Consider the following 144,179-nt stretch of genomic DNA (forward strand, 5'->3'; position numbering starts at 1 on the left):
ACCAAGGTTCAGTACACTATTTTGACTGAGAAAACTGAAACTAAGTTCCTTCAGCCTTTCAATCTCTCTTCTAATGACCAACATATAGCTCATGAAAAGATAAGTACAGTTTCCATCCCACATATTTTAATTATTCTGTAATAGGGGGAGGGCAGGGGGGAAGTTGTTAACTAGATCAGAGAGAATGTCTAGTGGTAAAGGTCTTCAGCTAAAGGCAGCAAGATAATAAAAGTTTTTCTACTAAAACTTGATCCCTAGTTCTGCTGTTTGTGGAAGAGTTTTTTTCCCAATTTCCATTAAACTGTCCACTTTTGACAAGAAAGGCTACTGTCTATAATGGGAGTGTAGAGGCTACAGCAGCACACAGTACAAGCTAATGGGTTTATCATAGACTGAAGTTTTGCAGTCACATGTGCCCATACAGAATATGGGTAGAAACCACAGATAGAAACTGTATTTATATTGCAACTTGAAAATAAGTGAGAATTCATGGTTCTTGATAGATTCAAACTGTCTCGCTCTAGTGACAATGCTTTATCAAATTGTTATGAATCTCTTAAGTTCATTCTACAAAGCATACAGTGTGGTCATCAATGAGAAGCTTAAGGATGGAGAGATAGAAATCTGTGCAGACAATAGTCTTAAGATAAAAAGATAAGAGCTTTATCAGTTGTTTACTCTTAAAATCTTTCTAACGAGGAAACATTTGGTATTTTTATTATATGTTTCTTAAGGGTTTGCAAAAGATTTTTTTTTAATCACAGTATTTTGATTCATGCTGTCTTTAGCATGAAGTATTTATGTTGCTGTGTTTTTTCCTCTCCTTTGTCTATTAATATTGTTCAATACATGTTCACTTACCTTGGACTAATAATCTCCAGTCGAGCACAGCTTTTCTGTTAGCAACAGTGGATTAATCTGAGAGATAAACAATACTATCAATAATATTTCATTAGTAGCATGGGAATAGTCTTAAATGTATGTACTAAAAAAAATTGACAACCGTTTATCTGAATTTTTTCATCAGAGATCAAATTTGAAAAGGTAGGTTTGAGTAACGAAGGACACTCCACAGAACTGAACTATGTCTGGTTCATAAAACTGAAAATGTATTATATTCATTGACACATCTGGGTGTTTTTTCCTGAGGAAAATTTTCTGACATTCTGCATTAAGCTGTCTGCCACACTTTTTTCATTTATGTCTCAGTCAAATAACCGAATATCCTTAAACACCACAGGAGTCAGTGGGGATGAGGATTGTGTTCTTTGAACTTCACAGAATTGCATCAGATTCTTTTAAAACCGAGATAATTGTTTTCATTGTTTATTACATCCAACTTAAGTGTAAAGTGAAATGCAAAAAAAAAAAAAGAGAATCAATTTATTAAAAGTATATAACAAATCTATCTTTTTTGAAACTTCCAGATATTCTTACTGTTTTAAAGAAGTGGTGGCTGCAACACTAGATTTATTGAACATCTGCATTTTACCTTTCTATATTTTTTACATGACAACATCCTATATAAATTCCAACTCTACTAAACTTATCTATACTTATGATTATATGTTTCCTTCTTTGCTGAAAACCAAGGGGTTTTTTTTCCAAGCAGGAAATTTGCAGATTTCTATCTCCACTCAGCATTATCACACACATGTATGTTTTTTTAAAAAACAAACCACCTTTGTCATGAGAGCTATGCTATATATGACAGTGATAAGCTTCTTGTTGTTTAACACATGATCTGTTAATGAGGATATACAGGTCTATAAATGACAGATAGAAAGGATCTGCAACTTTATTTAACTATTGAAGACATGGGAAAGCATAATAATTTTATCTAGTACTGTGCAGCAGTTACTGTATTGAAAGTTTCCTTGCTACCTAGATCATTTAAGCTGTTCCTATCTCATTTGGGATGTTTCAGGCACAGAGCTTATATATAATGTGGAGGGGGAAAAAGAGCACTTTGATTCCTACTTCCTTCTATTTCTCTAACAAGGTAAGAATGACACAAAGACACAAGTATGTTTTCTACTACTACAAACAAACACTACAGACAGATCTCTTGTCCAGCTGAATGCTGTTCCCATCTAGTCTATGGTTTATAAGATTACAGTAAACCACAAAGAACATATTTCTCCTTAAAAATCTACTACTTGGTAAATGAGTACTTCTACAATTTTATATCAGCACTTAAAGTATTATGAAAATCTAAACCCCAAATAACATAAAACAAATAATATGTACATGGTTGACTCTCCATGGCATTTATCATCTTCACATGCAGTTGCTATGTATTGCATTTGAAAACTGAACACCAAAACTTTCTTGTAAAGCTTGAAGGTTAATGGCATTAGTCTGCCCCTTGACTATAGGAAGCTGTCTATCTAATTTAAACTGACAGATGTGCTTTTACAGCTGGAGCAGTACAGAGATCTTTAAGTTTTGGCCTTCTGGGAGAAAGTAGTGGGTAAATTAGCAAGATATGCCACTGAGTAATTTTTCTAGAAGAGATTGATCATGTTTTGGAATGTGTCCTGTCCTGAGAAGCCCCAAGAATTTACAGGAGTCTCTCTAAAACAATTTTTTTTTTTATTGACTGAAAACTCAATTATACCAAAAGCAGTAGTGGAACCTTATGATCACTGTAGTATGTGAATTCATCCAAACAACATTTATTAGCTTGATGGCTTTAGTGTATTTAACAAACCCACTGCATAATTTCCTCCCTATATAAACTTTTTCAAATTTTTCTTTTTTAATCTAGAATGATTAAATATATGAGCAAAACTTTCTTTAACAAAACTTGTATTTTAATGAAAGAATAAGTTATATATAAGTTTTGGTGGGCAGAATTTGAAGTCTCAAAAAATCTCAAAATAGGCATTTTTCTGTCAAAGTTTATTTCTACAAACGAACAAAGTCAGTGATTGCTGCAAGGTTTTCTAATTTGAGTTTCATCTAAGAATCTTGAGGTAAGTTCTATTTGATAATGGCTTATATGAATTACAAAAACGACTCTCTAAAAACCACTTTGAAGAAGCAATTTCCTACATTTGTAGAAGAAATTATACAACATGAGCTGTATTATAACAGAAATGTTCTTCATGACCCAGAAAATCTATTTCAGTCCTATAATGTCCTAAACATGAACAAAACTGGCTCTGGCTTCAGAATTATTCATATCATAATGACTGTAATATTGCACATTTTATCTTCTCAAAAATAATTCTCAATATAGAATTTTTGCCAAACTGGGACTATTCTAAGACAATCAATAATTACAAGATATTTGGAATTTAATGGATTCAAGAGTCATTTCCTCATTCTTTGTAGAAAGTGAAGAAAGTGGTACGAAAAGTGCTACTGTTGATCTCTAAGGGCTAGCACTGAATTCCCCTGAGATAATACATAGATAGCATCTAAAAGTTTGTTTGGAGTAGAACTGCACTGAGGTCACTGTTCAAGACAACAAACTGTCTGCTGCATTCTCTGACCCTGAAAGGTTAGAGTTTAGGAATTTCCTGGAGAGATTCTGTTTGGTCTAACATTTTTATGAAAGTATCAAGGGGATAGTTAAGAGCAATAGTGAGGTTATTTTCTCCAGAGCTGTAAAACTCTTTTATCTAGCCAAAAATACTTTCGGGCAGATGCCGGTTAAGTCTGTGTGAATGCAGAGGAGAAAACAGAAAAAGGAAGCTTTCCTGCAGGAATCTAAGAACACAACAATTATTTTATAATTTTATATTTACCTTAAGTAGCATAGCACTCTTTTATGTTTATGTTTCATAACACATGAAAAAAAGTTCTTAAACACTTATTGATTTTTTTAACCTATTTTTGTATACAAAACTCTTTAAAAAATGGAAGAAAAGAGATACATTTTTTCATTGATGCAATGAATTTGCTAATGATGTGTCCTGAAAAAACAGCTGGAGACAGCTGACTGGACTCTTAAAGACACAATTATATTCATGATAACCATGAGGAAGTCAGAGGAAAGTTAACTTTGTCCTAATTGCATTTGTTCCATTTTCTTCTATTAGATGTGTGGAATATTTAAATTCTGAACATGTACTGCCCATCATGCCATTATGATATCAAAACACCCTAGTGAAGGAAGCAAATGAGTGTTACTTCATACAATTCATAAGACTGGTAGTTTTACAGAGAAAAACTGATTGTGTCTTTCAAGAGCATCAAAAAAGATAAATTTTAGGCAAACTCAGCATGTGTTCTTCATCAATGTCTAATTTAGGGTGAGAATAATAGCTCATTAACACATCTCTAGGCACAATGTCTGTGCAAATACTGACAAGTCAAGACAGACAAGTCCTCTGAAACAGGAGTCAAATACCAACGTGGTGTGTAACAATTGATAGTGTGACTGCCAGTACCATTCTTGAGGTCAGTTCAGCCAGAGTTTCACATGGGCATACCACAGATGTAAACACTGGTAAACAGGGTTGCAGCATGGACTTTCGAAGAACAAGCTTGCTGTAGATTCTTTAATGGGGACAGCTCTTCAGGAGCATCCTAAAATAACAAAGTAGGAATAGGTGTTAAAACCATGCTGTATATTATAGACTGTGACTGTTAGTCACTAGTCACCTAGCCTATCCCATTTCTACATTCCACCTCTTCACTTCACTGAGGCACCTACAGCTTGAGTTATATTCACATTTAGCACTCTTATCTTGATTAATTTGCAGCATTGTCTTGTTTTCTTCTTTGAACACTTAGACCTTATTGCTAAGGGCCTGTTCAAGTTTCAACCATATGTAACTCTATTCTTGTTCACAAGAGTGTTTCCTTGATACATCTCATGTCATCAACCAATTTTCCCTGTTCCATTCCTTTTTACCACACTTCACTTTTCACTTAGGGCCCCTACTGAAGGTTGTTCCTATAACTAGAATAGTTTCTTCATCCTTAGTGTTCCATATGAATTCTCAAATTTTTGTTTTTGTTTTCTTCTCTGAGTCCTATAAATACAAACAATTAAAAGTAATAGGGTTATCCTTCATGTAAGTTTAACCCTGATGAATATTAACAGGATTACCCTTCATATAGGTTTATTGTTATTTCATTGCTTTCTCTTGAGGGTTTTGTAGGTGGTCACTTTCAATAAAAAGTTTATTTGGAAGAGGAGAACTGCTTTATGGATCAGTATTTTGCTAGTTGGATCCAATTTTGGTTATCAGAACTAAAATCAACCCAAATATTCCCTGTCCATCATGATTCCTCTCATTCCCTATGAGTGAAGGATGGTTAGATCAAACACATCTGAATGATATAACCAAAGGAGTCAGTTCAGTTTAAATCAATACCGAAGATCTAAGGGACATGTTACAAAAGAGAATCACTAAGCTTAAGCAATAGGTTCTTTTATGTGTTTATTTATTCCTAATAATACACTCATATCTTATTATCATATTATAAAATGTAACAGATTTTGTTGCTATTTCTAGGCTTCTTATGTTAACAGGATAAAACAGCTTTCAGTTGACCAGCAGCGAGATGCTTATGTAACTGCTAATAATGTGCTATTTACTGGCAAAAGTTAGTAATAAAATTAGGCACTTTGTGCACAGCTCAGATCTTTATATACAGTAAGTCAAGGTTAGTCTGTGTTGGAGTCTGTATTTTCACTCAACTGCTAGATTACTTAGTTTTATAAACCTTTTGTAGAACCTTTTTGTTTTCTATAAGCCTGTTTGTAGAAACAGCATGTATTCTGACAGCTTGCTGATTAAGAAAAAAATCAAGAATATGTAAAAGTAAGATCTGATACTGGATTTCGAAAGTCAAAGAATATTCAATTTATTCAAAGCGAATAGCTATAGCTATTCGTAAGAGCTAAAAGAAAAGCTACTAGTACTTTGGAATGATTTTTTTAAAGTAATTTTTTTCTCTTACCATTTTGTATCTACTAGCAAGGAGAATGTTTATGTTAGCCACTTGTATTGTCGTATTCTTTAGAGTAGAGTTAGGTAAAGACCTTTAGTCTGAAGAAAGAAAAAAAATTACAACAGTTCCTTGAGCCTTCACTCATAGGGTTTGGGAAGAGCAAGAGGGTTCCTAAGAGGAAGATGAGGGTAACCCTTGGACTAGTAACTGCCTGGGTGAGGATTAAGACAGCCTGATTACTAAGGAGTGTTCATGAATATTTCTTCTAGTCTCAGTGCTTTTTGAGAGCTAGATGAGATGTTACCATATGCTAGCAACTGCTCAATGAAATCAGGCATTTTCTGCACCTGTCATTAAGAATGGAGGCAATTGCCACTTGTGCACCAAAACAAATTTGGTAAGAAGGGAATCCATGAACTGTTGCAGAGTTCTCAGAGGAACTGATGAACCTGTAATTTATGAATGCAAATTTAAAAAAATCATGTTCCTTGTACTCTTATCATATTGCTTTTATGTCTGGAATTGAGATTCCACTGTACCACTAAATAGATAGTAACACAGCTAGTTTTGGTTTTGAGCTGCTGCCTGTAAGGCACCATAGCTCTTGAAATATATTTTTTAAGATACCTTTCCTAATAGGAGGAGGTAACTATACTATAACCATAACAACTAACTTGGAAATTCTGAGTTTTCCTAATGACCTTGCACTTGAATAGCTCCTTTTATCCGCAGAGAGTTCTAGAGTTCTTAAGCTTAATAGCAGCAAAATGCTCTAGAGCAGGATGTAAAGAATCCTTCAACAACTGAAACTGCATGGTAGAAAAAGCAGTTAAGTGTTATTATTTCATAACTACTCCAATTTCAACAATTCAGGGAGGTAGTCTGTAGGAATTACATGGAACAGAAAAAGAGATTTTTTTTTCCCTAAAATATGCCTGTAGAAGTATGAATTTTAGTTGTAGTTGTCAATACATGTTTTGTTACTGAGGTTTTGTCACTGGTTCATGCTTAGGTGACCTTTTCTTCTAAACAAAAATAAATCAATCTGTTAAATTCAAAATCATCAGCCTCAAAGACATAAATAAAGAGGATTTCCTTTTAAAACTGAAATTTAACCTCAAGCAGTGCATACATAGATGAAAAGTCTTCACTTTTCTGATGCTGCTTAACAGTCATTTAATGGACAATAAAGCTTGGTCTCTAAACTGTACTGTGTGGTTTGTTCTTGAACTCTAAAGTAATGTATTGGCCTCCAGCTGTTGGCAGTGGACCACACTAATATTAGTAAGAGGTATCATCAATGTGAAGAGTATTTAAGTTACCATGATCTGGAACATAAATAAACTATTACTTCATATCCTCTATTCAACTACTCTTTATGGCAGTGTTTACATCTTCCTGCTGGGACATATTATGGCATGCAATACAGTCAGAATTAGACACATTAGACACATTAGACACATGTGTTCACTCCCTAAACACATGTTCAGGGAGTGTCATGGTTCTCATCCAAATCAGAAGCCCGTGAAGAATAAAAATCAGGTCATGACAAAAAAAATAAACTTCAGCCTTCTTGGGTTTTCCATTGCTCTGGCTGGAATAACTCATAGGCCTCCCAGTTCCTAAATTCTCTTTTCTTTTTTTTTTTCCTTGGGTACTTTTACAAATAGCAATTCATTCTACAGTGTTGTAATTTTGTGTTGAAGATAATTTTAATTTTAAAAATTACAATAATTTTATTTGCACAAAAATAAAATATAACTGTTTACTTAGCATAAAGTATTAAATACTTTTATCATATTCATTATGATACTAATCATTCTGCTCATTATATATATTTTTTTTTAAATTTTACAGTATGAACTTCAAGTAACAAGTGGGGAGTAAGGTTTTATTTTTGAACAACCCCTGGTTCCAAGAAACATGGTCCTGCATGCCGTATCTCTGCCTCCTTTGATCCTCTTTGATTAAAGTTATAATACACTGCCTGATTTTACTGTTCCCACCAATATGGCACGATTCTGAAAACTTGGGAATGAAAGAAGACATGAATAAAAAGTCTTGCATTCCAGAGCAAGGGGGTGTACTCAAGAAGGGGGGGAGCAGTGGCGAGAGGGAAACTAGGGCTTTATCTTCTAAAGCATAACAGCATGTTTATAGCAGAGGAAACACATACCCTTTAAAAACTGACTTGATTGGAAGAAAATTACTTTTAGCCAGCTACTGAAATCCCTAAGCACATGCTGGTTTGTTTAATGGGAACCGATTTTGAAAGTATTTATGGAATGTATAGAGTGATCCTGTCTGAAAACATATACAAGGAAGGCATACCAGCTGCAGTTATTCCCTTCATCCTCACTGACATTAGCAATTTAAGATTTAGCCAAGCACAAAACACCCATGACCTTCTGAGCCATGCAGTCCCAAAAAAACGCAGAGTCGAGCTCCGAAGTTAGGCAAGCCATCATGAAGAAACATCACTGTACCACAGAAGACTTAAAATAAATCTGCAACAGTATTGATAACTGAGACAGTCAAAAAAGAAAAGTCATAAATCTATGTTTTCTCTCACATGTTGCAATACTCTGTTCTCAGGATCTTTATCCCTGCAAAGCTAGCTAAAGAACAAGACTGAAGAGGACTGTAACTCAGCATGTTTGGTTCCTATTGTTTTCCCTGACATCGATTTTTCCAGCTTTAAAAGTCATTCAAAAACAAATGCTGAATAATGCTTCTACCTGATTTCTGCCTGAAAAAATAATCTGTGATTTACAGAGAAATCTCTGTACTATATGACTCTGAATACTTCATGATGTAAATACTGAATAGTTCCTCTCATATGACCGATTAGAAGCTTGAAGAAGTAGTGCCATTGCCATTCCAGCTCTCTAAGCTGCTCATTTTTAAAAAAATGTGTCTTCATGATAGAAAAATGTATTTGCCTGCTTAACGCGTAATTTCTCTTTTTTTTCAAAGTTAGCGCAGAATAACTCAAAATACACATATAGGACATTCTTTTTACTACTCAATTAAACCTCCTTTTTAGTAGTCATCTTTGTCGTTATTAGTCAGAACTTTTTCAGTTGCCTAATTTACAGTATAACTCTCCAAACAGGAGCATCAACATTATTTGAGGGAGGAAGTGAACAGAGCAAGGGAGAGAATGAGGTGCTGTAGAAAGAAATGGATCTGGGAATTTCTGAAGTTAATTCACTAATTTACAGTTCTAAAACCTACTCTAAACATATTATTGCAGGACATTTTATTACAAGTTGCTTAGTTACTTTCTCAGATTGGAAAGATGCCAACAGAAGAAATTGACAAAAACTCCCAAAGCAGATTTTGGTCATTTACTTTTGACAGGGAAAGGACTGTCTAGAAAGAGAGAATTTCTACAGGCTCCTAGATCCCTGATAAATTATTAATTAATTATTAATCAATTATCTTCTCCCTCAGACAACAGACATCCCAAGGAATATCACACCATGCCAAAATGTTTATTTAAGGTGTATAGTATTCAGCTATTCTAATCAAAAATTAAAAAAATATTTGAGATTAATGAAATTATTATTCACAACAGAGGAAAGAAAAATATCCATCTTAACATCTGAATTAAATTTTCTAGGCAAAGATTGACTCATTAAAATAAAAAAATTGTATTCTTTGCAAATATAGACTCAAGGTTGAAATTAATTTTACACTTACAGCTCTACAAAGCTTTTAGGCAACATCCATCTTCACAATAAGAGGAAATTTTCTTCTGAAAAACATGGGAACTTGCCCAAATGGTTCTTGTGAGTCCTCAGCATGGTTTTTCATCTCCTTCCATAGGGAAAGTAGAATAAGGAATGATGATTAATGTTGCTGGCATTCTTGGCAGAATTGTAACATATATTTAGCAATTGAGTTCACAGTTCTAAATAATATTATAATAAATGTGCTTTATTAATGGTATCCATAGCATTATAAAACTTTTGCATGCATTATGAAAGTTCAAAAACTAACAAAAGCACACTGAACACTGGAGATTTGGGGGTGATTTTTCACTCTTATTTTAACAAGAAGTGCTTTTAGTTAACAAATAATGAAAACCTCTTTCTCATCAGCATTATCAAATGTATTTTTAATTGATCAAAAGCTACAGTTATAAGTTAATTCTTTTAGTGCAATTAAATTCACATCTTGGCACACCGTTTTACATTACATTTGTATTTATTATTTGCCTATGACATGACTGAGAAATAAGGACTTCTAGCCTTTGCTATTAACTTGAATATTTAAGTATTTTATATCTTCATAGCCTGAGAAAATTGTATTTCAGATGGAGAATGGGAAAGAAAAAACGTGTTGTAATTACAAATACCATACCCACTCCTATTGTCTCTCTGGTAGACAACCATGTTCTATGTTGGTAACTTCCAATACAAAGGTTTCTTCACGCTCCTAGTCATTCTCCTGGGTTATGACTGACTATATGCTGTTTGATTTTATTCCTTTTAATTTGAATGTGAGAGACTTACTTTATCTCAGCTAAGCAGCAGATCAGTCAGGTCTTCTTTTGCACCCTTATTCCACATAGAATATTATATATATTCTCTAACATGTTGCTAATACTGAAAGCAATTTATCGTGGTTGGTATATTGGAACCACACTAATTTCAGAAGAAAGACTTACTGGAAAGTTATGTTATCAAATGTTTTTCATCACTTGATGTGTTAGCAACAGGATTTGGGCAGGTGCTATGAGAAAAACAGAGTATGTGTTTCTGCACATTCAACACCCCTCTGGAGGCACTTTTTCCTCACGCTGTCACACTAGGTTGCTTTCAGCACATGATGTGCTTCACAGGGATAAAAAAAGCATAGATATATGATTTTGCAGAAGACAGTAACATTTAACAAGGGAAACTGAATAGTTTTGGAAAGACCTATGATACCTGGGCTAATACTGAGAAAAGTGGGAAGAAGATTAATATCAATCCTCTACAGCTGAGATAGTTCTTTTCCTAGGTGTGCCAGTACAGAAGGCAAGTTACTGTAGGGCCTATGCTATTCCTAGTATATCTGTTTCAACAAACAATAAATATTTGAACATCAAACACCCATAGAGAAATTGATTTCTAGGTGCTCAAAGCAGCAGTTCTGAGATTTTATAACAAGATATTTGAGATTTTCTCTACAGATCTAAGGGAAAATTCACTCTAACTGAAATTTAGGTAAAACTCATGTTTCCCAAAAGTAATTGGCAAATATTTATGTGAGATTAGGATTCTTCTTTTGTTTGTTATTTGGTTGGATTTTGGTTTTGGGTGGGGTTTTTTTTGGTTGCTGTTGGTGGTGATGGTGGTTTTTTTTTTAAATCTGCAAGAGGATCATTTCAAACTGAAAGAAGTAGCTGGTGATTTTATACTCACTCTCATGCAATTAAGGAAAATGCAGTGATATCCAAACCTAGGCACATACTAATTTACTTATAACAACCTTTCCCAAATCAAAAGTGATATTCAGCTCCATTGTGAAAACTGAAACCACAGAGAAATTAAGGAAGGCTACTGGTACACGTGACTGTCAGTATACTCTCTCTTTCGGAGCCTGAAATTATTTCTATAGCGTTATCAAGCATATAGTAATACCAAGTCATTACCTCAAGAAAAACCCACAAAAAAAAAAAGAAGTGCCACTGAGGTCCTTTATCAAATGAAAGAGAGACAATTTGTATTATGTGATTTATCAAAAGATCTCAGGAACAGTTGAAATATATGTTTAGATATATACAAGAAGATTATTCAGGGACTAAAAAAGTACACACTTAGCAATCTTAAGTAAGTAGCGACACTGAAGAGACCCCTAGTTCTTGCCATTCATGCTAAAGATTGAAGTCCAATCAAGCAAAAGTGATGATGGATGTTTTTAATTTATACCTACATAAATATGAATGTATTCTTTTTGTAGACTGGTCTGAATTCCTCAGTATGACTTTACTAGAAGTAATAAAAACAAAAGAGAGGGAATGGTATTTTTAATGGCAAGAGCCATTTTGGGTGCTTTTTACTTAAATGAAATTTGGACCTATGACCACAGAAATATGATTACATATGTCTTCTTTATCACCTCCTGACTCTCCAGTAGATAAAGGCAAACAAATGTTCCTCATTAGAAACTAATCTGCAATTACTCTGCTCAGATAAGGAAACAGATAAAGAAAAGTATCAATCTTTATATCTTGGGTATATAAAAGGTTAAGAGAAAAATACCAACATGCTATATTAATTACTAACAGACATATAATAGTACAAGGTCACTACCCCAAGAAAGATATCTCACAATATTTAGGTGCAATTCTTTGAAGCTGCTATTGAAAATGAAATTGGCAATTAAGAAATTGCTCAGCTCAGCAAAGAGAAGAACATACTTTCCCCAGTTTCAGCGGAGATGGAGGTTGTGAAGAACAATTTGAGAAATAAAGGACCCAGGGAAACCACATAAACATCCATATGTAGTATTTGATATCAGTGGAGTCTGGAGTCTATATGGCCTCAGTAAACAAGAGGGCTTGTCCCTTCAAGTACCATAGCAGTTTGTGAGGCGACTCTAGTAAAAATGGCTACCCTCATACATATGTAAATATTCTACATAATGCTTTTTTCACAGTTGTCTAGTGAGTCCATATGAGAGTAAAATATGCTTCATATATTGAAATAAACAAAATAAACTAGTCAGCATTGCTATCATGATAAAATTAGTAAAAAAAGTATAAAACAAGTCAAAGTAATTGTTTTTCCCTCACTATTTTTGAACAGGTATTTCCATTAGGAAATTCCCCAGCATCGTCAAACAACACAAAAACTCCTTAAATTTCTCTAGGTTAATGAAAAGAAAATAGTAGCTTTGATGATCTGTATTCTTCAGCCTTGTTTCAGTGCAGAGTTATTACCTTTATTCCACTAGGAGAGGAAGGAGTTTAAGAACCAGCTGACTTTAATCTGCTCTCTTGTTCTAGTCAATCATGGGTTTTCCTGAGCAGCAGGGAGGGGAAGATTCAGGTATTGACATTTGCTCCTGATTCCTGTGTGCCAATGAAGCACAGATGACCAGATGAGGTGCAGGTAGCATGCTTCTCCAAGCTTGAGTTTTCCAGTTGGGCATCATATCCACTGGTTAGTTGCTTGACTAATACAACAGTCTCTTCTCCAGAAGCTTGGATAGGTATGTTGTGGACTTTTTTTGTTTCTGATGATCTATATCTATGTAAGGATTTATAAATATCCACCTAGAGCTAGATTAAAGGACCACTTCGTTCTATAAAAGCTGTTGTTGTTTGACCTCAAGCATAGTAATTAAATGGGTGGATTTATATTTCCTGAAAAAAACAACCTAATTTAGCCAAGCCTTCTGTCAGTGTGTTTAGCTAAAATTCACTTCCCTTTTACATTACAGGAAAGTTGTGGCTTCATAGCATAGGAGCTGTAGGGAGTAGGTAGGAGTGAGGTAAAAAAGTAAACAATTTTAATAGCTGTTTCACTTTAAATGTGCTTCAGTATCAGTACTCTCATTTCTTTATAGTGGATTAATTGGGCTTACAGAATCTCTTTTATTTTAACGGTTTAATATTTCAGTACTCTACCAAAAGGGTGAGATTAGAGGTAACATGAACAGAAGGTCAACACTCTCTGTAGGAGAAATTATGGTGCCGGAAATGGCTTATATTTTTATACTTTTAAGTTAAAATACCGCCAGAAAATATGGATTAAACTATGGGAACAAAAAGAAAAAAAAAAAAAAGAGGTTTGGATAGTATTTTTTTTCAAGAAGGAACTTGGTTTGCTCTGTGGAAGAATATCAAATTTTAGACTGTTCTAAACCAGATGAGTTTTAATCATAAATGTAATATTACTTAATGCTATAAACTGATGTTGATGATATTTCTTTTGATGACAAAATTTCTGCTGTAATGAGTGGGAAAGGAGTTTAGAAAAGATTAAAAGGAATTAGTCCATAGGTTGTTAAGAAAGTACTTCTCCATACATGCATGTTCATTTAGCACCTGATTTTTCTTATATTCATTGATAAAGTTCTTATTTGACTAAGAGTAAGTCTTCTGTTGTATAATACTTCAATGAATATTTGTTTTCTCATCTAAGTGCTTTGTTTACTTCATAGAACCTTTAGATGTAGAAATAGGGGAACAGCAGGAAATAGAAAAATCAAGGAAAAAGTAATGTTAAGACCACAAACAAGAAATATGTTTATGTTAAAAAAAAATCTAATTCAGCATTTCTGAAGGAATAATGTTTCATTAATATTAAAATAGACCAACAGGAGTGAATATAATGAATTTTATACTGACAAATTGCAACCAAAATCTTTATAGCTCCGTTGACGTTACAAGTGCACTGTTTTACAGTTTTGCCTACATTTTCTCTTCCTAATCACTGAAATCACTCAAGCTTATTACCTTGCTCTGTATAATAATGTTTTAGCTAGAAAGCTGTTACTGAAACCACTTCACCTCAGTGAATGAGTCTTCCTATTTTCTTGTGTCTAACACTACATAATTTACTAATGGGGATTGTTTTTACAGAAATATGATTTTACAAGTAGAAACCAGTTTTAAGTGAGTGACATCCAGAGACTTTGAAAGCAATTTTTTTTTGCCTTTTCATGGATTTTTAGTTGGTGAACATACTGCTGGATCTGGGATAATTTCTGGAAATGTGAAAACTCGTGTTAATCCTTTGGGATTTAGTGATCAGGTCAAAATGCAGGCAATCATAGTACTTTGATACACTTTTTTTTAAAAGAATTTTGAATAGGTGTAGCAGATATTTTCTAATGCAATTTGAGTGTCCAAATTAATTAGTTTTAGTTAGTGGTTTGGGTTTTCTTTTTTGAATGACAGCAGTTGGATAGGGAAATGAAAGAAACTATACCTCAGCTGACAATCAGCAACTGAAGGAAAACTAATGGAGTAAGTGAAGAGAAAAAATTAAATGAAATGAGATCTTCCTGTGAAAAATGTTCTTCTTTTCTTCTCAGAGTGGAAATATGGTCATTATAAAGGTGTTTTTCTTTGAGATTGTAGTGTTGGTAATAACTTTTAGGTCATTATTGTGTTTTTTACTCTTATTAAACATCTGGGACCTAAGTGTCTAAGTAACTATTGTACTGTTCCCTATTCAGTGGATTGGGACAATTAATACAAAGCACACTGCAAAGAGATAACTTTAAATGTGTAAAATGTACTACTTTGTAATCTGTAATTTGACTTGTTTCTCCTTCATGGCAAGTGAGATTAAATTTTAGACATAGGGAAAGAATACACAGAATACACTTTGACACTTTGACTTCCCTGCCCACCCCCTGCACATCTGGGTGGTTAGCATTAACAAGCACTGCTGGGGTTGTAAAACAGGTCTTTTTTTTTTTTTTTCCTACTTTGCTGTGTGCTTTTATATTGAATTTTCTTTTGTGCAACTAGATTTATGAAAAGTAACTATTCTTGATTCCTGGAAAAGTTAAATGGAAGAGATTATAAAAAAGCAGAATGTAATATTTTACTTTGTCAGGCTTTGTACTGTTATAATTATATTCTGTACAGCCTATCAGCCTGGGATGTTTATGTGAAAGCAAAATTTCGTTCAAAAACATTAACCAGAAAAAAGATATCAAAACAGTTGGTCCAAGTGTATTTGCATTTGCAGTAGAAAGAGAGGGACTTTTTGTTAAATACAATAAAGAAGAACCTTGTTTCTGAATCTTAAAATGTTATTATATCATTAAAGAGCTCTGATATTCTAAAAAAAAGCCAAGTGGGTTTTTTTGTAAGACTTAGTAGTAATAGTTGTAGTAAAGCTTCTGCAAATGTTATACATAGAGTAATACAGTTAGGAGAATGCATGGGCAAACTCGAGAGCTACAAAGGGAAATGAGTAATCCTTGATCATCTAAGTACTTTTTTGTAAAAGATATATTCAGTTCATTTTGGAATACACTATTCCTAAATCAGATAAACTAATGCCTCTGAAGATAATATTCTTGCCTCTTTTACTGTTTCCTTGTGTGTTGTCCTTGCAGATGCTCATTTTACTTATTTTAAAATACTTCAGAGGCTATCAGTCTAGAAGCAAAAAATCTAAGATTCAGATTCCATTTATCTGATACTATGTTGGTATTCATGTCTGCCATCCTTACCATATCATCATCTACTAGTACATCATGTAAAGCATACCTGGTTGCCACTTATTAGCATATGAAATTCTGTTAAATTTTTAGCCAACAAGGTAATAGACACTATGAAATTGTATGGAATTTAGGTCTATCAAAATTCCTACTTACAAGAAAAGTGTAAGATTCACCAGTCTGTAGTGTTTTCTGTTTCTTCTTCAGCACTATAGTAATAAAGTGATTGAAACATAATGCTTTTTTACCATCTAAAAATAAATTATGTAATGCTCAAAAGGCTAGGATGGCTATCCTGCTACTATACAAAAGCATCATGTGTGCCATAAGCCTTTAGCAGATCCAAATGGACAGAGAGACTGTCACCATTCTAAATGTTTATGATCTTTGCAGCAGGACATCCATGTGCAAGAATCATTCATTTTGTTTAAGTTCTCTTTCCAGTTTCCATGTGGTCTGTGATTGTGAGACAGTCAGGGAGGAAAAGGGGAGAGAGACATAAGACTTAAGTCTCTTAGATAAGCACACATCTGCCTTCAGTATTTAATAAACAGGCAAAATGCAGAAAGAAAAATTCAGACAACTTGGATAACAAATGTAAAATATGCTACTAGTATATAGACAACTGAACTATATTCTGTCACCTCTTAAAAGAGCTTGGAATTGCTTAAAATGTTTGGATTTATGTGTGGATTAAACTAATTGAGGAATAATTGAATTTACCTTTTGTAGCATTGTTACAAGCTACTTTGTTAAGGGCACTTGTCCTGTGACTTCTTTCTGTTTATCCCTCTGAATATACAGTACTGGATATTGACACATCTCTTAATTCTTGGTGCTTTAAGGTGTTTCTCAAAGACATTGAATTGAAAGAGAAATAAATAAGAGATAATGGAATTTAAAGGGTGAAAGACAATAGTTCCAAGAGGAACTATCCTATTTCTCATTTTAACTCCTATTGAAACATGACAAGGTTATTTATGCATTTTATTAGCTGGAGAAAACTGAAATAATTAGAGCTTCTGTTCCTTTCTTCTGGTGGAAGTGTGGGCTTCTACACAGGCTGATAGTCTACACAAGCTGATGCTCTAATTTTAATTTTTATTCTGTTTCCACATCATATTTTACGTATTGATTTTTGACCATATAAGAGAAAGCAGTGAAATGCTAAATTCATCTAAAGCAAAAAACACTCAAACAAATTAGAGATTGATAATGGATCTATTTTCCTTTTCATCCCCTGTGTAATATTTCTAATTAAAAAAACCCACCCTGAATTGAATATTTATGCTGACTCATACCAGCCAAGTTCCTAAAATAGCAAAGCAGCATCATTATCTACAATTCTAAAACCAAATTGCCATGCCATTGATCAGGCATTATATAAAAGGCTTAAGCAGACTTCCCAGGGAGGTTCATTTCCATCCAAATCAAATCTATCACAAGTGTAACCCCACCCTATTTGTAATGCCTGGTGGGACACATAGGACTTCTGTTGTTTATGAAGTATTGCAGTGTAAGTAATTTGCCTGCGTAAGAGATCTATAGCTTGAAGGTCAAAGGTCTTGGTTGCCTGTGACCCAGAAACAAGAAATGTTTAGGCTTTCTATGTACATAAAGTTTGGCCACTTCAAAACCTTTTGAATGTGCCTGTGCTGTGCCCCTGCAGCTTTATGTGACTCTTCTCTCTACAGTAATTGTTTCAAAAATTCCTTTAAAAATAATACTTTTCAGGGACTCCTTGGCCTCCCAGACTACGAATAAAAAATACATTCGCTGTCACAATGGAGCTCTTGGAAGTGAATAATATACTTGCCTCAAAGTTTGTTGCCTTGGGTTACTGTGAAAACAGTATCTTAAACTGTGATTTCAAAGACAACATTTATCTCTATGGTTTTAATTACCTGTGCAACTTTGGGTATGGTAATTAACCTTGCTGGTTTTTTTCCACGTTCCATAAAATCTCAGCTTACAATAATGCAGTAAATATAAATAGTACATGCTACCTAAGAAAATAACTTAGTTTGGTTAACTTCAGGTATCTCTCAGATGAAGAAAGGATTTTGTCAAATGATCTGGAATTTATCACTGCAGCTGCTGGATCAGGCAGCAAGGAAAATTAATCCAAAAAATATGCTAAAAATTTGAACACAGGGATTTTAGTGCAATCTCTTTCCCACTCTTGAGTGTGATCTCAGCAACATTTTAACTGCTTTTATTTAAAGCATGCTAACCACTGTGTGATGGTCTCTCAAGGTCCCTGGCAATGAGATTTTTTACGGTGAGTTGAATCTCTCCCCTGCCTTAGGCTAAGTTCATAATTCTCATAATGTTCCTTTTTTTTTTTTTTTGATAGAGTACTGCTATGCTAACAAGAGTCCTGTTAAAAATAGCCTAAATCTATTTTGGGCACGATTGTTCTGAAGATGGTCAATTCATAGGTTTCCAGTTTGCAGATCTTTTTCTTTTCGCTACTAATAAATGTAGGCTGGTGGCAAAATAGAGCTTTAAGATCAAAAAACAGGATACATATTTACTTTCAATTCTGAGTGGAAAAGTTCTCCCTGATATTACTCCAGCAAAGAGTTTCTCTTATGCAACTATGCTGGTCTTTCTTGCTGTGTACAGGTGAAACCTCAGGACATGCAGTAGGCAAGTCAGGGTGGAGTGCAATTAAGGTAAGAGTTTACACTTGGGACCTTAAACCAATTCTAGATTAAGTCACCCAGACTTGGTGTTTAATGGATATTTTGCAGAGACGCAATGTCCATATAGCTCGTTACATGCTTATTTAACTGACTTAAGGCATGAGCCAATTAAGTTATTTATTTTGACTTCAGTTTTCATGTAGGCTCAATCTCTGAGCTACCACCTTCTCAACCTTTTCACACGCTTCCCTTTTTTTTGCAACCTTTTCTTATAGAAAGAGGGACTAAAGAAAAGCATTTTCTGACTATTTAAGTTTTTAAATTTTTTTCTCGAGGCCTGGCTCAGGGGTAGAGAGAAAAAGCATCACTATTTAAAAGGTCTCTGTCCCCTTGAAGCTTTTGTTGTATTCAAGCTGGCTAAAAGTAGTAGATACTAGTGTAGTCTTACATGGAAATTGTAAGTTATTTAAGATAAGCAGGTTAATTGTAATTCTGAAACAGACATGGCATGCCTGCCTTTATTGATTGTCACAGTTTAATTGTTATAGCTGACAATGTTTTATCTCTTTTATACATGGATTTTAGTCTCTCACAGATTAGATCCAACTATTAATTTTCCTTGAAGGGTGGGGACTTACAGGCTAGCGCACACTTTAAATTACCATTTGTTTTTAAAGAAACTCAAGTAGTCAGTAGACCACATGGGCTGGTTTTCACTTCAGAAAATACCCCTAATTGTAATGCTATTTGTCATTTTAAGACTAGGAGTATGACCTGAGTTCCCAGGCCCACATAGCAAATAAACACTCATGTCTCATGGGAGTAGTACTACCATCCTACTACTAACTTTGGCTCATTATGCTGAGATCGCTGAACATTTAGTCTTTTTAACATACTGTGTATGTGATATATGAGAATGAGTGAGTGACTGTTGCTTGCAAATGTCCTCTGTTCATCTATAACATAAACAGGCCATATTTACTGGCCCCTAGGTAACCAGTTTTTGGCTCAGTGTTTAATCTGCAGTCTCCTGGAAAGATTGTGTGTTGGACCGGATTCTGTTTGTATTAGAAAATTATCTAGAGTTTGTAGAAATTCTAACGATTTACTATGCAGGATTCTAGCATATATAACCTAAACTGAATGCTATGATAACTCCTTTACCCTATATGTCATAGCTGCTTAAGCAGTAAATCATTCTAGTCATTGGGTTTGACCCCTACAACATCTTCTCTTTGTCTTTTAGAGGTTACATCCAGCAAACTGAAGTTCATTAACTCCTTAATGCTGTTACCTTCACTTTTTAAAATATTTACTAATGATTCATATACAATAAATAATCTCACTCTAATGATTTGAAATATGTTTCTTCCAATTTTCAGTTCTCTCTTATCTCAGACTCTTAGAATTAGAAGAGAGAAAATGAGAAGGGGATGCAAGAAAGCCTGTGCTTCACTGCAGGAAAGTCTGTGCTTCACCAACTGTAACTATCTTATTATGCTCTTATTTGTATTGCATTCACCATCTCTTGCACTGAGGTTGTGATTTTTTTTCTAGATGTTCTGCTTTGTATCTGCTTTCACTCTTCTTAGTACAATGGAACCTTCATCTTACACTTTCTTTTCCATTTGGAAAATGTGGTCAGACACTCAGGAGAATCTAATTCATATCTGGTTGGGTTTTTTTTATTCATTTGTTTGGTTTTGTTTTGGGGTTTTTTTTGCATTTCCAGAAAGAGTATTTTCAAGGTGAGTTATAGAACTTCCCTCTTGCACTAAGTTCTCAAGCTGTCTTCATCTGTAAAGTCCCTCTAGATGTGTTTCAGCACGTATTGCTGCCTGCAGAGTAGTAGCAGGCAACCTCAGAATCTCAGTCTTGTCAACTCTTGTAGTCCTCTCTTCTATTTTATTTACTACAGACCATACATATCCCACTGTTATGGTGGTTATCAAACAAAAACATTCTTTTCACCACAGAATCAACCATGATAGTTGCTTTCCTCTTTTAGGATTCCTTAACTGTCTTTTGTATTAGACCTCTGCTTCATCCATTACAAAACAGTGTCATAATTTTCTACCCTGCTTTAGCAGAGATAAATCTCTAGGCAGATGATATCCTGAATATAATTTTGTAATGTTTCCTTATTTTTAACAGGAGTGAATATCTCCTTTTTCTTTGCACCCTGCCCCCTAGTCTCCCTTTGAGCACCAGGCTGCACCAGGAATCATGTCTACAGGATTCTTACTTCAGAACTCTTTTTGTTAGGTAGGGTATCAGAGGCACTTCAAATACAAACCAAGAAGTAAGGAATTGCAAAATGAGACATTTTACCTGCTTGTTGATTTCTACTCACTTGGACAAATTAGCTTGTGAGTTCAACAGCGCATATGGATCCATTTATGTCATTTGAACTGCATTTTCATGTATGCTCCATGCTGGGCAACTAAAAAAGAGAAGCAGGGAAGTGGAAGTACAGAAAGCCACAAACAGCAGTTTGATAATCCTTATAGTAAGAGCTCTTACCTGAAATGCACAGGTTTTGTAAGATGAACAAAATTGAGACTATACTGTTATTTCTGAGTCCATATTACTTACAAATTTGAGTTCTGTGAGCTTTAGTTTGTTGGTTATCTTACATTTCCACCAGATTAAGTTCTCATTTCTACCATTGGTTTTTCATTTGTTTTCAGCTTTCTGAAGCCAAATGACTGAAGTAAACACCAATCTTGCAACAAGAATGCATCCTACTTGGTCAATGAAGATTTTCTGCTCTTTAACTAACCCTAAATTCAAAGTGAAGATCACTTAATATGATCTTTTACGGTACAACAGAAAACTCAAACTGAAAACCATAAATCTTTTGAGAGCTGACAGCAGGAAATGACATCTTAACCACAAACCCAACTGAATATTTTATCTCACATGTACACATCTTTGCCTATGAATGTAATTTTTCAGAAATGACCGTCAGTTGAATAACTGTGACAGCTGTCACCGTCAGTTGGTCATCGGACAAAACTGCCTCTGATATGCTGACTGGTACATCAGCAGCAGCCTTGCAGAGATGAATCTGCTAATGCAAGTGTATTTTTCTTGCCTTAGTTCTTTCAGGGGATTAATAGAAGTTACTCTCCATTATGTAGCAACATGCTTTCAGTCCAGTGGTGTGACAGTAACAGGAGCATCTGATCTTATTCTACCAGCAATAGCACTGAGAGTCCCTTTCAGGTGCCATAGTGCCTTGTTGAGTCTTTTCTTATCCACACAGTGATGGTCTAAAGTATGTGTATCCTTGTTTCTTAAGAAGCTTTTGGATGGTCTGTATAAGTTAGATAAGACTTTAGGAAGAAGGAATTACTGTAACGTTAGTATGCCATCCTGGAAACACTAATACTACTTAGCAAGGGCAAGTTTTGTATATTAGCAGTTTGGGAACTCTTCTTAAAATATTGCTTAATCTCTACTTTAGAATTTTAGTACAGCATCTGTAACTTTCCATTGAGCTATAAGCTTGGCATAAAAAGCTGTATGACTTGCAATATGACATTTGTTGTTTGTTTGTTTTGTTTAGATTTCTCTTCAGGAGCAAATTTTTGTAACCCTATAGGGAATATTTCTTGACTTAATGATTAGTAATAAGGAAAGAAATAAATGTTAAGAATTTTTAGGAATGTAATAAAGACATTACATAGAAAACACCATTATGATCATTTAAATCTGTAACAAACATACAAGAACATTCTGCAATTCTTTTTTATTAATTTCAGTTATTAAAAAAAGGTTTAGAGGAGAATAACAAATATAATCAAATGTACAAAACCATCTTCTACATGAACAAAAGGCATACTGACTAGGACCATTCAGGAAAAAGAAAACCAAGGGATATATGGAAGGAGGTTTACAAAACCAAGTGTAGAGGAGAAGGTGAATAGGGATTTATTTCAGTTCCATCATAAGAATGAGAGGCATAAAATAAAACCAGTAGTATACACAGCAAAACAAGGAAGATGGTTCTTCACACAACGTTATTGAGCTGCCATATGGTGTTACAGATAGTGAAAATTTACATGATCTCTAAGTGTGACAGTTCAGATTCCTGGAAAAAAAAAACAACTTAAGAACTGGTACCTAAAAAGAAAAGGATAACATTTCTACTTAAGAAGTTTTTAAGCTGCATCTTGCTTAGAGAGAATTCAATTTCAGAATCACACAAAACAATCCTCAGCTAGGGTTACAGTTTCTTGACAACACTAAATTATAAATTTCATATTTTTTCTCTGTCTGGTCAAAACAATGTGATTAAAATGACTTAATATGCAATTTTGGAACTAAATGTACAATCTTACAAACTCCTGGCCCTTAAGTTTGTGGGCTGAGGTTGTACACTTTCCATTAAACTTGAAAATAATAGACTCATCTTTCTCAAACTGTACTTTTTACATGCTTACTCGTGTAACAGTACTTACCTACTGATAGAATTGAGTGGTGGCTTTGGATGAGCCTGGAAGATAGGGCTCAGTTACATAAGAACTGACATTTCGGATAAAGATGACCTTTCCTTGGAGACACCAAGGAAAAGAAACTTGATAATATGTGGTTTTGGTTTTTAGTTGATGCTCTGTAGTGGTTTGTGGTAGGTTCCTGGTAGTCATCTTTAGCTATATTGTTCAAGTTTTACAGAAGCTGGTATGAATTCCCTGCTTCTGATGAATTTTTATGTCTTTGCAAAGCCTGCTAAACCATCTTTACAAATTTTTGATTGTATTAGGTTCAAAAAGGAATTATTAAATTTCTTTTAACAGAACAAAAATAATCTTACCTAAGGTTAGGTATCTAGAGAGAAAATCCTGGGTTTATAGCCAATTTCCCATATTATATAGTATTTGTTATTACTATTCCTCTTGTATTGTTACATGTTTTATTTGATGGAGGAGAAATATTTTGGTGGTTTTTTGCTTTGCTTTCAGAACTAGGTATAAATATATCCCGAGGCATATAGTGGTATATGAGAGTTTCCTCCATCTGTTGGGATTAGAAAGGGAAAATATAGGAAAAAAAGTTCTCTTTTAACAGAGGAAAAACAACCAGTTAAGCCTTGTCCTCCCTTCCTGAATGCACACACCTTAAGTTTCCACAGTTTAAAAAGAAGTATTTTTGTGGGAGCTGTTTATTAAAATAGTATTACCTCTTTAGATTCTTGGCTTGTTTCCTTCTATTCAAAATAAATACTAATTTTTAAATGGAAGAGGCATTTTTGTAATGACAGAATCAACTTACTGTAAGCCTCATCTTGTCCTTAAATTACATTTTCATTGCTATAGAATGAAGAAATAGAAAGATATGTTGCTGAGTATACCAAGTTTGAAAAAGAACACTTCCCTTGGTTTCAAGACAGGATTGAACTCGATGAAGAATCAGAAATTGGTTTTGCAACAAAAAAACCTGGTGTTATGTTGCTATCAATTTTGCCAAGGCCAGTGCATTTGAAACCCAAAATGTCTATAGATTTCTTCATCATATACTGTTCTGCTTAAAAAGCAAAACACTAGCGACAAAACTTTCTCACTGAGGATAATGGAAAATTTTGTTATTGATTTTTAGTAAACTTTGGATTTTATTTGTATTGGAATATCACCTTTCCCCTCATCACCATCCCCCAAGCAAATAATGAAGACAAGGCACTAAATTATATCCAAAGTGTAATTTATAATCTAAATTACATCTGAAGTGTAACTTATAACATTGTGACTTGAGTAAGATTCACAGGTAAATAACTTTTCTGCTAATTAAGAACAACATAGATTCTTACTTCATTTTAACGCTTTGGTCTTTGAATTGAAAATAAAACCTTGCTGAAGGGAAATACGAAAAATCATGGAAATGGAGAAAGCAAATCTTTAGGGTAGAACAAAGCAATGCTTTCAGGGTTGAACATCAGAAACCAAAAGGGGAAAATACCTATTTAAATCCCATATTTGTAGGATCTTTACAGTTTTTCTGTAGGTAACCAATCTTAAGCAACATTTTGGCTATATGCTTTATTAATCTTATTTTAACTATTCTAGTAGCATGCATGAGCAGCAGGATATCTTTCATGTACAAAACACCTAGTATTAGTAAAACTGCAGTCCTGTCAATCTTTTATTTAAACAAAAGAAAAAAGTTGCCCCAGTAGAATTACTAAAGCTTAATGTTGCTTTCTGCCAATACAGGATGATTACATGTATGGGAGGATAACAAGCTGATGATTTCTAATATGCATGTATAAATAAATATTTTCATAAAGTATAAATGTACTGTAAGAGTGTTAGCAACTTGCTTTCTACTTTCCATAGATGTCTTGTGGCCCTCTGCCTAATCTTTGGAAACAATAACTGTGACACTGATGTATTGTGTTATTGTGCCTGTTGTATTAGGAAAAAAAAAAGACACTTCAGAATAAGATATTCTGCTTAAGATACATTTGGATGAACCTGGGGTAAATCTGCCTGGGAAAATGAGATTTAAGTGTCTAGAAAACAAGATTAGCCTTTTCCATTTGATCTTTGGTGAAACCATGTTGAACTGAGATGTTTCAGAGTTGACAGCTCCCAGTGAACTCACTTTTTCTTCACCTTATGGAATTGGAGAGCAGAGGCCACAGGCCCTGCTGCCCTTTTATTGTCTTATAGCTCTGTTGAGTCAATTCTCATGCAAGAACTTGTTTTGTGTATATTGAGTAGCTAGAGCTTCACTAATAGTATTTGACATTATAATAGATGTCTAGCTGAAATTATAGAGAAAGATTAGATGGATTCAAATCTCTGTGATTAATAGGATATGTTACTTCACGCACTTTTTTCTTCTTTGAAGTAAGAATACATAATGAATGTAATAACGTAGTTATAGTTTTTACAACTTCCTGGAATTATTACCTCAAAGAGGAGGCAAAAAGGTAAATGACAACTACCTCTTTCCTGTTTTAATAAAAGTCAAGCATAAATCTCTGTAGTTAATACAAAAAGAAGGTTACGTGCTACTTTTTCTTAATGTAATGCTGAAGGTCACATACATGGTATCATTTAAAAAAAATACTGTGTGGCAGATCAACTAGATTCAGGAGAAAAAAAATTGCGGTGGAATTATTATCTGTTCATAATTTTGTAAAAGAATATCAGTGCTCTAGATAGATCTCTCATGTGGAAATCCTGTCTCGGTTGGTGCTCTCTTTCTACTCTGCTATTAATTCAGCTGAGCAATTTGCATTTACCGCACAAGAAACTTAGGGTGAATAAATAAGTAAGGAATTTCCTCATTTCCAGATAGGCATTTACTGTTTGCAATGAAAATGCCTATAGAGGTATTGAGCAGAATGTTCTAAGCTGAGTCTCCAATATTAGAGAAATCAAGTGTTGCTTTCAGATAAACTAAAGTTAGTAGCTCATAAAGCATGATACTTCTGAAAATCAGAACACTTATAGAGAATAATTTATATTTAGATATAAATTAAAGAATACCTGGAACACAGTTGTCTTGTTTCCATTTATTTAAATCTTGTGACATGCAAAAAGGGAAAGCAGTGCTGATTAAATTATAACCATAAATGTAGTTCCAACAGAAGGACTGGATCAACTTGTGGGGAGTTTTCACATCTGGTTTGCTAAAAAAAAAATCTCATAATACATTTAAGTGTAAGGACTGTCACAGTGCTACGTGAGTAAGGAAACTCTGCATACTTCCCCACTCTTTCCATACTCTATAACAGTTCTGTAGAAATCTCTTCCAATTCACTAAAAAAACAAAGCAAAACAACAACAACCAAAAAAAACCCCAAAAGACCCCAAACCATCCTTCCTTTTATAAAGATCATAAAGAGTCCAGCAAGGCAGTTTACCATGTTAAATTAAAATCCTCATAAAGTTATGATTATCAATAATACATGTTGTAAAGGCTTGTAGTTGCAGTGCAAGGAAAAAAGAGAGGAAAAATAACATGGTCTCTCTAATGGCAAAAAAAATGAACCTATAAATATTGTTTCTTCTTCCTTGATAAAACTGTAACCTTTACTTATTGAGCAGTATCTGCTCACTTTGCTAACCAGAACATTTTGAATGCATTATTTCTGAAATACCAAAGGAGCCATGAGAGAGTTAGTTTGACCTATGTATAACAGATTAAACAGATCACTAAAATTGTTCATAAGTTTGCCTCACAACATAGTCTTTTATAAGAGAGAGACTTTAACTAGAAAGAGACATTGCTTTTTAGTTTTCAGAGTTTACAAGATTGGCAGGAAAATAAAGGGGGGGAGGTGTTGTCTGGGTTTTCCGGGTCTAGGGGCATAAAATTAGAACCTTTTGATATGGAGTCTTTGGAGGGGGGGGAAAAACTTCAACCACTGCCAAAAACACCCTCACCCTCTCCCCTAAAAAGAACATATAAACAAACAAGCACAACAACGAAACCACAAACAAACAAACAACCCCCCCCACAAACCATGAGGCTCCATTGTGAGGATTTTTTTATTTTTTGACCTGGAATCTATTCTTTATCCGATTCTTGTTTCACCTTAATTTTTTAATCTTTTTCCAACCCTGCAGTGTCTCAAATGCATTTTCCTTCATTTAATCTGTAGTCTACTTTCACACTTTATAGAGCACCTAGTGTTTTTTATGGTATATTTCACAACTGGTGACTGTATCCCAGAATTCAGTCAGAATTTCAGATCATCTAGCAATATCCTGTTTCCATGTGGCTTGATTTTGACAGTCCAAATGTCTCAGGTAGAAATCAAAGTACTTTAATAGGAATCACTCCATGAGCAAGATGAGAACGTTAAAGATCTAACAACTTTTAGACTGACTTCAGTCTATTGTAGTGTGATTTTTTTCATTCACTAATTTGATAATTCTCCAGTAAAACCTACTGAAATGCATAATCGCTGAGATATATCATACCTTTCAATTTTTTGTTCAATAAAGACCTAAAAAAATGAGCAAGACACAAATCTTAAAATGAAAACATTGTCAGTCAACAATCAAATACTTCTCTTATTTTATGAAGTATGCCACTATTGCCTTTACTCCATTTTCATAATCAAATGGTCCAGCTGGAGACTAATTTCCTGTTCCACTTTCTCCCTGTATTTCTTGGACATCTCCTTATGGCATTGGAGCTCCCCAGGGACAGATTTTCCAGTGTAGATTCTCAACATGAGACTTTCCTTCTGTAACTTTAGGGATCTCAAAGTTAGTATATAGTGTCCCCCTGTTACTAACTGAGCATGTCCTAAAATTAGTGCTAAAGAAATGGAAAATGACTTCCCCTTTGGAAGGGGCTTGTTGCTTTTCATGGACTTTAATGGGCAATCAGACATTTGGCTTTAGACTAGAACCTTAATTCTGGGATGACAGAAGGGAGGTGAGATCCTCTTCTATTTGTTTTACTCTTTCTGAGTGCAGTTAGTTTTGATTAATATCTGCCCACACATGACTACTTTTGAAAAAAATTGTAATTCTCCCTTTGTATTTCACATTCTTTGGCCCCACGTGAGGCAGTGAACGTTGGCACGATGCAAGAGGAATATCAAGGCAATGGTGCCCTCGAGGCGTCCTGGCCTTTGCATGAATTTGAAGATTTCTATGTATTCCAGAGGCTGGAACAAATACAGTTCAACTGATAACCTGAAGAAAATGTCAAGCAAGCAGAAACACCTTTTTTTTTTTTTTTAACCTTTGTGTGGAAAAATTAATATAAATAGCCTGTAAATGTCTATTTTTAAAATAAACCATCTTTTTAATGAAAGAAAGCAGTTAAACATACTTTGTAATGTCAAACAGACAGCTCTGGTTTGTTAAAACCAAATGGTTTGGCTTTGCATCTTAAGAGGGGGGAAAAAAGGAGTTTGCTTATGAGGTCAAGTGTTCAAGCCACCCTGAAAAAATGAGTAGTGTTATAATTGCTCCCATTGCTGTGCAAACTTGAAGCTGACTGATGAAATGAGTCTGTTTAATTATGAACTCTGATATTGTATATTTAGGGTAAATTTTGAAAACTCACTGAGTTTGAGCCCAGCTCTTTTTGATCTTGACTGAGAGTATATTGAACTCAACAAGTTGTTTTATTCCTACTGGTACTCAGCATTATTATTATTTAACAAGGCACCTGTTACACAGTCTAACTAAACAATAGGTCACACAATATGCAAAAAATCCCTTGAAACTACTATACATCTAGACTTTGAAGTTCTGTTTAAAAAATAAAAGGGAATACACTTTTCCTCCACAATTTTAAAAATCAAATGATTTTTTAAGACCTCCTATGAATATTAACAGCCTTGCTATGAATATCACTACATGAGTAAATCCCTTTCTCATTTGAGTCTTATCCCTTTTGCCTAGATTATTGACATACTTGGATAAGAGCAAGAAAAGGAATATGGACTTACAAAAATCAGATGTGATTTGAAAGAAGCCTATTACAATGTAAAAAGATATAATTACAACTAATTATTGCTCCTAATTCCCTCTGGTTGCTTTAAAGATTTCAGTGCAAAACTGTGGACTAGAAACAATAGCCCACAAGGTGAATAGTTCCAGATTTGTGTGGAAACAAATATTCCTTTGGACTATTTTGATTTTTATGTAGTTTTACCAACTAGAATACTAGAAATCCATGGATCCACCAAAACCCATCTATTTTCATTATAAGAGATTAGAGACTTACTCGAAGTAATCCAAGAGCAAAAAGCATGTGGTGCAGCTGTCTGCTATCTGCTTAAAAAGCAAAAAAATGCATTTGAAACTATTGTGTAAGTTGTCTCATCTTTCTTGTGCTGTCATTGTAGTCTCAGCAGCAACACCATATAGTTTGGGTTCATTAAGCTTCACCAGGTTACTTACCTAATATGGCCTGATCCCAGAAAAAAAATACTGTCTCTTGTTTCTTCTCTTTCTTCTCTTTCCATGTAGCTGAGCTCATGGGCTTTGAGATGTTGCCTTTGATCATATACCAGTCTGTAAAACAAATTAAATAAGATAACATGAGGTTCTCTGACAGTCTGATCTCCTCTGTGTTTCCTCAGCTGGGGCAACTCAGAGCCCAGCACCAGCATGTTCCCTCATCCCATAGTTCTTCCATGGTTGAGGGGCTGCTCCTGGCTGTCCCATCTCAAGAGAACAGAAAAATAAGATGGAAGTATGACTTTTCTCTATCCTGTTTAAGTGAGATAGCTTTGAGTGGCCTTACAGTTACATAAAGAGATTAGAATACAATTATGACTAACCCCATGCCGTTGCTAGGGGAAAAAACAAGATCTGACTCCAAAAAATGGTGATTTTTGACCACTCAAAATTATAAGGCAGAAAAGATAAGCAAAAGTGACTTCTGTGCATCTCTGAAAATTATTTTAATGTAATAATGCACAGTTGGGAACATTTTTTTTAATACAATATCTGAAATTTTTAACTTTTTAATTTACATGCTTGTCTCTCTGCCTCCTCCTTCTCTACCCAGATCAACTGGTTACCCTGGGAAGATGCCATCACTGCAGGGAGTCTTACTAAGAAGCTGGAGTTGGTTTTAGTTTTGAATACACTCAGGCTTATATTCATTATCAATAGAGAAGATTAGGTTGAGTTCCACAGCTGGAACCTGCTACTGAAAATGGTCTGTTGATCTACCCTTTGCACTTAAGAATTTTATGCTGGGACAGATTAGCTGAAGTGTCCCTGTGGAGTGTAGCTGTAGGTTTGTGATGGGATAGGAATTTAAAAAATAGATTGCGCCCAGCATGCTACCCACTTTTTAGATCGGTAGTAGCTGCTTAAATTCAAGTTAGAAAGAGATAAGCAACCAGAAGGATGATGGATGTACTGTACTGAAGCTGCTTTGCCCAGTGATGATCTCATTCCATGTTGCCTGCATCAGTTTGGTGGTTAGTCTAGTTAGTCAGCATTAGTCTAGTTTAGCCTGAAGTGTTGAACATCAAGAAACTGGTCAAAGGAGAGAAAAACAGGTTGTACTGAAATAAAGAAGCAGTCAAGAGCAGGTCTAAGAATGCCTCATTACATACATTCATTAATGATAATGGGGAAAATTAGGGCAGCTTTCACTATATCACAGGGAATTAGGATCTCCGTCAGCATGTGCTGAGTGCTTAGGAATATGAAATTTCCTGGCCAGATTGGGAAGGAAGGAATTGTTTGTGGCCTATGATGCAATCTGCATATCAATGTACCTTTGTTCTTTAATTTGTTGTCTTTTATTTTTTTTTCCCTTAGCAGCTTTTGAAAAATGAAAAGGTTAGGGATTAAATTTTGAATTCTCACAGATTGTGGTTCCTCATCCATCTGGGTTTGTGCCCAGGATGCATCCCTAGGTCTGATAGCAACAATGACACTCTTGATTCAGAACAAAACATACTTTTCTTTTAAGGGAACATGTTATAGTTTTTATTAAGCAATTGTTTAGCAGAGGATAAAACCTTCTTAGTAACCAAGTTAAGCATGCTACAAATGCAAACTGTTGGTAATGGTAACTTCTGGATCGAACATTTGTATGGAGCTTTCCTGTTTTACTGTGCCTTATTTGTTAAAAAAAGAAAAAAAGGAAATAAAAAATCCAAAACTTCTGCTTTACTGTTTTTCTGTGATATGTATCCAAAAAGCTGATACATGGGGTTTGGTTCAGGTTTTTCCTTTTTTGCAATGGAATGTTTAAATCTAGTTTAAGGATGATGGCAATAGCACTCTTTAATAATTTCATTAACAGTTTACAAATTGGATTTCCTGTGTAATTCCTTCCAACCTTATCTGTTGGACTGACTTTTAGTGCAATAATGATGTGTGAAAATAAGTATTTTTGTTATGACTAAGTATATGTGGACTGAACATGAGACTAAAAGACAAGAACAAATTTACTTTGTGGTTTGGACCTGAATAAATGAGGAATTGATTAATTTTCTCTCAAAATATAAGATATGTCCTATTGGCTTAGACAAATCTAGACAAATCTGTCTAGATTGTCTGTCTTTTTAAGGAGACCACACTGTCTGTAGTCCATTTCCTTCATGCTTTTCCATCATCTGCATTCATTGAACTAGGTATGCAACATAGTACTACTCCGACCTTTTTTTTCCCTCTTTTTTTAAACCAGTTTATGGTTCTAATCTCCATTACTATGTCTGATCCATTTTTAGACCTCACAGTTTAAACCTCTCATAACAACAAATTCCTGAAGTTCACTACCTGCTGTTTCAAAACAAAAAAAACCCAACAACACAAAACCAGAGCCCAACCCAAACCACAAACCTCTCTTTCAGCATTTTTAAACTAATCTCCAACTATTTTCAACCACGTGAAAAATGAAGATGGATATAAGCAAGAATCTCAGACCTCAATATCCCCACATTTCAGCATTTTTGGTGTCTGAATCAGTATGTTGGGCTGAAGCCAACCCTGCGGTGTGGATCAGCAAGTCAAGAGGGAAGTTTCAACCCTTAACTAAACCTTGTAATAGCTAACAACGTTTTTTCTGACCACAAGGAATCAAGAGCAGCACAGGTGGAATACACCTTTACTTTGTTATACTTACAGATGAGATCTAGGGAGCAAGGACAGCAAAGACAGATAGGCTTAAAGTTGGAAATAACTTGCAGGAAGTGGAAAAATCACTAGAAGAAAATAGTGGATTTCTGTTGGGAAATGTGAGTGCTCCACTTATGTCGGAAGAGTCAAATCTACAACTGCAGGAAAGGGAACACCTGGCTTGATAGAAAATCCTCAAAAGATATTCAAGAGTTACAGCTTATTGCAAGCTGAAGATGAAGCTGCCTAATTATCAAATACCATAGGAGAAGGTACATGCAGAGAAACAGGTTGGGGTGTTTTGTTCTGCACAACACAGGTCAGTTTTGAAGTATCCTTTTCAGTGTTGGGCACCATCTCTCAATAAACTCCTGGATAAACTAAAGGTTATTCAAATGACAGTTATAAGGATAAGTGTAACTTTAGAAAACAAAAATCTATAAAGCCATGTCAGAAAAACTGATCTTATTTAGCTTAAAATAAGAAGATTAAGTAAGGAAGGGTATGTGTTCAAATATGTAAAAGGTTATTTTAAATAGACGAAAAGAATTTACTTTGGTAAAGAAAACCTATTTAGGAAAAATAAGGATCATTACAATAACTCATTACACTATTCTGTGTTTGGAGGCAAATTTATGTCAATACTTTTTGACAATTTGTATAGGTTTTAATACTTCAGCATTTTACATTTGAAGGGTTTAACATATTCTTAATTTCCACAATAGGCAAAATATTGAACAGAAAATCTGAAGCACTGAAGAAAAACGCAGGTAATGCAGCAGAATACATATGAGTGGAGAAGAGGTATGCAAGAACAAAGTTAGCGGAAACTGCATCTCTTTATAGAAATAATTATTTCTGCATTGTTTTAGCAACTATATAGAAATGTCTCTTGAATTGGTTTAGGACTGTTCTGTCCTGTTATATTCCCGAATTTTATATGCTATCTCATAGATTGTCACTTGGAAGACTACTGCAGGAAGGTATATATCATGCTAAGTGTTTTTATGTTTAGTGGTTGTGTGCTGTTAGATCCTAATATGTTTTGTAGAATCTAATTTTGTTTATTTAGTTACATGACTTCAGCTATACAGTTTAGATTGTGCACCACTTTCAGTTAAGAACCAGCATAAATTTGCAATCAGTCATTTTATTGTTTATAGTCAGAGGTTATAAAAATCATAATCAGTTTACAGGATGTAAATCAATATTCTATGCATACCTGTTCTTCTGTGAGACCTTACACCACAAGAGGGAAGAAATACCATGGTAAAGAGAAAAATCCTAATATAAGTCAGCTGAATAAAATGTATGCTAGGGCTTTCTCCATTCTAAATTTAGGGCAGCTTTAGAGACATGTAATTTACTTTGAGTAATTCAAACTCTTTTCTTGAGATGCAGCCTTGTGCTGTCTATTTTTGCATTATATTAACCCCTTATTATAGCCAAGGTTGCAAGGGTTTTACACTATTGCAGTCATTTCGTCTGTAGCATAGAGAAATTCTAATGCTGGATGCCAATAGTTTTGAATTTAACAGTTTAAAAGGGAATCATTGAGGACAAAGAAATCCCAATAATCCTGTAATCCTTGCATATCAACTGGAGTCAAAGGGCTGAGGACTAAGGATTCTTGTCTTGTTAGTTAATTTTCAAAAGGCACCAATTTTTATACTAAACAAAAGAGACATTTCTAGATAATAAAATGCATGCTGCTAGGTCAAGCATTGCAGCAAATGATTTTGCACCAATGATGTCTTTCTCATTGAACTGAAGTTATTTTTCCTGGCAATAATTTTGGAGAAAATTACATTTTAGGATTCCTAGCTGGAGGTTTGGTGTACGACAGGTTCCCACGGGTTAAGTTTTACAGTGAGAATGCCTGATCAAAGTTAAGGAAAATATTTCAATTGCTATTGATGATCTTCAAGCTACCATGTTTAGACCCTTTCCTAAATGAGGGTATGTACCAAAAAAAGATACATTTTTGAATGTGCTTGTGATGAGCGAGGAAGTCCATTACACACCTATTCAGTAAAACTGGCAGTACTCCTAAATATTTCCACTAAATCATGTTTTATACAAATAAGAGATTTTGAGAAGTGGACTACAGCCTAAATCCACTGTACCAATATATTTCAGTAGCTAAGTCTTCTGTAAAGCTGGTTACTCTGAGTAGATAAGTAATATGATAAAAACGTGTAATAAAACTTTGGATTGAATAATGCAAGGTCAGAAAATGCATCAATGAGCAGCTGTTCTGTTCACTTTGGCACTGAATCTGAATTGCCTTTTCTTTTTCTTTCTTTTTCCACTATACATTTACAGCTAATTTACAGTATCTACATAGAACATTGATATTTAAGACACTGATCAATATCCATTTTTTTTCCTATGCTTTTAAGCATGAGAGGAAATATAGGGGAGTCCTATCTGTAGAGGAACTGAGGAAGCTTACTACAATGCCTTCATCTTTTGGAATGACTCCAGAATGGCACTTCCACAGTCTTTTGAGTTGCTGCACTCAGGGAACAATGTTTTCTAACTTTGAGATTTACAGCAAACAAAAATTCCACTGAAACTTACCAGTGTGAGTTTCAACACAAAAAAAAAGCAAACCATACTACTTATGGTTTTAACTCTTGGGTGCCTCTACATGTCTAGTTAATAGGAGAATGCAATGGAGATTGCTTTGAATCAAACAGAAAAAATAAATATAAAGATAATAGAAATGACATTCTGCGAAAACATTTGTTAGTATTTAACTCTACAATAAGCAAATAGACCACACTATGAAAGCATGCTACTGATTTTTCTTGCTGCTGTTGACTCTCTTCTATTTCCCAGTCTCAGCTCACATTTCTTGTAGTGGTTCCTCTCTAACTTTTCATTTTGCTAATAACTGGAAATAGGAAACGGGTATTGAAACACATCTGTGTTTTAGAAGCAGAATGTATCTGAAAGGAACATACCAGGTATGTCTAGATAGAGGGGAGGAGTGTGTTTGTCAGATGTATGTTACACCAACTTGAACAAGAGATTGGGGCTTGGATTTTTTAAATGGATCCTTAAAACAATACAAAAATATTTTGAAGGAATCTTACTTTTGACAAAAAAAAAATCCTTTCTTTTTCAATTGCTGCCATTGAAACACAACAGGGTAAGACCCAGACCTGTGTCTCTATACTGTTAAGGTATCTCTTGAGTCATTTGTGTTTATAAGGTCAGTTCACTCTCAGTGTACAGGGTCACTTAGAATTGTAAATTAATTGTCCCGTAGGCTGATTTCTGTTTAAGTTGAAGACACAAGAGGAATATTAATCATTAGATGGTGGAAGGAGAAAATATATTTAAATGGGTAAACCTTTAAATTAGGCATCTTTTATGGAATGGAGAGAAATACAGTCTAGATTGCGTAAAACCTTAGTGGCCCAGAACCAATGGCATATTTATTTGTTTGTACACTGAATCTATAAAGTATTACAGATTTCAACCACTTTATTTTTTAAATCTTTTTATTAGACTGTGACTTGAGCCACTATTACTATGATTACTGGTTTTCAATTATACATGTTAAATTTGCTATACGGGCCAGTTGGTAGAAATGCTCTATTACATAAAAACGTTTGATCCCATGATGGATGTTCTATGAATGGGGGGGGGAGAATGAAAGTGCTGGGGAATGGGGGAAGTACATAATGAAGACAGCTGATATTATGATGGCACAGCAGGAGTGGTATGTTCCATCCTGTTTTGTGATTTAGTTTCGGGAAGGCTCCTCGCATGGCACTCAGTTACTGAAATAATATTATCTGTGCATGATTTTTCAGGCAGGTTTTATTTACATGCTGCAAGAGAACTTCCTTTCTACATCAGCCTGCGATGCTTTTGAGAGATTTTAACATGTTTAAACTCAAATCAGTAATGCTGTAGTTCTATTTAGATGGGGTTTGCATCCTGGACTACGGTCTCTCTAGGCTTTAATCCTCTCCTTTGATCTGAAGTGCTGTAAGGGTCCCATGAAGAACAATGGGCCTTTTAATTTATGTACACTATTTTCTATCTTCATAACTGTTCTGCTTAACTTCTACTGTGTCTTAACTTCATTGCTTTACTCTGTTGTAATGTGTTTAAAAAATGTTAGTGCTTCAATAATTTTCTAATAACTATACAAACTCTCAAAATGCAGATTTATTTAAACTTCAGATTTCATTCTGATTGCAAATGAAGTGATTACTTTCTAGCACCAAAATAATTTATCTGTGTAGCAGCAAGCTGAAATACTGTCTTGGAAATTATAAGAAATAAGTCAAAAAGAACAGGAGGTACCTAAAGGCTTACTAGAGACACCTTTATGTATAACACCCAGAATGTTGCTCCCAGAATAGTTACATAATGGGATTCCCGAAGAATAAGAGCAGTGTAACATGAGGAGACTGCCAGCATCCAATCAAGGCAGTCAGGGATCTGCCCCCACAGTTGGTTCCCATACAGTCTTGTTACCAAAAGATGTACTCAAGTGATGCAGAAAACAATTGAAAAGCTTTCTAAATATTTACACAAGGTTCAATAATGCTGATCACATCAAGCAAAAAATAATAGTATAGAGAATAACTTTTTCCTTTTGCATAGCTGAGATCTGAGCAGGCTGTAGTGTGTTTCTTTGACTGCAATGTTCATTTTTTAAAAACAACTTTTAATCACAGTGTAACTGGAACACAGTATCTGTACTCAGTTTTATTTAGGACTCTGAATGGGGTGTTACTTCTCTTCGAAGACGGCTCCAAGATGTCATTGATAGGAAGGCTACAAGTAATTATAGTACTCTTTCTGACATGAAAAAAATCTTTTTTTCTCCGGCCAAAAATAGCCGCATACTCTCTTTAGTGAAGCTGCCAACACTGCTCAGCAAGTAACTGATTAGGATTCACAGAAATTGCCTTGCATGATTCCTCTGTGCACGTTGTGCCCAACTTCAGCTCTTGGTTTCGGAGCCAAATGAAATGAGCCGGGCACGTTGCTCTCCCCTCTGGGCTTGGACCTACAAGGGGCTTCATCTCGTCGAAGCCGGGACGAGCCCAGCTCTGCGGGGCCGGGCCCGCTCTGCTCTCCTCCCCTCCCCGGCAGCGCCGCAGCGCGCCCCGGGCGGCCCCTTGCCCGCGGTGCGCTCCGCTCCGCTCCACAGGGCGCCAGCGGCAGGCGGCGCCGCCGCGGCAGCAGCAGCAGGAGGAGGAGGAAGAGGTGGAGGAGGAGGAAGGCGGCCGGCCCCTCTCAGCACGCAGAGGCGCAGGCAGAGGGCGCTTTCGCCATGCGCAGCCCCCGCCGCCGCCGCGCAGCCCCAGGCGCCGCGCACCCCCCGGGCGCGCCGCCGCTGACAGGCGTCCGGCACAGCGGCGGGAGCGGCAGAACCCCTCGGCCCGGAGCCCCCGGCCCCAGACAAGGGAACTCCCCCGGTGCGACCGGTCTCGCTCTGCTGCTCGCTGGCTCTCTCCCTCCTTCCCCTCCCTCCTCCTCCTCTCTGCGCTTTCCACCTCCCCTGCTCCTGAGTGAGCGCAGCCTCGGATGTCCGGTTTCCTGGTGGGTTTTTCACCTGGCAAACTCTGGATAACTTTGGTGAGAATTTGCGAAGCGGCTGGGAAAGTTGGGAACTCCCCTGCAGTCGTCTACGAGCTTCTGCTACCGCATCTTCTCCATCCCACGGATTTTACTGCCTTGGATATTGCGAGGGGAGGGAGGGGGGAGAAGGACAGCGAGAGAAGGGGGGAAGAGGAAGAGAAGGAGCCTCATAATTTCGCCTGCATTCCTCCGGCTGCCCCGCGGCCCCGCTCCGCCCTGCACCATGCACTTGCTGGAGGTGCTCTCCCTGGGCTGCTGCCTCGCTGCCGGCGCCGTGCTCCTGGGACCCCGGCAGCCGGCCGCCGCCGCCGCCTACGAATCTGGCCAGGGGTACTATGAGGAGGAGCCCGACGCGGGAGAGCCAAAGGTAAGACCGTGCCCCCGCTCTAGATGCCAGGTCGCTCCTCTAGGCATGTGGCTGCGAGTCCCCTTGAAGGAACGGCTTGGAAATCGCTCCAAGGAAAAGATCTGGGAGAAGCCTTTTGAAGTGGCGGGGTTCCTTAAAAGTGAGGGAAGAATTTTTTTTAAAGTGTCTGGATTTTCAAGGTTGCTGGAGTCCAGGCTGCGTGGGGAACAGCTGCCTTTACAAAGAGATGCGAAACACCTGATGGGCAGAGGCAGCCCACGGGCTGCGCTGCTGCCGCGGTGCAGGGGCTGCCCGGTGGGAGCGATCCCGGCCCCGCCTTTGGTAGCGGAGCTGGGACGGGACAGCGGCCCGCGGGCTACGGCTGCTGCCGGCCCTGGCAGCGGGGGCGCGCCCCGCGGGCGTCTCGGTGCGAGGTCCTGGGCTGGGGAACGCGGGAGGGAAGGCTGAGAAATACTCAGGGGAGCAGCTGGGTTGCTGGAGTTACTGACGCTTTGGGTGAGCTGCTGCTGCGTGACAGAGTTGACGGGAGATGTAAGGTGACACTCGAAAATCTCAGTTCTGCCCAGACGCACAATGAAAGTTGCGCTTAAATTCTCGGATTCCAGACACAAATTCTCTGTTAATTTTTGTTTGCATAGTAAGTTTCGTAACAAAATTCAAATACCTTGGGTGCTTTGGTGCTTGTGGTTTTGCAGTTCCCGGTATGCTGATGCATAAAAAAGATGCATAGTATGTGGCTGTATAAGCATGTGGCATTGTTAGGAAGACCACTGAGGTCTGACCATATTACAACTCTTAGCCTTGTCTTATTGTTTGTGACATACTTATTGAAAGCAATCATGACCCAGTTCATTCATTATTCATTTCAGCATGGGGCAGGGAGGGAAGTGTGTGGATTAAAAGCTAAGCTAATATTCTGATTTCCCTCCTCCCTCCCCCCTCCCCATGCTGTTTGTTTTACTGATTAAAAATTTGGGAGATTTTACTGTCACTACATGGGAAGTCAAGTTTCGATGGTGTACATTAGCTGTACTTACTTCAGGTATTCAAACTGTTGTAGACTATATGTTGTACACAGAAGTCATACTTTTCAGATAATATTCTGCATGGAAAAGGTTACTGATTATACTGTAGTCTATAATTAATACAGTAGTCTATAATTAATACAGTCTATATACTGTAGTATAATTAATACTGTAGTCTATAATTAATACAGTCTATATACTGTAGTCTATAATTAATAAGTATTTTGATTATAGACAAATGCTTACATTGCAACACTCTGAGTGCTAATACACTATCAGTGATCATATTACTTAAATGTTTAGCAAGTGTTTTTCAAACTTAAGTTATTCAAAAGTAGGAAAACACAAAATCAATTCAGTTAGCCACTCATCACTTAGACTATTTATACAAGTTTAAAAAAAAACCAAACCAACAAACCGACAAAACCCCAAAACTTAGTGGAAGGTAAAGATACCTCAATGCTTTACAACCCATGACTGTAAGTCAGATATTTACTGGGTGGAACTAGCATTTGAGTTGTAAAGCCTCACAATAGTTTATGCTCAAAAGATAGAAAGAATCGAAACTGGAGCACAGTGAATATTTTGTACTCTTAAACTGCTGAGGTAGAACAGCTGATAGTGAAGGTATTCACCTCAGATCCCATGCACATGGTGTGGACAGTCAGTCTGTTTCTGGAAGAAACCTCGAAGTCTTTGGGAGCTGCCACTGTCCTGCATTGTGTGGAAGTGCAAGTACTCTCTGGAAAAAGAGGAACTGTCAGCAAACCAAAGGAAGGAAAGGTCAAGAGACTGGGAAGTGAGTGGGATAGCATGTGTTAAGTGATTACGTTAATAGAAAAACGTTTTTGTGCCTGACTACTGGTGAGTAGTAAGCAGAGAAAGACTGGTTCCAAAGAGATTTAGTCATGTTGGAAGTCTTTAATTGTGATTTTGTTGCTTTTGCTGGAATGGTTTGAGTGAGTACTGCATAGGTTGTTACTGTGATGAGTGAATATTGAGATGAATATCTGAAGTAATTATGAAAGGATTAAATAAGTAAGCTGCAAATAATTGTTTCAAGGAAAATATGATTGTATTGTCAGTATAAAGTATCTGCTTGAACTTTGTTAACTTCAATGAAATTCACAGGTGCTATGCTTCCTCTGTTTTGACTTCCCATCCATATGCCATGTTACTCCATGTTAAGCCGATGCCTAAGTGCAGGTTATGCAGTCCTTTGAGTCAGCTTTTTACACATTATCTTTATTTCCCTCTACTCCTACATTAGGAACTTTAGCTTTAAAAAACACTTCAAAAAGTGTGGATGAAGTTGAGGGTCCTCCAGCATAGAAAAAGCTGGGCAGAAAATAAGGATATCGTGTTTTTAAGCAGGTAATTTTCATGTATTAATCTTGTCTAGAGATTTGCAGCAACTTGAAAGCGTTACAGATATAAATAGTAGTAGTTCTTCATACAGAGCTCTTGCAAGGGCATGTTCTGCAGCAAGTGGGCACCGATAAGCTTGTGCAACACTGCTTTCCCCCCCAACCCCGCCCACCCCGGTTTTTTTTTCAGCCTAAGGGTAAAGTTCGTTATTTAACAAGCTTTCAGGGCCCAGATTAATACTTTTCATCTGAACTGTCAGCTCAGTGGGATGGGAATGAACCTTGCCCGTAAATCACCTTTTTCGGATTTCCTGCAGCATAAGGGGTTGCCCCGACGAGGCGACCCCCTCACAGTCACACCCCGCCTCTCCCCGGCGGGACAGGGAGGGCGGCCCTGGCCCCTTCCCTCCGCCTGCGTGGCTTGCTGTGGAACGTAACCTGGTACTTCAGTTGTCTCTCTGCTTAAGGTGGGTCCCGGGGAATCAGCTCTCCTGCCCCCAGATTTCACGCAGTTTGGCAGGGACCCGCCGCAGAGATGCTCGCAGCAGCTGCAGCAAGGAGAGAGGGTGAGCTGTGGTGCCATACTGGTGACTTGAAACTTAATCTCCCTGTACTGTCTATTAATGTTTTAGTAACTTTTACACTGTGTTTTGTCTCTGGCTGTTGTTCTTTAGGTAATTTTGAATGGGCCACGATGGGTGAATCTATACTGTCTACCTGTGAGAGTATTATTTAAAAATAAATAAAATAAACTTCTTAGGTTATTGAAATGAAGGTGTAACAGTAGCATGTACCTAGAATTCATTAATGGTAATAAGATAACAATAGCAGAACTAGGTTATTATAGTAAGAATAACTGAAATGAAGCCACACAGTTGCAAGAATTTGTCATAGCTGCATCATCATTTTGTTACATAGCCTAACCTTTAGGATTATGTGACTATACAAAAGCAACATTGGTCAATTTTCCTGTTTAGTTTAAAGAGGTTTAAAACTATGTTTATGCAAGGATTCTTTGTTTTGTATTAGAATGGGACTAGCAAATGAAAATATATTTGCCTGTTCTAAAGTACACCCCTGAAAATTTCATTGGGGCCTCTTTACACAGACAGCATTAAGTACAGAATACTCTGTGCTGTGATTCTATGATTTGCTTTTTTTGCAATGAAAATATATGTGCTTATGTGAGCTGCATTTATCTTGGATCCTACCTCACCAGAGATACACCTTGTTATTATTATTGTTTTAAAATTATTTAAAATCTGACCTAATCATACAATGCTGTTTGTTGATGGCTAACAGAGTTTAAATATTGTTAGTTAATGGGAGTGTGAGGAAAAGCAGTGTCAGTTTCCAGGGTTTCCTCCTGTCAGTGTATCTCCAGGGTATAATCTCAGACCCATCAGGTTTATGGCCACCTCTAAGTTTATGAAGTGTGCCTTACTCTGTGTTGTGATGTTACATGCACTGGTGAGAGATGAAGCTAGATTTTCTGCTCTGAAAACAAGCATAAACCTCACTCCCAGTGCTTAGGTTGTTTCTTAAGTGCTAAATTGAGCGTGTAGGGAGAATGTTTTTTTTTCTGCTGCTGCTGTTTAGTCTGCTGCAAATTTTCTTTTTATGTGTGTGTAGCCACTCTCTTTTCAGACATGTACGCATAGAAAGATTGTTTTTTTTAGAAGCATGATGTGTATCAGATTCAACAGGATGAACATTGGTAATAGGACCTATTATAAAAACTAAGCAATGCTTCTGCAAACATGAATAGTAAACCTTGGTCTAGCCTTTTAAGTGAGTAAAGTACAGTACTAAGCTCTAAGAGCTCAGGGCACTTTTTAGTTCTCAGTGTAAGTATGTGCATTCCTGGGTATCTTGTGTAAGCATGCTTGTGTGCCTGTTTGGGACTTCAGTTATTTGTCAGCAGCAGTCCCATGCTCTTATAAAGATTCTAAAAAGGCTTTAGAGATCACTTGAACTGCAGTGTTTAGGGGCATACAGAAGCATCCCATCAAAAAATTATTTTTATGCTCACTTAGGTTCAGTGTGTGTTTAAACTCTTGCCTGTTTTTTCAAGGATGTGTGTCCACTTATTTTAGTAAAAATAAACCAGGACGTATTCATTGGGCTGTTGTAGCTGAGGGTGATGGTAATAATCCTCTTCCACTTATACCCTGCATCCAGGATAGAAAGTCTGTCTAGAACCTTGTGTTCGGCTGCTGCTTTTTTGAATGTGGTTAGTGATTTATTAAAACAAAATCCTTGGAACAAAGGGAATCCAACTGAAGTCACACTAGTTTCCTATCAAGTTTAATATCCTGTTTAATGTAAAAAAAAATGTGCTACAGCTGTTTGTAGAATGATTTATAAGAAATTCCAGGCAAGGTTGTTACTTGAAATTCATAAGCTCTTTCAAAGTTTAAGTTGTTTCTTAAGGGTTTTTTTGGGAAGGTATTGAATTTTACATAGTAAGTAGGGTAGATATGATTTTTTTTCTTACCTGTTGTAAATATTCATTACTTTTTTTTTTCTAATTTCACCTTCTATTCTGAGTGATATGGAATACCAAGTTCCCTTCCATGTAAATGTGTATCTGCTTCAAAGACACTAATGGCTGCATAAATTGCACCAGAATTTTAATTTAAAACATTGATAGTTTAGGGGAGTGTGGGAGATTCTTTGAATTCCTGTTATATATCAGTTTGTCAACTTGTTTATCTTCTTTTGTGTTTATCTGTCTCCAGAAGTTCTTCTGGTGACAATATTTGTGTTACTCTTTTCCCCCTCTTTGTTGCATTTCAGATGTTAGTTAGGAAATAGCGAAACTATAAGACATTTATTCTTCTGTTCTTCTATTGTAATCATCATAAATCAATCCCTCTAGCTCTGTAGTAGTTTGTTTTCTCTTTTGACGTTTCCTGACTTTAGACAAGTCAGCTATAAGATAGCTATAAGTCCTTACAAGTATTTAGAGACTGCAGTTATCAGTGGAGGGAGTGAATGTTATGGTGAGAAGCTCCTTTTTAGCAAAGTAACCAAGAGGAATGGTGTTCTTAGGGAGAGGAGGAGAAAACACAGGAAAAAAACTTCTCATAACTGAAGAAAAAAAATAGTAATACTTGGTGTATTTTGGCTATATTGTACTCTTCACTGAGTATAGACGAGTATGTAGCCATCCTACATGTAGTTACTAAGGCTATACATCTTCTGCAGAAAACTTTTGGTATTCCGGTTATGGTTAACTTCAATGAAAAATGATTGCTTGGGAAAGTTAATGACATTAATTACCCAATACTGCCAACACCCTGAATTCTGTAGTACTCCATACTGTTCACATAATGGCTTCGCCTACTCACTGACAGTTTTCCAGTAGCCTGACCTCAAGGATGCAGCTTAAAAACTGTTGAAGGTGTTTTACAACTTGTTCCTTATTGTTGAATCAGGCAGGACCTTTTATACTTGGCAAGGGAATGTAATGGCAAAGAATTGGACAATTCTGGGAAGACACCAGGAGGCTGCTGGGGAGCAGATGACACACATATTTCTCTCTGGTGTCACAGGTGTGGCATCCCCTGTGTTACTCCTACCTGTTTGTGGCACCATTGAGAAATAAGTAATTTCAGGAATCAGATATCATCTGTAACAAAATCCTTTACACTGTTAAATGGTTTAGTTCTCTGGCTTTCCTTACTCAGTAATTGTGCTCTGTTGAGAAAGGGAGAAGAGAGGAATTTGTGGAAGGGATAGCTTCTGAGAATAGACACAACATTTCCTAATTTTTTCTCCAAAGGAGACCTGTAGCATCTTCCAAACACCCCACAAGCATGTGTGAAATTTTCTGGTATTTCTAAAGGTTTTCAGAAACAGTATTTATCCTGCTCTCCTGCTGTACTTAGCGTTGGTGCAGCCTCACCTTGAGCACTGTGCGTGGTTCTGGGCCCCACAATTCAAGAAGGATGTGAATATCCTTGCATACATCCAGAGGAGCGTAACAAAGCTGGTGACAGGGCTGGAAGGAGTGTCCTATGAAGAGTAGCTGAGGACTCTGTGTCTTGGAGAGAAGGAGGCTGAAGGGTGACCTCATTGCTCTTTACAGCTTTCTGAGAGGGGGAAGTGGAGAAGGAGGTGATGATCTCTTCTGGTCCAGTGGTTGGATGCATGGGAATGGTTAAAACTGCACCAGGGGAAGTTCAGGTTGGATGTTAGGAAGCATTTCTTTTCCAAGAGGGTAGTCAAACACTAGAACAGGCTTTCTAGAAAGGTGGTCAAGCCTGAGCCTGTCAGTGTTTTGGAGACATTCAGACAACGCCCTTAATAATGTGCTTTAGCTTTTGGTCAGCCCTGAACTGGTCAGGCAGTTGGAGTAAATGATTGCTGTAGGTCTCTTTCAACTGAAATACTATATTCTATTTGAGATCATTCAGAAAAAGCAAAAATACTGTTGTTGTCCTTCAACTTTCTTCAACTGATGAATTTAGCAGGACAGATGCATTTGTGGTGGACTGCTCCAGCTGGCCAGAATGTACTTGCTGCATCAGTTACAATACTTAGAGCTGAAAGAAAAACTAGCCAAGTGAAGCTTTACACTTTATCTGCTGTCAACTTAGTCATGTTTATGTAGACAATGAAATGTTTGGAGGTTGATTAGTTTGTTTCATTTGTGTTTTTGTTTCAAATTGAGAGAGACTGTTACAGCTGGTAACCTCTACAGTCTGCTCAAGGAACAGTCTCATTAGAGAGAAAAAGAGCACCAATTTTAGAGGTTAAGGTATTTATTACTTCCAGGTCAAACATTAATTTTAGAAGGCCTGGATTATAATTATTGAGTTTAAGAGGTGTTCATCCTTTTTGGAATAGGCAGCTAATGCTCCTTACCCTGCAAGTATGGGATCCATGTACACAGTCACGTGAGGAAAAGCTGGTAGGTGTTGTTTGAGGTGTGTTGCCTGCAGATGGTGGAATCCGTGTTCCTGCTCTGCCAACTGACTCCCGATCTGAAGGGGTTCTTGCTGAGGAAGCAGTGGGAGGGAGGTGTGCAGGAGTTCCTTTCTCTGGGCCGCCTGTGACCCAGAGCGAGCCCAAGTGGACGCTGCCATGAACCAAGGCTAGAATCTGTGGACTTGAATTCATAGTAACCGTACTTGAAAGTACTCATACCAAGTTGCGCTCTGGGAACTGTCCATGTAGGTGGTCTTGCTCTGTGCTATATACATATTAAAGGAACTTAACATGGAAAAAGGAAAAAATACTGAAGAATTTAAAACATAAGGAAAGCCTGAGAAGTGATGAAAACTGTAAAGAAAAACTGGCTTGAACAACTTTGGTTTTGTTTTTTCCTTAAGAAAAAAAAACAAAAAACAAAATACAACAACAACCAAAAAAAAAAGGGAGAGCATTTCTTACCACAAGTGTTGGAAGTAATTCTGAGAGGGTGGGTTTAGGGTTTTTTTAAATTTTTTAATATTTTCTTTTCTTTGAAAATGTTACCTTTGGAGCTCTAAGAATTTACCATAGTCTTGACCTGTCATTCTGATTGACTAACAACTCCTAGGTGTTGCAGACTAGGAGACAACTTTGTGGCTGCCATGAGTTGGACACTAGGCGAATACTGTGAATGTAGGTTTCACTGGATGTCAAAGATTGTTTGTATTTTGTATCCCTAAAAGGATCATTCATTATTTGGCGTGCTGCTGCTTATTTGCAGCAGCAAAAAATCTCTGCTTATTTGCACACTGTATTACTTAGAATATACCACTCATTTCTTCTTAGACATAACGTAACTTCAATAATTACAATGATAACTGCTTGTAACTGGCCACAGATATAATTGACAGAAACATAATTTGCCTTTAAAATTAATAGTACCAAGAGTCTTGATGAAGACTGTATGTATAATTTTTACAGAATTGCTATTTATGGTTAGATTACTAGTGCAATTAATTGTGAAAGGAAAATGAGAAATAAACTTGTGAGGTGGTGCCTTACTGATGTTTGTCCCTTGCCTAGGGACAGATGTTTCCAAATGAAAACAGAGCCTCGGACTTCCTCTTCACCCGCTTTCCAGCCTGTCTTGCGTAATGGGCAGAGTGCTGCTGCAATACAGATTTGACCATTTACTTTGTTTCATTTGATTTATGAATGTCAAAGTATTCATGTTAAGATTTCAATATTTCTTTGACACAAGGATATTTTTAATTTTATCTCCTTTATATGTTAATATTGAAGTATTCTGTAATGTGGAGAAAATGGACAGTCTTGTTAGCACAGTAGATTCAGTAAATATGGAGAACTGTTTTTTTTCCAGGAAGGAAGATAATATGGACAATTACTTTGTCTTTACAGTTGGGTGTGCTTCTGGCTGGATAGAGAAGGGCAAAATGTTGGTTCATTTAAAAATATCAAGAACCCTGTTGTGCAGGCCCCAGGGCACAGCTTTCAAAAGAACTTTAACAGCTGCTAGAAGTCCCACTGACATGAGACTGAATGCAGTGGGTATTGACCTCTCTCCTTTGTATAGTTTCATCTAAACTGCCAGGCAAATCAAATTCTCCGAGAGTCTCCTTGGTTGCTGGAGTGTTAGTGATGCTGAGTTTGTGCCTTCTGCCTTGTGTTCCCAGATACACCCTGATATATAAAAATGTACTTTTTTGAACATATAGTTTGGAAAGATCTTGGCTCCTCTTGTGGGTCAGCAGAGCCTAGCAGGTGAGCAGCTCCTGGCTACCTCAGTGCAATTTGTTTCAGCTGGCAGGAATGCCATGTTAATAGTACTGGACAAATGAGATTGTCCCCTTTTAGGAGGGGATTCACTGTGTGTGTACGCTGAGGGAGGTGAGTTTGATTAACAACTGGACTCTGAGATCAGACCACCTTAGAGTGGCAAACTGGTTGATAAAGGGCTCTCTACAGTTATGGTTCCCTCCAAGAGCATGGTGCTCAGGAATAATGGAGCCTGTACAACTGAAAGTTGTGAAGTATTGTGTGATAAAATGCTTTTATTTTTCTTACCAAAGAAGAGCTGCCTGTTTCCCTCTGATTATCAGCTGTGAAAATGATGAAGATCTCTAAGATTAATGAGAACACTGAGTTTTTTAGTATTTTTTTTTAATGTTTGTTTGTTTGTTTGTTTCTCCAGGTGTTTAGGTCAGCAGTTGATCAAATCACTAAAAACAAATAAAGCAGTAAAGATCTGTAGATGAGCTCTGAAATACTTTCCTTTTCAAAATATCTGTGGATGGGCTGTAAGGCACTAAAAGCACATTGAACTGTGATTTTGGAATAGGAAGTAGGGGAAGGAGCAATGAAGAATTTTCAGAGGGTAAGGCCACGCTTCAAAGGAAGGAAGAATTAGATTGTTTTGTTGTATCAGATAGAACTAAAGAATTAGGCAAACTCTAAATTGAACAGTCACTACTAATCTGGATTAACATCATAAAAAGGCTCTTTGTAGTAATGAAGCTTTGAATATCTTAGCTAACAGTTTCAGAAAATTAATGAAATTTTCAAATCCTCATCTCATATGACTGGTGGATGATCTCTGTTGTTCCCTCGAGCCTCTGAGCCACTCCCTTGAGTTTCTGCTTTACTCCATGATTAGTTGGGTTATGCTATATATAGTGATTATTGAAGTCACTTAAGAGTAGAAGAATGTCTATGCCTGGTCAGGCAAAATGCCTGATTAGCCCTATATGCCATTTTCAGCAGTACCCAACATGGGCAATCTCATTGAAGAGCCCATGCTGCACAGCCACTAAATGTGCACCCTGTGCTCTACTAGTGTGGCAGAGGATGACTTAGAGAGTGATGCTGGAAACCTCATGATGAGAAGTAATCTGTAACACCTTCCCCCTGAAAACCCCTTCAGGTGAAGGCTGCCCTTTGGCCATGGGCATGTCTGTTCTTGCAAGAAGACAGAATACCCACTGAATCCTGTTCCCCCAAAGTTTCTTTTCATCTTCTGTCATATGAGCTGCCCTGCTTGATCACCTGTAGGGGGCTTGTTGTGCAACATCCTGCTGACTTGTCCTCAAACCACCCCATGGAATGTCTTGGGAGATTTCTACTCTGCTTGCCTTGTTTCTTCATCTTTGCATCCCACAGACCACTTTCAGGAAAAATCCTGAAACCCTGGTGTGTCAACATGTACCTGCTGCTTGTTCCTGGGCCAGTCGGGGACTTCAGTTAGAGAACCCAACAGCAGGCATTTACAGGATCCCCAGACTCATGTCTGTCCTAGTGAAAGGGCAACCATGGCAACATGCACCTGGCTACAGCCACTCTTCTGGCTCTTCCAGTACCTCTTAGTTATTTTTTTTGGCTGGCCTTCTTCTCTTTTTATTTATGCCCTTACCATGCAAGGCCCTGCCAAATTACAGGATCTACTTGACAACCTCCTTCTGAGCAAAGAAATTGAAAGTGTCACTACATGCTGTCAGACTGTTGGCAGCAGCTTTGTGAACTTACTTGCCTTAAATGTTGGGTGGTGTGTGTGCATGTTATTTTGCTTTTTGCAATAGCTTTCAATTGACTTTTCTCTTACTTTTGATCTAGGTGCTCATGGAGCCCCCAGAAGTTTTTGACATCAACACCTTTCTGTATGAACAAGTGGATGTTCTGTTTACTATACATAATAGTAAACTTTAAAATAACCAAACAAGTCCCAAAACAATAAAAAAACATTCCTCTTACTTGTCTTGAGCCTGACACCTGCTAATTAAGTATGAAACTTCCCCAGTCCTTCTTCTGGACAAGGCAGGGAGCAATGCTGTCCATGCCATTTGCGGTTTTATTGAGTTCCCCTCTCCATTGTTCTTTTTCAGGCTAAAAATCTTTCACTTATGTAACCTGCTCTTTGAAATGAAACTGTTCCTTACCTTTGATCACCTGAATTCATACCTTTCTTAATTCTCTTTTAAGACTGCAGAACAAGGAGAGGGGGAAAGCCAGGAGTGAAAACAGGATTCCAGATGTGGGACACCACAGATGTATGTAGGGACACAATGATGTTTTGTTCTCTTTCCTAGCAATTCCACTTGTATATCTGTTTTTAAAGTGTGTCTTGATTTGAGAGTATTTTGTAACATGTCAGACATGAGTATGATTCAAACGCCTCCTTTAAAGAACTACCTGTATTTATACTGAAGAACAGGATGAGGGAAGGCATTTCATAGTTATTGCCACTTCCTCAAAATGCACATAAAAGCTGTTCTTAGGGGCCTATTTCAAGATGATGATTATTTAAACATCTGTGATTTAAACCTATGTGTTCATTATGCTTTTAATGTGTTTTTCTGCCTACCACATGTGCACAGTGAGAGATTTAATGGGACTAACCATCTTCTGAGTTAAAAACTATGAGCTCTATAGTTAATGTCCTTAATGATTTTTCTTTAAAAATGAGATGTGGTCTCAAAGTGATTTGTGAACTATGCCAGCAATCTTTCAGAGGCTGTTTATACCTGTTAACAATATGATGTTACTGTCAGGCAAGATTTGTGAGGACTTAGTTTTGTGCACTAACTAGGTGCATATGACCAAGCAAATTTATCGGAAACCTACCCATGCTTGCAACTTTTTAGATACACATCACTCCTAGCCTAAAGCATAAGAATATAAGAAAAACCCCACTAGGGCAAACTAGCGTCTGCCTAGGCAAGTGTTTGACCTCTGTCAGTGTCAGCAGCATGTGCTGTTCTGAGTAAGGAGAATATTTGGGCTTAGTCAGTTTCTGCTGTTTGCTCCATTCATACCCTCCTAACATCCCCAGTTGTTGGACTGAGGATATAAGAAGACATGCCACTGTCTCTTCTCTTCAGTATCTGTTTATGGACATCTTGTCCATTTATTTGTCTATTTTCATACTGAAGGTGCCGTGAGCAGTTAGATTCTGAGCTACTTCGTACCAGGATGGTGCTGGTTTGGGTGCAGTGGTGCTTCTTTGGTTTTGTTGACCTGCAATATCTGTAAAGACTCATTCTACAGTTAATATTCTCTACTTGTCTCTTCTTTGAATCTTATGTGTTATACAGGCACAAAAATTATTTTCAGCACTTGGGAAAAAATATGCAGTTTATTTGGAGATCTGAGGTATACGTCCTGAAATTTTTGAGGACCAAACTAAAGAAACAGCATGAATGTGTCATTTATTTATTTCAATATTATTCATACTATATTTCAATCAAATACAAATCTGATTGTTTTTATATTTTGGCCAGTCAGAGTGACTGCGTCCAATGTCAGATTTTCCCCACCCCTTTGGTCAAGAGACTGATTTTATTTTCATCTTTAGACCTTTATTACATGCATGGGGTCTCTTCAGTTGCTGTCTGCCTGAGGTTTTGCCAGCTTGGGGTGATATTGTCCCTGTAGGTCAGAATTAGAATCTGTAGCTCTTTTGAGCTGTTTATGGTGGCTGGAACCCCTATTATGGATTTGTTTGTAGGAAATTCCATCTTCCAAATGCCACTTGATGAACAGTAGTGCAGTGCTGAGTAAAGGGGCAAACCAGGAGATCCTCTCTTGCTCTTGATGCCTACTCAATAGAAAAGTACAGAAACAGCTGGAGAAAGGTGGTGGAGTTGGGTCCTAAACAGTTGGGTCACAAATCTCCCTTAATTCCCTTTTCTCCACTTCCAGGAGGAGGGAGAAGATAAGGCAATTAACAAAAACACTTCAGATAAGTGCTATATAATGTGAGCTTTAGCAGACATCGAATGTCACCCCCTTAGAAATATCTGTAGTCTTCTGAAGAAGATTAAGTCATCTAGGGTTTGGATTTTTTTTTTCCTTGCATTGGTTATTCTTTCTTCTTTGTGTTATTGGGACATATTTCCCCTACCTCACTAGGGAAGTACCATGGGCTGCTCTATTAGAAGAATCTATGCATCTTACAAAGGGTCCCATTGAGGCATATTTGTTTAAATCCTTATTGTTATCCTAGAGATATTTTCTAACAAATGATATATTGAATAAAATTGAATTCTGGGTAATCATAACATTTTTTAATTCTAAATATTTGTTTCATATTTGTGCCAGCCTATTGATTTCTGCTATTGTTCTGCATATTCTTTATTACAATTGTGAAAACTGTAGTTAGCTTTGATTTTATTCTTCCTCCCATAAATAATATGCACTATGAATTCCTCAAAATCACTGTTACATGCATTGTCATAAAGCTCCTTAGACTATTTAACACATGCTCTTGTAAAGACTTACATTTTTATAATCACTGTATATATATTTTTTAACCTGCAAACTGCCTAATGAGGAAATTATTAAAAAGAAAGCTTATTCTGAGCCGAGCAGGCTGTGTTCATTAGCTAATTGGTTTAATTAGAAAGGGAATTTCCCTTTCATTTTGACTTAGTGCAGTATTGAAGAATCTAAAGTAAATGCAAAGTCTTACTTTGTGCAGTGTAATGTGAAATTAATTGTCTATCTTATAAAACTTGCACTGATACCTGAGTAGCAATCTTGAAAGAAAAATGGAATCAATAAACCTTCGGTAATCATTAAAGTGGCTGAATTTCATACAGAACTGTTCTAATCCACTGCTTACCAATTTTCCCATGTCCTTTCATAAAATCAGAATTATTTTGCAACCAGCATCCTGATACTCTGATATGTTAATGCTTTAGCTGGATGGCAGTATTGGCTTCAAAGTCTTCTGGGACACTGAAAGAAAACAAACGAAGAAGAAAACCCCACAACCTCCCTGATTGTATTCAGTAAAGATTATAACAGTGTGAGAAATTTCTGCAATGCTCTTCAAGGGCACTCTGACAGAGCTGTACCTGGGAAGGACAATTTTTTTAATTATTATTTTTTTTCTTCTTACTGAAATTACAGTGTTTTTACTTGAGTTGTCTGAAATACATTAATTTTCCAGTATAATTATGCTGCTGTAAGCAGCACTGATAGAAAGATGTAATTGGTCATACCTCTCTGGATCCAGTCCTAGTAGTTGAAGAAGGTAGCATATATAGTATATACAGTTATGTATACACTATATATATATATAATATATGTAGTTAGTGCATTGCATCTGGGTTATGGTAAATAATATTGTACTTAATTTGACAGAAGGGGTGCTCCAGCCAGGAGCCTGTCCCTATTCCCCTGATTCTTACTCCTCCTTCTACATGTGTTGGAAAAGCTGATAGGGGGAGGTAAGATAAGGGTACTACTTTTGGTAGCAGCATGGATTTATGCTGAATTTATAGGGAGTGTGCAACAGTTTACTTATGATCCTCCAGGTAAATAACTTCTAGTGGCTGATCTTGTATAGCAAAATTAGGTAAGAGTAGTCACGTACCTGGTTGCAGTGGTTCACAAGCATATCCTCATAGACCGTGACTACCAATGTGAACAGATAAAAATAAAATTGTCTTTTTCATTTACTCTTTGTAAGTAATGAGGATCTTATTAACCAAACTAGTTTTGGTTTTTTATTTTTCTTTTCTCTTCTTACATGCATATAAGATTCAGCAATATTGAAGTGAAGGGCTGGTAATACTGGACCACATTGCTGATTTTAGTAGTCAGCTACGCTTCCTGCAGAATATGCCTCAGGGTCAACCATTAAGCTCCAACTCAACTTTCTTTGTGCTTAGATAGTACTGTGGGTGTGTTCTGTGTAGTGAGAGGGTGATCTGGTTAACGATGTATTTGTAAACAGGTTAATTTTTGGAACAAAATCCATGTAGTTCATGAGCAGCTAAAGTTGCACTGACAATTTGTGAGAGTGTCCATTGGTGGGTTATTTGTGTTTATGTTGAGTGAAGGTAGTTGTCCAAATTTTTTTCTGTAGAAGTACTGTAATTAAAGTGATTGTGATCCTTATTAAACTACTAGAGGGACATATAAACAAATATTGTTTATTTTCTGCTTTGTACTTGGACTTTCAGTGACACAAGTTTGGTGTCTGGAAGTCTTTCTCTTGCTACGATATGAAGATGTATAATCAATGTCTTGCTGTTGTTCAGCATAAATAATATGTTAGCCTACATCCAAGATAAATCTAGTACTGTTGACAGCCATTGCAAACATAAATTTATGTAGTATATGAATATATACATTACAGCCTGCTACTTCAGTAAAAATCAAGCATTCAGAAATTGCACAATGCTACTGTTAAAAACTTTTATATATTTTTTTTTTTTATGTTCTTCTGATACTCTCTGGAGTTGCTTGATGTTTAGAGCCTTTGAAAAGATAAACAAAAATGCCTGCAACTTTATTGTGTGAGTCTAGAGGACAGCTTTCAATAGGCATGAACCTGTGTGACCATTTTCCCAAAGTATTGGGACTGCTGCCTTTTTCTTTATTGACTCCTTGATGTCATCCCACATCCCAGTCAGCTCCATCCTCTTTAACCTCTGTCTTATTGGGGCTGCATACAGGGAGGTGGGAAGCCTAAGTGCCTCCAGCTACCTCCCTTACTGCAGCACCTGTTAGGCATGCTGAACCTTATTTGAGGATTGTGAATTCATATGGAAACTGATCCAACTGAAGAGACAGAAGCCCATGTCTTAAGACCTTTGGGTGTTTTTTGCCCATTCAAGACTGCTTTGTGTAAATACTAAAATAGCCAAGTGGGACAGCAGGGTGTACCTTTAGCCTACTGCCTTTCACCCGTGTTCTTGAGCAGTTCCTGTGTTTTAAATCTATCTCCAGTTTCTTGCTGCTTTCTCTACACTTTGCTTCTCCTTTTCTCAAACTGTGAAATCATCTGATCTCTCCCTTTCCCTCTTTGTACCCATTATCCTAATTTTAATTGCCCTTTCTCGTGTGAATAAATGGCAGTGAAGCTGCACCAGGCTATCACTGCTCTTTGATTCCTTTTGCTTTTTGCTTCCACATAGCCAATTCAGTGCCAACCCACGTCCCTCTTCAGTGTGTCTCTCTGTCCCCCATCTCCTTCACTAGCTTCGGAACACAACTTTCTTTTCCTGCTTCTCCCACACTCTTCTCTCAGATCTGGGTTTCAGCTCTGTTCCCTCTCTGTGTCTTTTCCTTTTCCCATTTTATTCTTAGGGCAGACTGAGGCTTTTTCTACTTACTGTTCCTTTATGCTCAAGTTTCTTCTTTTTAGCTGTCTGCTGTGGAATCACTGAGAGCACACAAAAACCCCCCTCACTTCTGTTACTTCATAACCTGCTGCAGAGCAGAGCTATACCTGCACAGCAAGTCTTGTTCAGCAGCTGCAGGGAACATGTACTGATTGTTCCTTAAACCATTTTGTGTTTTAGCAGAGCAATCTGCCAAAGTCTACTGGAACTTCATAAGCTGTCATGCTTATTTGTAGGGTAAATTTTGCTGAAGATGTTAAAAATATGCTCCTGAGGCACCCTCCATTTTTTCTTTTCTCATGACTCCATATACGTCCCTGTCAATTTAAAGTGCTGCAAATCTTCAGTGAGGAGGCTGCACTATTTTAATGTGGACAAGAAACAGGCATTAGGACAGTTCCTCAGTGGAAAATCAAGCTTCAGGTTCAAGTCTGTCAAAACCTTTGAATAAACAGCTAGAAACAAGGTCTTACAAGTGGAAAAACTGGAGCAGTTCCAGCTGAAGTTACTTGCTTGAACCTGCATAGTTTGGTACCAGTTGCTCAAATGGTATTCCCATCACCCACTTTCTTATTTGTCACCTGCACTGTCCCTTCTTAGTGCCAGTAGGAGTTTTTGGGGAACTGAGTGAGGAACATGATCTGAATGACAGCTTGCTAGGGGGGAAGGTGTCAGGGCTAAGGAGTACGTAGTTGAACTGATTTTTTTTAGTCTGGTTTACTTCTTGGCTTCATGTGTGCTTGTGTCTACATGGGAGACAGGGACTTGTGTGAGGGCAGGAATAAGCAATTGGGAATAGAAAGAGTGAATGTGAGTGTTTTTTTTTTTTTTTTTTTTTGTTTTGTTTTTTTTTGTTTTGTTTTTGTTTTGTTTGTTTTGTTTTGTTTTTTTTTGTTTTTTTTTTTGTTTGTTTGTTTGTTTTTTTTTTTTAGTGATAGTCTAGGACATTTGTTGATCAATAACTTAGAACATGGTGGTACTGTTAGCTGTGAGAACCTGTTTTCTTTTCTTTTTGCAATGTCCTATGGAAAAATAGCCTTGGAGCAGAAAATGCCTTGAGGAGGTAGTAATTCTTTGGAAAACATCTGTGATTATTACTTGGCTTTATCTCACCTTAACTGACTCAAAGTTTAAGAAACTGACTCATGCTGTCTGGACTCCTGTTGTAGCTAAAAGACAGAGACCGGCAGCTATGAGGAACACGTGGCATGGCCTCATCAAGCACAGTTTCAAGGTTTATTCAGAAATTTCAGTTTTCAAAAGTTATGATGTTTAAGTGGCCATGCTGATTCAGGAGACATTAAATGAAATAAGTGTGCACTTGTGCATTTATCCTGTGTAACTACAGCAACTCTTTTTATTTGCATTTGGTGTTTTCCACAGCCTCTTTGTTGAAATTGTTGAGGGATTTTTCTAAAGTAAGTGAAGTTTTTGTCCTCAGATCAAGCTTGAAAGATTGCTGCAGTACTGAAGCTTTGCTTAATGGTTAAATCCCATTGGTTGGTGCTGAGTTATATATAGCAAGTAGCTGAAGGACAAGGTGGAAGGGATAAAGAAAAGCAGCAGTGTAGAGCTGTCCCATTATTCCTACAGCTCCAACATGTATCCAGAAATGAAGGTTAGTAGGAACACTATATAGCATACTCTATGCTGAGAAAGTCTAAAGTATATTCTAATTTTTTAAAAAATAAACTGTTGATCTATAGATCAATGCATCTGATACCCAGCAGCAGCTGTTGTCTTGATTCCCATTCAGTGCTAATACAGTGGAATTAAAGGAGAGATAATTTTAGTATGGAATTTCCTGACGTCATAGAGTTTTGCTTTAAGGTATTGTTCTGTATCCAGATGCTGTTGCTTAATTTAGATATAACTATAGAATATAATTACGCTGTTTCCACTCTCATATGTATAGATACACAGACATACACATGCACATTTACAAAATGTGTCTGTATTTATATGTACACTTAGATAATGTAAATAACTTGAAAATATTAATACATGTTTAAATGTGTACTTAAAACCATCAGCTAACAATTATTCTACAGCTGGAGTAAAATTACTCACATTTTTGCCAATAAATAATCACTTCTAATTTTATGGTTTGGTTTCCAGTAGATCAGTTGCAATATAGAAAATACAGAATCTAAGGGAAAACAAATTTAAAATTAGAATAGTCTGAAAACTGCCTATTTTTACACAATGCCTAAAAGTTTCCTACCAACTGTCGTGGTTTAACGCCAGCTGCCAACTAAGTACCACGCAGCCACTCACTTACTACTGATAAGATAAGGGTTTTGATAAGAACAGTTTAATAATTGAACTAAAATAAAAGATAATAATTATAATAGCAACAATGATTGTAATGAAAAGGGGAGAGGGAAAGAGAAAGAGAGGGGGTGGGCAGAGAGAGGGAGAGAGATCTACAATTGCTCACCACCCGCTACCTGTTAACCAGCCCATCCTTGAACAGCAATTGGCCCTTCCCAGCCAACTCCTCCCATTTTGTATGCTGATTTTAATGTTTTCTTGTACAGAATATCCCTTTGGCCAGTTCAGGTCAGCTGTCCTGGCTGAGCTCCCTCCCAGCTTCTTGTACACCTGCTCACCGGCAGAGCATGGGAAAACAGAAAGTCCTAGACTTAGGGTAAGTACTACCCAACAACAACTAAAACATCAGTGTGTTTTCAACTTCATTCTCATACTAAATCCAAAACACAGCCCTGTACCCACTACTCAGAAGAAATGAACTCTATCCCAGCTGAAAGTAGGACACTGATTCTAATAAATGGTGATGAGAGACTCATTGCAGCTTAAGCCGTTTTTCAGGAGCTAGTGGTTATACTTGTTACAGTCTTGGTGAGAATGTCCTACCTAGGTAGGACATTAAGGACATTAAGACTCCAGGATATTCGCTTCTTATGCTCATTAATACTTCATTAACATAAGATTTTAAGTCTGTATACACATATGTAAGTATACGATTGAGATCTCAGTGTAGTAGAATGCAGCAAATGTGCATTATCAGGAGAACTGTTTTTATTTAGAATTAAACAGACGGATCATGGTGTGCACTCTATCTGATGTGGATGAGTAGAAGGCTGACTTGAACTAACTTTCCCTGCTGTCATTTAAAATATCATATTGAGTTCTATATCATTTCACAGTTTAAAGGGTGATAAAGATATTCATGAGCCAGAAGCAATGGACTTAATAACCTTTATTGTATTAATAAGATACCTTTAAGTAGTTTTGAGGTTTTTATTCCCTGATCTGCATGAACTGAAGTACATGCATGACTGTAGCTTGTTTCATAACCAGATGTGACTGTCCACAAATATACCTTTAGATATACTCAGAGGCCTTTGTAGCAGTGCCAATGAAACAACTGTCTGTGCTCTGCTAGCTCAGATGCCAAATCTGGGGTCTCTTTCACTCCTGCTTCTGCTTACTCCCTTCATCTTTATCCTTCTTTAATAGTTTTATTCTGAGTGTGGAAGTGAGACCCTAGTCACCTCTCTTACACTTACTTCATCTGAGTCAGAAGTGTTTCATAGTTACCTTATTTTTATCTTGTATTTGCCCCAAATTGTGAAGTGTAATGTATCTCTCTGCTTTAAGTAGGAAAAAAGTTGCTTTTAGTAGGCCATGATTACAACAAAACCCAGGTGATTTGTAGTTATAGTACAGTTGTTTGCCTCAGCACTGCAAGTGATAGTTTAATAGAAAATATGACAAATGAGAAACGCTGAATGCAGTTCCCTATATTTCCCATTCATGTTTTTATGGCAAAAGGATGTTTAGCTTCATTAGAAAAGAAAGTAAAAATGAATCAGTTAAAACCCTTACTTCAAATCCAGGGGAGTACCTTGATTTTTCAGCTTGCTAGTCGTGACCCTGTCAGGCCTCATATTTATGATTGCTTATGTGCATTGGCAGAAACAAAGTTTTAGAGAAAATGTCTTCTTGAATGCCTGGAAGCTATAATTTGAAGAATGTTTCAACTGTCCTACCATGGTAATTTAAAAAAAAGGGAATGGCCTCACTAATAAATTACAAGAGTTTTATTTGGTCTGTAAAAAAACAACCTGTAAAGATACAGAGAGTAATAAACAAACATACATTACTGCTGCAAAAGTGCTTCCTATGTCATTTTTATTTGCTACATCACATACAAAAGCTTTTTCTACCTGCTGTAGTAAAATGCCAGCACTCCCAAATGTTCAAAATCTCCAGCATAGCAAAATAACGAAACTTTAAACTCATGGTACTTAAAATAAAACTGTTATTTGCGTTTTAGTATTTAAGATTGAATATACTTCTTACATAGAAGCCTAAATAATGTGAAATAGTACTAGAAAAAAGAGTTAAAATGCATTTCTAAATACATTTCTATGTCCTCCTTCATTAGAGTGTTGTCACTGAGACAGGATCATAAGAACCTCATGCATGTAGAAGGTGAGAACAGTGACTTGTAGCAGAGACATACCCTCCTTCCCTCTTCTGTGTGTGGCATTAGTAAGACAGCTACTGAACTACTGCCTCCGATGTCTACAGATGAATCTGTAACTGAAAAACTGGGCTGGGGGAAAGACATCCATAATAATAGGGAGGTGGAAATAACTTCTAGTAAGAGCTTAAGGAGTTGTAGATCAAAAGATGACTGGGAAAACCATGTAGAAATCTTTGGAAAAGAGAAAATGTAACATGGCAGAAGGCATAAAGCTGAAGTAGAAGACATTGGTGTGTTTTTTCCCTTCGGAACTGTGAGAGTGACTAATCTTTCAAAAAAACTGTCAAGGGAAGTGGTGACTTTAACATATATTCTCATCCTCAAGTCCAGCTGCTCTCAGTTAGGAGCCTTTGTTTCCAAGACATTCAATTCAGTGTTGAGATGCATAAATGAAAATGGCCATTATGTACAGGAGATTGAAGTAGACTTCCTTTGGTGCACCTGGCTCTCCAAGCAGCATACCTTTGTACCAGCACATATAGTATGGCATGCCAAAATCCTCTTTGGTATGCTGACAAGTACCAAAAAGCATTGGAAATACCATTGGAAAGTCCATGTGGGTTAGTATTTCATCTGATTGTGTTGTGAATACTGAAGGATTGTGTCTGAATATCCTTTAGCTTCCATCAGGCAGCAGATCAGGACTGAGCCAGGATAACTAGCCCACCAGGTTTATTATCCAGTTATATACTCACCCATCCATGTTTGCTGAATTCCTTTGTTATGGCTGTTTATAGCTGTTACATCCACAGTCTACCATGGCAATGAGTTTGAGTTGCATCACGTAATTGACTCTTGACAGGGACATGAAACTCTCCAATCTCCTTTCTCTATAATTTGATTGCTTCCTTAGATTTCAAACAGTTCTGGTTTTGTAATAAATAGTGCATAATTACTTGTGTATTGCCATTCATGATATTACTTTTATTTTACAGCTCTCATACAGAAACAGTTTGGCATTGTGGTTTGTTCTTCTTGTCTTTTACTGTCTGTTTGTCAGATCCTCTTTGCATTTTGAGGTGGGGTGATCTAATTAGTGTGTGTTGTGAGAGAAAACGGGCAATTAATGAGGTATGATCATACAAGACCAAAATGTAGTTATTTTTTGTCAAAACAACTGATAACAGCATTCTGTTTTAGTCAAGTGATGTATCCAAACGTGATTTCATCCCTATCATGCTAATCAGTGGGAAGTAACATATGGGTGTCTTTCTTCATTGTAATGGTTATATATCTCATCACATGGTTGGAAATTGTGTGCTGCCTCTTATGCATCCTTCATGTCCTCTTACATGCATGCATGCTGCTTTTATGTGAGCAGACATTCATCTATCATATCAGTAAACCAGTATCATCATGACATGCCTGTTTCTAGTTAAGTGAAAAGAGAAAAGCTGTGATCTTTCCATAAATGTTATGACAGGGAGCAAGATGTGTGAGTAATTCATGCAGCCCCAGCTTGCCCTTATTTACATCTAGAAGTATCTGAAAAAGAGCACTGGATGGAGGAAGCTGTGGCTACGTGCAGAAGGAATTATTTTAGTGAGCCAAATCCAGTCAGTAATTGTGGGCATCTCAGTCCAAATTACTTTTCTGGCTCTGGAAGAAATACCAAATTTTTTGGAGTTTTTTGTTATTGCTGTGTTTTGTATAGAAGCATATGTGAGAGTCTGAATTGTGATTGCCTCCAGGAGTTTTAAGTAAAACAGTAAAAATTCTATTTGAAGATGAAAATAAGATTTGGCAGTATTGCTAACAGGAAAAAAAAAGTAAGCTTTCAAGCAGTATATTTAGGGAACAAAGATAATTTATTCCATAATTAAATATAAATACACCACTTTTCCTGGACTGAGCATGCTAAACAACCTGGAATACACTTTGTATATCAAAATATGTGGCTGTTCTGATTTATTAAGAAGTTTAAAAATCATAAATGAAAGAAGTCTATAAACCTAAGAGTTATTTTGGCTTATGTTCTCTTATTTGCTCAGTTTTATATCCCAAATAAATTATTAAGTCAGTAGTTACTCTGGGCTTGCACTTATGTGAAAACAGAACGCAATCCATGTTTTTGTCCAAATCTGCAGACTTAAGCAGATCCACACGTAGAAATAAAAAGACTATGTAGCCAACATCCCCAGTACAAATCTAAAGTCTTTACTCTTACTTATATTTTTAGGTAAAAGATCAAGGGTCTGATCTTTCAATGGCAGCGAAGTGGGGGAAAAGGGTGTCAAGCTGCTAAGGGCCAGATCCTGTGAGCCAGCACAACAACACTAGAGACATCCATGTCCTCAGACCTCTCAGCACTGAGATGCTGGGTAGCAGCCCGGTGTGAAGTGAGACAGCCTAACAATTGAGTACCTAGTAAGACTCGTTGGGTGGTTTTGAACTTCTGATAGAAACTGTGCTGGGATAATAGATCCCCTTTTCCTAGGAGATCTTTCAGGATACCAGACCATAGATCAAGAGTGGTCACTGATGCCCCTCTGCTAAGTGTGGTTTTTAGTTAGAAGCACCTGTTGCACCTTGCACAACACTCAAGCTTGTGAAATGCTTTCACACTCAGCCTCTGTGAAATGCTTTTAGAGTGTGCCACAGTGAGCAGCTTGCTGGGGAGATTCTATTTGGTGACCCCCTTTTGTGAGCCCCAAATAACTGCATGTGTGCAAAGGGTGCTAGGACACACTATTTTTTCAAGCTGATAAGCAAACACAGTTAAGTATGGTGAAACGTCTTAGGGTACTGAGACAGAACATGCAACTCCAGCTTATTTTGCTGTCCCTGTAAATGTACCCAGATGGAGTGCTGTTTTGCATGGCATGTAATAAAGATGTGTTAGATACATCTTTGGTGTACATCGGATGTTTTCTATTACAGGTCAGAAGAAAACTATTAGAATGGATTTTTAATTTCATCTTCTGATAAACGCAAAGATAGCGTAGGTGGGAGCAGGGTGATGATCAGCCTTAAACCTCTGTAAGGTGAGTGCTGTGAAACAGCCTGCCAAGTAAATTAGAGCTGCTTTGAAATTTCAGGCCACAGTAGCTGTGTCATGGAAGTTCTTCTGTGGGCATTTGTCCTTCATTCATTCTCTTACTTAGAGGCTCTACTTAGAAAACCTGTAGCACTTCATATAAAACACTTTTGCTCAAGAAGTGCTCCTTTGAGCCATTGAGTCCCCTCCCCAGCCTGTGAATGCAGCTGAAGTGCCATGTGCAGAGGGCAGACCAGGTCAGACTAATTCCGTTTGGGAAGCAATGAGCACCAGCCAGAGATTTGAAGTGCAAGAAGCTAATTTTGGAGGACAGGTCATGGTAGTGAGAGTTGCTGTAATTTTCTTCTTGTTTAGGGAAAATAAAACCAAACAAAAAAACCACAAAACCCAAAACTGCTGTATTGCTCAATGTGTATGTAAAGCCATAATAATTGCTACAGAAAGTGAAGACCAAAGAAACTCTTTTTGTTTTGCTTCTGTAATTTCCAACAACCCACTGTTTGGTTAAGGATCACAGTGGGAAGAGAAGGTTAGAAAGCAGTATTTTGAATTTATCAGAAGACACCTGTGCTTGAACCCCTGTTTAAGATAACTGATGAGGTATTTCTAGGCATGTAGCTGTGGTAGGATGGATCTCTGGGAAAGCCTGCATGAAGTTTTTTGGTAGGATTTTATCCATGCTTAGTTCTGTGTTGCAACAGCCACTTCGCTATCAGTGCTTCACCTGTTAGTATCTTCACTAGGTAGCTAATTTGCTATTAAGTCATGCATTGTCACAAACCACTCTCACATTTTGTGTTTGAACTGGAAATAAATGCTGTGATTGAATGTACAATGCAATGTAGGTACAGTGAAGACAATGCCAGGCTTTCTTAATTCAGGCGTCTCACTACTGATTTGAAGGCCTGCTTTGGATATGCAGACATTAAATAACAGCTGTGGTATATGCTTAGAATTCCAGTTCCAAAAAAAAAAGCATAAATATACAGCGTGTGGAAGTATACTTCTGATCTTTGTATATGTAGTGTTGGCTGCACAAACTGCAAACTGGTAATTTCGGCCTTTTCCTGCAAGCAATTGTAATTTTGAGATATGTATCCCCACTTTGAGTTTACCAGCTACATTTCTGTAGTTGAATATTCTTGAGCCGATGTGCCTGTACATGACATGTACATGTGAGCTCTCTGTTGATAGTTATGAGGTTCAAGATCTGACTCAGAGTTTCTGAAGTTAGCAAAAGACCTAACAATGGATTTAGTGGGCTGTTAGTCCTAGTGTGCATAGTTATTTTAATGGCACTAAAGTGTGTACTTCAAGATCATATAAAAAACAAAAATTACTGCCAAGAAATTCTTTTGCCATTACTTATAAGAGCCAATTAAAGATTCAAGTACATTAATATTATTAGACAACTATATAGGGATAAATGTAAAAAAGGATATGTAAAAATATAATAAACTACTTGTTTTCTATATTGCATCTGTTAATTTTAAAAAGCAGTATAGAATAATTTCAAGTGAGTGATTTTTACTTTTTTTCACAGTCTAAAGAAATACAGTAATCTTTTGGAAGGTCAGTGATTTGCAAGATTGTGAGCAAAGGAATAGTTATTACCATTTGAGGACTTCAGTGTGCTTGTTAACTGAATTGCATTTTGATCACAGTCCAGCGTGTATGGGCATTTAGCCGAGTGCTGTATTAGAAACTTGGTCACCCAAAGCTGTCGTTAGAGATCAGGGAGAGTGAACAGTTTCAAAGGATAAACCCATGCAAATTCTAAATTAGCCTCTGGAAGTTCTCTTTGCACAGACTAAGGAATTGGGAAACCTGAGATTACTTAGTGCCTCAAGTGGAATGCATATATATTTTGGAATTTTTTTGAAACTGATTCTCTTTGGTATTAATAAAGGTCAAGTTTATGTCCTACATTGTTTCTATTGAAGGCAGATTTAAAAATATTGGCCTTTTTGGTTCATGACCTGGATCCGTTTTTTGTTTGGGTTTGCAGAGGTTTGGAGGTTTTTTGTTTAAGAATCCACTACTCATGCGTTTGCTGTACTTGGATCTCATTATGTTGAATCTGCCTAGGCTTCTCTTAATCAAGGTAGTCTGGAACACTGTATCTTGGTATGCCTTTCATCTCTTGGAGCTCAACTTTCAGACACCCTGGCATCCAGTACCTTGAACGTCTGTTTTCACAGAGTCCAGGTGTATGGTTTTTTCACTTCAACTGAGATAGATGAGTCAGTGAAGAGCTTGGGGTTTTACAAAGGTTCCTAAGACCTTTGGCTTTCAAAAAAGAAGTTGAGACACTATTAGGGAGCCTTTTCATATTCTTGTATGCTTCAGTTCTTTCCCATTACATGAGCTTTGGAGGACAACCAAGATTTCTCTGCTTCCAGATGGCTGCTGAAATGGAAGTTCCTTCTTCCTCAGGTGAGGTTTTAGTAGTCTAAAATACCATTCTATTATGAAATTATGTTCCTTCACTCTTCTCGGTTGTTCCAGATTTCATTCCCTCCTGAAACCCGTTTTCACGTGCCTTTGTTTTCCACGCTGCTTTATGAATGCAAGGAGTCAAGCTCTCACTGAAATTTAGTGATTTTGCTTTGAGATCTTTGTAGTTTGTTCTATTGCATCTTCAAATGGTAGTCCAAACAGAAAAATCTAGATGACATCCTGAGAACTGGGTACACCAGGTTGCAGTATGGACTTAGCAAACTATATCTAATGCAACCATTCATTTAGCCTTAGTGTTTCACAAAGCCAGTTTTAGTTAATGTATTCAATCAGATTTTTTTGTCTATATATTTGTTTTGTGATTTTGATCACTATTTTTTGTATAATTTTTTTTTAGATAGCTGACTGATCCAACTGCATTTTTCGTTCTTAAAAAATTCTCATATCTCTACATTAATTAAAAAGAAAAGTCTTTAAAAGCTTAAATCTTCTGAGAGCTCATTGCCACTACAGTCTCAGGCATACCATATAATCAGTTATGTAAAAAATGTTCAGCTTCTCCAAAATCAAAACGATGATATCAGGAGGAAGATTAAAAATTAGTATGTATGCCAAGCAAATATCCACAAACAAGTGATACAGATCACATTTTAATTGACTCCAATTTGTTTTCTTATTGGAAAAGCTTTCTTTTCTGCTTAGTCAACACTCAGATTTTTATGAGTGCAATTAATAGAAAGCAAAATAATTGTTGCTCAGCTACTGAAGTGTGCACCTTGAAAGGATAACAATTTGATACTTTTTGCAGTGGAGGTTTCACATGCAGAAAATGAGATTACTCTTTGGAACTTTATCTTTTAACTTATTTAGAAATGCTTAGTTAGAGTTAAGATTCAATATGGAGCTGTTTCAGAGATAATTTTAAATTATCTCTCTATGAGTTTCATTTTTCAGGAATTTTTAGCAAATGCTTTAAATTAAATTTGAATTTTATTGAAAGTGGGACCAACAGTAATTTTTTTTTTTTATTCTCCCTAAACCTAAGTAGTTTAAAACAGAAAAATATTTGATCTTATTTATATAAATGTAACTTCAAGCAGAGCTGCAGTGCTAGTGTCTTTATTACAGCGGAAAATTCTTTCTGAAAAGCCAAATATTGCATTTTTTATGACTTTATTATTATGAAAGATGCTTAGTGTAAATTGTTGTACAACTCAAATAGACTGATGATTTGATTTCATCTTCCTCATGAGGGGAAGAGGAGGGGCACTGGAACAGGCTCCCCAGGGAAGCCATCACAGCACCAAGCCTGACAGAGGTGTTTGGATGATACCCTTGGGCACATGGTGTGACTCTTGGGCATGGTCCTGTGCAGGGTCAGGAGTTGGTCTCGATGATCCTTGTGGGTCCTTCCAACTCAGCAGATTCTGTGATTCTGTGAATTCTCCTTTAGATTAAAGCCATAATGTGGTACTGAGTATGTTTTGTTGAGATTAACTCATATCATTTTTAGAATTTAAGAACACTTTTGCTGATTAGAAAATTATACTTTAAAAAAAAATCTTGTTTCAATGCAGGGTTTAGTTTTTTGTCTGATTTACTTTTCAACTCTTGAGATACAACCAGACCATTTCTGATATTATGATTTAAACCACTAACATAGTTAAATATTAAAATACTTTAAAGCATTATTTTGAAACTTTAGAGTTCTCACTGATGTCTTTTTGATAATTAGCAATCTAAAATCAGCACTCTGGCTGTTTTTGAACTACTAAAATAATTAATTTTTAAGAATTCTTGTTGGTCTTACGATTGATGGTTAACTTGGTTTTGCTTACAGTTTTTGCTTACTGCGATTATAGGTAGGAAAGAAAAATTGTAGCCATGAACACATGTTAAATGTAAATACTAATTATCACTACAATATATGCTTATTTAAACAAAGAAGGTCTATAGCAAAGGCTCCTTCAAGTGTTCCTGTAAACCCCCTCGAGGAGATGACTAACTCTGGATTTGGCTGTGTGAATTATTGCAGACGGCAGCAAGGCTGAAGGATTTTGGTTAATTAATACCCCTCATGTTATTTCCTCTTCTTGTATCTTCCACTTCAGATCACTTTCTGTATAATCAACAGACTGAAGAATTTTGGAGGATTGTAACTCATGAAGGCAATACTCGTGCTTACCATATCTCAAATCTAGTTCTGTAGATTCAGGCACCCCTTGGATATGTTTGGTTCATTGTCCACTAAAAAGCTTCAACTTCAGAATGATCCCCAGTGTTATGTGTGTGAGACTTAGAAAAGTTGTTTTTTGGGGTGCATATATTGTGTGAATGTATTGTTTCAGGATTACATTTTCTTCTCCTTCTGAAGACCTTAAGATTTTTTTGTACTGGGTCAATAAATCAACTATATAAGTATTTCTTACACAAAGGGCTGTTTCTTGCACATTCTTGTGAATGTATGCATGATGCAAGCTAGAACGGGGGGTCATTTTGTAGCTAAACCATAGATTCTTTTTTATGTAGACTGAGTGCAGGGTTTGGTGGCTTATATCTGAATTCATGAATGGGAAAAGTAGCCAGACAGTAATGTAAGTGTATTCTGCTCACTGAAAGATGATGTTTTACTGCTGTGGCTCCCCTTGTATATTATCTTCTTAAAGCCTAATTAGATTTCTGCCTGTTTTCATGTTCACTTTTATATACATTTATATATGTGGCCTTACATGGTTAAAGTATTTTGTAATCTGAAGGTCATCATAAATTTTGCACAACTACTAAAAAAAAAATAAAATAAAGAGCTCGTACATTTCAGAACATTTTGAATTGATTTATTAGTCACAAAAAGATCTGTTTCCCTTTTATTTCCTTTCCTCTCCCTTGTCCTCTTAAAGTACTGGGTGGCAATATGGTAGATTTTGGAAGTAGTGTCCAAACAACATCTGTTAGACCATTTTGTAACTGCAACACACAATAATAGTTTTGAAGTACTTCATATATTTTCAGAAGGAGATTTTATTGGCTGGTTATATCCAACACATTTAATGAATAATCAGTCTGTTGGATTATTTCTTGTGCATTTTTTAAGCAACTGTGCTTTCCTTCTGATATATAAAATTAAACACAAGGATACTTTTTCTTGGAATCAGATTCACATGTAGAGCTGACTACATGAATTTTGAAGCAGTTACTTGGTCACTGTACCTAGCTGAAACTTCACAATAAAGGAAATTTTGAATCAACATGTCCTTATTTTGTTGCATATACTTTCAAGTATGTCTAAAAATTTCTAATAAGATATGCTCAGCTATTAGAAAAATTTGTCTTGATTGCTTTCTATGACTTCATCTGTAGTGATACTGTTTTGTGACAAGACTGGCAGAAAAGCAAGACACTGGCTAGATTAAAATCTAAGCCTTTGTGAGCCACAGCAAAGGGATATTATTAAGAGACAAAAAGGGGACTTGGCTTATATAGTTTCTTCTATAGATTTCTAGAAAAAAAGATTATTCAACAGAACTCTTTTTCCTAATATCCAATGTAAATAGTGTGTGTTGTAAATATAAGTCCATTACTGTTTGTCCAAGATAATGTGGATAATGGAAGATGACTTATTTCCTCCTCCCTTGTACTTAGCCCTTTACTCTCCTCAAGCTCCTCTTTTTTAGACTAAACACTGGTCCCTTCAAGTGTTCCTTTTAGTTTTTAACTCATGTTCGGCTTGTGACTCACAGATGGCTTTTCTGGAGAGCTGCTACAAAGTTGAAACTTCTTCAATTGTGTTTGTCCAGTTGAGTATTTCCGCTTGAAGGACAGAACTTAAAAGATCCCAGAGTAGAAGTGTTCTAACAAAATCTCATAATCTTTTTTTTTTCCTGTGAGTATATCTCGGATCGACCATGTTTCTTTTGAATTCTGATCCTGTCATCCGAAGTTTTTACAGCCTCACAAACTGCATCATGAAGCAGTCAGAAGCATACTTGTTAAGAATCTTCCTCTTCAGCCAACCAAATCCCCAGTGAGTATGTTAAACTGCACAGCAACAAGTATGTTCACTTTGACAGTGAAACATTGATAAACAATGTAGGGTGCAGTTTTCCAGCAGTTTTGCTTCCCTCTTTGTAGTAACTTCCTCTGGAGTGTATTTCCTGCATCTTAGAATGTCAAGGAAAAAGCCTTACTAAAGTCAAAATAAATTACAGAGTGGACAAGATGAGGCTTGTATTTCACACTGAGGTCACAAGCTTTCCAAGAAATCAAGGGTCAGGCATCTGAGCTGGCAGAAAAATTACCGATTTTTCTCAAGAATAATTTTAAGAGGAAGTGCAGCTCCATGACAACTGTTTGTATTTCTTGTAGTCTTTAACCAGTGCAACATATTGGAGAAAGGGCTGAGTTTACTGATTAGTATCTTTGAGTGTGTCCCTTTGGCTACAGGACCTCACAAAATCAGTTATGGGACAGGGGGAGGGGAAGCTTTTATATAAATATTCGATGTGCAGCTGTAGCAGGTTTTGGCTTCAAACTTTATATATGTTGCAGAAATAGTGAGTTTAAAAGTATGCATGATCTGCCTAGCGGCAGCGGCTATCTGGATCTGACTTGTGGCTGCATGTGCATGCAGGGATGGTGCACGTTTGGGAGGGATGCAGTGAGGCTGGGTTGCAGGCGTGCAGAGAGAAAGTATGGCTCTTCCCCATGTGAAAAGGCTACAATGATGCTTATTACCATGCAGAAGGTTTATCCTAACCCTATCTGATCCCTCTTGCTGCTTCCTTATCAGAAGACCATTTCCCTGTCATAACAGGAAAAGATAATTGTATTAATTTGACATGATTTTTGTGTACACACGGCTGTATCAGATGTTTGCAATCACTTGGGGGTAGAGAATAAGGATTCTTCTTTGTTTTCCACTTCCTAAAGAGTTGCAAATAGCTTGTTTATCGTTTGTTCTAGTGTATGTGCAATTGGAGTTGAGCCTGGAATGGGAACTCTGGTTTTCTTTTCCAGCCTCCTAAAACCACCAATCCTCCAGGCTGGTTGTTCTCAAAGATAGCAAGTAATAGCTCTGTTGTTCCTTCTGTCAAAATTGAGAATATCTTATGGAAAACCAGATGAAGTAGTTGATTTTTAAAGTGTCCAAATTAACACACAGGAGAATGCTTTCCCCGTTTTAGTTGAAGCCCTCTGTCACTCTGTTAGCCATGTCAGCTGCCTGGTTGCAACTGACCTTTTATAAAAATGAATGGAAAGACTGAAAGACATAAATCTGTCTTCTCATCTCAATCTGTCAGTAGATTGCTCCTCTCCACTAGGTTGAAGATCAACTTTCCTTTGACAGTTAATGCTATATTCAAAGGAAAATTATTTCCTCCTTCACATTCTGGATTAAGTCCTCCCATATAGTTTTGAGTTGAATTTAGAAATGTTTGCTCTCTAGTAGTTGGCTCTATCCTCTGTACCAAAAATTGTGATAAGCACTTAACAGAAGCTTGCTGGACAATCTGTTCTGCTTCATTCTTTCTTCGGCAGACAGGAAAGTTAAAGCACATTTGTTTCTCAGTACTAAGGTCCTGTGCATTGGGTGGTCGGATTGCAAGAGGCCACATCCTACTCATCTTTCTGTGGTTAATGTTCTTTCCACTGCCTTTATTCTTTTTATCCTTGTCACTATCCAGTTGCAGTAGATTGTTTAAAAACAGCTCATGCTGTAGTAGAGATAATGATGTACAAATTGGCATCCATTGCAGCTACAGCTTTGACCAAAACCAATAATACTTGCTGATACTCTGTTTTACTGGTGCTGTTTATCCTGCACGAGCACTCTGTGCGAAAGTCAAATCATTTGTTTTTAAACAAACAAACAAAACCCAAAAACACCCCCCCAAACAAAACAAAAAACAAACAAAAAACCCAGAAAAACCCAACCAACCAAACCCAAACGCCACAACCAAACAAAGCAAAAACAAAACCAAAGAAAACCCTCACAAAACAACAATAGCAAAAAGACCGAAACTTACCCCCATCTGTAAAAGCTAAACTAGATAAATTTTTGGCTAGTACATCATTTAACTGATTGGAAGATAGAGGACTGGATTTAGAGCTGCACCACTTTACATAAGCTAGCAATCTGTTCTAGGAAAGGAAAAATAGTTTTATATTCACAGGGACATAAGGTAGATTTATCGGAGTTTGTGTTGCTGGTGATTGATGTAGTACATAGACATAATAAGTGCCAGCTGTTCCTCCCCCATAAATCTGAAACAATAATATTTCCTTTTATTTCAGTGTGAACTATCTGACTTGCTTGAACTCCTTTTTAATTCAAAGGACTTTTTATTTGCAGTTACAAATTAGAATTATATCTACACAAAAAAATTAGAAATGTTGTGTCATAATACTGTAACGCAACCTGAAAGCAGCATCCCAAATATCTGTGTATTATCCAGGTTTGTTGTCCTTCATGAGCTAGATCAAAAGCATTTTTCCATTTCTGCCCATGTTTCAGAAATATGTATTTCTGTCTTTCTCCATTAAAGCTGATGTGTTTGTGGCTGTCCACATCACTTGGTACTCTAGCTGTATATGGAAGCATCATGCTTTTGTTTTGCTGACTGGACTCAAGCAGATTTAACTATTTTATTCCTTTTGATCCCCACTTTGAAAGTTCCCTCTTTGTTAGCAACTGTTAAATAACTGATGTACATATTAAGTATGAAAAAACCCAGAGGTTTGTTGTACTGTCAGATAAATCTAGTGAACTGCATACAACAAGTAGTTGTCCTAAACTCCTGATTTATCTGGTCTCTTTAGCCCTTAAGGAGATTGCATTTCCTTACTATTTCTTTTCAGTTTTCTGTAACTAATTGATAAATGTGTTGATAAATTTCATGTGTGATGTAACAGGATCTAAAAATAAAATATTATGTGTTTGCATAGTGTAAATGGTTGTGAACTATGTAAAATAGTAAATGTAAGACAGTAAAGTTGAAATAAAACAATTGTTCAATATGCATAGTCATGTAATGCTACAAGCACATTCCTGCAGCTTGTTAATAAATTCAATAAATGAGAGTTATCAGCAGTGTTTGTTATCCAAGTAAACAACTGGCGCATGGTGACCTTTGATCATTTATTTTAATTATATTTTAGTGACTCTTTAGGGTTCTCAGACAGGTTTAGTTAATAAGGAAAGATTCCCCTTGCTAGCATTCTCATAGATAATGTGTGTCTTACAGTGTTTCTCAACCTCCAGGTTCCATAATTTTTGCCTTTTTAAAAGGAAATCATGCTGCTGCTTGTAAAAGGAGCACAGTACTCTGTTCATGTATGACAAGTGGCATCAGTTTCCTTAAAAGTTTACTCTGTTCCACTGATGTTTAATGTCTAGGCCCCAATCCTGCTAACTTGTATTGCTTTATATGGTGGAAGTTTTGGTGAATTTTAAACTCCAAAAGAGGATCGGTTACAGATACAAAGTAGGCAATACTTTTTGTTTGCACCTGAATTGTTTTTCGATTTTAGAATATATGAAAAAGAGTCTTACTTTTGTGGTGTTATTTGTGTCTTTATGATGTTCTGAAGTTTAAACAGAAATTAACTAAAGCATTTTCATCTGTGGAAGCACACAAAACTACCATTTGGTTTTAAATATGGTATTCTGTCATTTCAGATGTATTTTTTTTTAACCTTTTAATCCATTTACTTTTTGAAAAGGTTATTAGAAGTCAAAATACTGACGTGCTACCACTTAGAAATGTAAGCTGAAGCTTTATTATTTTAGGACCTGTGCTTTTCAGAAATATGTTTCCCTATTTTGACCCTCAGTAACCCTTGAGAGACCTAAGTACAAGTTACAAACTAATTACATAAATTGCTTTATGGGAACTTGTTAGGCATTTTGTGTTTATACATTAATGTAATATAAATATAGCTTAGGTAACAAAAGCCCTTGGGGCAAATTTATGTCCTGAGTAACCCTGTTCTAGTGACCTTAGCAGAATTACTCAAAGTCAAGACAGAATTTAATTGGAAGACCAGATCTTCCACTGCTATAAATAACCTGAACTCCACTAAAATCAGCATAGCTCTGGTCATAACAGCTGGAAAGACAGAATTGCTCCTTCAAGTATATTTTTTGTTTTGGGGGCAAAGGGTTTGGGCTGCCTTTTCTTTCCAGAGTTTAAAACTCTGCAGAATTTATCTATAGAAATAATTCTGATTTTAGTCAAGAGCTTTTATAATGTTACACAACCTTCTTTCATCTGAATTTTGAAAAAAAGGCTTAATGGAGGGGTAAGGAATATAGCATCTTTTGGCCCTGTATCTTTGGTTTTTCTATGCCTCTTTCTGTGCTGTGATCTAACTTCTAAAAAATGTTTCTCTAACCGAGCAATATATAGGAAGTTGTACTTAACAGTTACATAGTCTTGCTTAAGTCTCTGTGTAAATATAGGAATAGTCACCTAGGAATAGACAATGTTTGTTTGTGTTTCATAACAGCTTTTTTCAAAAAGAAATTTAAAATAAAGGCAAATCTGTACTTCAGGCCTCCTGATGTGTATATCATTTTATCTTCACCTTGGGAATTATGTCCTTGGTTTAATTGGAAAAAAACATGCTCAGCACTGAGTCTGAATGAAAGAAGCTTCTCAGTTGGAATTTTGGATTGAGAGTATTTTGTTTAGGAGGAGCCATAGGTGATATGCAATTTTTACAATATTATAGCAATAACCCATCAGTGAGAGTTGTTTGATGTAGTTTTCAATTCAGTAGTCAATATTAACACTTTTTTTTCAGCACATTTGAATTGTGTGTCTATTCCTCCTCTCACAGATTCTCTGAACTAACTATAGGGGTCAATAACATCTTGGTTTCTTAAGTAACCTCCACTCATTAAACAAGTATTAAGTTACCATCAGTCAGTTGACCTGCTGGAAGACAAACAGCATATACTTCTTCTAAGTGGTAGCCTGTAATGAGGCTCTCTTCTCACCTTTCTCTAAAGCTCTTCTGCAAGCTTGGCCAAGGAGGTTCAAGATGCAAAGCTGGTGATCCTCACTGTTGCTTAGTGTTTCATTGTCTTGCTGGGCAATATCCTCAGCAGAACCAAGGCCCTGCTGATTTTCCTGGCTTAGGGAATGTTTTCTGTCAAGGCCTCTTGTCTGTCAGGAGAGTCAACAGCACCTCCCAGCTAGGGAGCCTGTGTCCTGCTACGGAATGTATCCTGTGCAAAATGAAATCAAGTTAGACAGTTTCAGTGCTGCAATCTGTAGATGTTCCTAGGGTAACTTTTAAATGACTTAGTTGGAGTATGAGTGCAGGATAGTTGTAGCTATGTGGCTGTTCACTGAATCCAAGATACTATTTTCAGTATTCAGTTCTGGTCTTTAAAATCTCTGTGTGAAATTTTATCCTTGTTTGGCTAATAGCCCCTTCCTTCCATTGCCTACATAGATAATGCTGGTTGAACATGCTATTGCACAGACTTCTACAGATTTTTCATCATTTCAATTTACCACAATACAGCTTCTCCAAAAGTAGCAATGCTAATTTGAAAGTGTGATAGCTGATAAGCAGACTGCTACTTAGTGAGATTGTCTGTAGGCACTTCTTAATTAATGATTTTTACTGGAGTTGAAAGGGATAGAAACAGATTTTAGAGAGAAGGAAAAAAAATTGTTGGAATAAAAGAATAAAAATTTGTGTGACAGGCAGAAAAGTACTATCAGCAGATGGTCAAATCTGATGAACAACAACTCCAAAGCAAAACATAAATCTTCTGGTTTACAGACTGTCAGGGAAAAATTACTTGCAGAGAGATGCACACAACCTAGGAATCAATCAGTAGGAGACAGAGCTCTGCATGTAGACACGTCACTAAGGTATTGTTGGAACAACTATGATGGATGGATATGGGAAGACAGGTAGGGAAAAAAGGGATGGACATTTCCCTTTATGTGAAGAAGCACTTTGAGTGGGTGGGTTTCTCGCGGATTAGGACCAGAGGAGGAGCTGGTGACATAATGCTGAGCGTATTTTACAGATCATTTGGTTAGTATGAGGAAGAGGAAAAAGTCATAATTAAGCAACTCCGAGACCCTTGTTCTTGTGATAGACTTCAGCCTCCCTGACACCTGCTGGAAGGGCAACCCATAAAAGCAACCCAGAATGTTTCTGGAGGCTGTCAATGGACTCTAATGAGGGTGCAATTTATCTGGGTGAGAGAATCCTCACAAGTAAAGAGCTGGACAAGGAGGCAATAATCAGTGACAGACCTAACTTGTAACAACCATGAATTACTGAAGCTTGTGGGAGGAAGTCTTAATAGCAGAGGATTGTCCTGGCCTTTGATGGAGCCAACTTGAGTTTATTCAATGAACTGGTAAATGGGATCCTTTTGGAGTCAGCCTTTTTATGCCAAGGGTAAATCATGCTTGACTAATCTGATTGCTGTCTCTGATGAAATTACTAGGTCTGTGGATGAGAACCCCAACCTATTTTACTGCAGTCACAGATCACAGACTATTCTGAGTTGGAAGGGAACCACCAGGATCACTGAGTTCAACTCTTAAGTGAATGGCCTGGACAGGGATGAAACCCACAGCCTTGGTGTTATTAGAACTGTGGTCTAACCAACATTTTTTATATCTTGGTGAGTAACAGAAGGAGAAGAGGGTACATAGTGGTGAGACAGAGTGCACCTTCGTGTTGTTTTTGGATAGCAGCAAACTGGAGGTGTGGAGGCAGTGAAGCTGATAGACTTCCACGCAGGGTTGCCATTCAGAGGGACTTAGATGCACAGGAAAAATGGACTAATAGCAATCTGATGCAATTTAATAAAGACAAATACAAAGACTTTAACCTGGCATGGAAGAGCTCCTTGCAGTGGTAGAGGCTGAGGCTCACTGGTTGGGGAGCAGTTCTGCAGAAAAGGACTTGGGGATTCTGGTGAACAGTTAAGATGAACATGAGCCGGTATTGTGCCCTAGCAGCAATGCAGGCTGACAGGATCCTGGGCTCTATCAAGAGGAGCATAGCCAGTAAATTGAGCAAAGTGCTTATTCTCCTCTACTTGATGACTGCTAAACCACATGTGGCATACTGTGTTTGGTTTTCAGGGAGAAAAAAAAAAAAAGAAAAAAATACAAGACCTTAATAAACTTGGTTCAATCTAGCAACAGATAGATTGAACAGCTATCTAGCAACAGATCTAGCAACCAAGATAGATTGAAACATATGTCCTATGAAAAGAGCCTGAGAGGACTGGACCAAACTGTGGTCTTTCATTTAGAGGTTACTAAGAATATGGAACCGGGCTTTTCACTGAGATGCAGAGGCTTAGAACAAGAGACCAGGATCATATGTTCAAACAGAAGAGGCTTCCAAAGGATATAAAGGGAAAAAAATGTGTGGACAGTTAAGCATCAGAACACGTTTCCCAAAGAGGTGGTGGATTTTTTTTGTCTTTGGAAGCTTGATTGGGGTGTTGGACTGTATGGCCATAATGGGACCTTTCCAATCTGAGCAATTCTGTCACTCTAGGAGGAATAGAAAGTAACCAGTACCAGTCAGCAATAAGCAAGCAAACCAAACAAGAAGAAGAAGGAAAAAAGCAACTCCAAATCTGCTTCCATTCAGACCTTTTTGCCAAACTCAAATAATAGTGCAGTGGAATAAGGTGTATGTTTATAGCATACAAATACACTATGCTTTTGCAATTTAAATGTTTTGTTAAAGTCAGTGGTTTATGCAAACTATTATTTAGTAATGGAGTGGGAAGGCACATAGAGAGAAACACATGCATTCCCGTTTTTAGAAACCATCAGGTTAATTCCCTGCATTCCAGTAGGAAATGTGCAGATGTCAAAAATGTCACATCTTGAATGGTGCTGTAAAATTGAGTTATTGTTCGTCTGTTTCCATTTTTTGTGTTTAGGCTTGATAAGGAGACTACTATTGTACTGCCATTAATCCTTTCTGTATAGGAGTTCTGGTTTCTGTGATGATATCCAAGGGGATGAGATCAGAAGGTGCAGCCCTACTCTTGAGTCAATATTGAAGGAAATAAGATGAAACTCCAAAGAAATAGGTGTTAAAATTGAGGATCCAGGGGAAGGATAGGGAGAGTAGGAGGGGAGATTTCTTGGAAGGAGTTATGTCACACATGCTCAAAAACAATGCAAGAGAAAGAATGGGATTCTTCTCCAGATTTTGTCATTGCTTTAGAAATGAAAGGTAAATCAGTGTTATTTTTTCATTTTTTGAGAAATTATAATTTTTCTGTGTAAAATGTTTCAGTGATAAAGTTCATCTGTCTTTCAAGGTGGGATATCCTTCGTGGGATAACATTTTCTAGATATTAGCTTTCTCAATGTGTTCTTTACACCTGTCTTTCCAGTGTAGACAACAATGTAATTAGTAACTTGTGGTATATTCTATATGTTTATTTTTTATGAACATATGCATATCAGAAGAAAGAATGTATTCCTGTAACAAAAGTCACTAACTCTTGTTCTTTAAATGAATAAATGATAATAAAAATATTTCTCTTTATAGAGATTGCAGTTTTCAATATACAGTTCAGCTATTCACGTGTTAAGGGACATTGTTATCTAGACTTTCATTTGGAATATTGCATTCTGAATGCTTAGAGAATTACTGTGGTATTGAAATAATTAGAAATTGGGAGTTGGATTAAAAATAGAAGATGCAAAAATTTGATTAATCTTCTAGTTTTCTGTTTCATTCTGTTCCTTTAAGGTTTGCTTTTTCAAATTGCCCACTATCAGGAAATGTTAAGTCTATTTGGAAGACATGATTTTTTGTAACTGCATGAGTCCCATAATCTGGACTTTCAGTATAAGATACAAACATTAGCAGTGTTTTAAATATTTGACTTCTACATCTATGTCTTTGTGCCATTGTGTGTTTTTTCAGAGCAGCTAAATACTTCATTGTATTTGCAAAATACATCCTTCTGTCAGACAGTCAAGTATGTGAATAAAAAAAGCAATAGCCACTCAAATTTTATGTTTTAGGTCACATTTACCTATTTTAGTTACATTTGGGAGATTCTTTAATGAAAATTATATTTCCAAGTTCTTTAGCTCTTCCCATATATTGTCTGTCCTTTACTTATAAAAAATGTTTCCATGTGGTCCACAAATATATCTGAAATCACAAAAATGAGACTCAGTAATATATCTGTGATAAATCTGAAATCATGAAAGAGCACATACATAACTACATATTAATTTTTACCATTTATACCATTGCTGGATTTGACTATAATGCATTGTCTATTTAACATTTCTTTGAAAAAAAACATTATTTAGAATAATGTGCCATATTTTCTGTCTGGGTATTTTTTTTCTGACATCTGTTTCTATCTGGAATAGCTCATGCTTTCTGAAAACCAGATTAAGTATAAATCCTGAGGCCATCATTTGAAATATTATGGCAAGTCAAGATCTCTTTGATATACTCTGCCTTCTGATTCAGGATATGATAACAAGTGTAACATCTACCTTTTATTTGGAGATGTAAAGCCCTGTGTCAGGAATATTGGTATAGTCAGTTACAGTACACTTTGTTTTTCCCAGAAATTCTTTTACTTTAAGTTTGCAGCTATTACTAAATAGATATAATTCTGCCTGCTACTGATATTTGACTTACATGGCCATCTCAAAGAGTTGAGATGGGACTTTAGGGTATGTATGGGCTTCTGTATTGGTGCTGGCCAAAGCTATAGAAACTAAAGGCTATGTGAATACTAATTTTGTAGATGGAAAGTACCATGAAATCTTCATGTAAGGAGTGTCCATGTGCTCTCCAAAACTATCTGCAAGTGTGTTTAGCCCTAAGAAGGATGCTGAGTTTGGCAGCACTGGAGTCTGTCTGCGGGTAGAATTGGTAGGCGTAAATAGCATTGTTGTATAGACAGTCAGAGCTGAGAGACTTTAATGCACATGTCATTTGGTCTTGAAGACGGTGGTGAAGAGTTTTAGGCAACTCATGGAGGGAATGCTCTGAGGGAATGTTCAAATCGAGCTTAGGAAGCCAAAACATATGGTTACAGAGAGCAGGGATCCATCCTTAAATGACAAGTATTTGTTAAAAATTTGAAAAAGGTTGAGAATGAAAAGGATATATTGTCTCAGTTTGAGACAGTTTGGAGAGGCAGAGACCTCAGATAGAAGTCTACTCCGTCAGATTCAATAACCCTGCTTTTTCCAATATAGAGAGAGACCAAATACTCTTGGATTTAAGTGAAAAAATAACTCTTTACCAAGAACAGTGCTAAAAACAATACTGATAAAACTGGGTTAAACCAACCGATGAAGAGAAACTTCCTTGCCCACCAGACCAAATAGAGATGATGGCCCATCTCCCCCACCCAGAAAAAAACCACATGTGGCCACTGGACAGAGACAAGACGGCTGCCCTTCCCTGTGGCTCTCCTGCCCCTCTGTAGTGAGGCGGCGGTGCTGGTACAGGCAGTCGGAGCAGGGCTGCAGACCCTCCAGGTGAGTGGAAGGAACCCGCAAGACACCCATTGGATCCAGCGTCGAGACTTGGTTGTTGCAATTTTGATGTTTGTTGGTCAAAGTGGTGGTCACAGTCTGGATATGTCACAGTGGTGGTGGAAGCCCAAGGTGGTTGAGTGTTTGAGTCATTAATCACAAGCAGTTCAGTCTCTTTGAAGAAGGCAAAACACAAAAAAGCTGAATTTGGAGAAAAGAGAAAAGAAGGTGGATACTAGAATTTTTGTGTAACCCAGGACATATATCTGGACGCTTTAAAGGGAAAGTATTTTCTGTTCTTTCTGCAGGCTACAAACTATTATGGCTTAGTGCAGACCGTACTGAAAGAAGGTCAAAATAAGGCACACAAGAATTTCAGTTCACAGAAAAGACATGGTTTTAAGTTCCATTTGAAAATGTACACTTGCTTAGCAGGACTAGTTACTTTCTAAAAATTGGATTGTCCAGTTCTAGTTCATACCCTCCATATGTGTGCTTAATGTTGCTTACAGAGAGAATACTGAGATAACACATCTTTCTTTTAAATTACAGCAGTCTAGCCTTTCAACTGAATCAGACTGCCAGTTCTTGTTATCCAGCCTTATTTGATGGGACCGAATACCATGATACCAAGGGAGACTAAGATGTTCTCATGCAAAGCCCACAAGCATGTACTGATCTATACATACATCATCTAGCAATTAGCTGTGCTCTCTACTACTACTGTATATGCCAAGGGTTAAAAGAGTACTACTATGGTCAGGCTGGTGCTTGAGCCCCAAAAGTTAACTACTGTTTCTGCATGTGGTCCAGTGCCTGTTGAGTGTAGCCTTGTAGCAGTGTCCTAAACTCAGCACCAAGTTTGCACCCCTTTTTAATCAGTAGGAGTTAAGAGCTTTTTTGCATTTTAAGTAAATAGCTGATAAAATCTCCTGACTAGCATGTGCTTTTCAAGCGTGAAAAATACCAGAGTGTATGTCTTCTGGCAGTGACTGTTTGCCATTAGAACATAATGTAACCTTGAAAGTGGACCCCATTAAATAGTATTCTGATCAGTCACATAATGATATCAGAGAAACTGCAAAACTTGAGCAATGATTATATGTTTGCTGCTGCTTGCAACTCGCTAGAGACTTTTTGACTAAATGAATATAGTTTACTCAGTGTGTCTCTTTAGCTAATGCTTGTGTTCCTCATGTAAGCAATACTGCTTAAGAAATTTTGTTCAAAGAACAAGAAAATTATACTGAAATGCCTGTACTGCAGAGAATAGAAAACAACTATAGTTATATGTTTCACCACAAAAACATAGATAAGGAAATATGGTATTTTTCCTACTCTTTTAAAATGCTGTAATTCATACTTATACAGGAAAGAGGCTTTGCTACTAAAAAGCACAGTAGAGTATTGGCCTCTCTTAAGACAAAAATCAGATAGTGAACTCACAGCTTCTCAGTCTATGTCTGACAGTTAATGTGTTGCTCACAAGTTGGAAATGAATATTTAGAACTGAGGCCAGTGGAAACATTTGACGTTGCCCAAAGACCAGCATAAGCTAAAGACCACTGGCCTGGGTCTCTGAGGCATAATTACTGGTTTTGTCATTTTGGAGGGTCCATCAGTTCAGAGGGATTTGTTTTTGTTGGTTTTTGAGTATATTTTGTTTTTTAAGTTGTCAAAGTGTGTTTCAGCTGCCTGGAAAGGTGTTTGCAGAATGTAGTGCTGCAGGTGCCAGTTGCATGCTCTGGGAGGTGACAAAGGACTTTGTTGGTGCTAGAGCAGCTGGGATATGCTGGAGACAAACTCAAACTCATGGTATTTTGTGTTTGTGCTTGTTAGAAACAGGCCTCTGAGTGAACTGTCTTGTCAGCTGTGTCTGGGTTTCCTCTTGAGTTCAGTTTGGATGAGGAAAAGACCAACAGGCCTGAACTGACAACGTAACAACACCCTTGTCTTTGTACAGCTTGTCTGATAAAAAATGATGGCATGCACTTTGTCTAGATTGTAGTGTTTGCATAATGATTAAAAAAATGTTTCATGAACATATGTTGTGTGGTAAACTAAGGAGGACTGCAGGCGACCTGAGGTAAACATGTAAAAAAAATGGAATAGAGAATTAATCGTACAAACATGCTGTGGCAGGCAAAAATATTTAGAGAAGTCAACAAAAGCTATTATGGGCATTGGTAAGATCATGTAAAAATCACCAGATTGTTTTAATAAGAACCTGAAATGAAACCAAGAATTTAAGAGAAAGACTTTGGGGTAGAAAAAAATACTGTCTTAGTGTTTTAGCAGAATGGCTAATACAGTAGTTCGGTATAGGTTTTGAAAGCAAATTAGCACATTTGAAATGAAAAATGTAGCAGCAGTGAGACAAACACGGGCTGCCAGGTAACTGTTTTTCAAAGTCCAATAGCGTTGACTATAGAAGAACAAAAGAAAATAAAGTAGAGCAAAAGGAAACTGAGTTTTAAGGCTTTGGGACAGTGAAAGTCTTAAAAAGCTCAACATGATATTTGGGGCTAGTAAAACTACAGATACTGCGACTGTAGGGACTAAAACATACTACACATAGTGATGTATAGATGCAGTACTTAAACTAGGAGGTGAAATCCTGTAATCCTCACTAAACAAAAATCCCATTGAAGTCGGTAGAAGATTTGGGTGAAAAAGGAATGTATAACTGGGCAATTAGAGACAAACTCGCAGCCTGACCTTGACTGGGCCTTTGTGCCTGTGATTAGCTGTACCCATAGCATCTGGGCACATTTGTTTAAAGGCACAGTTAATTTTAATGACATCTCAAAAAAGAAATACACTTATACCATTGTTGAAGTTCTAATGGATCCAAATAACAAATGTGAATAATTGCAGAGAGACGTATTAAAGCAACACTTCTGTAATCTGAATCTTTTGGAACAACAAAATTCTGCATACTTTGTTCCTTTCTTTCTCTCTCAGTGAAAACAGGAATTTAATTGATACTGCTCAAGTTTTGTCCCTGGTAATTGTGGGTGGCAGCTATTTGACTTTTCAGAAATATATGAGAGTATGGGAGATTATTTTGTGGGGTGTCAGAAATAACCTCAGCTAAATTAATCAAAATATATAGCATCATCTGCCACACATGTTTATAAAGCTACATTAATAATTGCTCTCCAAATTGTTTTAAAACTATTTCAATATGAAACAAAATGTTCTTTAAATTCATCCATTTACTTTTTTCCTTCTTTTGCAATCCTAGTTCAAATAAAATTGAAAATAAACAAAACACTTTCCTTTGGAACAAAATTTAATTCAGCATACCAGAAATGTCATTCTCACTGGCAGTTACTCTAATGGGACATGTGTTTCTTGTGTCTGAATCTACTTTGTTTGAAAAGAGCTGCTGTTAAAGCATTGAGGAAATTGCATTTCTCAGTAAAAGAAATGTTAGAAATATACAAGAACAAACAGAAGCTGTTTCATGGTCTGGTCCTGTAAATGGTGACCTCAGTGACTACAATGGTCTCTTGGTGCTAATAAGTGTGTGTCCAAAATTCCAATGTTCAGGACTGCAGTCCTCTAAAGACATGTGTGTGCTTTGTGGTGCTTACAATAAGCTACTGGGAACAAAAGTCAAAGGAATCCTTCCACTGCACTAATTGTGTGTGCACGTAACTCCATCATGGTTTTATATGAAAACCATTATAAATAATCTCTCCAGATCAACTTTGGGAAGTGGTTTCATATGCTTGAAAAAGCACTTCCTGAAGAGTCACTGGTAATGCTGGAGAATTTGAAATTTCTTTCTGCATCAAGTTCTCCTACTTTGACACTTCTTTTAAAATCTCAAAAAATCTCTAGAACCTTTGTTTTTGAAGAAACTGATGGATACTTTATTCAAAAAGTCTAGAGCTTTTTAATTTTTTTTTCTACTTTTTATGTTAGAATATGTAATATCAAGATGTGTACCTTTACTTCTGAAGAATAAAATCTCAGGCCACTCTGAGCTGGAGACTGGGTGTTAGGTTGCATTGTCATGATACTAACTCACTTTTACTCCCTTATCTCTTTCTTCTCTCATTCCTATTTTCATGTCACAAAACCGATACCTGGGTTTGTTATTTTAAAGTTCTTCTGTTCAAGACTTTGAATACAAAAGTGAATACAAAATGTAGTGATACAAAACCATTTACTTCTTTAAAAAATTGTTTACTTCTAAGAACAGAAAAGAAGCTTAATATGAGTAAATACAGGTTTATGCCCATACTTAGCTTAATTTTAAACATCTTTGTTACATCTTTCTACAGACTTTGAATAACTAGAGCCTCTTTCCCCCTTTTTCTGCTCTCTGTATGCCTCCTTTTAATATATGTAATCCCTATAAATCCGTTTTATTTTTCATTAGTTTCTTGGCCTGGATAAGAATGCAGGCAGCTCAGCAAGAGGGTATAGGAAAAGTTTCAGCTAATGGCAACTGTCATGGATTCAAAATGCAATATTTTATCTTCAGTCAGAGGTTATATGTATTCTTGCCATCCAATAGAAGTTGATACCTCAGGGCGTATTTCTTGAAAAAACTTAATTCTGCGGTCAAACCTCATTTAAAAAGTCTTCTGATGGTGTACTCTGTTCAGCACTGGATTACTCTATGTCCTGTCAGTGTAAATTAGGATCTAGTTTAATACTGCTGATGTCCTCTGATCCTTTTTAAGTAACATTGCTGTACAATATGCTATTCAGAATAATTTAAGCCAAAAATAATGGGGAGCATATATTTCTCCTGATTTGGTTGCATGAAAGGGAATTGTCACCAAGTCTCAATTTAGTTCTTGGATTTGCCATTCTCAAGGATTCATTTGCCTTTCCCTATCTCTCATGCCTTGCTGGCAAATCTCTTAATACCTGTCAGTTTTTACATGGTACAATAAGCTTTCTCCTTCAGTGATACACAAGCATTACTTCTCTTTTTGTGATCAAAGACCCTTATTGTTTTTTATTTTTTCCTCCGCATAGTTCAGAAGGGATGTGACAGCTCCACGGAACTACCGATCTTTTATACTGTGGTTTGCAATGAAGTTAGCCAATCAGGGAAAGCAAAAAGAAAAAAAAAGTATTACAGGCTCAGTATTTAAACAAATAGTTTTGTCTCAGTGTAACTTCTCCGTAACAGGTGTCAAATTGTGATCCAAAGGGTCTTCCACATAGAATTTAGAATGGAGCACATTTCAAATGCAGATTATCGGGGTAGGCACAAGTGGGTTGTGGGTAGCAGGTCCTGTGCATGGTATACCTGCCTCAGGATAATGAAATTCAGATGATCTCTTTCTTTTGCCTAGATTAGGAAAGAACCTTTACATAAAATATTTGACTAATACTTTGACAACAAAAATAAAAGCTGGTATTTTGTTTAGTAATGAAATCTCACTATTTAATACCTTGGTTACGAAAAGCTGTGTGATATGTTAGTCTGCTGTGTTCCTTTGAGTTATCAAATAGACTTGTGTAAAATGAACTGAAAAAACATGTTGCTAAATAACATGATCAGATAATAGTGTAATTTTAATGGCATGCACTTAGAACGCCTAAAATTTTATAAAATGCACAGGTTTCTACGAACCTTTATGTGTTTCCTCTTTTGTATATGCAAAACTTGATTGTAATAATTTAAAACTAAGATTTTGCAACTGGAATTGCTGTGTTATAACTTGCTCTTTAGTCTTTAGGTTTTTTTGAGTAAGTAGTGTGTTATGTTTATGGCTGGAATATTTGTTGAAATAGTCAATGTGACAAGGTAGGTGGTCTTGTAATTAATATTTCTGTACAGATCTGTAAACTCTGCAAGACTTGTTTAACAAAACGGAAATCATGTCCTTTTAGATTAAAACATTTGTTTTGGAATAAAGTTCAACTTTTTCTTTGAAATTCAATTGATCTAGTTTCATGGCCTCTGAAATTATTTGTTTTAAGAACCATTTTAAAAGTGTAATTAATTCAAGAAATTTCTGTGACCTGTTGCTAAATATTTAGACTATAGATTAATTATATTTGCTCAGGGCTTCAAAAAATGGTTTTAAAAACTTGGTGAAAAGGCAAGTTACTTAGTAACAAGAGAAATTATACAACAGTGGTAAGCTATGATGTGTTCATGTAATCTTGCTGTCCTATAAATGGCCACATTAAAAAAAAACCATGAATAAATGAGCATTGAATTGAAAACTAAATACTCTCATCACAGTGAGAACACAGCATATGCTGTAGTCTGTGTGTTCAGCATAACTCAAAAATGTTGTGAAGAATGCGCAATTTATTATTCTTGCTCTTAGTGGAACCTTTTTGTGTGTACAAGTGACCCATAGAATAAAAAACATGACATAAAAACTCTACCTACTGCCTTTTTGAAGCACTCAGTTGATACGTGGCCCTAACTCCTACTTCTCACTGCCTAATTAGGGTCTAGGATATATTCATGTAGCACAGGTACTGCGCTCAAGCAGTATCTCAGAACGGGCTGGCATATAAGTTAACATGAAGAGGTTGCCCCTTACCTCTCCACTTAGTAAGTCTCTACTTGATACTGAGAAGTTTTCTAATTCTCCCTGCCTGTGTTACACTTGCTGAAGTGATGACAGGTCATTGCAGTGCTACCATGTTAATAGCTTTCTTCCAAAATGTCTCTATATTTGTTTGTTTGTTGTTTTTGTTTTTTTTTTACAAAGTTAATGGCAGTTGTAAATGAAAGTAATGGTAAAGCCAGTGAAAGTTCAGCAAACACTGAGAACTGAGAATAAGCAACCTTTTTATAGAGGCCTGGTAGTTTTATTCTTGTTTACTGATTTTGATGGGATACATCCGACTGTTAAAAAGAAAACAAAAAACCCCAAAAGGTTGCAGGGTATTTTGGAAAAAAAACCCCAGTAGTCAAACCATTAAAAATTGCTTAATTGGCATTCTATCTTCTTCTGGGAACATAAGATTTTATAACAAGGATTTTTAGTAGGAGTGCAATTTTCTTTTTAGAATGGTGTGGTTCACTTTCCTCAGTGTTAGTTAAAAGTTGCTCAAAAGCATTCAAAATGAACATATTGTTCTTATAGAGTGTCAGATTCTACAGAACTGCCATGTGGCATAAACCCAGTTGTCTCATAATCAGAGTGCACGCAATCAGCACCAGAACCTTGCTGGTTGCAGTGGTTGCATTGTAGAGGGCACTGACATTTTCATACTGTTCTCTTTCTGGCGGAGTGTTGTGTCTGTTAGTCACCTTGATAACCCAGAAATCATCACAGTGTTGTTCTTTATTTTCAATTTACAAATGGTTTTTACTTACAAATGGTTTCCCCTTTTTTCTGGTCATGCATGGTGTTCCACATATTTGTCAACAATGATTGCTGGAGTTGCTGGTGACTGAGAAAATAATACCAAATCTCATCTGGTACAGATTGCACTGCCTAATGTCTCCAAGATTTAATCAGATGTAAGCCTTTCAGCAGCAATAATCCAAATCCTTATTGATTCCAAATCTATCTGTAATGCTAACTGGAAGCTTCAGTATGAGCCCTTGAATCAATTGAACAATCTAGATGCAGCTGCACTTAGACAACAAATGGTTATCCCACAAATTTCCATGACTGCTGTGCAGCCTTTGACCTTTAATTTGTGGACTTATGTAATGGAAGCTTCTGAATAGTGAAACAAGTCTATTGATAATGGGGTTTATGGTCTGTATTTTATTTTGCATTTACAACTTGCTATGCTCTTAGAAATAGTCTGTAGAGATTTAGGAACATAAGCTGAAGACTACTGCTCTGGAAGTACATTTCAAAGACCAGGTTGAAGTGCATGAGAACAGAATCTTTCCTGTTACAATAATCTAGTTGTGAAATTGCTTCAAAAAAGGATCTAGCTAAGGCACCACGAACCTACTTTCTCAAAACTGCTTTCAGTCATAGTCAAGAATGGTATTAATTGGCCAAGTTTGTAAAACCTTGTGAGAACTGACTGACTGAGTTTCTAAAGAAATTAGGCAGCAGAGCACACAGTTGCTCTAGAAAGGAACTGGAATTAATTTTGGTTTTTTTTTAATCTCTGTCTGCTTCACAGGGAATTCAAATTCAAATAGAAAAGGGTATTTTCATAAGCAATTGCCATTGAAAGTATGAAAGTACTGGCATTTTTTTAGGGAAGGTTGAGAACCATTGAGGAATGCAGGTACTTGAGGAATAAGTATCAGCATGTTTCGGAACCTCAGCAGCAGCTAAATGTTTGACTAAAGGACTTAACATAAGTACCTTTGTGCAAATCTATAAACTTAGATATGTTTTCCAGCATTTTCTAAGCATATCTAAATAAAATATCCAGTAAATGCTGACTTGCATAAATTTGGATTTTCCTTAACATGGAAATTTTACACTGCCTACCTTAGCTTAAATACTTGTACTTATAAACAGGAGGAGCAATATTAAACAGTATAAGCTAGGGATGATTTTGTATGAGTTTGTGCATCTTTCTCTCAAAAAATAGTCCAGACAAGAGAAAAAAAGTGTGATATATAATCAGGAAGTGAAACTTTTGCAGTATTAAGCTTATCCTTATAGCTAGTGTATTTTTCTTCCTTTTTAACAAATTCTCTTTCAAATTTCTCCTCAAACTCATTTATTTTTCCTTGCCTGTCTACTTTGTACATTCTTTCTCTCGCCCCCACATTTATTTGTTTTCTTTGACTGATGTTATTCTTAGTATTTAAAATGCCAGAGTGAATAGAAGTCACTTAAAGCATAATATAGTTCAGACTGGTTTATTTATTTTATACTTTCATTTTTACTTTTTATGTTTTTCTGATAGGCAAAGCCTTACAAAGTAAGCTCTTTGAAGCAGAGACTTTTTCTAATCTCTCTGGTGTTCTTATGATATTTTGATTTGGTTCATATTAACTGCAGTGGTCTTCTTACTTGAAGTGATGTGAAAAAAAATTATGCTCACTGTTACTGTTTCGCTTCCGTAAGGCACTGTTTTGTTACTGTAATGAATGGTAACTTGAATGTTGCAACTACAGGCAGTCATCCAATTTTACAGGTGACAAATGGGTGCATGGGAGATCAAAATCAGGGCTTTTCTAGCATGATTAGAGAAGTGGACATAAAAGTGGAACATAATTCTTAACTATGGCTATGATATTTAATTAGGGGTTTTTTGTTTGTTTGTTTGTTTGTTTTTTACTGGTATCAACTTCCAAAAAAAATAGCACTGAAATACATGAAAATTGCAATAAATTATTATGCAAGTGAAATGTTTATCCATGCTTTTCTCTTGCAATATTTCCATTTGGTTAAACACCATTTCAACATTCAGATTTAACTACTTGATTGTAATGCATTTTAGTCAGTCAATAAATACAGAATATAAGCATATTAAAGTGGAGGGGTTTATAGACAGCATTTTCCTATTAAGAATTGTCAACAAAATCCTTGAAAATGAAATGAGCTGACAACTGTAGTCAGAGCAGATACATAAAGTTGTGCTATAGCACATTGCACCATCAATTATGTGTCAAGCATGCTGCCAAATATTAAGTGTTCTGACCTTTGTTATTAATAATAGAGGCAGACACTGGGGACATGTGTAACATAAATAATGTAATGCATGGAAAATCTATTATCGTTTTGACTTTGTTAATGGATATAGAGCCTGTTTGGTATCCTGCCCCTTCCCTCGCAAGCTATAATTTTGTGAAAAACTGGACATACCATGTAATGGAAAGCCACACTGTGAAAAACATACTTTGATAGAACAAAATGCTCTGAAATTAAATAAATAATAGCAAGAGAGTGCTTTTCATCAGGCTTTACTGCTTTATTTATAGGTGTATTTGTCATTTCCACTGTTCCTTGAGAAATAATGTGAAATAAGTGAAATGAAGTAAACACGTCTTTATTGTATTCTCCATTTATTCTTTAAGGTATTATTATCATCTATCATCTTGTAGAGTTTGGCTAGTTAAAGGTTTAGTCAGTGTCTTTCTTTAGAATTTACCTTCTAACATTTTTAGGTGATCATATAGGACAATGTTGATAACAGCTAAAAGTGACAAAAACAGTAAAATGGCCAACCAAAGGACTGAGATAAACACTTATTAAGGGAGGGTTAGTGGTTAAAACAAAAAAAAAATAAAATAAAAGGTCCCAGAACCCAGTCCCTTAACTGACTTGAAAGAGCAAAGAAAATAGAAAACATAGGATAGAGAAAACTTGTGCAGTCACTGTTGGTACTGTTTCCTGCTTCCTGCTTGATGTCAAACATAGATCCCAGTAAAATGTTAAGCAGTTGGTCCAGGATTTCATCAGGAGTGCACTGTAACTGATTATATAAAAATCAACAGACTGTTTACATTTATCAAAAAGCTTTCTTTTGTCCTAAAAGTTGTATAATTTCTCTTATCACAACTTTCATTAATTTTATATTATCTTATTTTTCCCTTTGAACTTAACATTTGGGAATAAGTACCTTGGTGACAGTAGTTGCAGCTACAAACTATATTTCTTTCTAAACTTAACTAATCTGGGCTTGCATAAAATGAATGAAAAATTGGAGCTCCTCTGATCTGTAGTACATTTTTGTGGATGTTACTTTCTTTGTGTCTTGTCGTATATTCCAATAGGTGTTGAAGTCTCAAAATTGTTTTGCAATGGAAATCCACTGTCCTACACTACAAGCCAATGCATAATTAAGAAAGAGCAAAGAATAAAAGATATGGAACAAGACAGTATGTCTTTATAAAATTAACCAAAATTTGCACAAAATCAAAAATGTTGTCAAACAACTACTACATTTACAGAAGCAGATTCATTCCTCTCTTAGAAATTTAGAAACTCTTTCTAACAATCCTTAATGATCTAGTGCTTGTACTATATGCAGGTCACACTCTTCTAATCATCCAGAACTTTAGATTTCGTTTGGTGTTTATGTCAACACAAAAGTTTGGCTGTTCTAAAATTAAATCAGTCCATAAGCTTCTTAAAAAACTGTTCCTTTAAACAGTTTGTCACAAATGAGAGTAATTTACTGGAATAAAAAATACATATACATATACATGTAGGAAGAGATCTGTGATTTGCGTGTCAAGGTAACACTGTAAGCATATTGAAAAATCAACATATTTTTTCTATTTTTTTCTTTCCCTAATTCTGAGCACCGGCTGTATTGTATTAAGTATAGATATATGGATTTCCTTCTCCCTTTCTTCCTGAGTTGGAAGAGGGGACATAACAGAAGTCCACTAGTGATTAAGTTGGTTTTCCACAGTGTAAATTTGAATTGAAGCCATCTTAAAAAGCAAATAGCTTTATTAAACTAAGAACAAAATAATTCAGATGCAATAATGATGATTTTTTTTAATTAATTTTATATCTGCTTCAAAAATTGCTTTTCTTCATATTGTGAATACTTCATAGAATCATAGAATACACTGAGTTGGAAGGGAACCATCAGGATCATCAAGTCCAACTCCTGACAGCCTGAAGCGTCACACCATGAGAGCATTGTCCAAATGCTTCTTGAACTGTATTAGGCTTGGTGCTGTGACCACTTCCCTGGGGAACTGGTTCCAGTGCCCAACCACCCTCTGGGGTGAAGAACCTTTTCCTGATATCTATCCTAAACTTTCCCTGACTCAGCTTCAGGCCATTGCCTCGAGTCCTGTCACTGGTCACGAGAATGAATGGATCAGTGCCTGCCCCTCTGCTTCCCGTCATGAGGATGTTGAAGACCATAATGAGGTCTCCCCTCAGTCTCCTCTTCTCCAGGCCGAACAGACCAAGTGACCAAGCCACTCCTCATACGGCTTCCCCTCAAGGCCCTTCACCGTCTTCATTGCCCTCCTTTGGACACTCTCTAATGGCTTAATATCTTACTTATATTGCAGTGCCCAAAACTGCACACAATATTCAAGGTGAGGCCACACCAGTGCAGAGCAGAGCAGGAAAATCCTCTCCTTAGCCCAGCTGGTGATGCCTGATGCCCCCCAGGACACAGTTGGCCCTCCTGGCTGCCAGGGCACTGCTGAGTCATATTCAACTTGCCCCAGGTCCCTTCTTGTAGCACTACTTTCCAGCCTTTTGTTCCCCAGTCTATAAACACAACCAGGGTTGCCCCATCTCAGGTTGTAGGCACATAGCACTATAACCTGTGGAATATCCAGAATAAAACAATACTTTATTAAATTCAATACAATATTTAGTTAAAGCAACTAGTTTCTTCATGTTTTGACTTTTATTCGTACATATTTTATACAAGTATAACAAATTTTGTGTCCAGCTGAAAAGACATGACTTGATTTCCTGACCCAAGAGGAATTCATCAGCATGCATTATTTCTAACAAATACTCTGTCTTTCCTGCTCTATGCCCTGGCTTCTTATCAGCTAAGTAATATTGAGTTTCGGTACTTATTTTCCTGATGTTCTAGGCCTGTACCTTGAATATCTGAAACAGCAGTAGCCAGCATTTTGTCTACAGTGGGCTACACAGGCTTTTAAAGGATTCATCAGAGGTGGTGAACCTTCGTTTCGATTCTCCTTCCATGTTACCCCCATGATCTGCTGGGGCTTCCTAGGATCGCCTACTAGATGTCTAAACACAGGTTTTATTCCTGTGCCTTTTACAAAATAGACTGGCATCCAGCCTTGTGACAGGATATACATGCTGTGACCTCCTGTGCCATGCATATTCCCATCACATGGCAGACATGCATTTGCCACACTGGCATTTACTGTGCTGGTGCAGGTACCTGCTTCCGTCAAGGGACATGTGCTGCAGCACCCTCAGGCAGGAGTGAGGCTACTCAAGTCCTGCAATTTTCACCTCTCAGAACAAGCAGACAGTAGCCAAATTAGTTATTTGTTAAGCTTAGATTTTTGTGTGTGACCCACTAATTGAGACCCTGCATGACATCCTACAAGGACTGAAGGGGTGTTGGGAAGTGAGATGCTCTATGTTACCATCAAATTTGAAGACAAAGATCCCAGATACTGCTTGATGCATGGCTTGGGTCAGGGATGACCCAATGGAGGCAAGACCTGCATGATCAGTTTGCTGAGATGACAAATTGGTTGTTGAAACCTCCCATGACATAGTCTGCAATGACACTGTGGTTAGTGAGGCTTTAGTGAAAACATTTTTTCTAACTTCGTAACACTTGGTCATATAAAATTACTTTGAAATAGGAATTAGAATCATAGAATGCCCTGGGTTGGAGGGGACCTTAAAGATCACCTGGGTCCAGCCCCCCTGCCATGGGCAGGTACATCTTTGCACTAGACCAGATTGCTCAGAGCTCCATCCAGCCTGGCCTTGAACACGCAGGGGTGGGGCATCCACAGCTTCTCTGACCCACCTGTTCTGGTGCCTCACAACCTTCACAGTTCTGTGTATAACTGTACAGAAATGAGTTCTGTAAATTTACCTTACCTGAGATGTTTCTACTGTATTTGACACCAGAAAAGGGAGTGGATGCAACCACACGTGCCGTTTCGTACACTTGTAGTTGTTTGTGAGACAAGGAGCAGTTTTGATTCAGGTGAACTAGTTCAGAACTAGCGATTTTACTCACATAATGTTCAAAATCATTGAATGGAAAGAATTTCTTTTTTGTTAATAGTGAAGTTGGATAAGGAATCTTAAATTTCAGTTTCTACAGTTTTATGTTTCTGCACTTAGACATATCTTACACTGTTACAACCCGGTGTTTCTTTGATTAGAACAGTTTTGTAGTAAACTGTACAGCGCCTGCAGCTAGTTGATACACTTTGTACAAAGTGTACCTCTATATTTTGTGTCTCATACTGCCATCTAAGGGCCACGTAGACTGAGAAGGTGGCTAAACGTTCTTCAATACTTTCTCCTTACTGCCCTGCCGTTTGGGAAGTCAGAAATTCATGGATGAGAAAGGTGGGCAGGGAATAACAGCAGTCCTTTGATGCAATATATTGTTTCATCTAAAAGGACAGAGGAATCTCCCAGATAAGTGATAAATTGGAATGTAAATCTCAGTCATCTAGAAAACTGCAATTGCAATGAGCTTATGTAAAAAGGCCCATGAATAAGAACCTAAGATTACAGGATTTGAGGCTACCCCTGAAACAGCAAGTTGAGGAATGTAGTGCTTAGAGGCCTGATGAGTTTCAGTTGAAACTCAGCATTGAGGGAGTGTGCAGTTTAGATTCTTAAAGGTACCAAAGTCCTTAACTCCTACTGATTTAAGGACTAGTGCTTTGTAATACAATTTTCTTACTAAGATTTTCCCTAAAAAGGTACAAAATAACATGAATTATTTTCTTCTTTTTTCCTAATAACTGGTTTTGCATTTCTGCATGTTTTGATTTTCCTGCACTAAGGGAAAATGGGCAAAAATTTGGTGTTACTTTAAGAGTATGTAATATTAAATAGCGTTAACACAATTTAAATATTTTGGGGTTTAACCATTCAAAGTTTTATCATGAAAACTTATCTTTCCAGGATAAAAATGCATTTTTATTTTTTTAATCTACAAACTGTATTTGTGTGGACTTAATTCTATAGCTCCTTTCCCATAAGATGTTTTCAACTACAAGTGTGATAAAGAATTAGTGGCAGAAGTGAAACATTTCAGTATTTGTCAATATCGTACTATTGGCATAGACTAACAGAAGCAGTTTATATAATGAGGACCCCTTTGAGCATGACTTTATTTTACAATGTATGAGTTGCTTTTCAGGCTAGTTTCCAGCAAACCCTGTGTAATAGAGAAAGTAATTAATCTTGCATGTTCTTTGACAGGCTCATGCAAGCAAAGACCTGGAAGAGCAGTTGCGGTCTGTGTCCAGTGTGGATGAACTCATGACAGTACTTTACCCAGAATACTGGAAAATGTTCAAATGTCAGTTGAGGAAAGGAGGTTGGCAACACAACAGGGAACACTCCAGCTTTGACACAAGATCAGATGATTCCCTGAAATTTGCCGCAGCACACTATAATGCAGAGATCCTGAAAAGTAAGTACAGGACACAAACCATGTTCCAACACAAAATAAATTAAATTCTGAAGGCTTTTCAGCTGTGTCAAAAACGCTTTAAAAGCTAACCATTGTCAGTAAACCAACCTCAGCAGCCTGATTTGATGTGTTGTCTATAATATAAAATCTTTGATAGTCCGCATTACATAATGAAAGAAATCGCTCTGTAGACATATTTTAGGTACATCCATTGTGAGAAAGTTGCTTTCTCAGCTCAATAGATAGAGAAAGTGCCTTCAGGTATAAGAAATCCTACTTTGTGGAGGCTGTAAAAATTTTGCAGAAAGCAAAGGGGATGCTAATAGTTGGAGTTGTTGAACTGTTTCTGCTCATTTTTTGCAATTACATCATGGCTTAGTAATGCTTTCTTCTCTTATGCCTTATGGCTTTAGGATGCCAAGTAATCCACTTGTAACTTTTCCCTGTTACAAGAGGGCAGCTGTCATGATGTTATGCTAAAATGAGAAAAAAAGGGCTTTCAACCCAATATGTCAATATCCTTTAGTGTTTCAGATTGCTTGGATAAAAATATATTAGCTTAACAGTTTAAACAAGTGCTTCTAGGCAGAGAAATGTAGGACTTATAGCAGAAGGTGTATTTTTTTATGTGATATTGGATATCATATATCTTAATGGAGACTTTAAAGTACACATCAGGCAAATTTTCCATTTCTGGTGAACAGCCTACCATAATCTAATGCCAAAAGAGAATAAAGGGTCCTGCACAGCTGCAAGTCTCAGGACTGTTCAGTATAAGATTGTATTTGGTAAAAGGCTGTATAACATGATGTAAAATCTTTGCCTAAATTTGTGTGGATAATCTGGGCACAAGTATCATGCTTCAGATTAAATCACATGTTGTATATAATTGCTAAATAATAACCTTTTGCTTTCAATATTACCCTTGTAGTTAACAAACTAAACATGTATTTAAATTAATTTCACATTAAGTGTGTAAAATTTAACATTTCTAATGTAGAGTATTTAAGTGAAGTACTGTGTGGGACTGTTTAAAATTACTTTGAAGAGATGTGCAATACTTCTTTAGACTTTACCCAAGATAAGACTTACCCCAGGTAAACGAGAAAGGACATGTACAGCTTGAGCTGCTGGCCAACAGGTCGAGGGAGGTGATTCTGCCCCTCTACTCTGTTCTGGTGAGACCCCATCTGGAGTACTGTGTCCAGCTTGGGGGCCTCCAACATAAGAAGGATGTGGACCTGTTGTAGTAGGTCCAGAGGAGGGCTGTGAAGATGCTCAGAGGGCTGGAGCAGCTCTCCTATGGTGATAGGCTGAGAGAAGCAGCCTTATAGTAGCCTTCCAGTACCTAAAGGGGGTCTATGAGAAAGATGGGGAGAGATGTCTTGTAGCAGGGCCTCTTGTGATAGAGCAATGGTAATAATTTTAAACTAAAAGAAAGCAGATTCAGACTAGATATAAGGAAGACTTTTTTTTACAATGAGGGTAGTGAAACGTTGGAACAGGTTGTCTGGAGAGTTGGTAGATGCTCTATCCCTGGAAATATTCAAGGTCATTCAAGTTTGAACAGGGCTCCGGGGAACCTGATCTGGTTGAAGATGTTGCCGCTCATTACAAGGGGGCTTTACTAGGTGACCTTTAAAGGTGTTTTCCAACAAAAGCCATTCTGTGATTCTGTGTTTTAAGGTCTCCCTGTTAGGGTCCCTCTTAGCTCTGCTGTGACTTTTCTTCTGCTGCGTGTCAATATGTCATGTTCCTACGAAGAAGAAAAATCAGGTAGAAGTTAACACAGAGAGATGTGTATTTCACTGACTATGGGGTGTGACTCTAGCAATGGATATTATGATTCCAAAGTTTAAAAAGAATCCTAATTTACTTCAGGAGAGTATTGTTTTTAAACAGTTACTTTATAACACATGACATTCCCTATAACTTGGCAGGTATTGATACTGAATGGAGAAAAACTCAGTGCATGCCACGTGAAGTGTGTGTGGATGTGGGAAAAGAGTTTGGAGCAACTACAAACACCTTCTTTAAACCCCCATGTGTATCCATCTACAGATGTGGAGGTTGCTGCAATAGTGAAGGACTCCAGTGTATGAACATCAGCACAAATTACATCAGCAAGACAGTAAGTTCTCACTCTTTTATTACAGTCCAAGTGCTACTTGCAAATCCATATATGATCATGCTTATTTTAAACCTTCTTATTGCTACTATGACAAAGGAAAATATATCAGCTGTTTTTTGTATGTATTTTCCAGACTAAACAGGAAAAACAGCTGAAGACTACTGCCTGGAAAAAAATGTTTAATGCTCTTTTCCCCAAAGTATATTATTATTTTTTTTAGGGAAAAAATAAATTCTGATGTCCAGTTCTCAGTTTTGAGATTACCCATGAAACTTAATTCTATCCCTTTCTTTTTTTTGCATCTACCGCTTACCTGTATGAGGCAAGCACTCTATGAAAAACTAACCTATAATTTTATTAGTGTGGACTGTTGTAGGACGTATGCAGACAGGATACGTTACAAATAAAGCCTATTAGGAACTGAGTTTTACTGTATTAAGAGATATTAGCATATTTGTTTTGTTGTAATGCATCTTCCTCCAGGTGTATGCGTGGGTTTTATTCTTCCAGTTCAGGGCTAGTGATCAGGTGTAGAGATCATGCACTGAGCTTGTGAGCTGCCTTTAAAGGAGAAGCATATATTACGTTATTTTAAGTAGGTATAGGAATTATCTTACAACATTTTCCTCAAAAAACGTGTAAAAATAATCACACTTAAAAGTGTTTGCCAGGGTATTTTGCTGTTGTTACGGTATTTGGTAGGGGGTTTGTTGTTTGTGGGTTTTTCACTTTTTAGTGTAAATCTTGTTTCTTCTTTCAACTAGATTCATCTGGCTGAAGATGCAGTACATATTTATAATGAAGATCCAGAACTGCATAGCCAGCTATAATATCATAGCCCTTGGAAATGTCACTCCTTTATCATGAAACTTTTTCGTGCTCTGAGGCTTCTTGAGAGGGAATTAGGAAAAAGGGACATAAAGAAAACAGAAAAAACTACTGATTTTTTAAAATGCATTTTCTGCCTTCATTTCTCATCAATCTGTTTGTCTGAAATGGTATATTTTACCATGAATTTTAAATCCCAAATTTAAGCTAGTGGTAGACAACTGTACAGCACAGGAATAATGTAACTCAAATAGCTTAGAGAAGGAAAACTACAACACTGACTTTTCTCAAGCCCTGTTGTTTTTCCCATTAATAGGAGAAACCGTTGTCTTAATTTGTTTGTTACTTTAAGATGCAATTAATTCCTAAGTTACTTTGAGATACAAATATAATTCTCATGTTAAAACCCAAGAAATATGATCTTTTTTTTTTACATGTATTGATGAAGTTTAGCTTACTGAAACAAAGGATGATCTAGTCACAGAGAGAGTTGTTCCATGCAACACAGATTTCCTAGTCTTTGAGCACCATGTCAGTTTGGGGTAAATAATATCTTTCTCTTCATCTTTCTGTTCGTGTCTATTGAATAAAGTAGGTTTCTACCCAGTAGAAAATGTTTAGTAGTGAGTTTCCTTTTGAAGTTCTTGATGTTATTGGTAATGATACGATGTAGTTCTAGTTAAAGATTTGAGAGACTCTGAAAAGGAAAATCTTAAAGGTTTTATCACCTTTATTTTCTTACCTATCCTGAAAAAACCGGTGATTTAATCTCTGAGTTTTCTATCTTGCTTCTGCTTTCCAGTTTTATCTTGTCCTTGACAGAATGCAGTTTAGAAAAACTCTTAATAAAGGAAGAGACCTATAGCTATATCTCTTCATCTGTCACCATCTCAAATAGTTTTAAAATTATGTGACCACAGCTTACCCTATATTAGATGAGAATTAAGAAGAAAAAACTATTGGATTCAAGACCTTCTGTGGAATTCAGGTACCCTTCACATCTATTTTCACTACTGTTTCTCTATTATTTCCTGAATGAAATGGGAACAAATGATTAATAACCAGGAATCTTTTTTTCATAATTCACCATAAACTTCATAAGATAACTTCATAATGTTCACCCTGCAGAAAAAGTGCTTAATGGGAAATTAATTTTTCAGCTGGAGGTCTTACTGTGAGGGCAAGCTCTAGCATTAGTTCCAGACATTAAAGTATAAAGAAGGCTGATATCAGCTTTCATCAAAATTAATTAAAAATAAAAGGACTAAGCATAGAAATTATTTTTATAGGGGGCAAATCATTGATTGCTAGGAGGATGGACCAGGTCAGATGTTCCCAGATTGCCTTGTGGAACACTCTGGTGGTCCAGAGAGAGGTCGATAGTTTAGTTCAGGCTGTGTTCCTCCTTTCTAGCTACTTAATTTTATTGAGAAAAAAATAGAAAAGTATTCTGCTTTGCTTTTAATACCATCTTTTTTCCCACAAAAACTGTTTCTGTAGTTGCTAAGGGATGTTTATACAACCATGATTGAGATATGAGATAGTTTCTTAATTAAGATATAGTATAAGGTCTACAAAAACTTTTGAGGACCCCCTAGGCTAATTCATAAAATCCAGTAGACCTTCTCTATCTGCGACACTGCAAAACTCCAGTTTGTAAGTGGTGGCTTGTCTAGTAAAGGTCTATGGGGAATGTTTTTCTTTTGGTTTGTGGTGTAGTTGTGTTGGTTTTTTTCTCTAATTTGTTATCAATCAAGCAGCTGTTCTCTGTTTCCACGACAAGAATAATTCAAAAATTGGAATTACCTGGTACAGCAACAGCCTATCCCTGAGCTGCACTTTTTTTATGCCCCACCTATAGCCACTTGTTTATAGGTTGAAGGGAAGCAGGGAGCGGATGTCAAAGAGCCGTCTCACTCCATTCTCCCTCTTGGCTGGCAGGGTGACAGTTTTTTGACTTCTTTCAGATCATTTGTTGTAAAGGTCCTGAATCTTCTTGTTTCAGGATTACAGTAATAATCCCTCAAAGGAAAACATCTATCCAAGCAGTTCGAAATTGGATTTAGTGGAGCGTTTCTCACAGGAAACAAGTTAACACCTTGAAATTGTTGGCCATGTTTGAGATCTACATGGTGTTCCTTTTCAAAATTTGGATATGCATATGTCACAAGACTTTTCAGTTGTTTTGAGCATTACTATTTATGCCTTTTCCCATGCATTTTCCTGTGTAAGACTGATTATTGAAATTATATAGTAGGTACTAATAATAGTGGGAGATATGTAAGTTCCAAATGGTGTTTTTTGTAGAAATTTCTGGAAGAAAAAAAAAGGATTAAAAAACCCAAACAAGCATATTAAATAAGTATTAAATTTATTACATCAGATAAGTTACCTGTTGTATCACACATAAGCCTTGAAGTACTGTCTTTCAAGAAAGTTAGACAATAAAATAAAGGTGATGTACCATCTCTCAAATAGTTCATTTTCATTCTTTTCAGTATAGAGATGTTTAGTTTTGAAATCAGTCTTATATCCTTACCTTAAAAATCTCTCCAGATACATTGTACTCTGTTACACTGGTTATATTTGGCTGGCCTTACTGACACTTAAGGAAGTGCAAAGATCACAAGTGATGGAAACTTAAACTCAATCAATTTAAGGGAAACTTGCCAAAATAAACTAACGTCCATCAGAACATAGTGTAGTTAATGTAAGTCTTGGGGAAAAAAAAAAGAATATTCTATATTTGAAAAGTATCTAGAATGGTAACCTTCCCTTATCCTGATAATAAAATAACAGTTTTGGATAATTTATATTTTATAAGTCAGTGAGCATAATGATAATTTTAAGTGTGCTGATGCAATGGATATTGGCACATATGATGATGGTGCTGAATAAATTAATGTAACCACTGAAGCAAAGAAATACTTTGTATAACAGTAAACAGTTTTTCTGGAAAGTGTAGCACAAAGTCCTTGTAGTCTAAAGAAGAAACTATCAATGCAGTGAATCAAAACTACACACCTTTTTGGGCTTTTAGTAACCTGGTCTAGTGGAAAGTGTCTGGAAAGTGGTTGGAACATGTCTATAACATCCTTTCACTATTCTGTGATTCCTCCTCCATTGAGGAGGAATACCTGGAAGATTCCTATTTCAGGAGTTCTAGTAGCGCTTTTGGTCACACACTCAGAGATTCCTGTCTTCTGTTACGTTTTTTCTTTTTTTTTTTTTTTTTAAACTTTAAAGTCATACTAAGTTCTAGGTTGTGCACCAGACTCTTGTCCTACCCTTGTGTCTGTTCTTCACTCCATCTGTATAAATGGTTAAAAGAAGAGCACTGCCAGTGTAGGAACTGATGAGAGCCTACTACAGGGTGGTCCATGGGACCACACAGCTCTGGCCTAGAAGCTCTTGCAAGGATGTCTGAAGAAATGACAAGGTGGGAAAGAAGGGGAACTGATGGATTTGGCGTCCCAGTAATTGCTGGTTGCAGAATGTCAATGGCCAAGTCTGGCTGGGTGGAGTAATTCAGAGATACCTTTGCCTGGTGTCCTCTTATTATGCGTCTCACCTGAGAACTACATTACAGAGCGTGTGCACTGATCTTCAGGGATTTAAAAAAACTGACGTGTAAAAGAATGAAAATCCAGGGGGAAAGTGATTTTTTGTGGGTTTTTTTTTTTTTTGATAACTAAAATGCATGATAACTTGAAGCTGAACAAAAATCTCATGCAGTGTCAGATCTAGGCGCCGAAATGCCATCTTACTGGGAGAGCCTGTTATTGATACACCCACCTATGTCTTGTTGAGAAGGAACGAGGGAACCTTCTTGATCCAGAATTAGTGGGGACAAGATGTATGGGTGCCAGAATGCTAAAAGTCATGCTAAGGATCCCAAGAAGAGGGAAGGGAAATCAAGCTTTGTGTGCTGGCTGAAAGGGAAGCTTCATTTAGGCTTAAATGAGGGAAGGTTGTCATGGAGAATTATCAAATGGTATGAAGACCTAAGGAGACAAGGGCCGAACACAGTACTTTGAAGAGAAATATTGAAAACATTGAGAAAGACTGGAAGATCTTTCATCTGACTTTCTGTGGTCAGATGGCTGAATGGCAGGAGTTGAATTCTTGTGAAATGCACTATTTATGGTTTTTACCTGTTCTTCAGTTACGCAGAGCTTCCGATAGTATGTGTTATACACTGAGATTAACTGTGTTACTGAGTCATATTTATGATTATTAGCTTCTGTGGAGCAGCTAGGACAGAGCTTTGTGATTTTGTGTGGTTTCTTTTTTTTTTGTTGTTAGATATAATACTCTTTAGTTATGTGATCACATATTGCTTCTGTTCTGCTTTCCCCTGGTTTCCTGATAATGCAGTGTTGGTAGCAAAAAGGTACAGAACAGCATGGGCAAATTGAGTCTATTTTTTTTCTTCTGAGTATTTGTCTAACTCAAGCAATACTCATTTAAGGTACTTTAATTTGCTGTTTAATGTACCATAATTACTAACATTTCTCTGAAGACTGCAGGCAATAAAACCTCTCCACTTTGAAAACCTGCCCTAATCCCTAATATTATCAGATCTCATGTTCTTCTGGAAAATGAAACTCATTCTTTGTAATCTTTCCTGAATGTCTATCTTCAGGCATTGATATCTGTGAGAAATGTCTTTTCCCTTTTACCTGCAGTGTGAATTACTTGGATTTTTACTATGATTTGAAATTGAAAAGGAAGAGAAGATTTAGACCCCTAAGAATGCAGTAAAACCAGATGTTTACTGAATGAGGGATCAGCCAGAAATATAAGTCATTTGATCTCCAAGAAGAGTTACCCATTTGGGCAATGTGGGTATCAGCAATACTAGCCCCTAGCCAACAATGTTGCCAGAAAAGAAGAGTGGAGAACCAGCCTCATGCATAGATGTTATTCTGAATTTTTCACAGAAATATCATTTCTAGGTATTGACATTTGGCTGTTACATGTTGCCAGCATGCCCTATAGCGACAGCAGATTTTGAGCTTATTATTCTATTGGATGAGGAAGATAAGCAAAAAATAAATTAGATGTTAGCAAAACCAGAAGGCATTGCACATAGTGAGGTTTTACCTAAACTGAAGATTCAAACACAACTTATGCATACTGAGAGTTATTCACTTACACTTAAACAGCTTCATTGAATTTAGAGATGCTGCTATCTCAAATGAAAGCAGAATATAGATTTTCTGTAGAAAGCATCTTATTTTCAAATGCCAGAGATTATTTTAACTGAATTATTCTTGGTATTAAATACATTTTCTGTAATAGACTACTTTTCAAGAGTTTATTTCTTTTGAAATATCTTTCTGATAGATTTTCATTATCAGAAGAGGAAAATATCTCTTTTTCCAGTATGCATCAGAATATAGTATCCCAATAGCACATGCAGACAAAAGTGTCAGAAGAACAAACCAATGATTCCAACCCCAGTATTTCACTTCCAGCCTTTTCATTAATGGAAATAAATGTGTTTTTCATTCTTTTTCAAAATGCTAGTTTATGTATTGTCTTAAGCACTTTACAAAAGTCAGGACTAGAAATGGGATACTATATATAATGTAATATCTAATATAAATAGTTGTCTATATATAGTTTTTTGACTTTATGTATGAATAGTAGCAGCTATTGGGGGATGTAAAATACATTACTATTAAGAGAATTTAGTTGAACAAACTGAAGCTTGTTCAATCAGGTCAGGGAAGCTAGTCTGCCTTTAGTAGTTTAACTAGACCTTTTTCTCATTGCACCACTGAGGTGTTGGTGGGAATAGTTGTTAGCAATATTCGTCTGTAAACTGATACCTTTCACAGGTGAAATGGAAGGATAAATGTAAATTAAGACAATTCGTGTTCGCCATCATGTCCACTCATAATTGATATGTTTCAGCTGTTTTTCCGAAATGTCTCTCAGTGATTACTGAAGCTGAAAAGGACAGCTGGACAGGGACCTACCTCTTCTAGGTAGGTTGGAAGTGTAGCAATAGTCATATGTTGCCATCTCTAGTGGTCTGAAGTCTGCTATGCCTTGCAGCATGGCAAACTGATCTACTGCAAGAACAGAGGAAGAACAGAACATTCTCTTTTTTTTTTTTTTTTTTAGCTGCAGTTTGGTCCATTTAAAGACTCATGCTTATTTTATTTTCTAAGATTTATCAGTTCTTCCTATAGTGGGTTTTTATTTCAGCTTCAGAAAAGCAAGTCATACTGTCATAAGAGCAAGAAAAACAAGATCCTCTTTTCATGTGCACTATTGTAATTAAGTTCATACTCTCTGTTCTGTCCTTCAATTCATACATGTCTTCTAAGAATTGGTTTTCTTAGAAGATATTAAATATAATAAAAGCTTTTGCATCTGTAGATTCTTAGCTGTCCAGATTTTTAGGGGTCTCAACAGCTGTGCTGTCCTTCAGAAAGCATAGCTTGTTTCAAGAAAGGTAGAAGTCTGGCATACGTTGATGAGTTTTGTCATCTGATTAAAGATCAGTACTTAAAAACATACTCAAAGAACTCAGCATGTATTTTTCTCAAATATATACTATATCCAGAAAGGAAAGCTATTTTTCATAAACATGGTCCTTTCTGTCTCTTTATCTACACCACCACCTTCCTCCTTTCCAATTTCCTAGTTTGTGCATTAAAACAAAATCTGTGATGGCCTTCAAATAGTTGGATATTTTTTAAAGAAATTAATAAGTACATAAAGCATATTAGTATGAAAATGATAGTTCTGTGTTATGTTTATTGCTCTCCTTGCATGAGGCATCTTAGTAAGAATGCTTTTTGTCATTATTTTAGACAAAATTTTATAATAGATAAGGGTAATGGATCCAATATTGGTTTGAAAGGCAAAAAGGATTATAAATATTATAAAAAGTTGATTAAAAGTCTCTTTCCAGAGGTCTCTGTTGAACTTAGTGAAAAACCTGGAGGTATGTCTGGTGATAATTAGGCATTGATTTTATTGGTACTAAACCTTAAACTAGACATGGACTTCTGTCTTTATCTTATTAATGTCTCAAGACCAAAATTTTAAGTATTACTTATTTTGCAGATGGAACAAGAATACAGGTGTTAATATGCTTTGTCTAGAAGTCTTTATAATAATATAAATTCTTTTCATGGTAGTACCCTAGATGGATAGTTTTTTTCACCAGTATTTGAAATATGAAGAAAGTATTTTCTCTTTTTATTTTTCTTCTACAGAAGTAAACATAAACCAGTTAGCATTTTAGCTTCTAGTGAGGGAAAAAAACCCAACATTTAAAACTATATAAGGGATGTGGTACGTTTTTGCAGAAAAAATAATAGCATTGTCATCTTTTGTAACAGAATAAAATGAAATGTAATAGTTTTGCCATTTCAGTTCTTGTATGGTGACACTCCCAATTTAAACTTTTTTAAGGATTCAGTCACTAAACGATGTCAAAATCTTTCTTGTAAAATAGATAATATCTATTAGAGTTGATGATGCTTTATGCAATTTAAGTTGCATACTTTTAAGTTGTCAATAGTATGAGCTTTATTGTTGGCTGCACAAGTGCCCTTTTACTTGGTGAATACATCCCATAATCCTGCACCTGCATGCTTGTCACTTCCGTACTTCAGTGCAAGATGCTGTTTTTAGGTCATCCTGTAGATGTATTTCATATTGTGAAGCATTTAAAATTGCCAGTATTTTAGTTACATTTGCATGCTGCCCATAGGCCATATATAAAGTTATTGATTATAAAAGAGCATTGCAAATAGATCTCAGCTAAAAATTAAAGTCTTGTTATACAGTCTTATCAACCCAAACTGAAATAATAACCAATGACCATGTTTTTAAAGGTAGTAAAGTCCCCAGAAAATGCAGAACTGCTCTTAAAAATATTTGGAAGAATGACTAAACACCTAAAATGAGCAGTGCAGCTGTGTTCCTGTTTAGAACATTACAAAAAAACAGTTTTTAAGACTTTGACCTAACGTATTGATCCTAACTTTTCAGGAGACTATTGATAATTGAGTCTTACACTGAAACCTACTCAATTGAGAAAGTAGATACATTGAATTGAAAACTGTAATGAGTCTCAGTGTTTGTCTGTTATCATATGTTCAGTTTACCACAAGGTATTACTGAAGTTGTCTTTTTACCAATTGAAATATATTTCCCACTAAAATTAGGGTTTTATGAATTCACATCCATGATTATTTTATCAATAGTGGTTATTTCTTAATACCTTGAAAACAAATTAATAGTTCAAGATATATTCCATTATGGTAGGCATATAATTTGCAATGATACAAATACTAAAAAATTAAAAAAATACAGTATGCTGCAGTTCTATAGTTATTGAACCAAAAATGGTTTTATCTAAGTCCAATATATTCCTTTTTTACACAAGCTCTTATAATTGTATAATTGATGTATTAGGTTGTAACTTACCCACTTTTTTATATTATTTTTGGTTTTCAGCTTTTTGAAGCACTTTCCAAATGTTTCACTTTGGATTTTTTTTTAAAAGACTGCCATTTTTGAAATCATCTCCTAGAAAAATGAGTTCTTTTTACATTTTACACTTTTATGTTAAATGTTATAGTAAGCAAACAGGCACGTAAGAGAGTTTAATCCTAAAAATGTTTATTGTCATACCATAACTATTGTATTAATTTTGCACGTAATAATTATTTAGCAGTATAATTGAATGTGCCACTGAATGGTGGAAGAGAGCAGAAAAATGAACTTAATTTCCTTATAAGTTTTTTGGTATGTGCTTACATTAGTTTTAGTTGGACCATTACAGATCTATATAAAAAGTTTTTTGTTTTGCTTTCCCTTTTGCAGTTGTTTGAGATCACAGTGCCTCTTTCTCATGGCCCCAAACCCGTAACTGTGAGTTTTGCCAATCACACGTCCTGCCGATGCATGTCCAAGCTGGATGTTTACAGACAAGTTCATTCTATCATAAGACGTTCCTTGCCAGCAACACAAACTCAGTAAGTATGAGACTTGTCTTCCCTTTCACATTATGAGCAAGCCTATATAATTAGATTATAAACAGTGCTGGAAGTTTTTATAGTTATGTGAACTACACAGTAGTAGTAGCAGAATGCATTGTGCAAGGGAGCTACCATATTTTTTACATTAAGAGAATGTTTCTAAATTAGCATTACCTTTTTATCCAGGAGATAAACTAGAGTGAGATAATTTAAAAATTAATAATAATGTTGTTTGTGGGAGTTGTTTGATGGAAAGAGCTGCAATCCAATTGAGACTTGAAGGAAACACCAGCAAAATCAATTTATTTTTTTAAAAGTAGTCAAGAAAAGCTAAAAATACTTACCTTTGCAAATAAGTAGGAGACCTCATTTCCCTCTCAATCCGTATTTTCCTAGTTAAAATGCTGTTTTTTAAGAAAGGACTATTTTTTATGGAATCTTTAACTACAAATCTTTTGTGACAGTTTCATATGCCAGAGATGAAAATAAAATGGAAAGGGAAAGTAAAGGGTTAATTGACACTCTGCAGGATTACCATATAGATTTTTTTTGTGTGATTTTTGAATTAAAAAAGCCACAGAAGAAATCTGGCACCAAAACAAGTGTTATTAGAACACTTGAAGAACTCCTTCCTTCATTTAGAGGTCTGAGTAATGATTTCATGATGTATATGTATTTAGGAGCCCAAAAATATATAATAGTCTAATGGTTGCTTTAAGGAAGAACCAGTTAATAGAAGCTGAACTGGAATTAATTTTAGACATTTTTAATAAGGTGAGTGAACAGTGCAAACTTCGCAGAGATGTTAAGCTAAGTATTTTTCTCTGTGGTTTCACTCAGTTTAAGTCTGGATGTTTTCTGACGCGTTCCAGTTAAACTCAGATTGTATTCTCTTTGAATACAAATCATTTAATTTTTTCATCAAAACATAGATCATTAACAGTGATTGGAAATATATTAGGAAATTAATCTATGAATTTTTTTTTAATCACATAATTATCAAATTATTAAAAAAACACAAACCCAAGAGTCAATAGTAAAGTCAAATTATGCTGACTGTTGCCAGCCTCTTAGTGTTTCCATGTTGAGAGCTGTTGTAATTACCAGTGCAAGAGTTATTCTAGCTAGGAAACAGCTACCTGTAGTTGAGGGAGGTGGGTGTACAAATACAAGGCTTTGAACAGCACACAGGTACCTGTCTGTTCTGTGAGTAAGGAATCGTGCTTCAACAAAGATAAGACAAACTAATACTAGGTCAGAATATATACAGGCTTTCTCTACTGTTCAGTACTCTCTCTATGTTTAGAATCTATGGCTTTGTACAATAAAACAGAAAAAAACCCCATCAAATACTAAGTTGAGTGCTTCTAGATTCTAGAAAGGAAAGAAATTTGCATGTTCCTGGTGGGTTCCTGGATGGGTTTCAGAATCCCATTAGTTTTTTTTTAATTTGTAGTAAAGTATTTCTTTTCAACTTATTATTTTTTTCCTTAACATTTTGATTCATAGGTTTGAATGCTAGTGAAGCTATTATTAAGCCAAAACTTGGAAATCTACTGTCTTGTCACAGTGGCAGGTCTGCATGTGTGCATGTATTTATGTACATGCTCATTTTAACAGAAAAATATAAATTACTTTCTTATGTATTACTGAATAGAAAAGCCTAAGAGTAAAGTCTCTGGTTTTAGGGTAGTAACCCTTGGGATTTAATAAGAATTCAAGGCTGGATTATACCAAGATGCACAGGCATATCGTAGAAAGAAGAGAGAGACCACATGTAAAGTATAATACAAATAGTTTATATTTTTTATATAAAATATGTTTTCTGCATGACTTTATCCTGAGAATTAAGGTCTAGGTCTTTGACTGTTCTCCCACTTTTTTCCTTTCTTTCCCCCCTTCTAAAAACTAATAGCTGTTTCTATGTACTTGTGGAATGGAGGCATGTCAGTTGGTATTAGCCAGTGTTTCAGAATACATCCTGGATTAATGGTATTTTAAGTAGTACTCTCCTCCATTTATATGGAATGTCATCAAGACATGTACCTGAGTTACAAAATTGTCACCCTGTTTTAAAAGTTCAGGGATTAGAGGTAGGGCGGAACAGAGAGGACTTCAAGATACATAATTCAGATCAAGTCTCTACAATTACCTCTTTGCCTCAAGACTTTTTTTTTTTCAGTTGAGTGGACAATAATACAAAAAGAGGTGATGACATTTTCTGCAAAGTGGTTTTGCATCTGATTTTTTTTTTCTAGCCTTTCTGAACTTTTCTAAAATGTCATTTTAAATTTTCAACCAATTGTCTGTACTAGAAACCAGAGTAGAACTTTTAAACAAGCAGCTCCATTCCTTTTGCTGGGTGTCTCCAACCCTGATACTGAAATTCATTTAATTCTGTTCAAGTTCTGGTAATTTGGGCTTTGTATCAACATTGCTCATGAATTCACATGCACTTGGTGTTTTCTTCATACTGTCACCTTGGTTTCCTTCTCTAATTAGTTTTAAACACTCCCAGCTAGAGCCAGGCTGCTCCAGGTGTGAGTGTGGGGGTTTTTTTGTTCTTTAATTTTATTTTTTTTAACAAAATAGAGTAATATGTCTGTAAATTATCTTTACTATTTCTCGAGCAGAATCAGGAGGCAGGCTAAAGGAAACTTGCCAAGTGAGGGAGCAAGAGTGAGAACACTAGTGGAATGAAATCAGAAAACACCAGTTTCATAAAACATGAGGTGATGTTAAATTACAGCAGCCTTTACAATCAGAGTGGTTTAATGTGTTGGAGAGGAGTGGTGTACTTGAGTGGTGGTCACAGAATGTCCCAGCACCTGCATTTTTGAATGCATGAGTAATGGTGCTCAGGGGAAAGAAAAGTGCATCATATGTGTAATATATGTGTTGCTTTAACAGATTAGGAGGATTTTAGAAATACTACAGAAACTATGAATAAATGACACAGCCTGGATACATGAGATGTATCAAAGTTGTAATGTCAGCTCTGATGATAAAGAAATTGCAAGCAAGGAAGATGGGATAATACACATAAACATTCTATCTGTGGCTCATCCACTAGCTCAGTTCACTCAGTCTTTAAAAAGGCAAGAGCTGCTGCTTGAATTTTTGGCTTTTTTTGGGTATAATTACCTTGGCTGCAAAACTGTAGCAGATAAAGAGCAGAGAAAGAGTTAACTTCTGTATTGCCTTTTATTTCCAAAGTGAAGAGCCATCACTGCTGACATCCATATCTTTAGGTTCAAGAAACCTGTCCAGAATTTGAGTGATTAATGAGAAAGTGTCAGTTAATGACACATAACTTTCACATAAAGGGGAAAAGAATCTGATAAACTGATTGTATTTTTTAAATCAAAGCTTTGTCTACAGCATTCATTCAGAAACTATTATCTGCTGTCTTTTGACATCTTATGTGTAAAAACATTTTTGAACCTCAAAAAGCAACATAAAAAATGTTGTTACCACTATACAGTATTTGGCATATTTTTAATATTTTTTTTATTTTCTAGATGAGGCTTATATTCCAGGATTAGATCTGTTTCCGAACTACATTAGCAAAGTACAAATATCACCTTTTAGAAGTTATAGCTGAAACTTGAAATGTGAGCTGCTTTCTTCAACAAATGGTTGGAGATCCTCCCTGTATTGGGGAGGACCTTAAATAGTAACAGATTTGATAGGAGTAAAAAATAAGACTATTAATGAGGTGACACTCTTAGAAAGATATTTTTAGTGGAGAGGAAGTAAGGCAGTCAACACCTAGAAACTATTCTTTTTCCTTTTGAATTCTTATGGTAGTAAATGAACAGCATATTTAATTTCACAGGTGTCATGTGGCAAACAAAACTTGTCCAAAAAATCATATTTGGAATAATCAAATTTGCAGATGTTTGTCGCAGCATGATTTTGGTTTCTCTTCTCACCTTGGAGATTCTGGTAAGCACTTTTTCTTATAAGACTGAATGTAACTCTACATTTTGATTCAACTAAAGGAGAAATTAAAAACAAGAAGTAATTAGTTGTGTCTTTTTCTGTATTGATAATATTACTCTGTATTGCCTGTCTTTTGACATGTACTTGTTCTTGAAACATCTTAAAAGGTATGGATTTGCTGTCATTTCTTCATATAAAACTGGGTGAGTGGGTAGACACAAAATTCTGGTAATAGTGCAACTTCTCTGCTATATTTCTAGATACATCTGAAGGATTCCATATTTGTGGACCAAACAAAGAGCTGGATGAAGAAACCTGTCAATGTGTCTGCAAAGGAGGCATGAGGCCCTCAAGCTGTGGACCTCACAAAGAATTAGACAGATCATCATGTCAGTGTATGTGCAAAAACAAACTTATCCCTGCTTCCTGTGGGCCCAATAAGGAATTTGATGAAGAAAAGTGCCAGTGTCTATGTAAAAAGACCTGTCCTAAACATCAACCTCTAAATCCTGCAAAATGCATCTGTGAATGTATAGAATCTCCCAATAAATGCTTCTTAAAAGGAAAAAGGTTCCACCACCAGACTTGCAGGTAAAAACGCAGTCTTTAGTTCTTTCATTGTGTTTAAGGCATAAAATTCTGCACTGTGACATTAGCTGGCTGTTGAATTGCTTTGTAGTCTTAAGTAAACAGTAAGCCTGTCTTCAGTTCAGTTTTATCTTCTGTGACTTTTATAAACTCTTAATAGGTAACTATTAGGCATAATAAGTATTCTAAAGCATAGTTTCTTGTACTCTTGCTACTACTACAGCATGTGATTTTTTTTTCTTTTCAGAAAAATTAAGTCTAAGCTTAATTTTTCAAGCTCCTTGTCTTCTATATTATTTAAAATCCCGCTCTATTTTTCCCAAGAACTGAATATTGCAATTTAAGTAACTCAAATATTCATATAACTCAAATATTCCTAGTTAGATTTCAGGCCTTAGTTCTGGAGATACCATCATTCATTCTCGCTTCATAAATTTTGGAATCACCCAGCTCTGGGTGATTTCTGTGAAAAGTGGACATATGTAACTATAAAACAGACTGCCTGCATCCATCATTTAAAATGAGATTTAGTCAGGAAGAAAACTGCAATTTCTTTATATATCACAAGACCTTTTCCTTCCATGACTGCTACACCCATAACATTAGCAGTCTGTATATAAAAATGAGGATGACTTTAGGTTCTGAGAAACAAAAGTGTTATTTCTGCTTTGTATATTACGTGACGAAAGTTATCCTGTAAAGTCAGTTCTCTTGTAAATTTATTAAAGCAGATACAATGCAGTTTGGAGCAGAAAGATCACTTATTTTTTAAAAAGGGTGAATTATTTCTATTATATCAATGAAAAATAACTTTTAAGGCATTGGAAATGGAAAATAGCAAATTGGGACATTTAAATGTATAGCAATATATTGCTTATCAAAAAATCTGTAAATTTTAATATAACATGTAATTAGTTGGAGTAAATATATTGCCACGTATACATTAGTTCATCTTAATGAAAAAATGTCTATTATTAGGAATGACACGTGTTGAAGTCACTAAAATAGGGGAAAATATTAATAGCAATGGGCATTACCTATTTTTCTATGTTTGGCCTTTTGACTGAAATATCAGAGTTGTTAAACATCAGAAATTATTTCTTCTCTATCATTCAACTCATATAATTTCAATTTTATGTTTGCAGAGGAAAAGAAGCCAACCTGATTACATAAGCTTTACATATTGCAAAGCCTTGGCACTACTCTAGTGTGCACTTCCAGCAACAAATATAAACCATGTGCACTTTAAAAGAACATTCATGACTGGAGAAGTCAGGCATTTAAAAAGCTAAGAAATGCCATAAGAAATATGTATTTTTTTAAAGACTTAGTATTTGAAAGAGGAAATTGAGTTCAACTTTTCTCTGTTATGTTGTGATTGAATATAATACAGTTTGAATCACTTTCTCACTTCTGAGGGCAGTGTGATATAGGATGCTTTTAGCTGTTTCTGTTTTCTAAGCAGTTTGTGTGCAGAAGGAAATATTTGTATATGGTATTACTCTATACGTCTTCAACCAATAGTCCTGTAGAGGTTAGCACTGTCAAGGAAAATAGAAGATGCAATCTCTCCTGCTTAAGAAAGGACTTAGCATAGGTTTCTCATGTTTTGGCTCTGTCCAGCACAACCTAATTCAAAAAGGAATAAAAATTCTATAACATCCTGTTTGAAAGATCCCTTGCTGTCCTGAGACCACATAAATAGAGGTACCACTCTATTGCAAGATGCCAGAGCCCTAGACATGAGCAGAATCCTGTAGCTGTGGCCTAGACAGCTCCCTGTGGAGAGAAGTGATCCTTGTAGCTTCTGGTTTTGAAGCACCAATACTTTTATGCACTGTATCTAAAATCCCTCTGCCTAGGGCTATGCCCTGTTTCAGAGAAAAGGAATAAAAAGTCATCTACAAATGCAAAGAACAGGATGAAAGATAAAAAGGGGGGAAAAAAGCATACTGACTTTAATGCTGATGATGCTGTTAGCAACTCTGGAAGTAGCATTTCTACTTGTTTCATCTGTGTTGTTAAGACTGCCTCAATGACAATTTGGGCATTCTGCAGCAAAAAATCGCAATTACTGACCACAAAGAGAAAGTTGCTGCTGACGTGCCCAGAACTGTGTGTAGTGACTGAACATCTGTCTTAGTTCCAGCATGCTCAGATTATCCTCATCAAAGCAGACATCTGTCACATGAAAACGCCCTGTAAACAGCATTCAGCCCAAATCTTTTGAAAGACCAGGTCTATTGTTCAGCAGTTTCCTAAGGAAACCACATTTATGTAGTTACAATGACCCTACCACTATTCACCCTGTGCTGTCACCTTAAAAATTTATTTTTGGTCAGTTTTGGTAGGGCCAGATAACTAGGCACTTCAGCTGCAAAGCATTTTAGAGGAGGATAGAGACTTTCTTGTTCAGTTGAAAAGTCCCAAATAAGGATAAGACTGCAGTAACCCGACCTTAACTGCTGCTAGACATAAAATCACATGGGAGAGATGCTGTGTAGCACTCTCCTCTGTGAGTTGAAGTTCACAAGGAAGCATGAATTCTAAACAAACTGAACTCCTCATACTTAATGACTGTGTGACTGCTTTACATTGTGTACAATCATAGGTGTGTGGAAGAGTTTGGCTTTGCCTCTTTTTCTTCTTATTTCATTTTCCTGTCATTCAGTACATGAAATGGTCTAAATTTGCATGACAGAGATAGGCAAAAAGGTGAGTTCAGTGTTTTATCATTGCATATCTGTGCAGTACCTTTTTCCGAGAACAAACCTGCTGCTGGCTGCCTGTTTGCTCACAGTTAGATCCTTTTGCAAACCATTTTGTTGCTTTTTACCACCATTTCCAGACTTTTTGGGGAAAAGATGAATAGAGCTTCGAGAGATTCCCATGAGCTGCTACACTGATTTCAAGTATCTATATTAAGTGGCACAAAATAATGTTTCTCCCTTAATTACAAAGACCACACTGGTGAACTAATCTATGATAAATGACATTGAAAACACTGAACAAGATGTGACTAGTTAATAAATGTCATGTTTGCAGTCTTCCTCATTCCTTATTGTTTTCCTCATAGCCAGTTTCATTGGTTGAACTAGCTGGAGTGAATTAATGTAATTGTAATGCAGACCTTATATCATAAACAAATTATTGTGAAGTAGTAACTTGGTATCCAAACCAAGCATCCAGAATTCTGACTTATCGTCAGCTTATTTAAGTACAAGTTTTAAGTATAACTGTGATGAAATTCAAAACATATACTTTTGTCTTTTGACTCGTTGCCAATGTAGGAAAAAAACCCCCAGACTTGTACTTTGTCTCCATTATACACCAGAAAGTATTCAGCATTGTTATTGTAGGGTTATTTTAGGTCAAGTTCTTGTTTTAATAGAAAAGTAAAATAGGAAAAGGAAGGGTTCAGGGACAACCACAGATACTATCTTTGTATAAAGTTCTATTTTTCAGTCAAGGAATTGATGGAAGAAAAATTCTGCTACTCCTTAGGTACATGTTATTTGTGGTTCAATGTTCTATTTCTGTCAAACTTATTTTAACCAAGTAGGTATGAATTCTGTTCATTTCTAGTAATATTTATCAGAAACATGATAAATAGGCTCTGATTTTTCTTCAGAATGCACACAAATACAATATGAAGTGTAGATACATTCCCACTCAGAGACTGGCTATGGGAATTTGCAGCTTGAAAGGAAGTATGGTCTCATTTTCAAGATCAGAGTCGCAGTTTAATATATGTAGACAAATCTCTCAGGCTTATTGCAATAATGAATAAGGTGAGAAACAGTCTGGGGATAGTAGATGATAGATTTGATTTTGACGTGATTCTGGATCATCACCTCAAACTTGCAGCGTGCAGTAGGTCATAACAAGCCAATTTGAGTACAGAAAAATATCCTATTTTAAAAATTAAATTTAAGGAAACACTACTCAAGATTAGTGTGACTACAGCCAGGCAGTGTGGTAAAAAATACTCATGTGTATCTGTGACAATAGAATAATTTCTCTTCAGTAGCATTCATTATTCTTTCAGTGTCTTTTGTGAAGAGTAGTCCAACTAAATTAGTGGCAAGAACAAAAAAAGAGGTTAAAATATATGTATTTGTAGGAATTAAATATCACACTGAGAAATGGCAATGTAAAGGCACACAGATTTCTACTCCAGGCAAATATAAGTGATCATATTATATTAATGTCCACTTTTTTCATTTCTTTAGCTGTTACAGACCACCGTGTACAGTCCGAACGAAACGCTGCGATGCTGGATTTTACTTTAGTGAAGAAGTGTGCCGCTGTGTACCCACATATTGGAAAAGACCACTTATGAATTAGTGAAGAGATCACTACTTGCTATGTTGGTGTACATTTTTCCATTAGAACAAAAGAAGAACAGAAACTTTGCTAATATTTGGAATTAAATGTTCACCAGAGACCCTGTGGGGCTTTCAGAGACAGACTCGTGCTTTTCTCAAGATGTGGAAAGCAAATGTAGAAGATAACTGGGGTTCATGTTTTGTAAAGAACTCAATAAGAACTTATTTTCTGCCAATGACCAAACAGCCTAGGTTCTCCTTCTTGTGATTTTTTTAAGAGATAATGACTATATAATTTATTTCCACTAAAACCATCGTGCAGCATTTCTGTTTATAGCAGTAACAATTGTTAAAGCTCACTGTGATCAATATTTTTATATCATGCAAAGTATGTTTAAAATAAAATGGAAATTGTATTATATAATAGTGAGAATGTTTAATCATCTGGCTGAAAAGGAACTCGGATTCAGCTTTATTTTCAGGGTTTTTAACAGAGGAAAAGGTGATTAGGAGAAAGCACTTTTAGGAAAGGAAGACTACAGACATTGCCTCATACATTTTGTGTATGTAATTTGAAATAGAAACAGTTATACTGGAATTTTCATGACCCAGTGATATTTCTGCCTCTAGAACGAAACTAGCAAAGCAAGTACAATTAATAACTAATGAAAACATTGGAGATCCTGTACATTGCTTAAGGATAAGGACTATGTTTAAAGCACAGCAGCAACTACTCACATTCCAATATATTCACCTTCTCTTCTGTTTCTTGTTAATATTCCTAAGGAATAAGATAAAGTAATGTCTATTCAAGGTTATTAGTATGAAAGCGGAAATAACAACACTGCATTTTGTTTAGTATAACAAACTACAGTGTAAATTTTACAGCTAAATCATTCAAAATGCTTTGATGCGCTTTACTCTCTCATATAGCTGGTCAGATATCTTGATCAATGTATGTGTATGCAAAAATATTTTGAAGGAAAAAAAAAGCAATTTATATTCCAATAGGGAGATAAAAGAACTTATACCAGTCTGGTGTGGATTGACATAGTCTCTACATTAAAAAATTCCCTTTTTTTAAGAAAATGTGAAATTGAATATCTGCAATTCTAAAAAGAAGTAAGATTTTTAACTTGCATGGGAAGAGCAATTTATTCAAAATTAAAATATATCAGAAACTGTTAAAATATGAAAAATTTGTTGGGTGCAGAAGTGGAACAAGCAAAGCTGCAAAGCAAGATTTTTGTGAAAGGAGTAGGCAGATCAGTAAAAATAATTGTAGACATCAGTACTGGTTCTAAGCAGCTGTTCTTAAAAGAGTTATTAATGAAGTACTATCATATCCTAGAAGGTTGGTTAGGAGAAGTTACTTTTCTAGGTTCTTGATATTTGGATATCATAGTTCATTAAAGGAGTGAGAGTTGCTTTGAATTACTCAGTTTCCATCATGGGTTGAGGCAGTCTAACGGGATGAGAAACAGCACTTTCCACTGTATGCCTAGTATACTCATTGTTCTTCCTCAGAGGATGGCTATTTGTTATCCAGATAGGCTAACAGAGTGAAGTTTAGGCATGCAAATACTGAGGAATGTCCTTATTACTATATTGCTTCAGGTAGAACTTTGGATGACAATTAACACTGATATACAACTTAAGCTAATATAACAACCGACAATTCCCATTGGTTGGATTTGTAGTCATGCAAATCATCAGTGTCTAAATCGGCAATGTCAACATAATAGCAAGAGGCTAACAATCAAACTTCAATTCAGTATTGGTAAAAATCCAGGCATCCATGTCTGTAGGTCAGCTGCTTGAAGGAAGCATAAAATACCTTAAGAAATCAATTAAAGAGCAAACTTCTATGAAGACTTGAGAAGAAATACTGTAGGTAAAGCTCCCAAAATAAGCTATCCCAAAATTTCTATCCCAGCTCAAACAGAAGAGAGGCAGTGGGGGGAAGAACAAACCAAATCTGGAACGAGGAAACATTGAAAACTTCTGGACATAAGTTATACTAATCACTAAGTAAAACTAAGATTTAGAAAAAGTAAATTCCTGACTTGTAAAAGTTACCACAAATCAAATTTATGTCTGAGCAAAGCGACTAGTTAACCATTCTTAAAGTTATGCAGGTGCGTACAATAATACATGCAAGCAGTTGATAACATTTTATAATTATCAGGCTTTCCAATTCTGCTTTCTGTGATAATAATGTTTTAAAAATGCCTTTTATACATCATGATTATTACCATTAGTATTGAATACAGACTCCCATTCTGCGTGATAAAATGTGATTCTGTTTATCTCCACAGTGTCACAAAATAATCTGTATAACAGGTCTTCCTTGCATATATTATATAAAGTAGCTGATAGGTCTACACCATTTTCAGTTTTGATGTGTTATTTGATTATGATCTTGAAATTTTCATCTTCACTTTATATCTTAATTTACTGTTCTTAAAATATCTAAAAATAGGCTATACAGCTTAAAAGGTCTAACAAGATAGACGATAATTCTATATACAAGTTATTCTGCACTAATTCTGAGTAAAAAGCTTTTATTGTTATTTGTCTAAAAGCCCTGTACCTTGTACAAAACTTACAAGGTGGGTGGGAGAGGAAGAATGCATGTAACTGCAGTAAATCACATTTAATGGTAAACAGACTTATGCTTGCATTTCATCAGGAATTTACAACAGTTTCTGTACTCTTTCAATATTGTACTGTATGGAGACCATAAATTATGCAGAGTAAGCCCTCTCTACCTGTATTACCAGAAGGACGTACTATTTACAGTGTGAGTATTGTTAGTCTGCTGACATGTTTGTTTAATTCATGTTGAACAAGTTCATAGTAAATCAGTTCTCTTACTTCTATTTGAAAGACCAGCCTGAAATCTTGCATATGTACTGTATCAACTTGAAAGGCTTAGTGTTAGGGTTGCTTTCAGTATTCTCTTTTCAGTCTTTAGATCTCAGTGACAACTCCAGATGCCCTTGAATTTTAACATCTCTCTCTCTCTGTGTGTTTTTTTTTGAAGTATAACCAGATATCACATCTATGCCAAAATACAGGAATGGAATCATTTATGTAAGCTCATCAAGAGATTATCCTGAGGAATAGACTATGTTCTTTTAAATATTATTTATTTTATATTTCATTTAAGAATTTATTCTTTAAAGATTATGTAATTTATAAAATATTTAATTTTGCATTGTTTGGAGGTACAAAAGGTTGCTGTTAAGTAGAAAAGTTTAAAAGTGGTCAATGCAGAATTTTCAGAAATTTTCAATTTAGAAAATACAATATAGTAATAATTCTTAATATTATTGGATCTTTCTTGAAAAAAATGAAAGTAATAGTTGATAATTTATTTAATAGCTTCCTTTTGTTCTTTTCCTCTTTTCATTTTGCATTGCAGATAAAACTTCTGAGAAAGAACACAGGACAACCTACTGATTGAGTGAACAAGTGGACCAGGTATTTAATTATTTAAAATTAATTACTAGCTAATAAGAACTAATAAAATTAGACCAGTTTAATACAGCTTTAAGACTCTAGATTACATTAGAGTTCTTAAAAGGTCTGGATAGATAAAACATTTTTATAAAATACATATCTGGACTCATCTATATTTTCATGTGCAAATGTTGTAATGAAATATTAGCAGTAGAAAGCATTAAGAACTCACCAATTTTACAATAAAAGTTTCTAAAATGTCACTAATTTATCATTAAAAAATTTATATTTTATCTGTAGTCTGAAGCTATGAATCAGGGACCTTACTTCATCTTGAGAATTATTGAAATACAAAGCATAGCACATTCTAGAAGAAAAAAAATTTAAAACACAGTGCTTTACTCTTTTGTGTAAGCATTTCTTCTTCTGGAGAGAAACTACAGAAATCTCTATTAATTGTGTATTACCATTTATTCCCTCTTCTTCTGAGCAAGACCCTGTCATGAAAATTACATTTTTTGTATTCAGATATTTCTCCTGACTAAGGGTACTGTATCCATTCCTGACAGACACTGACCTTTCAGCTGAGTTTCAGCAAATTTTTATCCTTTTTCTACATTTATAATCAGCCATATGTGGTCATTGAACTCTTCCCCTTTGCCCCCTTTCTCAACTTAAATCACTTCTCTTACATTTCTGGACCATGTCTCAGTCTCCCCATAAGATTATCTGTATTTCCCTGTCAGCCTTTCTCACATATAACTGTTAACTCTAACCCTTCCATTTCCCTTTTATATCCAATCTCTCACTAATAATAGCATTGCTTTCCTCTCTATTATCATTAAGACTTCTTTCTTCTCTTTACTTTAAATACTCATGCCAATATAGGGATTAATCTGGTTTTAGATGCTTAGTGATTCTCTTCACTACACATACATGAAAGCAAGTGTTAAAAAGAAGTCTGAAACTTCACATTCCGAGTTTGCAAATCCAATCTGTCCAAGCAAATAATAATAATAAAAAGTATTGCAATTGAGACCTCCCCAAAGCAAACTTGCAAAAAAAAATAACAGATGTATAAATCACTGTAGCATATTACACTTGAAACATAAAAGACAGTTTATAATATCACTCTCCCTGTAAAAAAACACAAGTTTTAATTCTGCTGGATGCTGGATACTATCCCTACTGTCTAAAAGTGCACTCACAGCAATGTCCAGCGCAGCATTTTGGAACTAAATTCAGGCTTGCAATTGAGTTTATTTTCGCATGTCATTCATGCTATGAGAGAAAAAAATCCACGGCTGAAGGGCCAGTAAGGAGACTTTTCAAACATACCACAAAACCCTTGAGTTTTGTGCTCTTCCTTAGCAGAGACATACCCTCCTCCATGCTTTACAGTACTGTGAAGACAGACGAAATGGGGTTACAGGATCCTTCCCAGTGAAATGCCATATCAAACTGTAATTAAGCCTTAAGCATACTCACCATTCAGTACTTAAAACTTCCTTATCACTGAAGAATCTGTAAAGAGTAAAATGAAAGGACATATAAAGGAAAAATATACCAGGGATTAGATCCACAATTGACTTTATAGTCATCGTGAGGGGTACCTAAATTCTAGACTTAGACCATAAAAATCCTCATTCATTTGCTCCCAATTCATAGGAGACAATTTCCAAAGTAATTTTCCCTAATCTGAAGATGCACTTCTGCAAATGCCTATAATGCAGCATATGCCTAAACTCCATCAAGATATGTGAACTGATGACTTCTCTGTTTTACCTGTGAAGTAAAATTCAGTAGGTATTCAGAATGTTCTGACAGCTTTATGCCCAAAAGCCCTGGAAAACGTTCCCTCCCTTCTGTTTAAGTTATTATACTTTGTATTAAATAAGTAAATAAAATTCAGATCAGAAATTGAGAACCTAATATGCTAAACTGCTGTTGTTGATTTTAAAACAGAATACCGAGATTCTGGTACTATTTATTTGATTATCATGTTCTTGTAGTAAGCCAGCAGATGTTAGAGAAGGGACTGAATTGTCCTGGATGGTATCACCTGCTTTAAGTTGGTAGTTCTGGAGATTTGACAAGTATGAGAATAAATTCATTTCATCTAGTTAATGTGACTGTCTCCCATTTCTCACTTCTGTTGTGCCTCTCTTTTATGTGGGATATGACATGCTTTGCTCTCTTTGACTAAGAAAGTCTTACTGTTGGACTAAAGTCAGGGCAAGTTCCAATTTAATATCAGTAGTATAACACATATTCTTCTTTGACTGATTGTGATAACCTCCCTCTTGAGTCCTGCTGGTCACTGGCAGTAAAACTGCCACAAGCCAGTGCAGAACTCAGTGGTACAGCTGCCATTATATGGGCATTTTGGCCAATTTGCATGATGAACATCTGTCTATCACTAATGTTACAAAAGATGCTTTCTTGAAATTACTTTCATAGGGATTTATACATGCTTATGCAAACCAAGAGCACATATTATTGTAGAGCTTGGTGTGAAAGAATGAAACACTCATATTCATAGTGCTTATCAGCAATACGGTGTCATGGACACCCTGCATTCTGGTGGGATGTTTTGAGGTGATGAATGTTTAACTTGTTTCTCCAAATGTGAGAAAAAGGTTAAAAATCTATCACACTTCTCATGACACATTTTGAATACTAAAGAAAATACAGGATTCTAAGGGAAGGGGAAAGGTTTGGAGTCACTAAAGCTAGTAATTCTCTTAGTGGACTTTGAAAACACTTAACCTGAATTTATGTAAGGTATGAGAGATGTACACATCGACCATGAATCAGTTTTATGCCTTATTTGGATTGTTTCTGATTGTCTGCTAAATGAGAAAACTTTTAATTTGATATTTTCTTACAATAAAAAGGCATGATTGCAGCAATCAGATAATGTTCTGCTTGCCTACCTTGAAGACCCAAATGTGTGCTGATACTTAAAACTCACATATCAAAATTTATCTTAGCAGAAACAAAAAAAAAAAATAAATTTAATTTCCTTTTAAAGACAAAAGAGTTCTGGAATTGATGAGAGCTGATCCATTCTATCTGTAAAGCTTTGAAAGTATGTTCTTTCCATTTTGAGAATGTTAATTTGCGCTTATTACTTGGATTTCATACATTATATTTTGTCTTTACACCAAAGAAAACAATCGTTTACCTGAACTGTCATCGGCTGAGTAGAAAACATCTTCATAAGCAGAGAAAGTTGCTCAGCTGGATCCTTTCATTTACTGAGATGCACTGTGTATGAGAAAAGCAAAATACCCTTACTGCACTTAAAAAATTGTACCGCACTAGCTAATTTCTTTCTTTAATTAGAATTCTGATGCATTCTCTTTTACTTCCAGATTACACCAAGTAGTATGCATTTCTAACAGACACCTATTTTCCCTCTCATCCCAAAATATAGAAAAAACAATGTTAAACGTATCCTCTAGAGATGCTTAACTACAAATCCAACAGAGAACACTGCAAGGTTTTCATATAACTCCATAAAATCATTGTTCCAGTGCTATTTATATATTTCATACTTTTTCAGCAGACAAAAATATATATTCAATGACAGATGCATTGAAAAATAAAAACAATAGAAATGGCTTTCTCTTGCATAAGTCTTTTCAGACCAGCATTAGGCTGTTTTCTAAACAGTTCACAAACAGTAGACTGATTCCCACGACAAGGTGCAAACAAGACATAGTCTCTGTTTCACTGCACTGCAAACTTGGCTGATAATTAAAAATGCTTGAAGTTCTGCCCAACCAGGTACTAAGGTCTGGTATCAAGCACTAGTGAGATAGGCTGTCTTACAGTATCATACATAATATACAGTTTATATGTAGTCTGATCCCCTACAATATTAACAATACAGCATCTGGCCAACTTTTTGATCTATTTCTGTCCTTTTCCAGCAGTGCTGTTTCTGGGAGGAACGCCAGTATCTCCCAAGAGCAGAAGAACGGTGTCCTTTCTGGCTATTAGGTTCATGCATCCTTCTACGTGGAATCTCATAACCCCACATCTATACACATCCTGCTAAGAAGCAAAGTTCTTCCTTTTTTACAAAGCTCTACAGATAGTTTACCTTTAATGCCTAACTCAAATGCCTGAGTAGTTTCCTACACAATCTCAAATGACTACAAGACAGTACCTACATCCAACAAAATCTGTATCATGGTCCAGAAAGGAGGAATTGTTGTCTTTGAAAGACAAGAGAGACAATGAGAAGAATAATGCATAACAATCCTGGATCAGTAGTAAAACCATCTGTTCCCATTCCCCCAAGAGTGCCGGAATTGTAGCTAGGTAAGGCTATTTCTTTTTCCTTCCCATGGCATTCTGTTGAAATCAATTATTTCAGTCCATTTGTACAGAGGAGTAGGTCTTAGATTCTAACATGCTTTAAATGGGAAGTGGTTCATGGGCAGAATTTAGGTACTAGCATCCAAGTCAAGCAAAAAGATGCTTAATTCCTCTCTTGACCTGTGACTAAAAAATTACATAATTGTGAGAGGTAACCAAGAAGTGTGCTATAGTTTATGTTCTTATTTATTGTTTAAAAAAAATTAAATTAATTTTCCCTTTAAAGTGTAGAATATAACAGTTTTTTCTAAATATTTACAACAGCTGCTAAATTCCTACAGATATATTTAATACAGATATACAGATAACCGAGAAAGCTTGTGTAATATGTCTCTTCAGATATAAATACACGTATAAATACATATATATAAATATATAAATATATATAGAGAGAGAGAGGTAATTAGAGTAAAAAATAAATCACGTATTTGAATTTGAAGTGAAATCTGGGGGAAAACTCTTGTTTTGAACTCCTTTCTATTTTGCTAGATAAAATACAATTACAGATAGAAACAAAAATAAGATTGCTGAGAATAGAAGGTGTCTATTTCCAAATATCATAATTTTCTTACAATGAAGATGACAAGATTTTACTGTGAGCAAAGAAATGAGCCCTCTGCTAACTCTTTGAGATTACCAGTCTTGCTCTGATACTGCAGAAATTTGCAAACCCTTTCAAGTGTGACCCATGATGCACCATCTGCTCAGAACATATTATGAATGATTTAGAGAAAATGTATGTTTTACCTACAATTATACAGTAGTTAAGAAAACTATACATTTAGCTTTTTGTAAGAAAGTATATTTTATGTAATATTACCTGAAGTTAATTTTATGTAAAATGGTACATCAAGTCTCTCGAGTTCTCTCACCTTTTAGCTTCACCACTTAATTTCTTGCACAATCACTGTAGAGTGATTTCTCTCCCACCAGTCCTCTGTAGTCACTGGTTGATTCCCTGTGTAAGATAATCTCCCACTTCCAAAACTGAGACTGACTGCTGTTTGCTCCTGGATCATACCACAGCCAGTGTCGTGGCATCCAGCCTCTTGTCTATTTCTTCTGCCTTCCATAGTAGTAAGCTGTCATGAAGGCTTGAATATGGCATCACATAGTTTCTCTCCTAATAAAGCAGCTCAGACTCAAAATTGAGCCCAGTCAGTCAGAACTTCAGATATTGCAGACGTTGCAGGAACTGATATTTAGCAGTTCCTCTAATTTTACTCACCTTCTCTTACATAAGCTGTGATAATGAAAATATCAATCTTGATAGTGTTCTACATACAACTTCTCCCACTTTGAATTAGTTATTGAGCAGTGGAGATCAAAGTCTTAGTTCTGGTCTCTATAGCAATCTTCTAAATTCATGCAGGTGGATGAGATAAAGTGCTCTGCTGAATGTGGTTTTACCGTTCCAATTTCATTTTAGGTACTAGGTGCACATTAGTTAAAACTGAAGACTAAAAGTTACACCACTGGGCATAAAATTCTCATTGAAGTGGCTGAATTATCATGATTATATAGGGCATAGATAGATTGACAAGAAGTAATTTCATTTCTTTTAAGCAAATGGCAGTCTGTACAAATATGATTATTTGATTCCTTGAACACAGACACCTTCACAAACATTTCAAACAGTTTGGCACAGAAGAGAAATTATACCCAGCAGTGGCCAAAAGTGCTTAAGAAAACAAGGTTGTACTAAGTCTCAGATGTTTAGCAATTCTGTTGAACTATCCAGAAGAGCCGATTTTATTCATCCTATTTTATTAACTAAGAGACAATATTTTATTACTGACCAGAATACACTAGTAGTACTGAATAGTTAGTAAAATATTAGAAGGTGATTTCTGAGACTAAACATAGCTATTGTCTTGTTTCAGGCACCAAGCATACCTCGACACTTGCGGACTGTCAGGTATAAATGCAAGGTCTACAGAAGAGCAGTATTCACTTGGACATCTAAGATGCAAATGGACCTCTCTCTCTCTCTCTAAGCACTTGGATTGAATGCTGAACTTCTACTTCCTCAGTTAATCATTTTTATTACTTGAATTTCTTTTCTCGTTTCTGTCTGAGATGTTTAATTTTTGAATTACATTATTTAGCGAATTTAGATATTACTAAAATTTTACTATGTTCTTGTCCTAAGTGGGTTCACTGCATAGTTTTAATATTGTTTTATCTCCATAGTACTTGCTAAGTTTTCAAATAGTTGAGTAGTCTAAGTAACCACATTCTTCTTTTTATGCATATACAAAGACACCTCTTGTGAGAAAAACTTACTCTAAGACTATTATGTTATAAAACTTTCATATTAACAACCTTCCCTGCAACTGACTCCAATCTCACAAATGAAAACATTTTGAATAAATTCCGTCATTGTCTGTGTCTCCTGTTACACCTGAGAAGGCATTTGATCTCCTGCAGTACGTAGCACTCGCTATTGTTCTAAAAATTGCCTCTATTGGCTCTTCTGTGTGAACGGCTTCTGAAAATTATGATGGTTGAATTTGTGGTCAAGTCAGTCATTCTAAGAAAGCTCATAAAATCCCGAGAGACTTGCAAAGAACAATCAATCCCTACATCAGGAAGCAAAAAGGAAGTGCCAACCCAGTGGAAATTTATTTATGACATGTTTGAAGTCTATTGAAATAACAAAACACTGGACTTAGCAGTCATACAGGGCATATACAAAGGCAATGGAATTAAATCTTATTTTCAACAAGGGAATGGTATTAAAGTAACTATTAAAAATTGATTTTTTTTTTAAAATCACTCCCATAAAAGTTAAAAGAAAAAGGTAAATGTGTTCATATAAATTACATTAGGCATCAGTGAGAAACTTTCCTTGAACTACATCCTTGCAGGAAATTGGCTAAATGTAGCCCCTTGGCGCCAAAGAGGTCATGAGCTCTGCGTCAGTGCTAATTCATTTTTTCTGACCACATTGTGTTGGGAAATCCTGATTCCCAGTGCTGAAGTGCTGAAGTGTAAAACAAGACTTTGAACTCTATGGGATTATGCATGTGATACACCAAACATTAATGAAATCCATTTCCTTAAACCTGTAAGGAGTGTATTTACACAGAAAATGTTCAAATATCATTAATTATTTTCTTTTGCAGAAGTTTCACACAATTTTCCCTTCTGAATTAAAAATTGCATTTGGAATGAAAATACCTAATATAAACAATTTTCTCTTTCATTTTTGTTTGTTTGTTTGTTTCTGAAGATATAACCCAAACTAAAACATTCATAGAGCAAAAATAATCTGTAACTGCCTTTCGAAATTGTTTCAGTGGCAAGCAGATATTCAGCAGAAAAAAAAAAGCTAATTCTTATTTACAAGAAGAGTACAAAAATAATCTAATCCAAGTGTGAGCACGATAGAGACCAAAACCACCCAACCAGCAGGCTTTACCTCCAAGTCAAAGTTACATTTAAATCCTAACTTCTGCTAAATAGAGCACAACCTTGAATGTAAGTCCTCAGATGTTGAAAAAAATATAGATAAAGATACCTCAAGAATTAAACACCATTAAAAATCTGCAAATTGTATTGTATTGTCCAGATAGATCAGTAGACAAGTAAATGCGACAAAGAAAGACTATGGTAAAATATTCTCAAGAAGTTCATCATGCTTACAGCACAAATCCCTCAACAGGCAAACTGCAGCACTCTACTAGCATTGGCTCTGAGTATGCCAAGCTTTAGATTAGATAGCATATGTTGCTATATAAATTAGGGATAATTCTGGAGTGTTTCACTTTGGAGAGAAAAGATAATATTCTTTTCACTAAATATGCAACTACTGGGTATGTATAAAAAACGGATAGAAACGGATAGAATTCAGGACACTGTAAACCTGCTTTACAGATTTTCAAAATTTTTCAGATCATCCTTGAAGCTCTTCTGCTTCACCTGCTCCATGCATCGGTGTTCATTATTCGTCTAGCCAGAGCTGTGCTGAACTACTTCTAATCTATGCTCAGTTTCCTCTATAAAAGAGCATGCCACAAGCAGCCCTAAATGAGTTACAAGAGTCAGTTTAGCTCTGTACTGAAGGTAGAGAGCTTTGGAGGGTCACACTTATAATGGCATACCAGGCATACTCCTCCTGTATCCACTGCCACCCACAAAGCAGCCTTCTGAAATGACTTCTGCAGAATTTTGAAAAAAGATGGCTTAAGCAGAAGAGCACAAAGATATTTCAATTAGGCTAGTGCTAAATTTCCTAGTACTAAAATGCTGCAGTGGGGTGTACAGTAGGACACACAGGAGTTCTAAGGGTTAGGACATATATGAATCATCACCAAGTGGGAGGGTCAATCTCAGCAAAACAAACTATCAAAGTTGTTTTAGGAGGACAAAGTATATTTCTTCACTATGGCAGAAATTATAATTTTGGGTGATGTAAGGGAACAAGTTAGCTGCTAATCACATACAGGAGGTGATCTCTTTCTCTCCCTTTCGTGGTACTTACACATTGACAGGCAAATATTACTTGTCAAAAATAAAATTTAAAAAAAATTGCAGGCATGCCAGCCCTTAGTTAAAATGTTACAAAAGCTTTTGTTGGCAAGTCTTCTAGCCTCTCCTTTCTCTGAATACAGTTGGTCAAGAGTGGCTAATATCTCTTGGGGGAAAAATGCTCTAATAAAATTTGTCTCCAGTTGCTTGTGAAAAAGCAGTAGTAGTTCAGAGCTGCTGGCTCTTTTCCACAGTGCTACTTGAAACAGAAGTTAAATTCTGCCTTTGGAAAGCAGATTTTCTCCAAGCTCTCTGGAGAACAAGAGTTTCTCAATGTAGTCAGTGCAATAGCTTCCATTAATAATGAGTGTTTACAATGCATTCATAACACAAACTTTAATCCCCCTCCAAGCCTCATTGATTAGTTCCTGCAAGCAAGAAGTCATTTACTATTATTTTGCATCCGTTATTAGTCCAAAAATGACTTTAGGAGACATCAGGTTACAGTAGTAAAGGCAAAGCTAGCTGTTTATATATCTGTATAGAGAATTACTTAGGCTGGAAAAGACTTCTAAGATCATCAAGTCCAACCATTAACCCAGAACTGCAAACACAAAAAAAAAAAGCACAAAACAGGCTGTAAAACACTCCACTACTCCACAGCAAGTTTACAGGTGTTTATTGCAAAATACAAATGACAATGACTGCAGCCGGCACAGAAGGTGTGTGCTTTATGCTTGAACTGAGTTAGGAACATTAAAAAATAACTTCTAATTCTGGTAATGTGATCAGGTGTCTTTTCAAAGGTTACGTTGCTTTAGGAAATATATAATTGAAAAATGCAAATTGTACTTTATTCTACTTTATTTTCCTTTACTTCTCATCTCATTTTCTCAGTAGTTCCTACCAGATTGAAATGTCAAAACTCTTGAGAGCACCTATCCAATTTCCACTCATAATTCATTTTGATTATGTTACATACTGAGCTTTTTTACCATCATTAAGGAAGTGTTTTCCTTTGCCACATGTCCATAGTCATTAGGCATCTGGCATTTGCAGATTTTTTAGTATCACTGTTTAAAAGTGAATCAAAATACTACTCTTATTTGGGGCCAATACAGGTTACCTAATGCAAACAGATTTTTTTCTCATTTATATATCTAAAGGCTCTTTTTGTTTATTTGTTTTAATTTCACTTCAGCTTAACTTCTGGCAATTCTAACCTCTTCCTACTTTCTTTGACCTACAAGAAGATAAAGCTCTCTTTCATGCTGTGTTTAGGGCAGGAGCAAAGCGGCTCTTTCTCAGGTCACTATTCATCCAGGTAAGGCTGAAGACTTTTCTTTCAAGGATGAGGTTTTTGGGTGTTTTACATTTAGAATTATGATTCTTTTTTTCATTCAAGTCCTTGACCTATTTAGTTCAAGGTAATTAAATCACTGCATATTGGAAACAAAATTCTCTTAAAACATCATTTTGCTTTCATGCTTACATTTTCTACTGATATTTTTGTCTGTTTTAGCATCCAGAAATATTTTTGAAGAACACATACTTAATTCTTATAATTTCTTGCTATATATTGAATATATATGTATGTATGTATTGGATTTTATCATAAACTAAGTAAATATTTTATAAATATAAGCATTATTAGACATATCCACATCCAAACACTGAAGAAATAACATATACATACACATATTATAAGGGGAATTTAGGCATGCATAAGTACTGCATTGCAGCTCTCCACAAATTCAGACTAAGTTTTGATCTCCCAGACTTACAGTATAATGTTTATTCTCCTTTAAGTCATATATACAATTTTGAAACCTAAGCATAATGTCCCTCTTCAAGTTAATGCCTGTACACAAGGGCTGCCACACGCGGATATAGTAGGTCAGACAAAACGCACATTAGGTGTTGTCCCACATCCCGAGGATGTTATTTGATGTGTCAACATTACAGTTTTTCTTTTTATTAGTCCCTGGAGTTGCACTCATTTTGACAGCTGCTAAACTCATTTTCCCTCATTTTAATTGCTCTAAGACAATCATCATAAAGGGACAGATCCTGCTTGTCTTCGCAAAGGAGGAAGGCTTTGCATAAGCCTTTTAAGATGTGATGAAAGCAAAATGATTGTTAAGACTTTATGGTTTGTTTGGGTTTTTCTTTCCATTCAAAGTGAGGCAAAGTACCCAAGCAATGATCTTTGTTCCTCTTTTTCCCTCCCCTCAACATTAAGAAGGAAACTAGATAAGTGCTGACCTTTAAAATACATATTCTGACTTTTTAAACTAAGGATAAGCTAATAAGCATTTGTTTAATTAAACAGCTTCTGAAACCAGTTACAGAATCAGATCACTAATGTAAGTGTTTAAAGAAATCTCTTCTGAGGCAATCTCTTACCCTTAAAATTTAATTTATAACTAAATTGAATATGAAAATGAATATATTTTTAAATGGAAATAGGAGCAATGTTTTATGCTGCTGCTTCTCCTAAGTACGCATCATCTTGGCTCTTCCTTATACCTCATATTTACTATGTGATAGATGTTGGATAAGCCCCCAAAAGAATATAAAAATCCCAACAGTAGACCTTTTGTTTTGAAAGTGAATAAAATGAGAAGAGCAGGAAGAATTACCTCAAAGGATGCTCTCACTGCAAGAAAAGGAACAGTTCATTTAGCCAAGAAGACTTGTGATATACATTTCAAAGGGGGAACTGAAGAAGTTCATCCTTCCAGAGGATCTACCATCCTTTCAGATAAAGCAGCAAGTAAGGGCTGTTGTCTAAAATGTGGTTAATGAAATTAAGCATTTGAGCTACTATCATAAGCTAAGCTATATACTGCTTGACATTCATTTCTTTCAGGTAGAGGATTCTTTTGAATTATTATCTAGAAGCAAGTCTAGAAGCGATTTTCAAAGGCCAGAATCTAAAGATATTGCATATGCTGTCAGAAATATTAGTTACCCCTCTCCTTTTCACCCCATGGACATATTCAAAATACTGATATTCACATGTGAATTCAACCATCAGGCTGATTTCACAGAAATCGTAATCTGACTAGTCGTACATGTTTTATTTCTCATCCTACACTGATTTGATTGGTAATAAATTAAACTGATTTCCCCAAGTCAAGTCTGTTTTCTCCATGACTGTAACTGCTAAGTGATCTCTCCCTGCTCTTATCTCGACCCATGAGCTTTCTGTTGTATTTTCTCTCCACTGTCCAACTCAGAAAGGGAGCAATAAAGCGGCTTTGGTGGGCACCTGGCGTCCAGCCAGGGTCAACCCAGCACACACATTTATTTGCAGTAAGTGAACTTTATATGCTTCCTAAACTCTAAGAAATACATCAAGTTCCCTTCTTTGGTTTGTAGCAAAATGTTCTTTGAGAAAGAAAGAATCTCAAAAAGCTAGTCGGAGGGGAGAAATTAAACACGATAAATCTCCCAAATCTTTGCTTGTACATATTCTACTGAGTAAAGACAGTAAGTGCAATTATTATTTAAATCTTCCCTGTAGAGAGGAGGAAGGAGTTACAAAAATTATGGCCGAAAGGTTATATGCGGCAATACCGATTACGCACAGACTGATGAGAAATGCTGTTCAGTTCTGAAAAAAAGCTGATTTATTTTTTTTATTTAGTTGAAGATACTTTTCAAAACTCACATCAATTGTCATTTTGCCTATGAACTAAATTCTGTTTCCAGTTACATGTTAATTCAAGGTAGTGTCACTAAACAGCAATGTGAAGAAGTTATCTGCAGATGACATAGGCTCATGCCAACAGCACAATGAGGTTAACAGGAGTGGATACCTACTACATGGGTTGCTCTGTCTAGGCATATTTCTTACCCCATAGCTGACTTCCTTTGAAACGACGTCTCAAGACAAATATTTCATATTATTTCGCTCTTAATGGGAGCCATAGGAAAATGGACTAGAATTGCCCTCTTCCCCTCTGTGACTTCATGAAGAAGTAATTCTTCATGCTCCCTTGCAATCTAAAGTCACACCATAGCCTTACTCAACATTCACACACAATACTCCTCAACAACACCATAACAGTCACATCCTGAGATACTGTCATCATGTGGCAGAACTGAAGACAGAGTCAAAAAAGACTTAATGGCTATTTTAAAAGGCTTTTCTTTAACAGTTCCCTCAAAGGCATTTCCTTCTATTGTCTTTTGAAAGCTTGTCAACTGTCCATTGTTTTTCAGGGACTAGGCTGACAGTATAATTTTTAACTGTGCACAAATTTCAGTGTTACTTTCCATTTTCAATGACGTTTAGGTTCCAAACTGATCAAACACATAACTTTCCAAACAGGGATTTCAACTCTTGTATGAGTTGGAAACTTTGTTTCTATGGAGTGCTATATGGCCAGCACTAAAGGACAACACCCTTCTCCAAGGCTCAGCAACCTAGTGCAGCATTTTAGTGGGTTCGGGTAATTTTTCCCAACTCCATGCAAATGTATTTTTCACAACAAATACTTTATCTCTTCCTTCAGTATTTATATTGAGCTAGACTTACATCTTTGCAAATTGGATTATTTATCCATAGTTTCTAATTAAGTAAATATATTTCAGTTCCAATGCATGTATTTGAGGATCGTATTTGCATGACAAATTTTATGAAGGACATCAAGTTATTTAAAAGAAACAGTCACTTAAACAAATCACTAACTGTTTTTAGATTGTTTGGGTCCCTGAGGACTGCAAAATTGGTGATAATGAATCAAAGATGCTTTCTCTTTGATCAGTATGTGAGATTTAGTGAGGAATTAAATACACCATTAACTATATACGTATATACGCATACATATAATCTTCATATAAGTAAAAAATAATTCATACAAAATCTCTCACCCTGAAACTATCATAATTGTTATGAAATGAAGAAACGCATGAAACACACACAATGCACACCAGTCAGGAGAATTTGAAGTCAACCAAAGCTCCTATATGATTTCATCTGTGAGTTCTTACAGGGTTTTTCTCATCTTTGCCTCTCCTCTCCTCTTTCTGCTCATAGGAATATGTACCTGCTGGTTTGTACTGACTGTTTTCTATCACTGGGAATTGACTTGTATCTAGCTATTTTCAGCTGGAAACTTAAGAATGTTGCTTCTTTGACTTGTTTAGTCCTAGAAAATACTAGTTTAATATCCAATTATAGAATTGCTCTGCTTACATCATCCAGAACATCACTCTGAAACTGAACCTCTGAAGTGGTGTAAACCATCACATTCTAGACTTGGAGGTTGATCCACAATATAAGGATATCTCTCTTCGCTTTATAACTATTTGCATTTTTTTTTAAAACAGATTATGTATTTTCCTCCTATGTGGTACATTGGCCATCTAAGGGATTTTTTTAAAAACATAGAATTCATTGGTTTCTCATTCTTATTTGCATGCCATCTAATATCACCTCAATGCTTAGAACCTTCTATATTTTATTATCTGCAATATAATCATTCCAGTGTTGCCCTTCAAAGCATCTATAAATGTCTTTATATTTTGTTGCTACTACCAAGCACTGATTTTCTGGTTAACTTGAAGTCTATCATTCTCTCCTTTGCTCTTCAATATAACTTTTTAATTTCTGATTTTATTTTTACAATCCAATATTTGTAAAAGACTCAGTGAACCGTTGACAATATAACATTCACAGAACCCAAGAATATCTAGCAATATTCTTCTTTGTCTCCTTGTGATAAATTATCATCTTCCTTTTTCAATATCTTGAGGCTTTTTTCTACATATAGGAGCAAAATATCTCCAGTTCTATCCCACTATTTAAACTATCAATCTGCACTTACAAAATATTATCTATTATCTAAGATAATAGATAATATATATATCTATAATGTAGACTGAAAACACAAACAAGAAAAAGGAACATTAACACACTGGAATCATCTAAACCATTTTTCTCACATCATAAAAAAATTGCTTGCCTTTATTTCACAGTTCTAATCTAATAGGACTGCTTGGGTTTTGGTTTTTTAAATAAAATTGTTATGGATTCCAGTCTGTTTTCTCCACCTCAAGGAGCATAGTTTCCTCAGCAGAAAATCAAATAAGAGACAGAATAGCATACAAGTAATGCAGGTGTATCTTAATTATTATAATATTTTAATTAATATAAAGACTCTCAGTTCAGTGAAAACGAGGATAAAAAATCATATTATTTAGTACATAAGATTTATGTGTTTCCTACAATGCAATACAGTCATTCAACATACTTGTTTTGGCAAAAGGAGTCCTTTTCCTCGCAATCCAGGTCCCTTCTATTTGATCCGGCAGGACAGAGTACAGACCTTTTGTTTATGGTCAAATCTGTGAATGAAGAGGACTGCACTATCCTAGGTTTATCACTGGGGGTGACAATTTTCCTGCAGGAATGTATCAGGAAAAGTTGGGTTTGGTATCAAGCCACAGCATTGTGAACTGACAAAGAAATTCAAGAGGAAAAAAAATTAGTCAAGTGAAGAACTGTTTTTAAGGAACAAGATGTATCATTAGACATGTATGATTATATTTCAGAACAGTTTAAGAAAAATACATAAACTACATTGAATGATTCTTATGGATGATGGAGTGAAAGTGGTCAAGAAGTGTGTGCTGCTGTCATCTTCCTATTTACTGAGAACCTTCTGACAATACTAGATCTCACTAAAAGCAAGCAGTAAAATGTAGTAAATAAAACTGGAACAGCCCCATTCAAGTCTTCTTTAGGATCCAAAATTGAGGTAGGTGACAACAAAGCTAAAACCTTTGTAAATGCCCAGAAGAGAATTCCTGTAGAAGGGCACATGCTTCCTTCCAAACTAAGGTCTAAAACCAACTCACAAGTGAAACACAGGCCTAAATAAACTTAAATTGTTCCCCCTTTTCATGGAAGTCAAAAAAAAAATAAAACCAAAAACCAAAATCTGTCAAAACCCAGTCAGAAACAGTGCACACAACTTTGTTAAAAGCAGACCACTGATAAGTAAACCTTCAAAGCCACTTTGTAAACAGCCAGAAACATCCAGTGAGTTTTCTGTAAACAGCTAAGTCACACACCAGCAGAAGACAGCAGTCTGCTGTGGAAGCCTTTGGTTGATATTTAACAGGGTTACTTTTCAAATCAGCAAATAGTCACAGCTATTATCATTGCAGTTCAACTGGACAAAATAGAAAACTCTTCAGAAAATGAACCACAGCCTGTTCTGCTTTGGTGATGCTATTAGGGAACTTAACAGAACAGAATAAATCAGAGAGCAAAACAATAGATCTTCTCCTAAAATATGACAGGCCAATTTATGCAAGGTCTATCCTCAATCCTCATGAATAAGTAGAAAAGTTTAATTCACCTTGCATTTACAAATTTCAATTCAGTGCCACAGACATAAATATAAATACCTATTCCTTCCTTGTTTGCATCTTCCTACTCTACATTTACCCTCCAATAAAACATTTTGAGAAGAAATTAAACTGATCACGTGAGTTATTTCCTGACCTTCAGAACTTGAAAGACTTAAGACTTGTATTTATTCAAAGCAATATTACATTTTATTCAAATAAATTCTCTTAGTTTTTATGAACCTTTTTATTTTTCTTTATAAAATGAATGCATAACCATCACTTCCACAGAAATAAAATTCAGTCTAAGAACTTAAGTCTTTTAATCCTGTCTCTCTGATGGCATCTTAAAAATAAACTAAATTACTGTAAAACACGCAAAGTGTCACAACAATAAAATCTGGCAAATTGACCTCATTTCAGATCTGAGCTGCTCTTACAAATTGCTCTGGGAAAGTTTTAAAACTCCCCATCTCTTTTAGGTTGAAAGGCAATCTACAAATGAAATTGTTAACTGAATGAGTATATTTGCATATTTTCTGTACATTGTATGTTTTCTGTAGAAATAAATTGTCTAGAGCCTGTTCTCCATCTCACTGATATAAATGAAAAGTTACATTGTAGGACTTCTACACTAAGGGCATTGGAGTGTTCATTTTTAGTTTTACAGATGTAAGAGCAATAACTATTACATTGCCTGGCTATCTAGTGTTATTTTGCAGTAATGATGACTATTTTTTATATTGTACATAGCCTAGTCCAATACTGAGTTTAAATAATCACCCAAATTCTTCTCTTTTTTAAAGAATTCAAGGTGGTTCTAGTTTTCCAAAACCTGAGAACTGCTAAAGAAATTGGAAAACATTTAAATAAAAAAATAAATGTTCATTACTAATGCAAGTTTATCAGTAACTTCTTTAAAGTATGGACCTAAAAGGAGGAAATTAAACTTTCAAATACCTGTAAGGTACAGGATAAGGCTGGGTAATGTATTTAGGGTACCTTGATATCTGTGATTAGCAAGCAAAATATGTTAGGAATTTTGTTATGGCATGGTTCCTGAACACAGTTTCCCAACCCTAAATTAGACAGATTTGTATAAAGCTGCAGATTTGTTCTCAGAGTTGCTGCTTTTTCTTTAATCTTACCGTTAGCTTATAACAATTCTAAATTGAAAAGAGGTAATACCATTAGGCACCTTGACAAAAAAAAACCCAACAGATTATGTAATTAAAAATTATTCTAAGATAGAAATAATATTGTTTGCATATCTGGATTGTTACTAGTCAAGCTAACAACTGATTTGTTAAAGAATCATAGAACGTCCTGAGTTGGAAGGGACCCACAAAGATCATTGGAGTCTAACTCCTGACCCTTCACAGGGCAGCCCCAAGAATCAAACCATGTGCTAAAAAGCCTTGTCCAAGTGCTTCTTGAAGCCTTGAAGGCTTCATGCTGTGACCACTTCCCTGGGCAGCCAGTTCCAGTGCCCAGCCACCCTCTAGATGAAGAACCTTTTTGTAATATCCAAGCTAAACTTCACCTGACGTAGCCTTATGCTGTTCCCTCACATCGTGTGACTAGTGACCCCAGAGAAGAGATCAGTGCCTGCCCTTCCTCTTCCCCTCATGAGGAATTTGTAACTGCAATAAGGTCTCCCCTCATTCTCCTCTTCTTCAGGCTGAACAGACCAAGTGACCTCAGCCACTCCTCATACGGCTTCCCCTCAAGGCCTTTCACCATCTTCGTTGCCTTCCTTTGGACACTCTAAGAGTTCAATATCTTTCTTATATTGTGGTGCCCAAAACAGGATGCAATATTCAAGGTGAGGCTGCCCCAGGTCAGAGCAGAGCAGGACAATTCTCTCCCTCGACCGGCTGACGATGATTTGCCTGATGCTCCCCAGGACACAGTTGACCCTCCTGGCTGCCAGGGCACTGCTCACTCATATTCGACTTGCCATTGAACAGGACCCCCAGGTCCCTTTCTGTGGCATTGTTTTCCAGCATCTCATTCCCCAATCTTTTGGAACATCCAGGGTTGTCCCATCCCAGGTACAGAACCTAGCACTTGTCTTTGTTAAAGTTCATAGGGTTCATAATTTCCAACTCCCATAATTTATCTAGGTTAAGTTTTTGTTTAGTTTATGTTATAAGTTATAAATAATAACATCCTAATATTTTTATTTGCTTTAAAAGCCAGCATTAGAAGAACATAAGTAATATAAACTTCTACTTACATGAACATTTGCAAAACATTTTGTGTCTCAGAATCACAAGAGTCATCTTTGGTTTTGTCTTTTGTAATCATGGGAAAAGAGGCAGAGGCAGGCAGAGGAGTTGAAAAACAGGCTGCACCTAATTTCTCTGGGTTTGCTTACTTGCACCCTTAGTAGGTTTTCCTTCACGTATGCTAAGAAAATAATCAAAAGCACATTTGGTAGATTTACTGAAGGTTGGCAATGACTGAATATCATCATCTTTGGCACAAAGAAGTCCATAAATCTGGTCAAACTCCTATAAAACTTAGGTCTTCCCAAACCTTACCGTATTAACTAACATCTAATTTTTTTCCAGCAGAATATTAGTGTCATGAGAGAGAGCTCAGGGAGATGCACTGAAGGAAATGAAATCTGAAGGACCCTACAGAATTAGCCTTTAAACTCAGGTGATATCTACTTATGACAGTCTGTATTCAGCCTTTGTTTTGAAGACAAAACCTAAGAGAAAAACCCTATAGTGACCTAACTCTTGTCCTGTCTTTGGATATAAAAGGAACACAAGATGGATGTGTTTTACTTTTTAAGCAAACAGAAAGAACTTTCACCTTGCATCAACGGAGAGAAAAGTACATAGGGGATTTGAAACTAAACCTAAAAAGCTTTTGGCAAAAATCACATTTTACAGAAAACAGTCATGGAACAAGGAAGGATGCAATATGAACTTTTCCAAAATGCTTATAGAGTTTTTCTGAACATTGCTTCATTAAGCTGTTAGCAGTGTACCAGTAGAAAGTACTATCTACTGTTTTATCTTCAATGGTATTTATTGTGTAATCATGAAATTATGAGATATGGTGATCTTTTGTCTATATAAACTGATAGCATCTTTCTCATCTCAAAATAGGTGTTCATTGTTTTAATTTCCTATGGGGGAAATGGCATTTCCTTACCCTGGCATGCTGCATTATGTGATGTAACAATCCATCTAATTCAAATTATTACAAGTTATCTAGTTTTCTTCATATACTGAAATTAGCTTGAAAAAAGAAAAACTTTTATATAACTGGATACTACTCAGAACTGTAAAGGAATCTCTTCATAAGCCACAGAGCGAGAAGACAAGAGGTCTCTCTTCCTGCTGTAGAAAAAGAGGAAATTTGAAATTTTGGGGTTTTTTGGTATTGTGTTTGGGGGGTTTTGGAGTTTTGGTTTGTTTTTTTTTTTTTAATATGGAATTTTATATAAATTCTTTATATATATATATTTTGTATATTCTGCTTCACAAAAAAGAGATAAAATTTTAAAACATGCACAAGGATTTTATACAGTCTTGTAACTAACAGTGCTCAAGAAGTTCACCTAATAGGCTACAGCTCTTGGTACCACTGTAATTGTCCCTTTGCAATTGTCACAGTGAAGTTGCTTTAATGAAGCATCTTCACCATGATCATGGTGAGCCACAGAGTACAAAGCCTAGAGGGGGAACCTGGCAAACAGTAAAAGCATGAGCTACATGATCTCAACTTCCATGAAGCAAAAAAATAGCTTAAGGAAGCAGATTTTATACTGATTCAAAAATAAAAACATTAGGTTTTTGTGGCACATTAAAAGTAAACGTTTTGTTTCAGAGATGCTGATGTAAAGATTTTAGTTTCAAGCAGAAGCAGCTTTGCAGGTAAGAGAGAGCACGCTGGGAAAAATGTTTGCTTTCTATTGATTTATTAATACTAAATTTTATATATCTTCCCCACCCTCCTCACTGTAGAAGGAAAAAATAATAGGCTTTGACATACTGCTGAAACTCAAAAAAAAAAATAGTGAAACTCCAGACACTTGGATTCTTATGTCTAGAAGTCTCCACAGATAAATCAGTTCATAAGTCTCACAGGACTTCTCTGGCTAACCTCATACCACAGCATTTTGATCAGGAAGCATCACCCACAAACAAGATTCAGGTTATTTTCGTGAACCCTTATTAACTTAAAAGCCTTGAGAATTCTCTTACACTTTCAAAATCATTTGAAGTAGGCTAATTGATTCAAAATTTTCAGAAAAAAGAGAGAATGGTTGACTGGAAATTTTATTATCTTTTTTTTTAATATGGAGTTTGAAATAACAGAAAAAACAATGATGCATAATTACTTTCTGATTAGAATGAAAAAAAAATTAATAAAATGGAATACCTGTCTCCATTTTTGGTTCAGTTTTAAAAGTAGACACCTATTTTGAGTGAACAGTGTATAATTTTGCACTTCAAACTTAAAAAAATTCTTTTTTTTTTTTCAGAAATTACGGAATTTACAAGGTAAAAGTATCATTAGAAAACTGAATTGAAATGTAACTTAATAAATAAGGGTAATAGATAAAACTAATAAAACAAGATTTCAGATAGAAAACTGAAAAGCAAAAATAGGAGCAAAGATTTTTCTAATATAGAGATTAGTGGGTTTTGTGTTTAAATCAATTTAGAGAATTAAAAAATAATTAGTGCCGACAGCATGCAAAGTACCTTAGAAAGTATACTCTTAAATCATCAATGTTTTTAGGTTTAATTAAGCTGAGTTAATTTATGCAATATTTACCTACCCAAAGCAAAGTCCTTCTGACATGATAGCAAACATCTGATGAAATCTTTCGTTTTCAGTGGATGCCAACATGCAACTATAGTTTAATACAGGACACTTGACAAGAGAAGGAGTCTATTTAAATAGTCTAAATGAACTCTGATACAGTAAAGTAATATATGATTTGTGTAGAACTAAAAAATATGTATGTATTTTGATTTGTTCCTAGGGTATAGGTTCAAATTCTCTAAAAATGTTAAGCTAAATGTTGAACTGGAGTCCTCCCACATCTCCTCACATTGTTCCCAATTCACATTAAGACTGGAAAGTATTATCAGCTCTTACTGATATGTTAATAAGACCACTGTGAATGCATATTATTTTTTTAAGTCATACATATAAAAAGAAGTACAGGCAATATTTCCAAGATAACTTCATTCAGCCCTATAATGACTTTTTTTTGTTTTGAAAAAGTTGTACTCAATTTTCATTCTTATTAACAATGAAATTAGCCACATTAGGTGTGCCAATGGTACCCTACTAAATACACACACTTGGATTACAGAAGAGTGAGAAAGTGCTATAGAACCATTACATCATCTGTAAACATATGTAGCATGTATGAAATCTCATTTTCTCATCCTGCCACTTACAATATTTTTCTTTCCATGGCTCGTGCAATGATCTCCAAGAGGGGGAAATAAAACACAGTACTGCCAAAATGCTGGAGATGTTGCTTCCAGATCAGAATCTAGACTGACGATCAGTTTGTTGAGCTACAAGAGTTTCCATGGGCTAAAAATACACCTTACAGGTTAAAAACTCAATTTTTAAAATCTCAAATTATAACAGTCTAATCAAGGACTAGGCCAAGTTTACTTATTACAGGGGAAAGAAAAAAAGGAGAAAAATCAAATAAAAAAAATATTATTATAGAAAAAGCTTCCAAAGTACTAGTTAAAATGAGTACACACATTCTCTAGTATCTGCACCTTATTTTTGGTGTGATCACACCCTTCCTTTGGGAGAAGACAAAGGCTTACAATATAAGTTGATGACTGCTTTCTTGTCTTCTCAAGAAGGTGTATGATGTTGGTCTTCCTCCCCTCTAAGGTCTGAATAACATTTTTTGATATGCTTTCCAGCATGCCGTACACATTGCTTGTGTCACTTGTTTACAATTCCATAATACAACCAAATTTGCTATACATAGCGTATTTTATCATATTGGATACTTCTCCTCTGTTCTCCTTGCAATCCTTACCACTGGTTTTGACCAGTCTGAAGGCTGAATTTCTGTGGTGACCAGAGACTGACCACATGGAGTGGTTTATAGCACCAGAGCCTCTAGTGTAATTTAAAAGGCTTTACTGTCATTCCCTGTCTCCTCTACCCTACATTTTATTCCTGGGTCACACATAGTTCATTCTACATAGAATAACTTCATTATATTATTGCCTATTTTTGAAAAATTTATGTAACAATAAGAATCATAGCAGAAAAATTGCACTAAGCTAAGCAAAAGATAGAACAATTCATTCATGGTCATATTCTCATTAGGTAATTGCTGTTACAGCTAAACAAGCTAAAACAAACTTCCGGGAAAACCAAGACGAGGTCCAGGCAGAGCCTGATAAACCTGAAGTTCGTGCTGCTAGCTTAAAGACCAGTGGCATTTTTCTAGTAATGGCAACACCTTATATATGGGTCTATAAGGCTACATAACGGTAACATGGGTGGTAGTGGGAATGTAAAGCCAATATGTTCTCCAGCATTTCTGATTTCCCTGTTCCAGACTATGTGGAGTGTGTTTCACTGTTACTGATGTTGGTAAAGTGGTGGTACAGATGGAGGCACAGATTATAACATCCTTTGGTAGAAGTTTTTGAGCATGACATCCGGAATTTTCCCAAAAATATACCACAGAATGAAAACCCATGTCTAAAACCTGGGTCCTAAGTACTATAAGAATCAAAATCCTTTGGACTTTATTTCACCATACCAAAAGTCAAAACACAAATAATGAAAGTATTCTGTGTTGTCCTTACCAAAAAAAGATCAGTTGTGGCATCTTAAAAATACAGTTCAAAAATTTAAAATTTCAAAATTGTTAGGAAATCTATGAAAAGCTAACTGCAAGAAGTTATACCTTGACAGGAAAGCACAAGCACAAGTAGCAATTGCTGTTGGAATTACAGCACCACCTAGTGTGCTCTGGAAATGCTCCTAAGGGATGCCTTTTTATTTTTGCTTTATATTTGCCTTTGGAATTGAAACCAAGTCACTATCATTTTGATTTTCATAATTCTTGCAATTTGTTTTATAAAATCACAGTCTGTGTTTCACTCAATTTATTGATTTTGACTCCATCAAAGATTCCCACTCCAGATACCGAGAAACGACTTATTTCATTTCCTAATGAAAGGAACTACAAGATCTTCTTCTCCTTTAACCCTGTTTTAAGGAAATTAACATAATTCTTCTGACATGGAAGGAGAAGCCCGTCTGCAGAAACTAAGATTGCACAGCAGAAGGACTGACTAACCTTACAAACTCCCAAACTTGGGCTCTCCAGGTTTTCAGACTTCTCAAGAAATGCAAGGACACCCTCTTATTTCTATTTATCCTGAGCATTATGAGAGACTACAGAGTAAACCCTATACTGAGCAATGAATTGGCCTTTTTCTCCCTGAAGAACAGGGGGATAACCCTGGGCACAATTTAATAATGATACTTGATAATGATAAGTTGCCTTTCATAATCTTTTTCTCTGATTGTTATGCATATACAGGGGAGGACAGTGGAAGGTCTGAATAGGGAAGGTAGGTTATTTGTTTACATACTTATCAAGAAAGAAAAAAAGTGCTGGAGATAAAAAGGAAGAACAGATACAATGATTGAGCAAGCCTCTGAATTTTCATATATTTGTGAGACCAGAGTTCAGTTGTACCACCCAACTACTTTAGAATTTGAAATGGATGTACTGGTGTGGGGTTTTTGTATGCTTTTCATAAGAGAGAATGATCAGAAGGACAGGAAAACCTCAGCCCATTCGAGCATTCTACAGCGTATTTATTTATGTACTATTAAATATATTTAAAAATTTAGGCATTGAAAAGACCCACTAAGATCTAATATGTAAATGCAAATTTGAAGTCACCTAGACTAAGCTATGCCATTGCAAAAGGGAAGTATGCATATGCCTGCATAAGACATTGCACTCCTATCTCATACAGTGAGCTTACTGCTGAACGTAACTGACTGCTGCTCAAAAAGAGGTTGTAAAGAGAAACAGTCATTACGTAGAGCTTTGCTGTTACTGTACATTGTTCAAACCCAAAGCTGAAGACAAAGGTAGTCAGGTTTCTAGATTAGAGGTTTACCTCGAAGAGGGGCAAAACCAGTTGCAAATGGTGGGAACTACCTATCTTTGTGCATCACCTTCTGATTAGAGCACCTTTCCAGGAAATAACATATCCTCCTAACTGATAAGCTATGAATGGTCTATAATGGGATGAGTCTCCTTCCCCTCTTTGGTAAATGCATCTCTGTGCTGAAAAGATTCAAATATTTAATGCACAAGAGACAGCCTGATTGTGTGACCTAACAAGAAAGACATTTCCCATGGGAAGCTCTGAGGTCTTGTTTTTGTTCACTGTGTCTCTTGTGCATTTATTTTCAATGCCTCTAAGTAAATTGCTCCCAGAAATGGCTTGTGAAGGAATCAGAGATGCACTCTCCTCTGTCCAATGGAATTTACTTCATTAGGAAGCTACAAAGCTAAAGTTCTTCAACTTTCTCAAGAATAAACGTATGTCATTTTTTAAATTTTTAAATTTTTTACTTATGGTCTCTGGAAACTGTATACACCATATTGTGATGACAATATTATTGATATGTTACTTTTGTGCTACCATGATTCATTTAAAGGATCATAGGACCAAGTAAATAGCAGTATCTTGCTCTCATTAAAAGATAACTAAATTACCTAGGTTTGTTTAGAAATACATGTATAAAAGTTAAGACATTAATTGACTTCAGCAGTCCATCAGTACTCAATCTTTGAGTCTCCAAACATTTTTAAAACTAATGTGTTCAAACATGGAGGAATATTCTCCTAAGGGGGAAAAAAATAAAAAAGAGAGAAACAAGGAAAAACTACACTCCAACAAGAGAAAGCCAATGTATTTTAGGAAATGGGATGAAAATCATCCTTAAGTTTTAAATCTGGCAAACACAAGAGTTCTGAACAGCAATATAATTTCAAATATAGTGATGTTTAGGAAAAATATCTTAGGAGATGGAAGTTATATTAAATATTTTAAGATATAATTTTTCTTTCATCTACATTGTTGTCCAAATTTTAATTAAGGTTTTAGAGGAAAGGAATTGCCTGAATTGAGTACTAAGTAGGGTAAGAAGGCCAGATGTTCGGAAGTTGATGGGCAACAATTCATAAATAATAAGAAAATGTCTTTCACTGGATACGTGAAGTAGGAGTAGTTGAGGTGTAGGAAGAATGGGGAGATAGGAAAAAAAATGCAGTTGTACCCACATGCAAATATTTATTTAAAGTAACATATCTGTACACTATGTGATGATATAAAAGGGTGGAAC

General features: G+C 36.1%; 1 protein-coding gene across 1 annotated transcript; it reads left to right on the forward strand.

Moving 5' to 3' along the window:
• The first annotated feature begins 37,737 nt into the window (after positions 1-37,737).
• Positions 37,738-115,506, forward strand: VEGFC (vascular endothelial growth factor C). The gene is made up of 7 exons (XM_027741601.2): positions 37,738-38,285; positions 94,041-94,254; positions 96,195-96,385; positions 106,070-106,221; positions 110,063-110,172; positions 110,430-110,760; positions 114,990-115,506. Exons 1-7 carry the CDS (start codon positions 38,142-38,144, stop codon positions 115,102-115,104), a joined length of 1,257 nt encoding a protein of 418 aa, XP_027597402.1. The 5' UTR covers positions 37,738-38,141; the 3' UTR covers positions 115,105-115,506.
• Positions 115,507-144,179: the final 28,673 nt, after the last annotated feature.

The sequence above is a fragment of the Pipra filicauda genome, unplaced genomic scaffold (assembly GCF_003945595.2).
Source record: "Pipra filicauda isolate LSUMZ 115617 unplaced genomic scaffold, ASM394559v2 scaffold67_size6003252_pilon, whole genome shotgun sequence".
Lineage (NCBI taxonomy): Eukaryota > Metazoa > Chordata > Aves > Passeriformes > Pipridae > Pipra > Pipra filicauda.

What these genes read in the sequence shown, in the direction of transcription:
- VEGFC (XM_027741601.2), top strand. Translation starts at nt 38,142, where the DNA reads ATGCACTTGCTGGAGGTGCTCTCCCTGGGCTGCTGCCTCGCTGCCGGC. An exon ending in TTGCCAGCAACACAAACTCA is followed by an intron (nt 106,222 to 110,062) that starts GTAAGTATGAGA and finishes TTAATTTCACAG; the next exon opens with GTGTCATGTGGCAAACAAAA. An exon ending in TTCTCACCTTGGAGATTCTG is followed by an intron (nt 110,173 to 110,429) that starts GTAAGCACTTTT and finishes CTATATTTCTAG; the next exon opens with ATACATCTGAAGGATTCCAT.